General features: G+C 48.2%; 1 long non-coding RNA gene across 2 annotated transcripts; it reads left to right on the top strand.

Moving 5' to 3' along the window:
- Window positions 1–35,045: 35,045 nt before the first annotated feature.
- PPP1R14C (protein phosphatase 1 regulatory inhibitor subunit 14C) lies at window positions 35,046–135,360 on the top strand. 2 transcript variants are annotated; one of them, XR_007915900.2, is made up of 4 exons: window positions 35,046–35,891; window positions 103,050–103,133; window positions 105,936–105,968; window positions 133,790–135,360. It is a non-coding gene; the product is annotated as a protein phosphatase 1 regulatory inhibitor subunit 14C (long non-coding RNA). The 2 variants fall into 2 exon arrangements; XR_007915901.2 differs by lacking the exon at window positions 105,936–105,968 and having other exon boundaries at window positions 35,424–35,891.
- The last annotated feature ends 8,004 nt before the right edge of the window (window positions 135,361–143,364 follow it).

Below are 143,364 nucleotides of genomic sequence, written 5' to 3'. Positions count from 1 at the left end.
CCTTTCTCTGAATGTGTTCTGCCATCCACCATGGGCTATCCAGTCTTGGACTACAAACCTCCAAACCACAGGCCAAAGTAAACCTTCCTAAATAGTTCCTCTTGGCCATTTGTTATAGTGACAGAAAGCTACGAACACAACTGTGTTGCTCCATAGACATACGTTTACCATGGTATGGTAGCCATCGTCCAAGATGGCGGCTGATGACTCCTGTCTCCTAGTGCTGTGATCTTGATCCATCCCCTCCTGTACTAAACAGGGCAACCAATCTAGTGTGAACCATAGGATGCTACAGAAGTGACAGAATGAGATATCCAAGGTTAGATTATGAAAAGATGTTGTGGATGTCACTCTCTCAGCCCAGATAAGATCATCCAAACTGCTGACCATGTCAAGCCTACTAAGTCATTTGGTCTGGTGCTGTCCGGACAAGCACATGCAGGACCTGAAATTCCATAGATCTATGGCAGGCTAATTTTTTAAGTTGATAAATTTTATTTAAAGATTTATTTCATTTATTTGAAAGAGATTAACAGAGAGAGGTAGAGGCAGAGAGAGAGGTCTTCCATCTGCTGGTTCACTCCCCAGATGGCTGCAACAGCCAGAGCTGTGCCAATCTGAAGACAGGATCCAGGAGCTTCTTCTGGGTCTCCCATGTGAGTGCAGGAGCCCAAGGACTTGGGCCATCTTCTACTGGTTTCCCAGGCTATAGCAAAGAGCTGGATCCAAAGAGGAGCAGCCTGGACTAGAACTGGTGCCCATATGGGAGGCCAGTGCTTCAGGCAAGGGCTTTAACCCACTGTGCCACAGCGCCAGCCCCTAAGTTGATAATTTTGTATGGCCTGTGAATAATGTTATAAATATCCAAATGGCCTTTGGCAGAAAAAAGATTCCCCTCCTCTGCTTGGATCATTCACTTTGGGGGAAGAGAGTCTCCAGGCTGTGAGGACCTGGAATAGCACCATGGAGGGGCACACATGGTGGAGAATTTATCTACGTGGCAGCCAACAGCCATTCATGTGAGTGAATCATCTTACAAGTAAATCCCACAGCCCTGGTCAAGTCTTCAAATAATTGTAGCCTCAACTGCCTAGTCTGCCTTGGTTCCCTGTTGCAAGAAATCCATAAGACCTGGAGCTAGATCAGCCTAGCCAAGCTGCTTCCAAATTCCTGACCAACAGAATTTGTATGAGATAAATACAAAGATTTGTATTTTTTTTCAAGATTTATTTGAAAGTCAGAGTTAGAGAGAGAGAGAAACAGAGAGAGACAGAGACAGAGAGACAGAGATCTTCCACCTGTTGGTTCATTCCCCACATGGCTGCAACAGCCAGGACTGAAGCCAGGAGATTCTTACAGGTCTAACACATAGGTAGCAGGGACCCAAGCACTTGCTTTCCCAGGCATTAGGAGGGAGCTGGATCAGAAGTGGAGCAGTTGGGTCTTGAAACAGCTCCCACATAGATACTAGGCATAGATACTAGGTATCACAGGCAGTAGCTTTACCCCCTGTGCAACATGCAGACCCCTATATCTGTTTTAAACCACTAGGTTTTGAGGTCATTTGCTGTGCAGCAGTAAGCAACTAAATGGCATATGAAGTTTCATATTATTGGTTCTTTGTAAATCCCTAGTCTTGTGCTTTAGCCCTACTGATGGTTTTGGCAGTATAAACAATATGATGCTCTGTGGTATGAGTAAAAGTCAATGGTATAAGTAAAAATTATCATGATTTGTACTCAGTTTAAAGAATTGCTTTGGTTTCCTGGTTTAGTTGTGTCTGAATCCCTAGAACTAACCCAAGACATGCTCCTAGCACCTGTTCCATCTCAACTTCTTTTGCTCCCTTTTCTCAGTTATCCTTCAAGACAGTGGCACCTGCTCATAGAGATGCACTAGAACTACCATCAAGACTCAGAGGCACTAACCAATCTCCAGCTTCTGACATCTACCATCCTGGGCCAACACGGACCTCATGCTTCCTACATCTACCATGTAGAAACCAACAGGAATGCACATACTTCCTGTGTCTGCAGACATGGACCAACATGGACTTCCATGCTTCCTACTTCTACCAACATGGACCAACATGGACTTCCATGCTTCCTACATCTACCAACATGGACCAACATGGACTTCCATGCTTCCTACTTCTACCAACATGGACTTCCATGCTTCCTACTTCTACCAACATGGAGTTACTTTCATGCTTCCTACATCTACCAACATGGACTAACATGAACTTCCATACTTCCTACATCTACTAACATGGACCAACATGGACTTGAACTCTCCTAACATGGATATCCATGCTTCTTATATCTATCACCATGCCTAACTGCTCTGAGGTAGACGCCATGACTTTGAAGAACTTTGTGAAATATTTTCTTCATCAATCCCGAGAGAAAACATTGAGAGACTGGGGCAGGCACCAGATCTTTCAGTGCCTCAGGATATTAGAGCGTGGTGACTTAAAGAAAGGGTTGAAGCAGTGAAGTCAGCATTACACTGCAGGGGACGAATGTGAGTCAGCCATTGCTGTAATAACCCACACTTGCTACAGACTCGGCGGACCCCACACAAAGGACCTCCTTGAGGTCTGTGACCTGGACGTGCAGGTGAAATCACCAAAGCTGACTTGTGCAAGACAAGATGTCAGGGGCTGACACTGCAGAGTACCTCTCTGATGAGTCCACTGGAGACAGCCACGGCCAGCACGAAGTCACGGCTGCTTCCCTCCAGGCCTGACCCACGGGGCCTCACCCAGAATGTCTGTTTTGGAAGGGGCCTCTGCCTCACCATCTGACACAATGCCTCTCTCCCCTTCCCCCTTCCTCTCTCTGCTCTCTTCCCTCCTCTCTCCTCTCTCCAGATCTTGATACACTGTGACAATTATATGTAATTAGTGAAGTTGATCTTTACTCTCTAAATGGAGCATTTGGAGCTCCCTTAGTTAATTAGTAGAAATTATGCATTGCTTCATAGGCAAAATGTATGGAAAATATTACATAAAAACTGTGAGGATCCTTTTACTTTAGAATTTTCTTTTATAAAACCAAAATAAATATATTAAGTGTATGGTGTATATATTTTTCTTATAAAATGTTTAAGAACACACATCATTTCTAATGAAAATATTTGCCATGGATCTATACAATTTAGAAAGAATTGAAGTTAAAATCTGCATGGATAATGAATTTCAGTGTTCTAAACCATACTAGGATATTTAGGCAAGAAAATATACTTTGATTAAATCTGCAAGACACCCATAGCTGCCAAATTTTCCATTGGCTCTATCTTGTACAAATAGATTTTTGGAAAGATAATTTTAATAATTTCAGTTAAAAGAATATGTACAGGGGCTGGCGCTGTGATGTAGCAGGTAAAGCCGCCTCCTGCAGTGCCGGCATCCCATATGGGCGCCCGTTTGAATCCTGACTGCTCCACTTCCCATCCAACTCTCTGCTATGGCCTGGGAAAGCAGTAGAGGATGGCCAAGTCCTTGAGCCTCTGCATCTATGTGGGAGACCTAAAGGAAACTCCTGGCTCCTGGCTTCAGCTCAGCTCAGCTCTGGCTCTCTCTCTCTCTCTCTCTCTCTCTCTGGCTTTACCTCTCTCTGTAACTCTTTCAAGTAAATAAGTAAATAAAACTTTTTTTTTTTTAAAAAGAATATGTACAGGGATTGATGCTGTGGCGTAGTGAGTTAAGTTGCCACTATTTTTTTTTTTTTGACAGGCAGAGTGGACAGTGAGAGAGAGAGACAGAGAGAAAGGTCTTCCTTTGCCGTTGGTTCACCCTCCAAGGGCCACCGCCGGCATGCTGCGGCCGGCGCACCGTGGGAGCCAGGTACTTCTCCTGGTCTCCCATGGGGTGCAGGGCCCAAGCACTTGGGCCATCCTCCACTGCACTCCCTGGCCACAGCAGAGAGCTGGCCTGGAAGAGGGGCAACCGGGACAGAATCCGGTGCCCCGACCCAGACTAGAACCCGGTGTGCCGGCGCCACAAGGCAGAGGATTAGCCTAGTGAGCCATGGCACTGGCTCGAGTTGCCACTTGTGACACTGGCATCCTATGTCAGAACACTGGTTTGAGTCCTGGCTGCTCCACATCTGATCTAGCTCCCTGCTAATGCACCTGGGAAAGCAGCAGAGGATGGCCTCTGCCAATCAGGTAGGAGACCTGGGATGGAGTTCTGGATTCCTGGCTTTGGCTTAGCCCAATCCCAGCCACTGTGGCCATCTGGGGAGCAATGCAGAAGATGGAAGATCTCTTTTTCTCAGTCCCTCCCTCTCTCTATCATTCTGACTTTCAAATTAAGTAAACCTTAAAAAAGAGAGAGAGAGAGACTACATCCAATGCCGATCAGTGCACACTCCCGTCACTTAGGGTTTTAATCTCCAAGATGCTCACTTCATCTGAAGAGGTTAAACTTGGCTTTGTGTGGTCTAAATGAATTCTGGTAACTCTTCAAAGCCCTGGATTCTAAGGCACAAGAAGGTTCTAGTCCTTTTGAGCCTTGTTGGACCCTCAAGTCTTCCCTGAGGATCATGGTCAATACTGAGCCTGCCTGGACATGAGCTTGTATGTCCTACCTTCCCCAGTCACAGGTCTGGGTCAGGAAACACCCTTCCTGGGCTGAGGACAGGGTTAGTGCTTGCTTTTCCTGCTGTCTCCTCGCTGGTGCCCCAGGGGCTGGCTCACTCGGATGGACGGGCTCTGGGTAACCCCAGGCTCTGGGCAGGAGGGTGTCTGACTGCCTGTTTCTATTTATGCTGTCAATCAGAGGCTTTATACAGTTCCCCCCTCCACCCTCACTCCACCCACACCCCATGGAGAGCTATTGTGCTGTTGAAACTGCTGAGGGCACTTCCTGGGAACGTGGAATTCCTCAAACAGAAACCCACAATGAGAGGCCTGAGCAAATTCTCAGAGTGTTTGCTCCTCTTGGTAGTGCTTCCCAGGAGGCCAAATCCACAAACTCCTGTGGGCAGGCAGCAGATGGGGCTGCCAGGGCAGGACACGGCTCTGTGATTCTTGCCCTTTCAGAGGCTGGCTCTAAATCAGGACCATGAGTGACTCTCTGCGCCACTGAGAATGTCTGGAAGGGAGCACAGTTCTACAGAACGGCCTACGAGGCCCTGATGAGGCCCAGACATGCAGGGACAGCCTTGGGCAAAACCATGAGTGGGTGGGCTGTCATCACTGGTCTCCCTCCTTTGTGGCCACTCCCTTCTCAGCAGGGTCCCAAATCACCCTGGGGCACCTGGCTCCATCCAGGGCTGGTGTCCTCTCCACCCTGTTCGGGCAGTGCAAGCTTCACCATGCCTCCTTCTCCTCCATGTGGGTCATCTGCCGGGGCCTCCCCACTGATGTGGCCACCAGACAGACCTCTGAGCCTCCTGGGCACCCCTTAACATTTCAAGTCTCCTGCAAGCATCCAGCCCCAGAACTACCTCCTTGTTGAAGTCCTGCTTACTCAGGCTCGGCCAGGATTGGCTCCCTAACTTGGGGAAGATGCGCAGTGGTTTCCCAATGAGCTGTGTCAGTGCCTCTAACCCACTGAGAGACTGTGTTGTGCAGGAGGTTCTGCAGGGGTCATTAAAACCAGGGCCAGAAAAGCAGGGGTGCTGATGCAGAACTCACAGTAGGGGGCCTGACAGTCACACAGGGCCCGTGTTTGGAAGGGCCTGATGTCTGCTTTAATGCTTTATGGCTGGCCCCTTGACTGGACTGGTAACTTTTCCAGTGAGTGTCAAGCACACATGGGCTGTCCACCTTGTTCTGGAGCTCGGCACGGAGCACGAGGGGAGGAAGTGGTGACACCACCTCAAGGTGCGCTGCTTTAGCACACTGACTATTTTGTGTGAAAGGCACCGGAAGCCCAGAAGATGCAAGAGGGCGCTCTGACCTTCTTTTCAAAAGCAGGAGAGAAAATTCCTATGTAAAATGTGCAAGAGGACCAGGCCTGGGGAGTTGAAACTGAGACAAATAGACCTTGATAAAACAACTCCAGTCCTCCTTTTGTCTCCCCATGTAGGGCAGCTACTTCTGCACAAGTGCTGCTCCTCGTTCAGCCAAGTAGAAAATTGCTTCGGCATACTCACTTCTCTGGGCCTTCCTCTCTCTTGTGGGGGCTCCTGTGTACCTATCAATAAAATGTATATGCTTTTCTCTTGTCAACCATTGTGTGCCAGTCCCAGCCAGAAACTCACGGAGAGCAGAGGGGTATTTTCCTCCCCCGGCAAGGGATGTCTCAGTGGGCAGGTGGTGTGGATGGTAGCTGGGGTCAGTGCAGATACAGCAGGGGAAACCCTCAGATGAGCAGAGCTGGCAAACTGCAGATCATGGCTGAACGCAGCTCACAGGCTCACAGTTTGGCTTTCACAGCTTTTTTAAAAAATCTCTTTAATTGTCAATATTTAAAAGAAAAGTAAGAGGCTGGTACTGTGGTGTAGTAGGCTAAGCCTCCACCTGAGGTGCCAGCATCCTGTATGGGCAAGGGGCCGTGTCTTGGCAGCTCCACTTCCAATCCAGGTCCCTGTATGGCCTGGGAAAGCAGTGAAGGAAAGCAGTGGAGTGGTGCTTGGCCCCCTGCACCTGCGTGAGAGACCCACAAGAAGCTCCTGGCTCCTGGTTTCAGATCGGCCCCAGCTATGGGTGTTGCAGCCATTTGGGAAGTGAATCAGCAGATGGAAGACCTTTCTCTCTGTCTCTCCCTCTCTTTGTATGTAACTCTACATCTCACATAAGTACAATCTTTTTAAAAAAGTTACAAAAATTAGAAGATTCCACTGAAGACTGGCATCCCCTGGAAACCTGAGGAGCTGGAAGCACTGGACCTGGGTGCTGCTAGGTGGAAGTGAAGAACGGACCTGCCAATAAGCTGGCCTCAGCCAGGCTGGGGAAGGCCTTGCTGGTGGAGATGAGAGGGGTTAATTTGGGGCAGCCATGTAATCTGGGTACCAGGGGCCTGATCTGAGTTTGGAGGAGGCAAGAGTCTCATGCTCCGCTCACAACTCAGGTGCCTGGAATCAAAAGAAAATGACAAACTCCACCTGAATAAACACTGTTTCGCAATGAAGCCCTTTCAACACTTCTAACCCACTCAGAGACCAGGTTGCTTAGGAAGTTCCTCAGAGGTCAAAGAAAAAAATCAGTGCTGGGGTGGGTGAGGGAGGGGCTGTGGGCTGGCCACACGGGCAGGTGGCCTGAAAGTCCCCTTGTAGTGCTCTGCTGAGGCTATCTTCATATTATTGACGTTGTTTCAAGAGGTTGTACATGTTGATCAACACCTGCCCATCCTCCCTACCCTCCCCAAATTAGGGAGCCAGGGCTAGCAGGGTGTAGCCAAAGCAGGACCTTGCCCTACAGGTGACATTCCAGATTGCGTGCTTACAAGTGACTTAACGTGTTGCTGGGTGCCTCGTTGCTCTGGGGTGCTGAGCAGAGTCACTTCACGGAATACGATACAAATCAGTGATATGAGAGAAGCCAGCCAACGGATGCCAGAACTCCCAGGAAAAGGTGAGAATAACTTAACACATTCATTGTCAAGTGGCCAGAAAGTCATGGCCGCCTCACACAGAGTGAGCCTGGAGTCTTCTCTGCTTTAAGCATTGTTTCCAGATGAGCAGACCACACAGATGAAGCTGACTTCCTCAGGGCTTCATGTCCCGGGAAATGCCTGGGCGCTCTGGAGAGAGGTGTGCTCACCGTCGATACTTCCCTTCCAAATGAATACAGAGTAATGTCTGACTACTGCAGCAGGAACTTCATCAAAAGCTCTGAGAACTGAACCAAAAAATAAGTAATATCTCCACAAATGGATTATCCTAGAGTCTTTGGCTAAAATTTCCAGTTCATATGTGGTTTTAAATGAATTAAAAGATTTCCATCTGACAAAATTGTATATATTTATGGTATATTCAATGATGTTTTGCAACATTCTTATATAGAGTGGCTAAAACAATATAATTTTGTATTTTTTTGTTTATTTATTTGACAGTTAGAGTTACAGACAGTGAGAGGTAGAGACAGAGAGAAAGGTCTTCCTTCTGCTGGTTCACTCCCCAGAAGGCCACAACAGCCAGAGTTGCACCAATTCGAAGCCAGGAGCCAGGTGCTTCTTCCTGGCCTCCCTTGTGGGTGCAGGGGTCCAAGTACTTGGGCCATCCTCCACTGCCTTCCCGGGCCACAGCAGAGAGCTGGACTGGAAGAGGAGCAACCAGGATTAGAACCGGCACCCATATGGGATGCTGGCACCGCAGGTGGAGGATTAACCTACTGTGCCATGGCGCTGGTCCCTAATTTTGCATTTTTTTTAAAAAAATATTTAAGGTCTACAAATTTCATGCCTTTCATGTATACAGATTTAGCAGCATAGCGATTCTTCCCACCAAATCCTCTCTCCTGCTCCCACTCCCACCCTTCTTCCTCCTCTCTCTCCTATTTCCTTTTTTTTTTTTTTTTGACAGGCAGAGTGGACAGTGAGAGAGAGAGACAGAGAGAGAAAGGTCTTCCTTTGCCATTGGTTCACCCTCCAATGGCCGCCGCGGCCGGCGCGCTGCGGCCGGCGCACCGCGCTGATCCGATGGCAGGAGCCAGGAGCCAGGTGCTTTTCCTGGTCTCCCATGGGGTGCAGGGCCCAAGCACTTGGGCCATCCTCCACTGCACTCCCTGGCCACAGCAGAGGGCTGGCCTGGAAGGGGGGCAACCGGGACAGAATCCGGCGCCCCGACCGGGACTAGAATCTGGTGTGCCGGCGCCGCTAGGCAGAGGATTAGCCTAGTGAGCCGCGGCGCCGGCTTCTCTCCTATTTCCACTCTTAATTTTTACAAAGATCTATTTTCAGTTTATTTTTTAAAGATTTATTTGAAAGACAGAGTTACAGAGAGAAGTAGAGAGAGAGAGGTCTTCCATCCACTGGGTCACTCCACAGATGGCCACAATGGCCAGAGCTGTGCCAATCAGAAGCCAGGAACCAGGAGCTTCTTTTGGGTCTCCCACGTAGGTGCAGGGGCCCAGGACTTGGGCCATCTTCCACTGTTTTCCCAGGCCATAGCAGAGAGCTGGATCAAAAGGGGAGCAGCCAGGACTCAAACCGGCGTCCATATGGGATACCAGCACTTCAGGCCAGGGCGTTAACCCACTGCGCCACAGCGCCAGCCCCTTCAGTTTACTTTATACTCATAAGATTAACCCTATGGTAAGAAAAGTGTTCAACAAATAGTATGAGGGAAAAAAGCACTGTTCCTCAACAGTACAGACAAGAGCTATAAACAATCATTGAATCTCAAAATGTTGATTTCACTCCTATTCATTATATTTTAGATACTCTATCAGTTACCACAGATCAGGGGAAACATATGGTATTTGTCTTTTTGGTACTAGCTAATTTCACTAAGTATAATGGTTTCCAGTTTGTTTTGTTTCAAAAGACAAGATTTATTTTTTTAACCACTAAATAGTACTCTATAGTGTATATATGCCATAATTCTTTATCCAGTCATCTATTGATGGACTGGGTCGAGTCTATATCTTAGCTATCGTGAATTGAGCTGCAATGAACATGAGGGTGCAGATAACTCTTTCATATGCTAATTTCATTTCCCTTAAGCAAATTCCCAGGAGTGGGATTGCTAGATCATATGATAGATCTATAGTCAGATCTTTGAGGTATGTCCATACTGTCTTCCACAATGGCTGTACCAGTTTACATTTCCACCAACACTGGCTTAGGGTATCTTTTTCCCCAGTCCTTACCAGCATTTACAGTTTGTTGATTTCTGCATGAGAGCCATTCTAACTGGCTCTCATTGTGGTTTTTATTTGCATTTCCATGATGGCTAGTGATACTGAGCATTTTTTCAAGTGTCTGTTGGCCATTTGAATTTCCTCTTTTGAAAAATGCCTGTTTGTGTTCTTTGCCCATTTCTTAACTGGATTGTTTTGTTGTTGAGTTTCTTGAGCTCTTTGTAGATTCTGGATAATAATCCTTTATCAGTGGCATAGTTTGCAAATATTTTGTCCCATTCTGTTGGTTGCCTCTTCACTTTGCTGAGTGTTTCTTTTGCATTGCAGAAGCTTCTCAGCTGGATGTAATCCCATTTGTCAATTTTGGCTTTGATTGCCTAGGCTTCTGGGGTCTTTTCCAAGAAGTCTTTGCCTATACTAATGTCTTATATGGTTTCCCCAATTTGCTGGTGTCAGCTTGTAGATTTAGGTCTTTGACCCATTTTGAGTGGATTTTTGTGTCTTGATTTATACTTCTGCATGTGGAGATCCAGTTTTCTCAGCACCATTTGTTAAAGAGATTGTTCTTGCTCTAGGGATTGACTTTAGGTCTTTTGTCAAAGATAAGTTGGTTGTAGACACGTGGATTGATTTCTGGAGTTTCTTTTCTGTTCATTGGTCTACATATCTGCTTTTTTTTTTTTTTTTTTTTTTGCCAGTACCAGACTCTTTGATTATAACTGCCTTGTAGTATATATCGAAATATGGTATTATGATGCCTCTGGCTTTGTTTTTGTTGTTTAAGATTGTTTTAGGTGTTCAGGGTCTCACAGGTTTCCATCTGGATTTCAGCATCATTTTTTTCCAGATCTGAGAAGAACGTCTTTGGTATTTTGATTGTGATTGCATTGAATTTGTAAATTGCTTTCAGTAGTATGAACATTTTGATGATATTAATTCTTCCAATCCACGAACATGAAATATTTTTTGCATGTTTTCTTCTATTTCTTTCTTTAATGTTTTGTAATTTTCATCAAAGAGATCATTGACCTTCTTGGTTAAATTTATTCCAACATATTTTTTGTAGCTATTGTGAATGGGATTGATCTTAGAAGTTCTTTTTCAGCCATGACATTTAAAACAAGATAATTAATGTATGCATGACTTTGCATACATTTTTTGTGCTGAGGACATTTCCAATCTATTGTCTTAGAGATTGTTAAGTGTACAATACACTGTTACTAGCTATGGTCACCACCCTATACATTGGGTTTCCATAATTTATTCCTCCTGAAACTTTGTCCATTTTGACCAACACCTGTCCATTCTCCCCACATTCCAGCCCCTGGTAGCCCCCATTCTACTCTCTGCTTCTGAGAGTTCAGCGCATTTTGATTCCACTTAGATGTGAGATCAGACAATTTTGTCTTTTTGTGTTTGGTTTATTTCACTTAGGATAAATTCTTTCTTTTTTAAAGATTTATTTATTTATTTGAAAAGCAGAGTTACAGAGAGAGGGAGAGACAGAGAGAGAGAGGTCTTCCATTCACTGGTTCATTCCCCAAATGGCTGCAAATGGACAGGGCTGGGCTAGGTTGAAGCTGGGAGCCAGGAGCTTCATCTGGGTCTCCCACATGGGTGCCGGGGTCCAAGTACTTGGGCATCTTCTGCTGATTTACCAGGTGCATTAGCAGGTAGCTGGATCAGAAGATTTGGACCAGTGCTCACATGGGATGATGGCATTGCGGGCAACAGTTTGATCTACTACACCACAATGCCAGCCTCTCTTCCAGGTTCATCCAGGTCATCACAAGTGAGAGGGTTGCCCTTTTCAATTAGATATATTCATTCAGTTGACAGGCAAAGTTACAGAGAGAGAGATCTCCCATATGCTTGTTCCCTCCCCAAATGGCTGCAATGGCCAAGCCTGGGCCAGACTGAAGCCAGAAACAAGGAGCTTCATCCAGGTCTCCCCGTGGGTACAGGAGTCCAAGCATTTGGGCTATCTTTTGCTACTTTCCCAGGTACATTAGCATGGAGCTGGATTAGCCTTGGAGCAGCCAGAACTGGAACCAGCATCCATATGGGATGCTGGTGCTGCATGTGGTGGCTTAACCTACTATGTCACGTTGCTGGCCCTGACAGCGTGGCCTTGCAAAAAAGGCTGTAGAGTTTATATTGTGTGCATTGTGTGTGTTACATACAAGGGGGCTTCAAAAAGCTCATGGAAAATTCACAAGATCTTTGATTTCCACTTCCATGAATTTTTGAAGCCTTTTTATATAACAGTGTGTATACACACACACACACATCACATTTTATTTATTCATTTTTCTGTTGTTAGACATTTAAATTGCTTCCATAACTTTATTGTGACTAGACACAGGAGTACACATGTCTCTTCCACATACTGATTCATTTCCTTTGAGTATATACCTCAAAGTGGAATTGATCTATACACAGTGTGATATACATATGTAGTATGATATATATAGTATATATGGATATATAGTATACATACAACAGTTACCACATCCTCACCAACATGTTTACCTCTTTATCTTTCTGATAACAGCCATTCTCACAACTGTGAGGTGATAGCTTGCTTTGCATTTCCCTTATGTTGGGCATTTTTTTTGTTGTTTTTAAAAGGTTTTATTATTTATTTATTTATCTGAAAAGTTTACAGAGAGAGAGGGAGAAGAAGAGGGAGAGGGAGAGAGAGATCCTCCACCCACTGGTTCCATTCCCAAATGACTGTGACAGCCGGGCTGGGCCAGGTGGAAGCCAGAAGACAGGAGTTTTATGCTGGCTTCCCACGTGGGTGCCAGGGGTCCAGGCACTTGGGTCATCTTCCACTGCTTTCACAGGCAATGATCAGGGAGCTGGATTTGAAGTCGAGCAGCCAGGATATGATCCAGTGCCCGTATGGGATGCTGGCGTCACAGGCAGCAGTTTTACCCACTATGCCACAATACCACCCCCAAGTATTTTTTCCCACATATCTATTGGCCCTTTGTGGATTCTCTTCTGAGAAATGTCTGTTCAGGTCCTTTTCCCATTTCTAAATCAGGTTATTTGTTTTCTTACTATTCATTTGAGTTCTTTATATATTTTAGATACTAACCTTTATTAGATGAGTATTTTAAAAATATTTTCTCACATTCCATAGGCTGTCACTTGATTCTGTTGATGGTTTGCTTGGCTGTGCAGAAGGTTTTTAGTCCAGTACAATAACATTGGTCTATTTTTGCATTTGTTTCCTGTGCTTTTGAGGTCATATTCAAAACATTATTACTCAGGCCAATGTCATGGAACTTTCCCACTATGTCTTCTCCCTACTGTTTTAGAGGGTCAGGTCTTATGTTTAAATATTTAATCCATTTTGGGTTGATTTATGTGTATGGAATTTTGAAAGGGATAGTACTAAATTTGCAGATTGTCTTGGGTCCAATGAACTCTTTATTTTTTTTTTTTCTTTCAAACTTTTATTTAATGAATATAAATTTCCAAAGTACAGCTTATGGATTACAATGGCTTCCCCCCCGTAATGTCCCTCCCACCCGCGACCCTCCCCTTTCCCACTCCCTCTCATTTTCAATTCTCTTTATATACAGAAGATCGGTTTAGCATACATTAAGTAAATATTTCAACAGTTTGCTCCCACCCAGAAACATAAAGTGAAAAATACTGTGTGAGTACTAGTTATAGCATTAAATCTCAATGTACAGCACACTAAGGCCAAAGATCCTACATGAGGAGTAAGTGCACAGTGACTCCTGTTGTTGACTTAACAAATTGACACTCTTGTTTATGGCATCAGTAATCACCCTAGGCTCTTGTCATGAGCTGCCAAGGCTATGGAAGCCCCCTGAGTTCACTGACTCTGATCATATTTAGACAAGGCCATGGTCAAAGTGGAAGTTCTCTCCTCCCTTCAGAGAAAGGTACCTCCTTCTTTGATGACCCATTCTTTCCACTGGGATCTCACTCGCAGAGATCTTTCATTTAGGTTTTTTTTCCCCCAGAGTGTCTTGGCTTTCCATGCCTGAAATAGTCTCATGGGCTTTTCAGCTGGATCTGCATGCCTTAAGGGCTGATTATGAGGCCAGAGTGCTGTTTAGGACATCTGCCATTCTATGGGTCTGCTGTGTATCTCACTTCCCATGTTGGATCATTCTCTCCCTTTTTTATTCTATCAGCTAGTATTTGCAGACACTATTCTTGTTTATATGATCCCTTTGGTTCCTAGTCCTATCATTACGATCAATTGTGAACAGAAATTGATCACTGGGACTAGTGAGATGGCATTGGTACATGCCACCTTGATGGGATTGAATTGGAATCCCCTGGTATGTTTCTAACTCTACCGTTTGAGGTAAGTCAGCTTGAGCATGTCCCGAATTGCACATCTCTTCCCTCTCTTATTCCCACTCTTACATTTAACAGCGATCATTTTTCAGTTAAGTTTCAGCACTTAAGAAGAATTGTGTATTGATTACAGTATTCAACCAAAAGTATTAAGTAGAACAAACAAAAAAAATATTAAGAGGGATAACATATCAAGTTGCTCATCAACAGTCAGGGTGAGGGCTGATCAAGTCACCATTTCTCATAGTATTCATTTCACTTTAACAGGTTTCCTTTTTGGTGCTCAGTTAGTTGTCACCTATCAAGGAGAACAAGTGGTATTTGTCCCTTTGGGATTGGCTTATTACACTCAGCATGTTTTCCAAATTCCTAACAGGGATCATTTTATTTTTAAAATTTTTTTAAAGATTTATTTATTTACTTGAAAATCAGAGTTATATAGTGCTGCAGCAGCACCAGCTCCAGACACTTTAACAATAACAAATTCTTCCAGCTCATGAATACAGGATATATTTTCAACTATTTGTATTTTTTTCAGTTTCTTTTATTAATATTTTATAGTTTTCAATATGCAGGTCTTTCACTTTCTTGATTAAATTTATTTTTATGCACTTAAGTTTTCAATTGCTATTGCAAATGAGATTGTTTCCTTGATTTCTTTTTCAGATAGTTTGTTGTTAGTGTTAAGAAATGTTACTGATTTTTGTAGATTGATTTTTTATTCTACAACTTCACTGAATTCATTATTATTACTAACAGGACTTTTGGTGGCACCTTTAGGATTCTCTATACATAAGATCATGTCATCTACAAACAAGAACAATTTCACTTCTTCCTTTCCAATTTGGATGCCTTTTTTTTTCTTTCTCTTGCCTAATTACTTGGGCTTGAACTTCTTGTACTATGTTTGATAGAAGTGGCAAAAGTTAGAATCTTCATCTTCTTCCAGAAGTTAGGGGAAAACCTGTTTGGTATGGTGTTGCCTGTGGATTTGTTACATGAATGCCTTTACTGCATTTGGGTACGTTCTTCTATATCTAATTTATTGGAGTATTTATCATGAATGGATGTTTAATTTTGTCAAATTCTTTTTTTCTTTTCTATCTATTGAAATGTTCATATGGTTTTTGTCCTGTATTCTGTTAAGCAGTGTTTCACATTTGTAGATTTGCATATGTCAAATCATCCTTGCATCCTGAGAATAAATCCCACTTGTTCATGGGGAATGATCCTTTTAATATACTATTTTTTTTTTACAGGCAGAGTGGGCAGTGAGAGAGAGAGAGAGAGAGAGAGAAAGGTCTTCCTTTTGCTGTTGGTTCACCCTCCAATGGCCGCCACGGCCGGCGCGCTGCGGCCAGCGCACCGCGCTGATCCAATGGCAGGAGCCAGGTACTTATCCTGGTCTCCCATGGGGTGCAGGGCCCAAGCACTTGGACCATCCCCCACTGCACTCCCGGGCCACAGCAGAGAGCTGGCCTGGAAGAGGGGCAACTGGGACAGAATCTGGCGCCCTGACCAGGACTAGAACCCGGTATGCCAGTGCCGCTAGGCGGAGGATTAGCCTATTGAGCCACAGCGCTGGCTTAATATACTATTAAATTCGGTTTTCTAGTATGCTTTTGAGAATTATTGCATTTGTGTTCATCAGGGACATTGGTCTAGAATTTTCTTTTGTTCCCATAGCCTAAAAATTTAGTAAATTTTAAAAGGTGAACTAGGAGGTTTTTATGAGTTGAATTGTATCTCTCAAAGAGATGTGTTGAAGTCCTAACCACTAGCCCCTCAGAACGTGACCTTATTTAGACAGGGTCATTACAGATGTAATGAGTCATGGGATCATTCTACAGCAAGGTCAGCCCTTAATCCATTATGACAATGTCCTTATAAGAAGAGCGGGCTTGCGTATGCCATGTATGGGGAGCTGGTTTTGTGACAGTGGAGGTGGAGACTGGCGTGCTGCAACCCGGAGGATGACCAACAGCGACGGCAAGGCAGAGGCAGGGGCAGGCGAGGACTTCTCCCAGTGGGCTGCAGAGGGTGGGAGGTCCTCTGGGCACCTCTGGGCTCCTTGCCTGTGGGACTGAGAGGACTTACTTTCCAGTGTTTTAAGCCACTCAGCTTGTGCTACTTGGTTACTGCAGCTCTAGGAAATGGATACGCAGATATTCCTCAATATTATATTTTTAAATCTAGTTCTTTCTAGATGTCTACTTTTAGAACTACAAAAAAGAGGCACTCCATATGTTTAGATATCTGGATCTCACTTTAATCTCCCAAGGTTTGTGCCTCAAAGCAAACTACAGAGGATTGTGGTACTAAGAAATGATGTTAGAGAATTCTATGAGAATCCTATTTTTAAAAAGCTGTCATTAGCATGTAACTGTTACAACATGCAGGCATGCTGGCTTGGCGTGTAACCATGGCCGTGTAGTTTCTATCTCTTGTCCTTACATTGTTCTGTGGACTTAGCCCTGTCTTTTGCTCCAGGGGAAAGCACCGGAAGCTTTCTGGTCAATTTCGGGGGTAGGGGGCAGCCGGGCTCAACGCAGACATTAGCTGGGCAGGTGCAGGTGTTCTTGGAGCTCCACTTCTCTAAAGCTTCTTCCCTTCCTGCAGCAGGCTAGGGACTCGTCTTGGCAGGGATGGCAGGGGTGCAGAGTGGACTTCACCCCTGTGTCTCTACCCAGGGCTTCTGTGGCTCCTCCCCAGTCAGCTACGGAGTCCCCCAGCGTCTGGAGATCAGGGCAAGGAAGCAGAAAAGTTGACTTTTTAAGATGGAAGTGGCTGTCCCCCAGGGGTTCCTGGTAAAAGCTGAATTTTCTCTCCTTAGCTCTCATCACCTTTTCATACACTTTTTACTGACTTGCAACGCTCAGTGTGTCTTGGGATCTCATCTCACTAAAACCGAAGCTCCACAAAGGCGAGATCTCTGCTTTGCTCCCGGATGTAGCCCCAGCTAGAAGGATGCTCACGGGCACCTGTTGGGAGAATGTGTGACTCAGCCCCAAAGACACGCAGCGGCACCTTCCGGGCCCTGGCAGGTTTGGAGAGCTGACTTGTTTTCCTCCGGTGCCCTTCTGGCCATTGTGGGAGTCTCCTCTTGCCCAGCCAGCCCAGGGCCAAGTCTGTATCCCTGCAGTCTCCCACTTACAGCTCTTAAGCGAGGGAGAATCGATGCTATTGTCTCTGACTGCTGTGTCTCCCTGGTCCCTCCTTATCCTGGCTCCTCCAGGACCCACTGATTGGGATCCATGGCTTCCTCCTGCCTCGGCTCCTACATGGTGCTCTCACCAGGGTTGCGCTGTGAGTCCCCAGGGAGCCCTCAGGCTCTCCTGATGAGCTGTGGGAGGGCCGCTGGCCCTGAGCTGCTGCCTCCTCTGGCTCTGTCAGCTTTCCCAGGCCTGGGATGGACGCCAGCACACTGTGTTCCCAAGTGCTTCTGTGGAAGCCCACCCCTCACGGCTTTGAAGTCAGGCACCCTTTGGCAGGGGATGAGTAGGTGGGACTTTCAGCAGCCCTCTCTCCCACCTCCTCCCAACTTGCAGCCCCATTGTGAAAGAAGAGGTTGAGACTTGCCTGACTCCTTTCTCCCTTGTCCTGAATGTAGTATTGACTGTCATGTGGGGTCCCAGTGAGATGTGCTTCGATTCCTGTTACCAGGGCTTACTGAGTCAGGCCATATGTTCACGACTACAGTATACGGTTTATGTGAGTGATCTCAATCAACCCCCAAACACCTCTGAGAGAGTGGTACTGTTCTTGTACGCATTTTACAGATACGGAGAATAATGCTTGGGCATTTAACATCCTGCCCAGACCAACCAGCGATGAAGTGTCAGAGAGCCCAGATTCTAACCAGGTCTCTTTGACTCCAGGGCTGCTGGGTGTAAACACGAAACTCATGTTGAATCCTCACTGTGAGGTTTAAGAAGGTGAAAACTTAATCCCACTCTGGCGGAAGTGGGTCCTGTGGGAGATAATGAGGATTTGATAAATTCACCAGGGGAGGAGGGACTCCTAGGGCTGGGGCCCCTGGGGTTCATAAGGTGAGGGGGAGAGAGCAGAAAGCTCACACGTTTCCTGTCCCTTGTCATGTGTTGTCCTGTATCAACCCAGGGCTCTGCCATCATCAGATGAGGAACCCCCAAACCTGGACCTCCAGAACCATGAGCCAATGGAAACCTCTTGTCTTTATCGCTTGCTGTGTTGGGAATGCCGTGTGTTCTAAGCAACAGAAAATAGACTACAATAAGGACCTAATGTGGATTCCTGCCATTAAGATTTTTATCTATTGGTTTTTTTTTTATCCAGAAAAGCCCTACAAAGAGAACTTAATTCTTTCCAAAGAGAACTATAAAATGCCTCCTACAGCTCAGTGCCGGTTGGTCCCTTGTATTGAAAGTGGGGAGTAAGATTCTGGATTCATCCATGACATCATAACTCACTCAGGGGCAGACACTGCTAAGGGCTCCTCACCACCTGATCCTCTCTCCTCCCTGGGCACATGGTGGACCTCTGTTCCCAGGTCCCTTGCCTTAGGAGTGGCCCATGTGTCTGAGTCCCACCCACAAAGAAAAAATGAAAGCAGAAGAGGTGTGTGCCTCTTCCTGCCTGGCCTCTGCTAGCCTGCCTCGCCCCTCCTCCTCCCCTCCTCTCTCCAGGACTTGATTGCAATACCTAGGACTACTTTGAAAGTAACACTTGACATTCAACGTGGAGAGTAGAAGATGACAGAGCCTGGATGAACCTGGGCCTCTTTTTTAAATGACTGTGCGTTGGAGAGCTGTTTATCTACCCAGAATTAATGTGAGCGTGGGATAAACATCCACCGTGGTGAGGCCTCTGCCGCAGCCGTTTTGGGCCCCTGCCATAGCAATTGGCTTATTCCAAGGAACACACACTGTGTTACTGATCCATCAGCAGGTGCATGAGCTGAGCCTGTGGCTCACAGGCCAGATGGAGGAAAGGACTCCATAAACCCAGGCCAGGTCTGCTGATGCTGCTACTTATTTCCCAGAAAAATACAATGTATCGATTCAAGTTTTCCTGAGAAGTTTCATAAGGGGTGGGCTAATTAGCTGCAGGCTGGGAGGTGTCCTGGGGGCAGTTTGATGAGCCCATAAATAAACATGATCCGCATTTCATCTGCACCATATTGAGCAAATGGTCCCCATTAGCAAAACTCCCTAAATCCCACCCTCATTTCTCACGTACACTCAGAAAATTTGCTAAAACCTCCAGGAGGTTTGGCAAAGGCAATCAGCTGTCTTGATCTTGCGAATAGAACCATTCTGCAGTCCTCTGGTTTGTCTGTTTCACATTCTCTTCAGCTCTAGCCATTCCAACCTGCCCAGGGGGAATGCAGCCCCTGGAAAGATGGCCATTTGAGCAAAAATAGGTCAGCTTTTTAAAGTAACTCATTTGTAAACTCTCATTTTCCCCTGAGTAAGACAAGCCAAAACCACTGGTGCTCCCCATCGCGCCGGGCTCACACCTTGTTCACTGTATGAACTTGAAGACTTCCTTTGCCCACCTGCCTCAGGGGAGAGAGAAGCGGGTAAGTGAGAGCCCGTTTAGTCTGAAAACCAGATTTATGCAGGAGGCCGTGGTGGGCTGGCATCTCGGGCTGGGACCCCGGGGACTGCCTCTGAAGAGCCTCGGTGGTGCTTGCTCAGCTCAGAGTGAGGGGCACACGTGGTGCCTGCACACAGCAGGTGCAGAGAGGACCCTGTGGGGCTGGTGCGCCCCTGGCTAGCTCTGCCCTCACCCTCCCCGGGCCTCCACTGCTTGATCTGCAAGATGAGGAGCTACTGTGGGGATGCAGCAGTCACTGGGCGTAGGCGAAGCCGCCGGCGTTTAGTGAGGCTTTGCGAGTGTGGCTAGTCCAGCTGTGTTATCAGTACGTGACTGAATGCTGACAGTCAGGATGCAGAAGTGATTTGCAGTGCCTTCCTCTTAACAAACTGAGTAGAAAAAGTATAGAACTGTTAGAGCTTATCAACATGACTTTCTTATGTCCAAATAGCATTTGATGTTTAGATGTCTTCATGTGTTAAAAATGAGCATGTGTAGTCATTTGCTTACCAATGAAGCCCACTGCTTGCCAAATATTCCGCTAGGCACTGGTGAGACCGAGTGAGCGCAATAAGCCGAAAGCATTCTCTGTTGTTCGCTGAGATTTTGTAATCTAAACCCTTTTGGTTTAAGATCTTTTTGCCCAGCCCCATACATTTTCTGAAATCCCTTTGACTTTATTTTAAATCTGTAAGCTTAAGACGCTGGTCTTCTTCTCTAAGACCCTCCCCTAATGTTCTCTGTCTTACTTACTGGGTTGCAGCTCCACTTTCCATTGGTTAAGAAAGCAACTGGCTGGCAGAGCATTTGTATAAAAATTAATCATTCCACTTTTTTAATATAAAAGATTAGACTTGGGGCTGGTATTGAGGTGTAATAGGTTAAGCCCCCTGTAATGCTGGCACCCCATATTGGCATCAATTCGAGTCCCAGCTGCTCCACTTCTGATCCAGCTCTCTGCTAATATGCTTGGGAAAGCCGCAGAAGATGGCCCGAGTGCTTGGGCCCCTGCACCCATGTAGGGGATCTGGATGAAGCTCCTGATTTCTGGCTTCAGCCTGACCTAGCCCTGGACATTGTGGCCATTTGGGGAGTCAATCAGCAGATAGAAGATCTCTCTTCTCTCTCTCTCTCTCTCTCTCTCTCTCTCTCTCTCTAACGCTGACTTCCAAGTATATAAAACAAACCTTTTAAAATAAAATATTAGACTTAGATAACTGGCATTTCAAAGAGATTACTCCTAATTCTATTGTGCTCTTTTGCATCCATTTCCTTTTTTCCTGGTAGGGTGAAAACCAGAAACTGCTTCAGTGTGGCAGGATAGCAGGTGATGGGGAGGAGTTGTCCATCTGGAATTGGGTGCTGGGAAGGCATGGGCCTTGGTGTCTCCTGCAGGATTGGCATGCAGGGCATGAGGCCATGGCTCGCTCTCCTGGGTTCTGGCTGACAACACCCAGCTTCCTTGCTGAGCTCGACCTGGCCTGAGAGCCCTTCTCCACACTCAGCCCTCATGACCTCTGGGAAATAGCAGCATTGTCACTGGACATGAAACCTCTTTCCCACCCTGGATCTGTAGAAGACCCCAGTCACCAGACCGACACACAGCCACCTCTGAGGACCCTGTACTAGTTCCCATGGCTGGGGTAATGAAGCACCAACATGGGTGGCGTCAGATAACAGAAGCATGTTCTAGAAAGTTCTGTGGACCAGAAGTACCAAGGCAAGGGGTTGGGAGGCACTGTACTCCTGCGAGACTCTAGGGAGGCTCCTTCCTTGAATCTTCCAGTTTCTGGTGGTTCCTGAGACCCCTGGCAATCGCTGGCTTTTGATTGACTTGCATCAGTCACTGCCTTGGCTCTCACGTGGCTGCCTCCCTGTCTCTGCATGTTGTCTTCCTCTGGTCCTCTTCCTCCCAGCTCGCCAATCATGGTGAGCTGAGGGCCCACTGACTCCAGCATGAACCTATCCTCACTAATGGTGTCTACTGAGATCCTATTTCCAAGAGACAGGAAGGACATGACTTGGGGGTGGGGGGCACTGCTCAACCCAGCTGCTTTATTCATTGCTGCTTTTGTCTTAGAGAGCTGAGGCCGGTGCTGGTGCTGCGGCTCAATAGGCTAATCCTCTGCCTGTGGCGCCGGCACCCCGGGTTCTAGTCCCAGTTGGGGCGCCGGATTCTGTCCCAGTTACTCCTCTTCCAGTCCAACTCTCTGCTGTGTCCCGAGAAATGCAGTGGAGGATGGCCCAAGTGCTTGGGCCTTGCTCCTGCATAGGAGACCAGGGGAAGCACCTGGCTCCTGCCATCGGATCAGCGCGGTGCGCCGGCTGCAGCGGCCATTGGGGGGTGAACCAATGGAAAAAGAAAGACCTTTCTCTCTGTCTCTCTCTCTTACTGTCCACTCTGCCTGTCAAAAAAAAAGAAAGAGAGAGAGAGAGAGAGAGCAAGCTGGCAGTCAGGGAGACAGGGAAGGGAAAGGCTTACAAGAACTGGCACCCAAAAGCAGCGATGAGCAGGAGGCCACCTTGAGTAGAAATCTGGGAGGTGGCTGACCTGCACAGCAGGAAGAGGAACACGCACAGTCGCTCACAGCTCTTAGGGCTGGGAACTCACCTGCAGTTGCATTCCCAGGCAGTAACTGCAGGGGGCCCCACGCGCGCTGGTTCTGGCTTGTCCCCACTTGGCTGATTTTAAAGGACAAAAAGAGGATGAAGCCCAAGAGGTGAGTTGGAGTCTCACCCCGCTTCCCAGAAAGACTCTGCATCCCTTGGCCTCCCTGAGTGAACATTAATTAGAATTTTTATTTTCGGAAGTGATGGCCACGATTGTCATGGCAGGTGGCAGACACAGCGACAGTTTTGGAAGCACCTGAGCCTTGTCTTCATTCATTATGCCCTGCTGCATTTCTTGGGTTTTCACTAGAAAGCATCTTTCTAAGTCCACAAGGGTTCAGACAGCCAAAGGGCGTCTGTGGAAGAGTTGATAATTTTCTCTTTCTGTGGGTGAGGCAGTGAGGGCACAGGAGGTTAATGTCATTTATTACTGATTCCACAGCTTATTGCCTTGCTGTGCACACTAAATACCCTCTGTGCACTCCCTGGCTTGTCTTCTAGGCTGTAGCGTTACTGCTGTACCGTGACGTGCAATGCTATAATTTGTTCTGTTTTTCAGTGTGTATGGTGCATACTGCAACAATTTTTTTTCTGTCATCCTAAACATGAAAGGTAGAACTAACTGCTGTTCTCTATTTTTCAACCTATTATGATTCCTGAGATCAACATAATTCTCAACACAAGGTTCTCATGGAACAACCCCCTAAGTTGGTTTGCTTTTTTTTTTTTTTTTTTTTAAATTAAGTAACTAGCATTCATGGTGGGATGATAGATTTACTGGCTGGTACAATTATATGACTCTATCTGATCACTTTATTATTCTACAATCTAGGTGTTTTTGTCAGCCCAGGGAGATCCACTTTTGTTATACATCAAAGCAACTGGCAAATTGCTTTACCAGTTTCAAATTGTACAAGGAAATTCAGACTGACAGAATAGTGCATGTCTATAGAAATGCTGATGGAAAGTGTGTCTTATATATTTTTTAGAAATACATATATTTGAGAGGGAGAGAGAGAGAGATTGTTCCCATTCACAGTCTGTTCCCCAAGTGTCTGTAACTGTGTCTGGGGCAGGGATGAAGCTGGGAGCTAGGAATTCAACCCAGGTCGCCCGCGTGGGTGGCAAGAGCCCAAGTACTGAGCTATCATTGCTGCTCCTGGGGTCTGCACTGGTAGGAAGTTGTAATCAGGAGCTGGAGTTGGATGCTCCAACAAGGGCTGTGGGCATCTTAATGCCAGGCTGGATGCCTACCCAGCATTATCTTTTTTTTTATTATTTTTTTTTTATTTTTTTTTTTTTGACAGGCAGAGTGGACAGTGAGAGAGAGAGGCAGAGAGAAAGGTCTTCCTTTTGCCGTTGGTTCACCCTCCAATGGCCGCCGCGGCCGGCGCGTTGCGGCCGGCACACCGCGCTGATCCGATGGCAGGAGCCAGGAGCCAGGTGCTTTTCCTGGTCTCCCATGGGGTGCAGGGCCCAAGCACCTGGGCCATCCTCCACTGCACTCCCTGGCCACAGCAGAGGGCTGGCCTGGAAGAGGGGCAACCGGGACAGAATCCGGTGCCCCGACCGGGACTAGAACCCGGTGTGCCGGCGCCGCTAGGCGGAGGATTAGCCTAGTGAGCTGCGGCGCCGGCCTAGCATTATCTTTTAATTCCATTTCCTGTGAAGTGTGTGAAGCCCTGTTTCATTTGAAAAAGCACTTAATGGCAGAGATGGTGATGATGATGACGGTGACCCTTCTGACTTTTTGGTGGGGCAGAGCCATGGAAGAGAGAGTAGTAAGGAGTGGGAAAGGATGGAAGGAGGTGGAGAAGAGGTGGCCATACCTGGGGAACACAGCTGTCACCTGGAGATTGTTCCTGAATGGCCTGGGACACTGGTCTGCAACCCTACCTGTGCAGTGGAATTTTTTTTAAAAGATTTACTTATTTATTTGAAAATCAGAGTTACAGGGAGAGAGAGAGAGAGAGAGGGAGAAAGGCAGGCTGAGAGACTGGAAGCAAGAGATAGTTAAAGAGAAAGAGATCTTCCACCTGCTGGTTTGCTCCCAAATGGCTGCAATGGCTGGGGCTGGGCCAGAATGAAGCCAGGAGCCTAGAACTCCATCTGGAGTAACTGGGACCCAAGCACTTGGCAGTCTTCTGCTGCTTTCCCAGGTGCATTAGCAGGGAGCTGAACTGGAAGTGGGGCAGCTGGGACTGGAACTGGCACCCATTTGGGATGCTGGTGTTGAAGCGGTGGCTTAACTTGCTGCACCACAATGCTGGCATCTGTAGTGGCATTTTAAAAATTAATTGATTTGAGAGGCAGATAAATAGATGGAGATCTTCTATCATCTGGTTCCCTCCCCAAATGCCCACACTATCCAGTGGTAGGCCTGGCTGGAGCTGGGAACCAGGAGCTCAATCCAGGCCTCTGCAGGGGTGGAGGAACCCAAACACTGAGCCGTCACTGCCACCTCCAAGGATCTGGATCAGAAGGTGATGGAACAAAGACTCAACCTTAGCCATTGTGCCCATTGCTCCCTGGTCCCTGAGTTTCAATTCCATCCCACACCCTACTGTCTTTACGCCCCATCCCTGCATTCTTCCCCAGGTTCCCTGGCCACTTGAAAAACCAGGATGGAGGATTCACCTCTGCCTGTTGAACAGCCCCCTACCCCCAATCCCACCCCTAGCCCACCTAAGATACAAAGGCCTGGCCCCTGGGGTCCGGGCCTCCTGCCATGTGTCCAACTGCAGGCTGGAACATGCTGCACATTTGTTTTCCCTGAAGAAATTCAGTCTCCTTGTAAATTCGTACCCTGCCTCCTCTCGGTTCTGCACCTCTTTTCCTAACATTTTGGCACTCTGCGTGAGGAGGCACTGATATTGGAAATGACCCAGCGCCAACCTGCACCTCTTTTCCTAACAGAAGGAAGCTGGAGTTAGGAGCTAGAGCAAGGTATGGAAATGTCTGTGATGTGGGATGTAGGCATCTTAATCCTGTGTCTTAGCTGCTAGGTGTAGCACCTGTCCCTCATCTGGAACCTATTCAGGGACAACCCCCAGAAATGTTGACTTAATGAGTCTGGGTGGGGCCTAGCATCCAATCAGATCGGCGTCCTGTGTGGCAGGGACGGTGGGTCGGCACATCCATGATGAGCTACTGATTTCAGTTGATCTCAGTTCTCAGGCACAGAACGGGGAAGGAAGCTGCCTCCTTTACTAGGAACACAACCGGGCTACTCCAAATATGGGACTGGAGTAGCCGTGCGTGTGAGGGCAGGGACTGCTCCTCTGGGACTGACCGACCCCAGCGCCTGCATCGTGGCCCAGGCTCCACAAAGCCATGCATGCTAGCAGGGAAGCTCTGTCCTGACTCTCCACAGCCTGTGCCTAAAGACCCTGCCCCAGAACTGACAGGGGCTGGAAGCTTCAAGAAAGAATACACAGGAGACGAGGTCAGCAGATTTCAGAAAAGGTTCCAGCTCCACTGTCCGTAAAACCTCAGCGTGGATGCCCTGTGTGGCCCTTTGGGGGTCACGTAGCTCCTAATAGATTGCTTTTCTTATCTTTCAGTGAATCTGATAATCAATCTTGCAGAGTAGTGGGGCTATGTGAGGAGACAGCATTATCACTGACACACTAGGTATCGGAGATGCACATCTGGGTGTGATTAGACCCAAGCTGCTATAAACCTGACTCATCTGCTCACAGGTAAGAGCAGCTGAGGCCCTGCCTGCCCTGGAGGTGGGCCCCCTCCCCGTGGGGCACATGGACAAGCACACTGAGGTCTAGAAATCGCCTCAGAGTCCAATCATGAGGCTGAACCGAGGCCCTACCTTCTCCCGCCTCCCTTGGCAATGCCTAGCGAATTTTGGCTTCTAGACAGACCTCCAGATAATGGACTCTGGGGATACCACACCCTTCATGGGCACCCATTGCCTCGTGCACTAGGAGGCAGGGCAGCCCAGGGGAGCAATTCAATATGATGCAATGCCCCCAGCAGTCTCAAGAGGCCCGTATAGAGCAGGATGCCGATTAATAAAACAAGGATTCTCACGCCATCCTTCACAGTATGCGGTAGGCAAACAGTGTGAGACCATGGGTGTCAGTCAGAGGCTCGTAACTTTTTGGGTCACTGTGATCAGTTCTACTTTAATGAAAGATTTCCAAAGCAGGAAATTAAAACCAGTGTCTCATTCTTCCAAGCTGGAGGGCAATCCCATTTATTATTGCTATTATTCTAGTTATTAAAGTTTACAGGCCATTTATAATTACAAAATGAGACCTGTAGTGCAGGGCTTTTGGAGCGTGGTTCCTGGACTGGTGCTGGCTGCACTGTTTGCTGTTAGCCCATGGTGAGAAAAGCATGGGCATGGAGAACAGATGTTTAGAAAGTTTCAGAAGAATCTGACGTTGTCTTGAGACTAGCTGCAAACTGGTTTCGACCAGTTTGTCGGAACAGAGTTTCCACCAGCGACGTGTGGTCTCACACAGGGAATGGCAGATGCACAAGCTACACATGCATCGGCTATGCACCGTAGGACCTCGTTTTTCTCTGCAGTGAATGGGGTGAAACAAAACCAGTCCCTCAGCAGATGGCCCTAGGTAGAAGCCTGCAGACTCATTCCCACTTTTCTAAATGCAAAAACCACTGCTGGCAGGGATCTCGATCTGCGGATGGCACAGCCGGGTCAGCCGGGAGCTGGAATTACAGTTTGATTTTATGCTGCATCCCCCCACCACTGTCTCACAACAGTGCCTCAAACCAAGTGGGTGTGGAAAATCTGAAGCTAAATACTGAAGAATGAGGGGCTTAGAGAGGCCACTCCTGTGTGGGGCCTTGGGAGGATGGAGGGACAGTTGTGCCTTTGTTACGGAAACATAGTGGAACCCACAGGACCATGGAGAGAAGGAGAGAAGTGTAATTTCCTGCTATTTAAAATCACCTCCACCAGACTGGGCTGCTTCTGGGGAGAGATGAGAGCACTTCCAGTCGATTATATTGGAGAATGAAGAAGAATAATGTGTTCAGCCTGAAGCCGGGGTAGTCTCACCTGTTCTCTAATTCTGGAGCACCTGCCATGTGCTAAGCCCTGGCCTTGGACTTGGATTGCACATTGCAATCATGGGCATCCATGTCCTCATGAAGATTCAATTCTGGCGGGAGGGTAGGGCAATGAGCAAGCACCTGAATCACTTCCAGGTACTCACAAGAATGGGATGAAGAGGGGTGGGTGTTCGGGGCAGTGGTTAAGATGCTGCCCTGGATGCCCACATCCTGGATCCGAGTGCCTGGGCTCCAGTCCTGGCTCTGCTCCTGACTCGAGATTCCTGCTAATACCCAGCCTAAGAGGCAGCAGGTGATGGCTTAAGTACTTGGGTCCCTGCCACTAAGTACTGGAGATCCAGATTCAGTTCTGGGCTCCTGGCTTTAGCTTAGCTGTTGTGCAACCTTAGCTGTTGTGGGCATTTGGGGAGTGAACCAGGGGATGGGAGCTTGTACCCTCTCTCTCTCTTTCCTATAAATAAAATGAATTTCTTTTGTGAAAAGCAGGAATCATGACTTTTGAAAGCCTCTTGTTAAAATAATAAAAAGAATGAGAAAATGAAATGAAGGTGGCATGGGACAGAGGGTGCAGAGAGAAAGGCTGTCTGAGAAGGTGGTCACAGCACACATGATGGTGATGTGACAGAGATGGGGATGCTAGTCAGGGAGCAAGCATGAGAGTGATGCACAGCCAGAATGGGGAAGGTGGGGAGGGCCTCTTCCCCGAGGTGGGACCCTGGGCTGGACCCAAAGGGGTGTGGGGGGCTAGCCTGGCATCTAAGATCCTGGGGGCGAGGTTGTAGGCGCAGGGAAGCATAGACTGAAGGTGTTACATATTGGGCTATCATGAGGTCAGTAAAGCATCACGTAGCCAGAGGGGCGAGTGTCTGGGGTGTGCTGGGGTGCATTTGAACACACCCGGGGCAGACAAGAAGGGCCTGATCTAGGTGAGCTGCGCACAAGGCTAAGGTGTCCTGGGCTGCAGCCTGCAGGGACAGGGGAGCACCGAGGGACTTTCAAGTAAAATCTCAACCCGGGGAGTGACAGGATCACATTCTGAGGGGGCAGGGGGACAAGCCGGGGGCCCGCAGGAGAAATCTAATGAGAGGGGACAGATACGAGACCCAGACAAAAGCGGAATCAGTAGGATGTGTTTATCGATCGAACATGGTGGGTAAAAGGGAGGTCGGTGACTCCTCGGTCAATTGTTAGCCAGTTCCGGCAAAGGGGATGCAGGAGGTGAGCTGTGTCCAGTCTGGAAAGACAAGGGTCTCAGTCTATTTCTGCTACTACAAGATAGCAGCACAGAGCGGGCAACGTGAGAAATGCGGAAACCAGTGTCCTCACAGCTCCGGAGGTCAGGAGGGCCAAGATCACAGTGCAGGCATTCAGTATCTGGTGAGGGCTCCTGCTGCCCTCTGCCCTGGCAGAAGAGGTAGAAGAGCAAAGACGGGGACGGAAGGAGCTCTTGGAGCCTGCTTTGGAAGGCGGATAAGCCAGCCATGAGGCTCTGCCCTTGCAAGTCAATCACCTCTCTCTCGAAGGCCCACCTCTTAGCACGGACACATTGGTGATTGAGTTTTAACGTGGGAATTCTGGGGGGCACGTTCAGACCACAGTCGGAACTTTTGGGGAGATGGCAAGACATTCACGCGGAGGTGGGCACTGAGTGATGGCTTATATGTGCTTCCCACCATTTGCTGGGCCTTGTCAGTGGGAGAGAGCACTAATGGAATTTGGAGCAGGGTCTCCATGGTGATGCTGTCCCATTGTTCTCTGCCTGTCCCTGAAGTCAGGACTGCCGTGGCCCTGGCTCCTCTGGGACATAGTTGGAACTTGATTGAACCCTTTGTATATAGCAACAGGCGATGTCCGCCTAGGTGCCTGCTTCCCACTTACCCATTTAGTTCTCCTAACAGCCTGCAAGATAAGCACAGCAGATGGTGCCAGAGGGATTAAGTAACTTGCCCCGGGCACCCAGGGCCTACGTGGCAGGCTCTGGACCCAATCCAGGCAGTTGGGATCCAGGATTATGCTTGTGACACCACAATGTGCTTGTTCTCAAACTGGGGGTGCGACCAGTTCCTGCTTTCTGATCTTTACCTGCCTTCTTGCTCCCACTATCTCCTGAGGGGGCTGCAGGGCCAGCCAGGGTGCATTTGGATGTCCAGAAAATTCTCTTCTTTGCTCCTTTTGTGGCACCTCTGGGAGGATCACACACATGCCCCGTGTCAGCCACTTGGGATCAAAGTTATTCCCTAGTACCTTTAATCACTTTATAAAGCTGGGAGGAGAATGCTGGTGCCCAGTGGTCATAGCCAGCCTGGTGGGTGCTCACAGCAGTGTTGAGCACTGTGGGTTTTTTGAGAATCTTCCAACAGTGGGTTGCATCCTTTAGTGGGCTGGAAAGTCAGTTTAGCACGTTGTGATAGCATTCTTTAAGTGTAATGAACAGAGCAGAATGTTAGAGCTAGCATGTGTGATGTAGTAAGTGGGTGGGGGTGAGTGTATATTTGGGTCATGACATAAAATCTATTTCTTTTTAAAAAATCTATCTGACAGGTAGAGAGACAGAGACAGACAGACAGATCTCCCATCTGTTGGATCACTCCCCACACGCCTACAATGGCCAGAGCTGGAGCCAGGAGCTGGGAATGAAATCTGGGTCTCACACTGTAGGCGTCAGGAACCCATGTACCTGAACCATTACTGCTGCCTCCCAGGGTCTGCATTAGCAGGAAGCTGGAATCGGTAGCTGCAGCCAGGAAATTAGCCCAGTTACTCATATGACACACCCATGCCTTTCTTAACTGCTAGGCTACAATGCTTGCCCTAGAAGATATACTTCCTATTGTGGTAAAAAAAAATAATAAAAAATTAAAAAAAAAAAAACCACTGGACCAGAATACTCCTTACTGTGCTGACCATCCGTGGCCAAAATAACATTCACTGTACCGTTTTACTTTCTAATGAGCTGATATGGGTTTGCGTTTCTGCATTTCATGTGCACGTTTGCTCTGTGCACTGGCACTGCACGCGGAGTACAGCTTGGGTTGGATAGCTGCTTGAGTCTTGCAGAGACCATGGCAGGTGGGTGGTGGTTGAAGCAGAGGAAGCTGCAGCACAGGCAAAAATCCCAACCTTGGACAATGTGGGCCACAGCAAACTTACACAGACACTGCTTCTCCAAGGACATTTGCCTAAGAACTCCCGGTCCAAGCCTGGACTGGTGCCACGCTGCTCACTAATGTTGTACCCAAGGTTATTGTTTCAGAACAGCTCATGCAGTCCTTCTCATTTTGCCTTTTAAACTTCCTATTTTACACCCTCCAAAAGCACCTATATATATATATACCTATTCCCATTGTAATGCTACTCCCAAATAAACTCCTCTTGGGGGGGAATGTCTCTGGGTTTGTCATTTAGGCTGCCATAAATAATGAATGTCTGCCAGTGAGCAGGGCAAGGGCCATGAGTAGCCCTGGGAGCCTGCTGCCTTGGAACAGGGATATAGAAAAAGGAAATTCACTAAAACCACAAGCAATGCAGTGTAATAAACAAGGGAGGAAACCGAGGGGGTGCTGGCATCAGGAGTCAGGAGAGGAGAAGTTTAAAACCTAGGAGAGATTTAAGATAGCGAATGTGGCAGAAGGTCAAGTTAGGCGCTGAAATGCGCACGTGAACTTGAGCACCATGGGTAGCAAGCAGTCTCTGGAGGGCTGAGTGTGGAACAGAAGAGAGAGAAGTGGAGGAAGCTTCAGATGGTTTTGAAAGTGAAAGGGAGGATGAGAGGCCATGCGGGATAACTCCTTCAAGAATCCAAGCTGAACCTAGTTTTACAGAAAAAGACAAAATACTCCACAAGGTAGGTTTACTGGAAGAAGCAGATGCTTAATTTTATTAAAAGCCATGAGATGAAGTTACGGATTTTTTTTTCTTTTGTCGTTCATCATGTCCGAACAGTTAGATAAACATTTCTGTTAATTACTGAGACAAAACTTCAGAACTTGTGGCAGTAACTGCTTTTGCTGTGGTTATTGATGCGAGTAGCGAGGAAGTTTATTTTGCTACTATGATTCTAAAGTGTAAAGCCTCAGCCAATGAAAATAAAATCCAGATTAAATGCCAGTGGTTAGCCTAGTGGTTGGGACACCAGTTATATGATACCTGCATTCCTCATGGGAGTACCTGGGTTTGATGCCTGTCCCTGGCTCTTGAGCCCAGCCTTTTGCTAATGTATGTCCTGGGAGGCAATGGTGTTGGTTCAAGTGATTGAGTTCCTGCTACTCAGAGGGGAGAGCTGGATTGAGTGCCCAGCTTCAGTCTGGCTCAGCCTGGGCTGTTGTGCATATTTGGATGGTGAACCAATGGATGGGGAGTGTTCTCTCCCTCTCTCTCTCTTCAACACAAATAAACAAACCCAGAACTAGAAGGAGAAAAAAAAGTAGCTAAAAGAAAAACTGCATTGATATACTTGATACTCTGCGAACAACACTGTTCTGTTTAACTGTGTCATGAAGCACAGTGAAATAATGGTCTGCATTCTGAAAACTGGAAATGTTGCAGGAAATTGGCCAAATCCCAAAGGACAGATGCTATTTCTTCTGCTTATGCTGAAAGCCAGACTTAAAATTACCTTTTGTTATCATTTTTTGGTTTATCAAATCATTGCGAGCATTTAGATCTAGGCACCTTATGGCTCTTAGGACTCTAGGAGAGAATGTTAAGGTCAGGTTTGCGGCCTGGGGCTGGAATTGTGACACTGTCAAGGTAGATTACCAGGTGTTGCATAATGATTGTGACATCCAGTCTTTAAGGAGTAAGGACATTTGCATCCAAGTATAAACATTTATACAGTATTTAATTGTTTCCCTGGGGGGGGGGGTAATGGTGAAGACAGTACTGGGATCCCTAATTAAGGCATCTTATCTGACAACCTCTGAGCGTAAAGATCATATTCGGTGATAAAGGACCTATATAATTCCTAAAAAATAAGTCTTTCCCCAAATCTGAGAGCCACTGGAAAGTGCCCAGTTAAGAAAACACAAATCTATGAAGACAAGGGGATTGGCCAATGAGGTTTCCTTGGGCTGATTCACAGCAGGGAGGCGCAGCCTCAAGGTAACCGCGCATGCCTGGCATTCTGGAAAAGCCCCCGACTATATTCACTCACTCAAAGCTGTTCACTGGGGGCCAGCGCCATGGCTCACTTGGTTAATCCTCCACCTGAGGCGCTGGCAACCCATATGGGTGCTGGGTTCTAGTCCCGGTTGCTCTTCTTCCAGTCTGGCTCTCTGCTGTGGCCCGGGAGTGCAGTGGAGGATGGCCCAAGTGCTTGGGCCCCACACCTGCATGGAAGACCAGGAGGAAGCACCTGGCTCCTGGCTTCAGCTCGGCGCAGTGCTGGCCGTTGCAGCCATTTGGGGGGTGAACCAGCGGAAGGAAGACCTTTCTCTCTGTCTCTCTCTCACTGTCTATAACTCTGCCTGTCAAATAAAAAAAAAAAAAAACTGTTCATTGTTTTTGATTCACTAGCATTTTTGAAAACTCGCCTAGTGGGTTAGAAATAAAAGCATTTGCCTTGAACAAACATGTATATTGTACTGTAGAAGAGAAACACCCTTGGATGGTTTTGCTGAGTTTACATATTCACTTAGGCAAAGGGTCTCTCACCTGGGAAAACTTCCTTTATTCTTAAATATTTGTCTTCAATTTTTGAAATGTGCAGAAACAATATTTCTACTGTCCGTCAAGGACTGGAACATTGAGTTTTAATTATTCAAATGCAGGGTGAAGTGCGTGTGTGTTTGGAGGGGGGCAGAGCAAGTGGATGTGTACCAAGAGCTCTCCAGATCTGTTCTGTTCCTCCCTGCGAGTCAGGGTGAGCCCTCTGGGCCTCTGATGGTCACTGTACTCGTGGAGGAGACCAAGTGACTTCCCAGCCGCACTTCTGCCAGTTAAGATGCTGTGTCTTTTAGAAGCTGACATTTTTGAAGTTGGAAGTGAGAGCCAAGTTGCAAACACAAAGGGAAAAAAAGCATTCTATGCAGTGAGAAAAAATTAACACAGGAATTTTTCAGAAAGAACTTTGTGAATTCTCCTAAATTCTTTGAAGCGGGTCTCGAATGACTGAATTCATTGTCCAGACTCAAAAGCAAGGAGTTGGAATCTCCCACTCTTTGCTGCAGGATCACAGGCCCAATTTTCCAAAATAATCGGGATGGCCAGCTCCCAGAGCCAGAAAGAGGCAAAGATTTGCCATAGCTTCTTTTTCATTCGCTAAAACGTTAGCTGTTTCTAAGTTCTCCTGGTGAGTGCCACTGGTTAAAGCTGGCGCTGGCCAGCGTGGCCAGATGCCAGACGCTGGGGAGACACAAGCTTCCTCTGTGTGCTGGTTGCTGTGGCTCTCCCTCCTCTTCCCCCTTGTGGACAGAGTTCCATTTTGTTGAGGGTCTCACTCTTTGGGCCAGGAGGTCAGGGTCAGGGTTTAAGCTGATCTACCCTGCAAGGCAGATGGCGGGAGGCGGCTGTGGAGAGTGGCCATCGGTCCCTAGGGGTCAATCATGGTAATGTGGCGTCCTGGTCCCTGCTGTATTTGTAGGACAACCTGCCTTCTAAAGGACAGCCGGCCCCTGCTACCAGCAGAGATCTGCTCTTTTAGTCTTGACCATGTCCTCATGGGGACAGCCATCAGAGGCCAGCGGGAGCCAGCTGACTTCACACAACCCTCACCTGGGTCCTTCCCTGTAGCTCTTCTGGTCCTGACCTGTCTTTGGGATGAGCCTGAGGCACAGACCACTTTGGGGAAATCCCTTCTCAGTCTCTGGCTGGAAAACCCCAACCCAAGGCCATCCCAAACCTGGGTAGAGCAGACCTGCGCACCTGCAGTTCAGGCCCGGAGGCAGCAGAGGCGGGGGAGGCTGCTGGGGACTTCTCTCTTTTCCCTTCCTAGCTGTCAGTCTAGAAAGCCACACAGCAAGTGTGCAGAGGAAATAGACTTGCGCGCCCTTCTTATCTATCTCACCGCTGACAAAGCTGAGGACTTGCCAGGAACCTTTACTCATTTCTTTTTTTAAACGTTCATAAAATTGCTCACCTGTATCTGAACCTCTTTGTAGTTTGTTTCAGTGGCCTGAACAGAAATGCACTGTTACGGGTAACGGAAATGTTTCTCCTTGTGAATGCGTGCGCGAGCCCACCCCCACCCCCGTGGGTTTCCAAGTCCCCTCCCCACCTCTCCGCCCCACGCCTCCATAATCAGCTCATTCATTCCTAACTCCCCTTGGCGGCCTGACGTTTAGAGTGGAGTCAGCCAAGGCAGGTGCCTTCCCCGGGGGAGAAAAAGAGGCTGTTTGGAAATGGTGTGGACGGAGAGGAAAGCTGGCTGGCAGCGAATGCAGGGCCAGCCCCGCGCCGCCGACCCCTTCCCGGAAATGTTTACTGTCCCGATGGCCCCAGCCCCGCAGCCCCAGCGCCGCGCGCGACCCCCAGGCCCCAAGCCCTTTGGAGGCAGAGATACCTCACAATGCGTGCGCCTACCCAGTGGCTCGGTGAGCCAAGAAAAATGGGCTGCGACGATTTCCCGAGCGCGCGGATTGCCCGATCGCACCCGCGACGCCTCGTCGATTTTTCTCACCGTACAGAGCGGAAGAGGCTCCCACCCGCCGTGAATGGGAATCTGCATTTGGAGCCGGGGGCGGGGCGGGGCGGGGCGGGGCGGGGCGGGGCGGGGGCGCGAGGACCCTGCACCCTGCTGCGCCAGCCGCTCCCGCGCCCCCTGCCCGGCTGCCGCCAGCCCGGGCCAGCGCTCCGGAACCGCGGGTGAAGCGCAATCTCCCGTCTCCAAGAAGCAAGGCCCGGGACCCCGGGACACCCGAACCTGGCCAGTCCCTTCTGGGTCTACACGCAGTCCCCGCCCGTGTCTGCGCGTCTCCGCGGGCGACTCCCGCGCCGGCGGCGCTCCACCAGGAAGCCGCTGGATCCCTCCTCCCGGGACTGGACGGCGAGGGGGGCCCCGGCTGTGTCTTTAAGCCCGCGCTCGCCGCCCCGCCCTCCTCCCCGCCCCCGCGGTCCCGCCCGCCCTCCCCGCCGAGCCCGGCTGCCGGGCGTGCGCGGCTCGCGGAGCAGGTGCCGGCGAGCCTCGCTCATGCGGCTGCCCGGCCCGAGGTGGTAGCGGCGCCCGCGCGCTCCGCCCGCCGCTTCTGGGCCGCACTCGGCTCCGGCGCGGGACCATGTCTCTGGTGACTGGTGGCAGCGAGGCGGCCGGCGGCGGAGCCGGCAGCGGCGGCGGCGGCGGCGGCGCGCGGGTTTTCTTCCAGAGCCCCCGGGGCGGCGCCGGCAGCAGCCCCTGCTCCGGCAACAGCTCAGGCTCCTCCCGGGAGGACTCGGCGCCCGAGGTCGCGGCGGCCGCTGCCGGGCAGGTTCAGGAGCCGCAGCCCCAGCAGCAGCAGCGGCGCCACCAGCAGGGAAAAGTGACGGTGAAATATGACCGCAAGGAGCTTCGCAGGCGGCTGGTGCTGGAGGAGTGGATCGTGGAGCAGCTGGGTCAGCTGTACGGCTGCGAGGTAGCAGGGCGCGGGGCCGGGGTGGGTCGGGACCCTGTAGGCATCTGTGCCCACACGGGATCTCCGGGGCTCCAGCGCGCGCCTGCGCTCGGTCCAGACTCCCGGGGACTGAGCGCCCGGAGCACGCCCTGGCGCCGAGGTGCAGCGGCTCTCCCGTTGCCCGGTGCCCCCGTGATGGCCCTGGGGGTGGATTGGGTCCCGCGAAGCGCTGTGGTTTTCTCTGAGCGCCGGGCGCGTCTCGGCTGCAGGGCAGCTGCACGAAGTGGAGCCTCCGAGGGGCTCACTCCAGCTGCGCCCCAGCCGCGGACGGGGAGATCGGCGCTTCCTGCTGGGATCCGATTTGAGGGGAGAAGGAGCAGGGCAGGGGCTTGAGCGTGCTGGGCAGAGAGGAGAGATTCTGGGAATCTCAGAGAACCTCTCGGTTCCTGAAATTTACAGCAAAAATCGTGAGACGATCAGTTTCCCTTTGCCAGCCAGCCCGGACGCCTGGCCCCCAACGTTAGTCCTTGCATTTCCAAGGCTGTATGTGTTAGGCTTGGCCAAATCAGTTTTTCTTTCTCCCCATAGATGGGCGCAGAATGCTCCGTGGGCCCCCTCCGAGCGTGCCCAGGTGGGAGTCAGGCAGCCCCGCGGGTGGTGTGCGGCGTGCGCCCTGCTCCGGGCTCCGGCGGAGTCTCCCACGGCTCAGGGGCCAAGGTTCTACGCAGGGCTGACTGACGTGTACACGTTTGATGTAGGGAGAAATACGTAGAATAAGCTGCCACACACATGCTGGAAAGATGACCCAAGCCCAAACGGTCTCCCGTGAGAGTCTTTAATAACGACAGTTGTAAATGAAATAACACATTCCACTCTCTTGAGGGGTGGAGTTTGGAAGGGCTGGAGGCAGGAAGGGGTTCCTGATGAAGGATGTGGCTTCAGGAGAAAGCTAGGTCTGTGTTCCCAGAGCTGTTGGGCTCTTCGGCGAGAATGGAAGCCACACTGGTCACTGGCTTTACCGCTGGCTTTGGGCATTGTGTATTTCACACGTTTTATGGCCTATTGTGCACGCATAGTTTCTTTAATAATTCTCATTGCTCAAGGAGACAGTATTCCCATCGCTGACTATTGATGAATGATTATGATATAATGAAACTTGACTGTATGACTAATGAGCTTGTGAAAATATGTTTCTCCAGCCAGCTCTCACAAAAAGCCAATTTAATTGCATAAGTAAAAACTGGCAAAAATAGGACGTGTTCCTGGGATTTTTATAGGAAGTTGGCAGACCTCTTTAAAAACACAGTATATTTGATTTAGACGGGATTACTGTTGGGTGAATGGATGTGTTCTGTCTTGCCTCTCTTGAATCCAAATGATTTTCATTTATTTCATTCTAGCCTTTCTACTCCATTTTGGGCTTGGAGAAGATTTGAGTTAATAGAAAAACTATTGTTGAAATTAATAACACTTTAGCCTTGCTCATCCTTAAAGGAGACTAATTAGATGTAGCTGGGCAAACTAGAAATAAGTCTAAGCCAACTTAGTAGGATGACCAATCATATATTCTCAGAATTCCTCAGAATAATTGGGGGGAAAAAATGGAGGTTTGAATGTTCACTGTGATGCACATGTCGATTAGGGACACACTTTAAAGGGTAAATATGACCTTGAATCTTTCCCATGTACTTGTCTACCAGAGCTGTAGACCTTCTACCCACAGTGAAAACTGTCAGGTGTCTGAGAGACAGGGTTTGTGTTGAAATCATACAAAGTGCTCTATGCTGCCTGCATGCCATTAATGCGTGGTGAGTATTCTCGGGTTGTTTTTTTCAGGCAGTTGTGGGCCGATGGAATAGAAATCACTGGGCAGGGAGCTGGTGGTTTGTAATCTCTGTGCTAGTGATTACCTTCATTGTATAATAAACCTGTGTACTATAGGTACCCGAGGAAAGGCCGTGTCTTCCCTTCTCTTCCCCTGCTGATAGGGCTCTGTGGTTCACTTCAGCCCTCTTGCCTGCTGGTCTTCCCTTACTGATACTTGCAAGTGTTTCAGCCCCTGCCTGGTTCATCAGTCAACAAGGACCCACTCTGACTCCGAGCCTCAGGCATATGACGATTGGGAAATGTCCTTTTTGCATTTAAAGTTGGTAATGTTTTCCAATGTTTACTGCTTGAACTTGGCATAGAAAGCCAGTTCGACAGACTTCAAACTGGTCCCAACCCTGAGTTTCCTGCTTTGGTGGGGCAGAAGGGGTGCACTTATTTAATTTCAGAAGAGCCTGTCCCAGGCAAGGGAGAGGTGCAAGGACTTGATCTTTGCCAAATGGAAAATAATTATCTTTTGCAGTGGCATAAAGTAAGATGATTGTACTAAGAAAGAAATGGGAAAGAATAAGTGCACAGACTTACCTGGCTGAGGTCTTATCTAGAAGCTTGCAGTGGACATTTTGTTTATAGTGTGGCATAATAGAGCACGTTTGGGGGGTATTTGTGGCACTCTGTGTGACTCTGACCCTTTGCAATGGTCCTCCTGTTATTCTTGTATCATAAATGAGAGTGTGGACACTCAGCGAGTAGCTGGCAATGGGACTCTGAATCCAGGCAGTGTGACCATACCTTCCCCCTCTGACCACTGGGCTGCCTGTAGCTTTTCAGTGTCCTTTATAGAACTCATGGAGGCCCACACAGCGTCTGTCTCAATACTTGGAACTTATGGGTGAAGCCAACAGGAATCTGAAATTTGTTTTGTCCACACATCCTTGCAACCACGTCTTCCTAGTGACCTGGAAGACTAGGTTTGAATTTTGAGTTTGTGGACGTCCCTGACCTCTGAGTTAAAATGCAATTGGGAGAATCTTCCTTTGGCCCAGCTGTCTTCTCTTTGGGCTCCCTCCCTCTGGGACGTTCCCACCTAGTGAAGGGCGCTGTGTCCGTGGGCAGTGCCGGTCTTTGTGCACAACTTCTGCCACCCCTCATCCCTGCCCCTGGCTCACAGCAGACCAGGGAGATGCTTGTTCATGCCTTAGCTGCTTGATATTTGATGAGGGGATTCTGGGAGTGTAGCCTAAAGCCAGGTGGAGAAACACAAGTTCCTAACAGGAGGGCCCACTTGGTCCCAGGAAGTCTCAGGAGGATGGAGCATGTATGGAAGTGTTGCAGAATGGCTGGGTCCAGGTTCTTGTCTCTGGTGCAAGAACTGGAGGACAAGACAAAGGTAAGAACCTGATTTATTCTTAGCTAAGTGAGAGCACACACTGGAGAAGGGCGTGTGGGCATGCTCAAGAGTGATCTGCATCCAACAAAATTTGGCATCTCTTCAAAATGAGCTGGAGGCGTGTATGGATAGTGTGCGGGGAGAGGTTTAACTGAACAGTCATGGGGTGGTGCAAGGTCTGAGGACTGCTCATCTCCTTGCTCTTTTTCAGCAGTCTCAGAAGTGTCATGGCTTCAGGTGCATCATGGGAATAGGAGTGTCAGCCCTGGTAATCTTACTATAATGATATTTCAGTTAGCTCTAAGTAGTCACTGGGGAAGGGGAGGCACTTAGCACCATGTTGGTTGCTTTCTGCTGGCACTAATTCTGGGTGGAGGCTTTGTAGGAAGTGTGGTTTTGCACAGTACAAAAAGGTGATGGTGGGGGAGTAGGGTGGACAGGCAGGGTTGTAGGAAGGTGGGAGACTGCAGCTCTTCCTTGCTAGCTACCTCCTTGTCTATATCAGCTATGGCTCCTCTTACCCAGTGGTCTAAGAGGTGTTGATAGACACCATATTGTAAAGCCATTTGTAAATGTTTCTGTTAGATTCTAAAATGATTAGATATATGCTTACATTCTTCTCCATTTCATCTTCTGGGAAAGCTTATACAGGTAATTAAATCTTCACCTAGGAATTGGTTATAATGGAACTGTTATGTTAAATCTACACCCACATTAAAGGATTTCTGTTTTAAAACATTTTCCTGTCTCCTCCAAACCCTGATGACTTTGAAGAGCATTTGAAATCTGGTATTGTGTCTACTCTGACAAGTGTTGCACGATGACTTACCGGATAAATCATATTAATTTTTCCAATCTTGCCCAATGTCAAGATAACATCTGTACTTCCAGTTTTGTAATTTGGTTTGCTTTGGAAATGAACATGTTGCTAAGCTCATATTGTCAAAATGCTGGTAGCAGCCCAGCCTTCAACCACCTTGTATGCAAGAGGAATTGCTGTGTGCTCCCGATTGATTGTCCACCGAGGAAGGTTTCCCATTTGCTCCAGGTATCTGCTTTTTAACAGATGGCTTCCAGCTTCTTCAACCTTTCCATCTTCCTTAGCTCCCCATCATCTCCATTCTATAAAGCAGTGTTTGTCAAGAGTTTTTGATGGTGACGCTGAAACAGAGCCCCTATAGATGGCTGCCTGTGCATCCACAGAAATGTGGATACTCTATAGGAAGAGAGATGCAGGAATTACCACTTAATGTCACCATGAGAAAAGCTGTACTAGTCATCTAAAGTATGACTTCAATGAGGCTTACAACAACATTCTATTCTATTTCCTTTCTCTCAAATACTGGTTGTGACCCTCTAAATCGATTTCATAACACACTTATGAGCTGTGACCTGTAGTTTTAAAAATGCTCCTTCTAAAAGGGAAAAGCCCAAGCGGGTGTGACAGAATTAGCTGTTACTGATTAAGCACTTTGTAGGAAGGGACTTCAGAAAGGTTGTAGAAAATGGAATTAAAAGATAAATGTGTTTTGGTTCAAAAAAAATGAAATCTATGTATAACTTTTTAATACTATATACATTTTTTTGTGAACCTTTTTAAAATCCCTTGTTTGTATTAGCCAAGGTTCATGAAGTCTGAGTAATAGTCCCTGATATGCCCATTTTATGGATGTGGAAACTGAGGCACAGAGCACATGAGAAGTTTCTCAAGGCCTGCAGCAGGGATGTGGTGGAGCAGAGTCAGGTGCAGGTGCTGAGCCTGCCATCTCCCATAATTTGTCTTTTCCAGATGCTACTACTATTGTAACTTCCAAGTTGACTGATACTATCCATAGGGCAGCTCTCATTTTTTTTTAAGATTTATTTATTTATTTGAGAAGGCAGAGTTACAGAGAGAGGAGAGACAGAGAGGGTGAGAAGTCTTCCATCCAGTGATTCTCTCTCCAAATGGCTACAAGTATCGGTACTGGGCTGATCTGAAACCAGGAAGCAGGAGCTTCTTCGGGGTCTCTCACATGGGTAGAAGGGCCCAAGCATGTGGGCCGTGTTTGGCTGCTCTCCCCAGGCCATCAGCAGGGAGTGGATTGGAAGTAGAGCAGCCAGGACTTGAACTGGCGCCCTTATGGGATGCTGGAACTGCAGGTGGATAACCTACTGTGTCACAGCACCAGCCCCTGGTTTGTTCTTGTACTTGGCAGAGACCCCTTGTTTTAAACTCATGGGCTTGTTTTGGATATAGGTTCCACTGTAGGACATCAAATAGTCTGCTTTTCCACTTGTTACGACCTCAGCTGAAAGTAGAAACTGCTGCTGAGCACTTAGCTAATTGATCATTTGGTGAATTCCCATTTGTTTGGTATTTAACAACAGATTTTTAAACACTGCTCTTTAAAAAAATCTCCATAAATTCAGCCTACAAAGCACTAAGGAATAAATTAAATTTGTTAAAAGTCTGTGAAGAAAAGAATTCTAAATTGCCCAAGGAAGAAAAGAAAACTGCACTTGACACATTTTCCTTTGCAACAGGAAAATCTGGAGTGGGGAAGTGGTATGCACTTTGAAGCTGCGTGAGCTTGAATTTACACTGTGGCCTTGTTTTTCAGCAGGTGTGTGAGATTAGGCAATTTCCTCCACTTCTCTGGCACCTTGCAGGATGGGGCAGGTGTTTGGCACAGTGGTCAAGGTACCATTGAGGAGGTTCACATCCCATAACAGAGTGCCTGAGTTCGAGTCCTGGCTCCACTTCAAATTCCAGCTTCCTGCTAATGCACACCCTGTGAGGGAGCAGGTGATGGCTCATGTAGTTAGGGAGACCCGGATTATGCCCCTGGTTTCAGCCTGGCCCAGCCTGAACTCTTGCTAGTCTTTGGAAAGTGAGCTAGTGGATGGAAGAACTCTGTCTGTCTCTGTGTATGCCTTTCAAGTAAAAGTAAATAATGTTGTGAGAACTTAACGTAATATATGAAACATAGTATGTGGAGTGTACTAAGTATGTGGTCAGTGTTAATGGAGCCCTAACTGGTCACTAACTTCTGTAATATGGGAAGAGGGGAGTAGGGTTAAAAAAATGTCTTCACCTGTCTTTGGTGCTAGAATTTGAGGGAGAATGTGTGGGTACTTGGGATCTAGAGTGTCGGTGAGTATTTGAAATTGAACATGGGCAAATTATCAATTCTCTAAATTACCCCACCTTTTCCTAAAGCCTTTCTCATTCCAGATATTTTAGTGGATTGTCCTATGAGTGCTGAGAAGTTAGACCTTCACAGCTTGAAAATTAACTATCTTAATGTTCTTAGCCTGTGGACCTGGTCCTCAAACATTGAGCATTTTTTTTTGAATGAAGTCTTTAGAAAATGTTTAAAAAGTCATTGATGTGTTAATATCTGAGGTAGCTGATGGTGTTTCTTTATCAAAGACATGGCTAGGGCAAAAATGGCTACAAAGTTTGGTTTCTATAATCCTTATCATATTGTATCATTAGTGTTTTATTTCAGCCTTGTTGAAAACGGCACCTGCCTTTATTGCCTTAATTGCACCAAACAGGAATTCTGTTTGAGATTCTTTAAAAAAATGTATTTATTAATCATCATTTTACTTGGAAGGCAGAGAGAGACAAATGGACAGAGATCTTCCATTCAATGGTTCACTCCATAATTGCTTGCAACATCTGGTTCTAAGCCAGGCAGAAACCAGAAAGCTTGGAACTCAATTTGGTCTTCCCAGTTGGGTGGCAGGGACCCAAGTACTTGATCTATCAGCTGCTTGCTCCCAAGGTGCACATTAGCAGAAAGCTGGAATCAGAAGCAGAGGCAGGACTGGAACCCAGGCATTCCAATACCAGTTGAGTTTTGAGTTGCCATTGAGACAGTTCTTTTGGAAACTCACTCTCACCCATTCTCTTCCTCCTGAGTCTGTCTGTCTTTGCTCTGACATGCCTTGGCCACACTAGTTCTCCTCTCTGATACATGTCTGCTGCACGTGGAAACTGTTTTCCTCCTAGCCTGGAAACAACCTGGCTCCATGTAACATCTCTTACATAGCCCACAGCTGGTCCTATCTAAGAGGTCTTCTCTTTGTAGATGGAGGAAAGAGTGAAGCTGAACTGTTTTGTTTTCGAGATGGTGTGTGCCCTGCATGCATGATTTTATTCTGCAGTTTACCTTCTTCCTGCCTGCGCTCGGTGGTTCAGACCTTACCTGTCTTTTCAGGGCACCCTCCTCTCAGCTGGTGTCCTGACAGCGTCCTCCTGGTCTAGCCAGCCCAGTGCCCTTCTTCCAGTCATTGTGTTCCTTTCTTGGGTGTATTGTCACCCTCTTCTTTTCTGTCTCCCCTGGCAATTCAGCATGTACATAAACTGGAGGCTTTCTCTGCTGGTTAGAACCAAGTGGCCTGGCAGGAGTGGGCATTGTGGTGCAGCAGGTGACGCAGCAGCCTGGAAATGCCTGCATCCCCTAGTGGAGTGCCTGGGTCAGAGTCCCACCACTCAGCTTCAGATCCAGCTTCCTGCTGATGTGCCTGGGAGGCAGAAGAAGGTGGTTCAAGTCCTTGGGTTCCTGCTATTCACACAAGTGACCTGGATGGAGTTCCTGGCTCCTGGCTTTAGCCTGACCTAGTGCTGGCTATTGTGGGCATTTGGGGAGTGAATCAGTGGATAGAAGCACTGTGTGTGTGTGTGCATGTGCACATGCACAGATGTGTCTCCATCTTTCACTGTTACTCTGTCTTTCAAATAAACAAGTCTTAAACAACAAACACGCACAGCCAAATGAAGCCCCTCCTCCTGTCTCCTGGACCCCCGGCTGCCGCCCTGTCCTGCATCCCTTACTGTTTTCCCAGCAGATCTTTCTCCGCCCATGACCCACGATCCTTCACAGTCTGGTGTCTGGTGCCAACAGCCTCCCCCAGGCCTGCACTGTTCCTCAGTGCAGTGGATTTGTCTGGATCCATCTTTGACTTGACTTCCGTAGTGTGTGATGCTCTCCTCCGTTTCCTGCAGAAGCCCTTAGCCCATGGCTTCGGAGGCAGTCATGTGTCCTCGTGTCATCTTGTGCTCCAGAACCTCTCCCGCTGCACCCTCCTTTCCAAGCCTCCCTTCCCTGTCTGCTCCCTCAGTGCCAACGTGCCCCAGCTCTGTCTTTGGCCCCATCTTCTCTGTTTCTTTGCCTTCTTGCCTTGCCCTTTCTGGGTGCCATGAATTTTCCCCTGGTGTCAGTTTCTGCCCCTGTGCTGACAACTTCTAAGTCTATATTTTTAGCTCCTGTCTGTTTCCAGAGTGTCATATGGATTCAGGAAGCTTTGAAATGGACACCTCCACTAAGATACCCCAGGGGGACCTCGGGGTGGACTGCTCTGAGTGTGAGTTTCTTGCCTTCTTCAGTTCCCGTGCTGTGGGGCAGCCACTCCTGGCCGTAGCTGCTCCGGCAGAAGCTTCTGTGGCATCCTTATCTGCTGCCTCTCCCTTGCCCGCTGCACCTGACACCCTCCACGTCCAGTGGATGCTTGCTCTTCCCTGCAGTCTGGTTCCTTGGTGCCCCAGCACCTTGCGCTTTGCACCTGCGTTACAGCAATGGCCGCTTGAGTCTAATTCCTCTGGAATGACGAGGACCAGTGCCCTCTATGATTGCTCCTATCACCCCTGCTACTTCTGCCACTACTGCAGCCCTCGGGCTGGGGCCTGGTGACTGAAACATGTCATCTTACACAGTCCGTCCTCATGCGACCTTCTGAACAGAGCAAGATCACCTACATCTTACAGAGCGAGAAACTGAGATCAGAGTTCTCTCTTGTTCTTGGCCAATGTCACACCTCCCCCCTGCTGCTGCTTGTCTCAGTTGAGACTGTACTACAGGTCAGCAGGAACCCTGTGCCAGGCCCGGGTCTCCCTACCCCTGCTGCATTTGTCTACCTCTTACCTGTGGTCCTAGCTGTCACTTGGTGGGATCTTCTCCAGAAAGCCTCTCTGTTCTGTCCCTTGTCGTCGGCCTGGCCCACAGGCCTCTCTCAGCATGCCTTTCTGCCATCCTGGCTCCCGTCCCTTTGTGTGTCTTTGCTGCCCCTGTGCTACTGTCACACACCTGGCTGTGGACTGAATGTTTGCCCCCCCCCCCATAATGCATAGGCTGAAACACTAACCCAGCAGGTGATGATGTGTGGGGGTGGGGCTTTGGGGAGGTGAGCTGTGTGAGATGAGGTCGTGAGAGTGGAGGCCCCGTGATGGCATTCTCGCCCTTGTAAGATAAGGAAGGGGTGGGAGCTCCCTCTCTTAGCTGTGTGAGGGCGCAGCAGGGAGACCGCCACCTGCCAACCAGGGAGATGGCACCAGACCCCAACCGTGCCTGCACCCTGATCTTGGACTTGCGGCACCAGACGAGACAGACCTGTATCCATCAAGGGAGTGAGATAGAAACTGGCCGTGTGAGCAGTGGGCACATCTTCTGGTTTGCACATGTGCATTTCACAACACTTATACATAGCCCCCATTAATTAACTGCATTCGTAGAATCTGACTCTGCCTGTTTTGGACCCTTGCTCCTTCACCGTGGACTTGAACTTGCAGTTCTTTTCCATGCTTACGAGGTACAACTACTATGCAGTCCTTTGAACCTGCGAAACAAGAGGCAGTTGTTCCATACAGCTGCTACGAGTCTTCCAAGGAAGAAGCCTTAGGTCACAGCCATTCTCTGCAGTTCTGTTCCAGCACGTACAGGAGTACTATCTTCTGTGCACAGGAATTGCTCACTTCTTTGGGAGTGGAAATGCGTGTATGTTCTTGGAAGGGTTGAGAGTTTTTCCATCTGTGGATAAGATGCGAAGTGACAGGCTCACACACGTCTTGGTAGAAGGGGGAGTGAGAGTGCCCAGACTCCCGCCTCTACTTAAAAGTCCAGGCTCATACAGTCTCACCAGGTTTGTCTTAGTCAGCGCTGGCATTTTGGAGATCTATTCTAGTGTGGAAAAATTGAGAAGAAAGAAGAGACCACAGGGGCCGGCGCCGTGGCGCAGTAGGTTAATCCTCCACCTGCGGTGCCAGCATCCCATATGGGCACTGATTCTAGTCCTGGCTGCTCCTCTTCCAGTCCAGTTCTCTGCTGTGGCCTGGGAAAGCTGTGGAGGATGGCCCAAGTCCTTGGGTCCTGCATCCACGTGGGAGACCCGGAGGAAGCACCTGGCTCCTGGCTTCAGATCAGCACAGCTCCCGCCGTTGCAGCCATTTGGGGAGTGAACCAATGGAAGGAAGACCTTTCTCTCTGTCTCTCCGTCTCACTGTCTGTAACTCTACCTCTCAAATAAATAAATAAAATCGTAAAAAAAAAAAAAAAAAAAAAAAAAGTAGAGACCACAGTGTGGATTAGTTGCTAAAGCTTCACTTTAGGGTTGAGGATGAATGATTAAAGAAGGACTTTTCCTGTTTGGAAGAATCTTTTTTTTTTTTTTTTTAACAGGTGGAGTTTTTAGACAGAGAGAGAGAGACAGACAGAGAGAAAGGTCTTCCTTCCGTTGGTTCACCCCCCAAATGGCCGCCATGGCCAGCGCTGCGCCAATCTGAAGCCAGGAGCCAGGTGCTTCCTCCTGGTCTCCCATGGGGTACAGGGCCCAAGCACTTGGGCCATCCTCCACTGCACTCCCAGGCCACAGCAGAGAGCTGGACTGGAAGAGGAGCAACTGGGACTAGAACCCGGCGCCCATATGGGGTGCCGGCGCCACAGGTGGAGGATTAACCAAATGAGCCACGGCGCTGGTCCCTGGAAGAATCCTTATTAGGGCAAACTGCGAGGGAAAAAGTCACTCATTCACTCAACAGATATTTAGATAAGAGAGAGAAGAAGTGGCTGTCCTTTAAAAGTGTGTAAGAGAAAAAGAAGGAAGGGAGTCCTTCCCCCCGGGGAGGCCTGGATAGTCCAGGAGATTGAAAGCTCTTCAAAGGCCCAGCTATGTGGTTCTTTGAGAAGTTCACAGAAAATGTGCATTGTGGAAGGATTATGCTTAGATTTCAAAGATGTTTTGCACCAAAATAAGCTTTTGTAAAATTTTGTTTCCATGAACTTTTTTTTAAATATTTATTTTTTTTTTATTGTGTGGTGAAGCCGACCTAGCACTGCAGAGAGGGAGGTTTGTTAAGGAGAGGGTGATGCAGAAAGCAGGAGGAGGAGAAGTGTCTTTCCTCTCAAGGCAAACCTGAGAGAAGAATGAGACCAATTCAGAGGGTCGTGTGGCTCCCGGAGCCAGCTTCCTTTACTGGACAAGGTGTCTCATGTGACGTCACTCAGGTGGGGACCAGGAATGGGAGGGTCATATTGAGAAGCTTTTTAAAAATCTCCTCTAAAACCTCCCTCCAGTTGTTGGCTTCCAAGTTACATTTGCAGTCTGACAGTCCGCATGCTCAGTTGCTCTGCTGCTGTTTCTTCTGGATTTAATTGGGCTAACCTTTAAGAAAAGCCGGCCCACTTGACTCAGTTGTAGGCATATAACTTACAACAGCGGCTGCTGGGGGTACCTGGGAGAGCTTTTCCCTTTTTAGTTGTCCTTTGTCTTGGCTGCTCAGATGGGCCAATGGTGGTGTTCAGTTTAGTTTGAGGAAGGTTTGTGTTGACACATAAGATGAGCATCTGATGGGGAGGATCATAGCAGCCTTAAGGAATAAAATTTAAAAGGTGAAGCACAAATTAGCTGGAATAAGAGCATGAATAAATCCATATTAAACATATTAATTTCCACTGGGGAATTTATTCCTGGAATGTCACTTTATAGTTAGTTTGAGAGCTAACATGACAGGCTAATAAAAAAAGAAATTAAAATATTTTACAGACAGTTCTGGTAGGAAGTGCAAAACAGATTTTATTCTTTATTATACTTGTTTATTTGATATAATGTTAGAATCATTATAAGGTACTGATGCCGATTTGCCTATTAATATTTCCATATTAATAAGCCGTGTGGGCTCTTGCCATGAATTCAGAGAGGAATTCTGAATACCGACTCGAATAAACTAGGCAACATGGTAAGTTTTAAGCTTTTTATTTAGTGAGAGAAATGCATAGGAGAGTGAGGGCTCTAAGAGAGAGAGGGAAATCTGGATTCATACCGAGCAGAAGCAGGCCAGGAGCCAGCCGTCTGGAGGAGCATGCAGGCCAGAAGGCATGGAGCTGGTGGCCCGAAGGCCACGTGCCCCGAAGGAGTGGGACAGCAAGGGGATCAAGGGCAGGGAGGGAAAAAGAGAGTGGGCCCACAGTGCTCCAGGCCTTTCATCCACTTCCAAAGGGGAGTGGTTAATTAGTCTGGTTGGCAGGTGGGCGCACAGGTGTGGTCAGGTAGGGGCAGGAGACCACACAGGAGGTGTGGTGAGGGTGTGGTCTTCCAGCTCCCCAATCTAATCAGTTTTATCCTATATGCCTGACTACATTAGTGCTATCAGATAATCCTATTCAGCCTGTACAGAAACTCTGTGATGGGTAGTTACTCAGTGTTTAAAATGAGGAAATTGAGGCTGGCGTTGTGGTGTAGCCAGTAAAGCTGTCACCTGTGACACTGGCATCCCATCTGGGCACCGATTCGTGTCCTGACTGCTCTGCTTCTGAACCAGCTCTCTGTTGATGGACTTGGGCCCCTTGCACCTAACTGTGAGACCCCGAAGAAGCTCCTGGCTTTGGCCCGGCCCAGCCATGGTCATTGCCGCCATCTGGGAAGTGAATCAGCGCATGGAAGATCTCTCTCTGTGTCTGTCTCTCCCTCTCTCCATGTAACTCTGCCTTTCAAATGAATGAATCATTTTTAAGAGGAGGAAATTGAGGCTCATAGGGCAAGTTTAGACGACCAGTGAGGAGAGGAAGTCCAAAACTGTCACCATCAGTTTCACTTTTCATCCCCTGATCACTTCTGTGTATTGTGTGTTTGATCATATGCTGGGCAAGGCTTTTCTCTCCATTTTCTGCATTTTCAAATACCAGGGTGAGTGGAAAATGCATATTAGGAGAAAACTGTGTATGGATTTCAAAGACATTTTTGCACCAAAATAAACTCATACAATTCCATTTCTCCCACATGCGTTTTGAAGGACCCTCGTGTGCTTCATCTTAGCAAACCCTTTGCAGGATTCAACCATTTCTCTAGAAAACTGCAAATCCCTTAGCTCTCTCAGGGGCCCATCATGGTGAGTGTCCTGTGGCTGCCAGGTTTGCAAGAGTTGTTGTTGGTGGGGCCTCTGTGCTCCACTCACCATTTGTGTGGAGTTGGCTCCAGGCTCAGTCACAGCTGAGGTTACAAGCTAGAAGCTCACTGGACAGAAGCCATAGGATATGGAGTATGTATTTTATCCTACCTGTTCGAAAGTAGCAGATACTACCTTTAACATGATAACATCTGCTACAAAGATGTGAGGAACTCTTAGCTACTTGTTTTGCTTTTATGCTGGTGGGTGGTTTTGCCCAAAGCCTCAGCTGCTGTGGCTTATCTGCTGCTGTATCTTTTCCTCCTATCTCCTATTTGTCAGTAGGGCAACTGCCATAGCTGCTGTAGTCATAATGTTAATGGAATCCAATCTGTTTCAAGACGAGGAAGTAAGACACTGAGTTCTGAGATTGGCCATGGTGGTATTTCTCTGCTTCGTTCTTGTGAGCTAATGCTCTGTGTAACAATAGTAATGACTCAACTGGTTTTGCTCCTGTTTGCGACGGGGTGCGGCAGCTCTCTGACAAGTCAAAAGAAAATGAGTCATTGACTTGGTGCTAAAACATGATTATGCTTGCTATAATGAAAACACCCTACAAATATTACAACTCAAAAAACAACATGTACTATTTCTGGGAGACAAGTGCCTTTTGTTAAGCTAAAATATTCCATTTCTTCATCAAACCCCAGATGGCTCAGCATTTAGCAATCTTAGGCTAGAAGCATTTTCTACGGGTAGATGTTTAGCGGCTGACATCCTGTCTGTATTTAGATAAACAGGCCATCACCTACACTGGCCTAAGACAACAACCACATTTAGCTGCTGGTCCTGCCTCTGGCCTCTGCAGAGAGGTGGATGGTGGGCTGTAGTCAGTAAGTGAGCCATCCAAGGTTGAGGTCACTTCTCACTTCTCACAAAATGAAGAATGAGTTTACCATGGACACCTTCCTACAAGCTGGGAAAGAGAGCGAAGAGTGAGATACGATAACATCAAACATTCACTAAAATGAAAGGGAAATTCTTAGCCAGCCATTACAACTAAGGCAATGTTTTGAGGATTAACAATATTTGCAAGAAAAGCCCAGGATGTTTATACAAGCACCGTTAGCAATGCCTTCCATCCTTTTGCATAACTAATTCTGCCTTGTTAACACCTACATTCAAATAAAAGTGTATTCTTTGACCAGAAAGGGGGCAGGGACTTAATTATTTTTTAAATTTTTTTAAGTGAGATTTCTGTCTTGATTGCAAATTTTGCTCACAGACCAGGTTTTATGGACACAGGGTAATGTAGTCGGTATTCCAGAATGAAGTATTTCTGTTGGGTTGCTTCAAGAGAATTGCCTTCATGTGGCATGGACCACATCACATTTCAGTTAAGCAAGCAGAGAGGGGCTGGTGTTGCCATGCAGTGGGTTAAGCTGCCACCAGCATTGTTGCTCTGCTTCTGATTCAGCTCCCTGCTAATGTGCCTGGGAATACGATAGGATGGCCCAAGCACCTGAGCCCCTGCTACCCACATCGGAGACCCAGATTGAGTTCCTGGCTCTGGGCTTCAACCTGGGCCAGCCCTGGCTGTTGTGGCCATTTGAGGAATGAGCCAGAGGATGGAAGATCTCTTTCTGTCTCTCCCTCTCTCTGTTATTCTGCCTTTCATATAAATAAAATAAATATTCATAAAAAGTAGCACGAGATGACATACATTATGTATAAAAATCTTCTTTTTGGGGCCAGTGCTGTGGTGTAGCAGGTAAAGCCACTACCTGCAGTGCCAGCATCCCATAAGGGGCACCAGTTTGAGTCCTGGCTGCTCCACTTCCGATCCAGCTCTCTGCTATGGCCTGAGAAAGCAGTGGAAGCTAGCCCAAGTCCTTGGGCCCCTGCACCCACGTGGGAGACCTGGAAGAAGCTCCTGGCTCCTGGCTTGGGATGGGTACAGCTCCAGCCATTGCAGCCAATTGGAGAGTGAATCAGTGGATGGAAGATCTCTCTCTCTTTCTCTTTGCATCTCCTTCTCTCTCTGTTTAACTCTGAGTTTCAAATAAATAAATAAATTTTTAAAAAAAATCTTTTCTTAGGCTATCTTTTGTATGTGCCTAGAAAAGAGATTGGGACAAAATGTAATAAATATTAATTGTGCGTTTTTAGTGTTATGTCATCACCTGCTGCCTGCTAGAATGTGCATTGGCAGGAAGCTGGAATGTGGAGCAGAGCTGAAACTCAAACCAAGGCCTCTGGTGTGGAATGTTCACATCCCAAGTAGTGTCTTAACTGTTGTACCAAGTTCTTGCCCCTAAACTTTTTTTTACATGGTTTTTGAGTTTTCAAAAAAAAACCTGCAGAGATATTACAGTTCTCATATGCTCTGGAACTGGTTTTGCTTACATTTTGCGTTAGTGTGATGCATTTGTTACAATTAATAGGCCAGTATTGATATGTTACTGTTACTAAAATCCATGCATTACCTGTGTTCCTTAGTTTTCACCTTGAATCCATTTTCTGTTCCAGGATGCCACCATGTCACATGTAGTCATCGTGTCTTAAGCTCTTCTTCTGTGTCAGTGTCTCAGAGACTCTGACACCTTACTGGAGCACTGTTTTGGTATTTTGAAAATGTCCCCGAAATGGGACTTCTCGGGTGTCTTTCTCATGATTATATTGTAGTTATACTGGGTTTTTGAGAGGAAGACCCAAAAGAGAAAGAACCATTCTTTTTTTTTTTTTTTAAGATTTTATTTATTTTTTTGAGATACAGAATTAAAGATAGAGAGAGGCAGAAAGACAGAGAGAGAGATCTTGCATCTGCTGGTTCACTCCCCAGTTGACCATAGTGGCCAGAGTGGCTGGAGCTGAGCGGATCTGAAGCCAGGAACCAGGAGCTTCTTGTCTCCCAAATGGATGTAGGAGCCCAACAACTTGGGCCACCCTCTACTGTTCTCCCAGGTCATAGAAGAGAGCCAGATCAGACACAGATCAGCACCACAGGTGGAGGCTCAGCCTACTATATCGCAGCCCTGGCCCCAGAAAGAACTATTCTTCCCTGTCCTTGACCTTGACCACCTGGCTCAGGTACCATCCGTAGATTTCTCCACTGTGAGGTTGCTCCCTCCTTTTCCATACCGTGTTTGGAAGGAACTTCTATGAGCAGCCCAGACTTAACGGATAGGAACTTATGCTCTACCTACTTTTGTGTTTATATGGTTTGTGTGGATTTTCTTCTTTTGTTTATTTAGTCAATAATTTGTATCAGCCATTATGGATCATGGATACTTATTATGTACTTTGGCTATGATACAATGTTTTAGTTTGTTGCTCAGATTATCCCACGTTTGGCCACTGAGAGCTGTTTCAGCTGGTTCCTGTCTATTTGACATACCCCCACTGTGGTGTTTGTGTGTCTTTAACAATTCTTTGCTTCCTGGCACTCTGGGATGCTCTGGGCTCCCCTTGTGTATTCTTGCCCAGGTGTATCATCAGCCATTTCTACAAGAAGCCCTGGCTTCTATCATCAGAGAATGGTGTCAGAATCCCAGATATGGCTCCTAGGCATGTTTGTTGCTACTTGGATGTCATTGTTTCTATGTTCTGTCAGCTGACAAAACAAGGACATGTAGGGTATACATGTATACATGTAGGGTATACTAACTTGACTGTGTATGTGTATCTACATATATGTAGATGTATTTCTAACCATGTGTTCAAACTAGTGTCTCCAACCCTCATCATTCTCCCTTCCTGACCTTGCCTGTCTTTGAACGTCTACCCCAACAGTGAGAGACCTGTGGTCCCCACCCATGCTGTCCATTCCATTAATTGTTCAATTGTTGTTTACCTGCAAAGCTGTATCAGAATTGTTATTCCACACCCCTAGGGAGAGCAGCTTTATCAACCAGAGCACAGTACCCATGTGCAGTCCCTTTGTAGTTAGTTAGACAGACTCCACTTGTTTCCCGATACTTAGGGCAGCCTGCTTTCCCCCTACTCCCCTCCCTTCAGTGAGGTTGTTTCATACTTTGGAATAGAGTTATTGGTGTTGCATTCTGTATTCCATCCTGGGATCCTCTGATCTCTGAAATGATTTTTCAATTCGTTCCTTGTACTGTCTAGTTCTGTGGGTTTTGACCAATGCATGGTGTCCTGTGTCTGCCCTTATGGGACCCTACTAAAATAACCCTGTGTTTCACCCATTCATCCTCTCCAATTGCCCCTGAATTTCTGGAAACTGCTGATCATTTAAATAGTGCTGTAGTTTTGCCTTTTACAGAGTGTCATAGAATTGAATCCATATAGTATAAAACCTCTTCATACTGACTTTTTTCACATATGCATTGAAAACTCACCCATGTGACTTTGTGACTTGATAGCTCATTTCTTTTTAAGGCTGAATAATAATCCATTGTAGAAATACCATGGCTATTGATTGAGCTGTTCAAGGACATTTTTTGGCTATTTCCAGCTTTTGATGATTATGAATAAACAGCATAAATATTTGAAGGCAGGCTTTTATGTGGGTATAAGTTTGAAATCAGTTGGGTAAAAATGCCGGATGCTCTTTGAAGTGCTAGACATATGGGAGCTTGAGATACGGAGTGACTTAGAGTGGCAAAGTCCTTGAGTTCTAAAAACAAACACAAATGAATAAATCAAAATGGTTTTGGCTTGTCAGACATAATACAAAAGAAAAAAAAGGAATAGGATAAAGAGTGGGAGACTGCGGGCAGAAAGACCCTCTCTGAGGAAGTCCGTTGCGTTTGAACCTGGACCTACATATCTGTGCAAAGGCCCAGGGGCAGGTGCTTTCTCTAAGTGAATTCACTTAATGCAAAGACCCTAAGGCAGAATGGACCTTGGCCCACCCAAGGGACAGAGCACAGAAAGAAATGTGAGAAAAAGTCATGAATGAGAATATTTTCTGAAAAACATTTTTTCCCATGAAGCATACAAATCATAAGTGCTCAGGTTGAGAGATTCATGAATTTTCTCAAATTGAACCTACCATGTAGCCATCTTGTAGATCAAGAAACAAACCCACTATTGCCAGGACGGGAGCCCCTGTGAGCCCTTGTCCCATTGCTAACCCCTTCCCCACTTTTGCCTCTTTCAAAGCTTTTGTGTCTATTTCTTCTGTTCAACACTAGGTGTGGGAGATACATACACGGTGTGTGCATCTCTGTATTGTTGCAGTCCACCGATGTTTGTTCACTTGAATTGCCATGGAGTATTCATACCATAAGGTTTTTGTTTGCTTGTTTGTTTATTCTGCTTTGGACGGACCTTTGGGATGTTTCCTCTTGTGGACTATCCTGAGTTAAGCTGTGAATATTATTGCACATGTCTTGTTGAACACACGTCTGCATTTCTGTTGGGTTACATACGTAGAGCTGGGTCAGTCCAAAGCCAGGAACCAGGAACCCCATCCAGGTCTCCCACATGAGTGGCAGGGGTCTAAACACTTGGGCTGTTTTCTGCTGCCTTCCCAGGAACATTAGCAGGGAGCTTGATCAGAAATGGAGCAGTTGGGACTCCAGTCAGAGCTCATATGGGTTGTTGGCATCACAAGCAGTAGCCCTCTGTACTACCTTGCTGGCCCCTATTCAACTCTCCTACTCAATAAGAAAATGACAGCCAACTTTGGGTTTGGACTGTGTGTCTTCCAAATATCCTGGATATTGACCTTTATATAGCTTGGATGTGAGTCTTTGGTCCAAAATTTGTGCTGGAAGCATTTTCTACCATTTGATGAATTGCCCTTTTCACTCCGTTAATGGTGTCTTTTGATAAACAGAAGGTTTTAATCTCAACACCGGCTAATTTGTCAGTTTTCCCTTTAGAGTGAGTTCATTCTGCATCCTGTTTAAGACAGGACGGAACATATTCTCCTGTTGTCTTTTTGATTCTTCATTGTTTTGTCTTCTATATCTGTAACCCCTCTAAAATTCATTTTTATCTGTGGTGTAATGTAGAGATTCAGGTTCATTTTTTTCCCACTTGGGCATTCACTAGAAACATTCGTTGAAAAGATTATCCTTTGTCCACTGCACCATGGTCACATATCGGGGAATGCTATGGACTGAATGCTTGTGGCCCCTCGAGATTCACTTGCTGTGTGACGCTGTGAGGTGGCTGCATCTTTAGGGGGTGATTAGGTCATGCAGATGGGGCCCCCATTGGTGGGATTAGTAGTGCCCTTATGAAGACACAGTTGGGGGGCTCTGTTCTCTGCTCTCCACCCTCTGAGGGTGCAATGAGAAGGAGCCATCTATGAACCAGACGTGGCATCTGCTGGTGCTCCACTCTTGGACTTCTCCATCTCCAGAATGTGGGGAAGAAATTTCCTCTGTGTAAGCCCCCTGCTCTGTGGTATTCTGTTCCACTCCTCTGGGCTGACCGGGGGCTGTGTGGGTCGTCGTAGAATGATTGTGTTTTGGTGTTGACCAAGGCCTTCTTGCCTTGCCCATGACACTCCATGTCTATTCCTGGCACCACGGCCCATGCACTACAAGTGGTCATTAAATATTAGTTGGCTGGTGGATGGGTCTGAGCTTGCGTTGAAGCAAGAGGATTTAGTCTCCAGCCTCGGGCTCCAAGACACTCATACTTCATTTGAGAGAAGACTGTACTTGGCTAGTTAATTATATTGCTCCAACAGATCTGAATGTGGTTCTGGACAGTCCTGCTGGCCTGAGTCCTTAGGGAAGGCCCATGGACTTCAGACCACCCAGTGGGTAGGACTGACTGCATTTATTCAAGCAGCCAGCTGGTTATCCACTGAATCTATTATTTATATGCCTACTGTGGGCCAGGCATAAAGTGGAGCTGGAATAATGGGATCCTCCCCAGAGTCTCTATTCTTAATTTAGATCATTGGTTGTTTCTTTCTCTACAAGTTAAACATTCAGTGCAAAGATGGTAATTTTGGGAATTTTATTTTGGGGGTAGCTTTGTTCTATTACAGTTATTTAAAAATTTTTATGTGACAGTCTGAGTAAATAACAGGCCTAAGAATTAGAGCGTTTTATGTTGCTACCCAATTATTTTAAAGCAAACAAAACCCTAGAAAAAAGATTTTAAAATTTGTAACCACTATATTTCATACAATGGATCTGGCAAGCAGTTAAGTACTTGCAAACTTTAGTGCCAAAGACCAAGTTCAGAGAAAGAGAGAAGTGCATTTTCGAGCAGTTGGTGTCTACTGTGGACGTGTGGGTCCGTGCCGTTACATCGTGATGTGTGATGGGTGGGTCATGTGCTGGCTGCTGCTGTTGCTCCTGGAAGCTGGCAGCTTCCCCCATGGCCACCGTTTTTCCCATGTAGACCAGGGTCTGGGTACGTGTCACAAGCACTCTGTTCTCTCTCCTGCCTCCAGAAATGGCAGCCCCCACACATTAGCTGTTGCAAGATCAGGCTTTTCCTTCACACTTCTTGCCCATGCTACCTGTTTCTGGTGGTTGCCAGTTGCGACTGCTCCAGAGCCTTTACTGGGCATTGGTAGGGGCAGCCAGGGGACAGAGCCTGCCTGGGGACAGGAGACAGATGGCGAGAGAAACAGGGCATCTGGTGCTGTTGTCTAAGAATTAGAAGACAGGGCCTTGATTCATTTCTTATTTGCTTAATGTCATCGCTTGCTTTATTGCTTTTTAGTTTGTTTCTGTTAAATATTTTGTGGTTAGTGAAACCTCACCTACCTGGAAGCCATTGATTCTATAACCTCATTTATTTGGAACACAGTGAAGAACCTAAAAGAAAGCAAGACTGACTTAAAGAAATTGATTTATTTGAGAGGTGGTGGTGGGGTGGTGGAGAGAGCCCCCTAGCTACCCTGTGTTTACTGATTCACTCCCCCAAATGCCCACAAGGGCCTGGGCTGGGCTGAGGCCAAAGTCAGGAGCTGGCACTGTAATCTAGGTCTCCCACCTGGATGGCAAGAACCTAATCACTGGAGCCATCATTGCTGCCTTCCAAGGTCTGCATTAGCAGGAAGCTGAAGTCAGGAATTAGAGCCAGGCTGTGAGATGCAGGCATCTTAGCCAGCATTTTAGCCACCAGGCTGAGTGCCTGCTGCAGAAGGAATAACTGTGAGAACTTAGAGATCTCCTCGAGTTGTGTTCTTTCCTTACCAGGAGAGCCTTAGCTGTTCATGGAAAGCTTGCTTTTTCTTTAGCCAACAGGGGTGCTTTGCTGGCTTCTAGGTTCGCTAGGATTTGGAAGCAACACACAGGGCTGATAGTTGTAAGTGCTGGGAGAACATGTAGACGTGACAGCCGACAGCCTGACAGCAGGGACGAGACAGAGGAGCTATAATAAGCTCCCGAGACTGGAGCCCGTTCATACATACAAGGCGGGTACAGTGTGCGTGGGGAATGGTTGCAATGAGGTGCAGTGGGACATCTGATCCTCTGGTCTTGGGGCCACCCGAGTCATCCTGGGAGCCTCCACTGTAGAAGGCAGGCGCCCAAGCAGTCCATTTGGAGTGAATTTATGGAAAGAGTTTAAATGATCATTTGAAATACTGTGCAAATGTGAAGCCATTGTTTTCCTCGGGATGCTAAGTACATGAAAGGATCTCCCATCTGCTGGTTCACTCCCCAAATGGCCGTAACAGACAGGGCCGGGCCAGACTGAATGCAGGAGCTTGGAACTCCATCTGTGTCTCCCAGTGGGTGGCAGGGGCCCAAGTGCTTGGGCTAGCTTCCACTGCATTTCCAGGTGCATTGGCAGGGAGTTGCATGGAAAGCGAAGCATCTGAGACTCAACCAGCTCTCTGGTGTGGGGTGCTGTCTTAGCAGCAGCTTAGCCCACGGCACCACCACACCAGCCCTCTCTCTTCTATGCTACGGTAGCCACCTGCCCCTCATCCAGAGTTTCGCTTTCCTATGAATTCAGTTTCCCAAGGTCAACTGTGGTCCAAAAATATTAAATTGGGAACTCCAGAAATAAATAATTCATAAATTTTAAATTGGGTGCCACTCTGAGCAGTATGAAATGTGCTGTCCTACCCTTTCCTGCCTGGAATGGGAATCATCCCTTTGTTCAGGGTATCCCTGCTGTATACGCTGCACACCCATTAGTCACTTTGTAGCTGTCCTGGTTCTCATATTGACTGGCTCGGTGTTGAGAGCTTCTGTTCAAATAACCACTATTTTACTTAATAATGGCCTCAAAACACAAGATACAGAGGAGGCACCAGGGCATAAAACACAGAGATAGATGAGCTGTGATAGTGTGTGGTCATGCTGCCGGACATGGGAAAGTCAGAGTATGTGTAGGGTCTGGTACTCGCCACGCTTTCATGGTTTCAGTCGTCCGCTGGGAGTCTTACTGTCCGCCGCTGGGGGATGACTGCATTGCTAGTCCTGCATTGTTAGGCAGGGAAGGTTCTGTAACTTGCTGAGAGCTAGGAGAGGAAGTGGTTGAGCAGAAGGGTTTCCCCTTGTGGGCTGGGTCTCGGCCAGCGGAGGTCACAGATGGACCCACAAATAGCATTTTTTTCTGTGTGTGTGAAGTCACAGTAGTCATTTTCTGAGGTTAGAAAACTTTGATATATTGAATACTTTCAGGCAAAGTGAGTTCACTAATATTGAAAGTCCATAAATAACTCCTTGCTCTTTATGACTGGTTAGTAATCTCCTTTGTAAAATATTGCTTCAGCAATAAAAAGCACAAATAAAGGCGAGCTCCCAAGTGCACAGTTGGTTTTCCTCTCCAAGTGCAAGGAAGCTGTTGAGACGTTTTCCTGGTGGTGGCTGGGTCAGCCCGGGTACTGAGGGCGGGTGATTACTGGAACTCTGGCTTTTGTGTACTGTCCCTGGTCATTTCACAGAGTCTCGCCCTGGGTTACTGTATAACATGACCGTGGCTTTTGAGAGTACCAGGTGAGGGCTGGCCTTCTTAGCAGACTCAGGTAAGGTGAGACCTGGGTGTCCTACCCTACCCCTTCCTGGCTCCTTTGGTTGCCTTTGGTTTGCGAAAGCACTGCTTGTCTGGCCTGACTCATTTGCTTGCAGGGGCCAGAACTTCTGAAGTTGTCTTTCTGGTGACAAGATCTCTAAGTCTGCCTCACCCAAGGTTGCTCTACTAAAGGAGAATTCAGAACCCTACTGGGCTGTTGAGAACACCGGCCTGACATGGTCTTGTGTTCTTTTCCCTTCCTTGTGGAGTTATCCGCTGATCAGCGACCTGGTTTTGGGGGGACATGGGTTTTCACGATTGGAGGTAAGCAGGGAGGGCTCTGTGGGCACCATGGCCTGAGTGAATGTGCAGGCTTGCAGGCAGCTCTGCTGGGCGACCTGGGGAGGGCAGACCTGGAGGGCCCTCTGCCCAGGGCCTCCTGGAGTTACCTAATCAAGAATTGCTTCCGAAAAGGAAGCTGGAGGCAGGATGACTGTTATACAATTTGTGTCTGACTTCCTCTTGCTTTCTGATACCAGACAGTATCGGAATCTTTCCCCTTGATTGAATGTCACAGCTCCAAAGGGACGGTGGGAAGCCATATCCTGTTTCTGTCTGTGCTCTCTGACTTAAAGTGCTGGCTGCGTTCAGGGCTCCGTAAACGGGAGCACTTTCTTCACTTGTTTGCAGGTTTTATTAGTGCGAGCCATGATCTGCTGGATTAGGAGTCTGCGTCTTGGGGCTGATGGGTTCAATTATATCTTCAGGCAGTCCCCAAACAAGTCCCTTTTGGCTTACAAAAGTGACATTATTCTCATAAGTGTTCCCTTGCAATGGGGCTGCTGCAAGGGCAGGTCTGCCTTACCCAGGTGATGGGAGTGGCGTGGCAAATCTTGTTCACTGTGGGGGTTCAGGTGGGGTGGGGGGCACTCTGGGAAAGGAGAGGGTTTTGTAGGGAAGTGGGATGAGAGCACTGGGAACAGCCAGTTATGTAAGCACAGGCCCACTGCCAAGCGGTCTGGCTCTGCCCTGTCTCTCGCTGCCTTCCAGCTTCTGCATTCCTGACTCCGCTTCTGGGTTGTTGTCTTCCCTTCACTAGAAGTGCTAGTGTCTAGGTTTCTGGTCTGTAAGTCTGATCTTGGTTCCCAACACAGGTTTGCTGGGTCGCTTTGCTGTGGGGTCGCTTTGTTGTGGGGTGGCTTCGCTGCTGGGTAGCTTAATTGTGGGGTAGCTTCGCTTGTGGGGTAGCTTCATTGTAGGGTAGCCTTGCTGTGGGGTGGCTTCACTGTAGGCGCTGTTGATGACCGAGCGCCCTCTGAGCACGGTCGAGCCGATCTCCCCACAGAGCAGCAGGACGCAGCCATCACCACACTGTCTGTCTAAAAGCAGTGGTGCACTTGGGAATCCTGGAAGAACTGGCACAGGCCGTGTCTCCACCTATGGTGGTGTCTGTGAAAGGCCCTGGGAGACGTGCGTTGGTTGGCTTGCCATGCCTGTGCTGGAGTACCTGAGAGACGTGAACTTTCTCACAAGAAATGTTCTGTGTGGCTCACAGTTTGGAAGTTCAAGTGCAAGATGAGGCCAGCCCCACTGGGTCAGCCGTGTCGCGAGGCCCGAGGCCGGCAGCAGAAGGCAGGTACAGATCCCACGGTCAACGGGAAGCAGAGAACAGCTGGGCCCAACAACAGAACAGTGTCTGCAGGGCACACGCCCAGAGGCCCAGGAACCTCCCACTAGGCCCGCCTCCTGTGGCTATCTTGCTGTCATCACTTGACGACTTTGGGGATTAGACATCTGCATGAGTTCAGAGCCATAAAGTCACACTGCTTAAACCACAGCAAGAGGGAAAACAGACAAAGGGAAAGTTTTAGGCCCATACATGGAGCAAGCGCCGGGGCCAGGTTTATATTGGGAAGGGAGCTGCGTTGCTTGATAAGAAGTGAAAATCCTTGCCAAGGTGACGCAGGCTGAATCTGGTCTGTCAACAGCAAAGGGGCAGGCAAAGGGCCGTGTGTCGTGGTGTCTTAGACCCTGGCCTTTGGTGCCTGGGCATGTCTGCGCAGCCCCAGCGATGTCCCGGTCAGGTTGGCCATCTCTGTCCACTTCTCCATCTTGCTCTCCCCAGTGGGGTCAGGCAGGCGCATATCTGTGGGATGCGAGTAGCGGAAGTGCCCCAGTTTCCTCTCCCTGGTGCTGCCCCCACCTGCCCACAGCCCTGAATTCCGCCGGAGACCCTGAGAGCGCCTGGGCCCAGCTCCAGATGGAGGCTGGTCTGGGGAATTAATGTGGGTGAGGCCAACTGGACGTGCAGCGGAGCCCCAGGGGCCAGGTCTGCCCAGTGACTCCCGACCCAACCCACAGGCTGGGGACAGGCTCGCCATCTGGGGCCTTGCTTCGAGGGAGGAGGGTGGGCTTCCCTGTCTTTTGTTTCCTCCCTGCTATGGAGTCTGCCCTGGTCTGGTTGCTCAGGAATTAACCTTTACCTTGCTGGTGAGTAGGCTTTTCCCAGGCAGCTGTGTGTGGCGGCCACGAGCTCCTGGTGGGTTTGAGCATGTGTCTCCTCGTACCGCGAGTGGCCCGCCTGGGGTATCTGCATCGTGTGATCCATGCTGGATGCCTCATTGGTGGGGTTCACTGTGCCTTTTTGCAGGCTCAGCTGGGAACTGTGGCCGGAGGGCTGGACCTGCAGGCCCGGGGGGATCTGTCTCTGGTAGGAGGCTGTGGGACGCCCCAAGTGCAGGCTGCAGAGCCAGTCGGGGGGCAGGGGAAGAGGCTGCTTCCGTGGGAGGAGACCAGCCTGAGAGGGTCAGGAGACTCGGGGCACGGCTGGGGAGGAAGGGGTTCCTGCAGGTGCAGGCTTGGTACTCTGACACGTGGGACAGCCAGTGCAGTTCAGTTCTTCAATTTAAGCAGTCAATACGATTGATTTAGAGACCTCCCAGATGTCTTAGGGTGATGGGGGTTACCCCTGACCTAAGCAGAGGCCAGCTGCTTCATTTTCGCTTTCAGTTCTTGGAGTCATGAAGGGAAAGTGACTCCCAGCTTTTGAAATTGCCACGAGGATACAGAACATGAGATCAGAACTGCCAGGGAGGGTCCTCGGGCCGTGGGTTATCTGAGTCCTGGGGCTGGAAATGATAGTCTAGGAGGAAGAGAGGGATTTGATTTGTCTCCAACTGATCTGTCCTGAGCAGGGGTGAGGGGCCAGGGGAGCGCCACGCTGCACCCTCGCCCTGTGGGTTTCCAGGTCTCGCAGGTGCCTGGGTTCTTTCCTGGAGAGGAAAGAGGGGAGAGGCGTGGGTACCTCATGGATGACTGGCTCAGTATGCAATGTTGGAGGCAAAGCAGACAGTTGTCCTCGTCCGCTTTCTAGATTCTCCCTGTCCCTGCGAGTCCTTTGTGCTTCTCAGAGCTTTGTTCTACTCCCTAAATGATGCCTCCCAGCCAGCTCCTCCCGGGAGCAAGGGAGGCCTGGGGTGCTGCCTGTGCTGAGATTAGGAGCAGTGTGGGCAGGTGTGGGGGAGCCTGGAAGGATGAGCCTGCCCACTGTAGAGCCCTCAGCGCCCCAGAGCTGGAGAGGCCAGGAAGTGAGCAGACCTGGGGGCTGGGCCCAGAGTCTTGCTAAATGCACTCTGCAGAAGTGCTACGTGGTCCTCGTGTTGGTTACGTCTCTGGCTTCTGGGCCTTTACATGACCATGCGGGAGCAGGCCTTGGGCCAGCAGTAAAGATGCATGTGTCCTGCTTTGGAATTCCTGGGTTCCTTTCCCAGCTCTGGGACTCCTGGCTCCAGCCTCCTGCCAGCGCGGAGTCTGGGAGACAGTGGCAATGGCTCAAGCAGTTGGGTTCCTGCCATGCCCGTGGGAGACCTGGGCTGTGTTCCTGGCTACTGGCTCTAGCCCAGCCATGGCTGTTGTGAGCATCTGGGGAGTTCACCAGCAGAGCGGAGCTTGCTCTGTCTTTATCTCTCCTCTTGGCTTCAAATACATAATATATTTAAAAATATATACAATGTTCATTATGACTCCTTGCAATTGTGTGATAAAATAACTTTTTAAAAAAGATTTATTTATTTGACAGAGTTACAGAGAGAGAGAGAGACAGAGAGAAAGGTCTTCCTTCCATTGGTTCACCCCCCAAATGGCCGCCATGGCCAGCGCTGCGCCAATCTGAAGCCAGGAGCCAGGTGCTTCCTCCTGGTCTCCCAATGCGGGTTCAAGGGCCCAAGCACTTGGGCCATCCTCCACTGCACTCCTGGGCCACAGCAGAGAGCTGGACTAGAAGAGGAGCAACTGGGACTAGAACCCGGCGCCCATATGGGGTGCCGGTGCCGCAGGTGGAGGATTAACCAAGTGAGCCATGGCGCCGGGCCCAAAATAACTTCTTAAAGTACGACTGCCACAAAGGTGAAGAAAAACAACCATGTATGGAGTGATTGAGAAAGACAAGAGTTTAAGTCCCAGCTCTGCCACATACTGACTGTGTGACCTTGGAGAAGTGGCTTAGCCTGGCTATGTGTGTGTGTGTGTGTGTGTGTGTGTGTGTGTGTGTGTGTGTGTGTGTGTTGGGGGGTAGTGGCTACAAAAGGAGTGTTGAGTGTTGTAAGAATTAACAGATGATCTGTGTAATGTGTTTTTTTGTGGTATCTGGTAGATAGTGTTTCATGAATTGAATGAATTTCGGCTGTTACTGTGTATACCCTGGTACAAATCTTGGCTTCAGTTCCAGCTGTGTGTTCCTTCACATCATCTGTACAATGGGACTGCTAGTTCCCGCTGCAAGAAGGGGTCGTTCTGAGATCTGCGCGTGGCAGTGGTTGGGGAAAAAGCCATAGTGAGTATGAGGCCCTGCAGAGAGTTCAGCCGCAAGCAGAATTAAGAGACTGGTTCATTCCGGGGCAAAGCATGTCAGAAATCCACGTGTGATTTTGCTCATGCCGTGCCTTCTCCACACACTGCTTGAAGAGCCCTTGTCGACACGCTCTGGCCTGTACGATATGATACTTCAGGATGCAAAGTCACCGTTGGGTAGGAGAAAGGCCCTGGTGGCCTCTCGCGTGGCGGGGTGACTTCACTGCTGACAGCATAGCTCAGGAAGTTTGCACCAGGAGGAAATGTGAATATTTGAGGCGAGGATATGCTTGCCCTGACTTGAACATCATACCAAGTGTGCATGTATTCGAGCATTACATAGTACCTCATAAATATGTAGCTTTTTATGGGTCAAATGGACATGTTTTAAAAAGACATACTTTTATATTTCATTGTTCACTGCATAAGGAACTGCACATGTATAGATCAATCCCATGGGTTCCTTAGTTTGCCTTCCGCATTTTATTTACTTTGTATGTTTGAAAGGCAGAGAGAGAGAGAGAGAGAGAGAATCTCCTGTTTGCTGATTCACTCCCCAAATGCCCTGCAGCAGCTGGGCCATGGTGCAGTCGAGAGCTGGGAACTCAGTCCGGGTGTCACTTGTGGGAGACAGAGACCCAGATATTTGAGCCATCGCTGCTGCCTCCCAGGGTGCGCATTAGGAGGAAGCTGAAATTAGCAGCAGACCCGAACTTGAACCCAGACACTCCGTATGGGATGTGAGCAGCTCAGGTAGCGTCTTCACTTCCGTGCCAACTGCCTGCCTCTACCTCCTGTTGTGTTTCCTGATGGAACTGTGGTCGTGTGCCTGAGCACCTTCCAGTGGTCGCTTCCAGTGGGTGACACAGGAGGAGGAGCATGTGACGTGGAGATCAGTGACACCAGAACACTGTTCAGTGAAGTAGGATCAGCAGCCAGCAACGTGCCTGGGACTGGGGTGCATGCGTGTGAAGGAAGCCCGGCGGCCGAGCTGTTCATTTGAAGGATGGTTTGCAGTGCTGGGCAATGACCTTGGACTGTGTCTGCAGGCCCAGGAAGGGCTCTGGATTCAGTGCACATCTGCATTGTGTCTGGAAGCATTCGTCAGTATACATGGTCTTCTGATAGTGTATCCCAAGTAGGATGGAAGGTCCAAGTTGAGGTTTACCAGGGAAAGGATGGCAGGGAGACAATGGCTTGTCTCTCAGGAGTTTAATGTAGTACTGGGGCATACATTTTCTTAAGAAAGTGGTGTGCAGTAGAGCTGTTGGCAGGAGAGCAGTGTGTAGCCCCCTCTGGTCTGGTGATGTGTGAACAGCCAAGTGCATCCTGTGAGGCTTCCTAGGAAGGGTTGCCTGGCCTGGCCTGGAGTCCAGGGTCTCTCTGAGGTCAGTACTACTCGGGGGTGTTTGCAGGGCCGGAGCAGTGGTGAGCATTTTCCCTTCCTGTCTGCTCTTGGCCTCAGGCCAACCTTAGAGGAGACATTTTAATGTGTAGGACACTTACCAGTGATGTCTTGGAGATCTGGCTGCACGGTCACCAGTCTGTTCTGCTACGTTATTTCCTGTTCCCAGGTAATCCACACCTCAAATGGAAAGATGGTTGCTTGCACACAGTGGCGTTTTATTCCCCCTGATACCTTAATTAGGAAGACTGTCACACGTGAGCCTCGCTGTGTAGCTTCTAAACGTAGTCAAATGCTTTGTCCTTCATCCGAATGGTGCATCGTCTCAGAACTGTTCTGTTAGTTTGAGCCTGGGTGAGCCGCCTCACTTTTTCTGGATCTTTGTTAAGATCTTTCATTAAAAGTGACTTGATTTATTTATAGTTTGGGACCCTGACAGGTTTTCCTTTTCATTGCTTCTCTAATTTGACTTGAAATAGAATTGCTTTCTGCAGGAAATGGTGGGCAGCATGTTTATCCTCTGCTTCCAGTGGCGGTGGGAAAGAGAATTTGGGTGGAATAAGAATTAGTTTCTTGGGAAATGCTGAGTTCCAGATGAACCGGGTGGCTGACTAGCTTGGGTGGAAAAGGTATTAGAGAAATCTTGGCATTTGATGGAACTCAACCATTTTCACCCAGTTGGCCTAATACCAGTACATCTTCAGGTCATGGTCATGTTCAGCAACAGAACAATTTCAGTGTAGTGGCTGAAGGCAAGGGCTCTACACCCAGACCTGCTGGGTTGACTCTGGCTTCCCCGTTTCCAAGCTGTGTTCTCAGGGCAAGTCATCCCACCTGTGTTCTTCTGCTCTGGCTGCTATGACAAAGTGCACAGACCGGGCAGCGTAAGCACCGTGCATTCGTCTCTCATGGTCCTGGAGCCTGGGAGCCCCAAGGTCACGGCCAGCAGATCTGGTGTCTGGTGAGGGCCCTACTTCCTGATTTGTGGGTCACTCCCCTTGCTGTATCCTCACACGACAGAAAGGTAGAGATGGTTTCTCCTGTGTCTCCTTTCATAGGGGTGGAAGGAATCTGCCGTTGTGACCTTATTATTTCCCAATTATTTTCCTTATTATTTCCCCTCCTCCGAGAGCTGTCACGTTGGGGATTGGGATTTCAGCATGAATGTTTGGGGGGAACACGAGATCTTCAGTCCATCACACTCCAGTTCCTCAGCTGTGGAATAGGGATGGAACCTTGCAGGGTTGTTGTCCGGATGGGATGAGAGAATCCGAATGAGCTGCACTGGGTAGTGCCTGTCACCAAGAAAGTACAACACATTGCAGAAATCCAGAAATCCCATTTACAGTACAAATCAGCTGGTTTACAGTTGATAGTCTTCATGATTACTGTGGCAAATTAGACTTTTTATGAGTTATCTTGGAGTATTGCAAACAATTCTGGCTGATGTTAGTCATAAACTCTTAATTTTCTGGGGCATGGTTAGCCCCCGAAATTATAAAACAGAAATGAATTGGTAAAAATGGGTGTGTAAATTCAACTTTCTCTCTCTACTTCTGCTGAAAGGAAGTGGAATGAAACATAAATGCATTTTATTGTAGGGCTTAAGGGAAATTCAGTGTTCAGAAAAATGCTTTAGTTGCAGTACATGGAGAGTCATTCCACATCTACCATTGGGCCTTAAGATGAGTGAATGAAACATAGAGAGGCCTCAGCAATTCATGTGGACTCTTTGAGTTGGTGCAAACATTTATAAGAATATTCATTTTATTTTTTTAAGATTTATTTTTATTTATTTGAATGAATTACAGAGAGAGGTAGAGCCAGAGAGATAGAGAGGTCTTCCATTCAGTGGTTCACTCCCCAAATGACTGTAATAGCCAGAGTTTAGCTGATCTGAAGCCAGGAATCAGGAACTTCTTCTGAGTCTCCCACGTGGCCCAAGTACTTGGGCCATCTTCCACTGCTTTCCCAGGCCATAGCAGAGAGCTGGATGGGAAGTGGAGCAGCCAGGACTCGAACCAGCACCCATATGGGATGTGGGCACTGCAGGTGGAGGATTAACCTGTGCCACAGCACCAGCCCCAGTGCTTCCTTTTTGGTCGTTCACATATTTCCCAATTCTGAGCAGTACTTTGATGGCAGGTCAGCGATTGCTTTGACTTTTGAAGAAGGACTGGTTATTTTCTCCTGTGGCACACAGGGCCTCACAAGTTAATCTGTGAGCTCTCCAGTAGCTATTTTACAGATACAGTCACATGTCCAGGTGTACTGATGAGCAGGTGTCCCAGGTGGCGTGTGATGAGAACATAGAGGGACGCCGCATTTGGCTGGTTGTGCAGTTTGAGTGAAGGCAGCTCCTACGTGGGGTAGGGGGAGAGGCTGCATCTGTGCCTGCTGCCCTGTCTTGCTCACAGGTCAGTGGACTCCCTTGATGAGCACATCTGGTACCTTCCGGCAGATATGGGAGCCCAGGCCCCATCTCCTCCCAGCCCTCCCCTTTATGGCCATGTGCTGTGTTACGTTACCTGCATTTGGAGGACAGCAATTTTTTAAAAAATTATGTATTTCAGAGGCAGAGAGAGAGAGAGAGAGAGGGAGAATTTGCAGTCCCCTGGTTTTCTCCCCAAATGCTCTAACTGGCTGACGTTGGATCGGGCAGAATCTGGCATTGGGCAACTCAGTCCAGGTCTCCCTTGCGAGTGGCAGGATCCCTGGGACCTTACCCACTGCTGCTGCTTCCCAGGATCTGCATTAGCAGGAAGCTGGAGTCCGGAGCCAGAGCCAGGAACTGAACCCCAGCATGCTGGTCGATGTGTGCCCCAGGGGTCCCAGCTGCCAGGCTAAACACCTGCTCTGGGGAACAGCCCTCTCCAAGCATGCTTAGAACTTCCCTCTGCCAGAGCCGTGGGCAGGGGACTCTTACTTTGCCCCGTGAGCCCTCACTCCCAGTTTCTGTCTGTTTCCTCCACTCCAATGTAAGGCCCCGAGAGCAGCCACTGCATCAGTTGGTGCAGAGTGTAGGGAGGTACTGTGCCCCTGGCGGGTGCCCCACAAGGTTTGGGCAGGAATTAATGAACGATTGAGTTTGTCTGTTAGAGCCAAGGTAGCTCTGGCTGCGATGTGCTTGCCTGTGAGGTTCTGGTCTGTACTCATCCCTCAGGGCTGGGGTTGGCTAATTCCCCTTCAGCCAGGGCACAGGCCACTTGCTGGTGACTCTGGGCCATCATGCGTGTTTATTTTTACAGGTTTTTTCCGCCTTTCAATTCCAGGCCAGTTTCTGTGAGAGTAGTCTCACTTCCTTGCTTCTCAGCTTCACTTGTTGCTCTGGGCGAGTTGTACAACTTCCTTCTGCATCCCATGACAGCTGTGGTATCGCCTGTGTTTGCAGTGTGGTTGTGAGGACAAAAGGGCAAGGGGAGCACTTTGAGAAGCGCCTAGCAGTTAGCGCTGAGCGCTGATAGCATCTCGTGGATGTCACTCTGTGTACATGGAGCTGCTCCTGCCACCTGTCCTGCCCTCTGCCTGCGCCAGCTGCCTGGTTTGGTTCCTCTTGCTGCGGGGACCCTCCTGCCAGCAACCACAGGAATCTGCAGCCCCAGTCCACTGCTGTATCCCTAGCACTGAGCCCCGTGTCTGAAAAAGGGTGTGCATCAGTGCATACTTATTGATTGGCAGGTGCTGGGGCTCCCTGCCTGGCGCTGCTGCTGGGGGTGGGGCTCAGGTCCTGGCAGTGGGAAGGCCTCTGCCACAGGCCAGATCTGCAGCCGTGGGAAGCAGATGACAATGTGGTTCCAGCAGTCAGTGACGAGGTGGCTCAGTGTGTCAGGCGGGATAGGCTGGGCACGCCGCAGTCAGGAGGCACCCAGAATTTCAGTGGCTTAAAATAACCAAGTTGGGAGTGGGTATTTGGTTTATCCAACTGCTTGGATTTGAGTCCTGACTCTGCTTACAGTTGCAACCCTGGGAGGCAGCAGGTGATGGCTCAAGTTCTTGGGTTCCTGCTCCCATGTGGGAGACGGGATTGAGTCCTGGGTTCCTGGCTTTGGCCTGGCCCAGCCCCAGCTGTTGTAGGCACTTGGGAAGTAAACCAGTAGGTGGAAGACTTCTCTCTTGTCTCTGCCTCTCTTTCACTTGCTGTCTCTCTGACCTTAAAGTAAATAAAAAATGATAACAAGACCAAATCACGTTGTCCGCCTCACTTGTGCTGTGTAGATAATGTTGGCTGACCTGGGGGCTCCACCCTTGCAGCCAGTCAGGACCCAGACTGGTGAAGCTTCATCTAGTCCTGCACACCAAGGTGTCAACCTAAATGATGAACAGAGAAAAAGACTTTCTGAAGAAGCAAGGAGTTGATTTGGGGGTGAGCAGTGCACTTGTGAATCCGGGGCATACACAGTACGGTGGGGCAGAGGCATCCTGGGGAAGCAAGAGAAGGCAAGGATCCTCTAAGGTGAATGAGGAAGGCTGCCTCATTACCCATGGGTGACAGGATGGATAACCAGGGTGCTGTCAGTCCAGGGCTGAATGCACAGTTGCTGGGCAGACAGCCTATGGGTGGACTTCCTGTGAGACTGGTTCTTTGTGCAAGGTTGTGGTTTGCTGTTATCAGGCAAATCGTGAGTAGGGACTGTCCCTTCAAGGCCTCCTGATTCCATGTTATTAAAGTTTGACATAAGTGACTCCACTTAAAATAATTTTTTGTATTTGATAGGCAGAGTGACAGAGACAGAGAGACAGAAAGAGATCCGCCAGGGCAGGGGCCATGGGAAGCACCTGTCAGCTCCTGAAGTTTCTAAATGGATGCCCCACGTCACTTCTGCCTTAGAGTTTGTCCGTTCTGCAGGTCAGGAGGCCACACCTTCCAGAGGCAAGCAGAGCGCAGACCTCGCCTGTGCCAAGCAGGGACCTGCTGGCCGTGCAGTGCCAGGCAGGGGACCTGCTGGTGGATGGAGGCTGCGTGGCAGCCAGCAGCTCTGCCTCAGGGCGTTGTTCCCTGCACATCACCACCCTCATTTTAAGTAATGATTTTATTGAGTTAGAAATAAACGCCATAAATTCCACGAAGCATAACAAATGGGCTATTCTTTCTGTGAAGTGCTTCATGTGTCCCCAGGGACCATTTTCCCATCCATTCTGAAGGATCTGATTCTACTGTCTGTCTCCAAAGGGCAGAGCTGGCCTCAAAGGGGAGTGTTGGACAGGAGAAGCCTTGGGGTTCATATTCTCCTGGGGCTGGGGCTGAGCCCCAGTGCAGGAGGTGCAGCTGGAGGAGCTGCTGGGGTCACACCACGGGAACTTCTTCATGGACCCAGGCAGGGAGTCAGAATTGTAAGCTGAAGCAGGGGAGGAAGGTGGTCAGGTTTGGATTTTTTTTTTAAATTTATTTGTTTGAAAGGAAGAGTGAGAGAGAGAGGAAGAGACAATGAGAAAGGTCTTCCATCTTCTGGTTCATTCCCCAAATGGCTACAGCGGTAGGGGCTGGGCCAGGCTGAAGCCAGGAGCTAGGAGCTTCTTCCAGGTCTCCCATGTGGGTGCAGGGGCCCAAGCATGGGCCGTCTTCCACTGCTTTTCCAGGGAGCTGGATGAGAAGTGGAGTGGCAGGGACCAAACTGGTGCTCATGTGATATGCTGGTCTTCAGTGGTGGCTTAACCCAGTGCGCCACAATGCTGGCCCCAGGTTTGGATATTTTTTCAAATGTATGCTAATTTATTCTTTATTTTTATTTTTATGTACTTTGCTTTTTGGTGGGATTTATATTTCCACAATTAATTGCTTTTGGCAATATTTGTTTTAAACCTGAAGATATATTCATGTTTTACATTGATTACATTGATGACAAATCTAATCCTTTTACTATTTTTCATTCACACACAAAAAATTCAACAGTATAAAGAACTGAAGTGGACTAGTGCTCTCTAACAATTTCAGCCCCATTGAGAAAGATCTGTTTGTTGTCAGTTTCTTTGTTTCATTAGGTGATCGCTACAATTTGTTGTTTTGTCCACAAGTAACTGTGTGTGTACTTAAGGCATTAAGGGTTTCTAATTTAGAATAATCTACTTCTGGGTTTTGGTTTGATGGTGAGATCATCTATTTACTTGAATCTTTCTTCTTTTGGTAATAGCTTAATTAAATGATCAGGCAAATGTTTGTATAACACACTCTAACACCATCAATTTTGTTCCTAAGTAGTTCTAGGCAGATCAGAGCTTAAAAAAGCCCCTGTTGCTGGGTGGAGGACAGACTGGAAAGGACAGTTCTAAGGCCAGGAGAGATGGAGGGAGACTTGAGACCTGGACGTGCCTTGGGCTGTGGACACGGGTGCAGCACCAGATGGCGTTCATCTGCTCAGGGCACCAGGCAAAAGCAGAAAGCCATTCAGGAGACTGATCGGTAGTGGGACAGAATAGAGGCGGTTACCTAGTTAGGGGATGTTGTCATTAACCTTTGTTCACTCACTAAATTCTCCCTTCTTGGGAGCCCTTTTTTTCTGGTTATAACCCGAACCAATGGTTGAGGGTCTGAGCATTTTTTTTTTTTTTTTTTTTTTTTGCCCCCAGAGTGGCAGGGGAGCTGTGGGCCATGTGGCATATTTGGTCTTTCTGTTGACTCAGTGCCACCTCAGGCACCGCGGATTCCCATCTTTCCTGGCCTCTGCTGTTGGATTTGAGGGAGATGCTGGTCTCCTGATTGGCTAGGGAAGATACCCGTGCTTGACCGAAGTTGCAAGCATTCTGGTCCTTGTGGAGGACTGCCCTCTGCGAGATATTATCAGCTGTCTTTAACACGGGAGGGATTTCTGGTGACGGCCGAGCACGTCATTTTGATAGTGATTATTTTCACTTTTCATTCAGTAGGGACATTTTCTGACTTTGTATTCCAGGGCTGCTCCCACTTGGAACCTATGAAAAACTCCTTCAGGCTCCTATGTGCTTTGCATTCTGGCACACACTTGGATAAAGTCTGCCCACTATAGAAACCTTAACATCAGCTACACAGTTTGGAATCTTGACCTTGGTGATTTGTGTACCAAATCCTGCAGCTCCAGATAGGTCTGGGTTGTTAACTGCCACCACCCCTGTCCCCAGCACAGATGCCTCCTTTGCCTACACAGGGATGAAGGCCAAGATCAGCCCTGTTGCAAGGTCTTTTAGGCTTTTACCTGGCTTTGATTTCTACTTGTGGCAAAAAAAAAAAAAAAAACCTCCCTCCAGCTGCCTGACTGAGGGCAAATCTTATCACTGTGCTAAGACCTCCTCGTGTGTAATAATAGTACCCACTTCTAGAGCTGATGTGAGCAGTAATTAAACCCCCGATTGTAAAAGCTGTTGGCATGGTGCCCAGCACAGAGGTGCTGGTGCATGGAGGCTATTCCTGTTTTGTAAGAAAAGCACTGACTCAGTTCTGTGCTTCTGGCCAGGCCTCAGACAATGCTGGGTGATAGTCTGTATTTCACACCTTTCTTCACAGACATTAGCACATTGACTCGAAGTCACTGATTCATAGCTGATGCATGGTTCAGGGGGTTGCCTTTTATTATTAACCCATGATCAAAATACTCTTTAAGGATTTACTGACCCCTAGGGGTGCCTGATTGGGAGAACTAAGCAGTCCTGTGGACAGAGGCTGGTCACGCTTGGGAACTCCCGAATAAAACTTTTCATTTGAGCTCTACAAAGCATCACCCAGATAGGCTAACGAATTTGAATCCAGCCTGGATCCACTGATTAAAGTAGCTCTTGTTTGTGAAGTACTTACTCTAAGACAGGTGCCGGCTTAGGCAAAGTACATGTTAGCGACTCCCTGGAGCTTCTCAGTGGGGAGGGTCCTGTTGTTATTTATTCCTGCTTTATGGCTGAAGATATTGGAACGCTGCTGAGAAGTTAAGTCACACAGCCAGGAAATGGCAGAACGGGGACCAAAACTGTGGTCTCGAATAGTCTGGGTTCTTAATTACCATCACTACTTCATTACTCTTCCTGCCTAGTGTTGAATTTGAAAAATGTTCCTCTGAGAGCAGGTAGCCGAGCACAGGTAGTGTGTAGTCGGCTAGAAAAGAATCGACTGTACTGTGTCCCAATACACACAGCGTGCAGACGTAGAGCCAGCCAGAACTGCCCTTTGTCTAGATTCAGGCTTGTTGATCTCTCTCAGCAGACTGTGCACTAGCTCATGCATTTGTGCCATTTGTTCGCTTTGAAAATCATGATCACTGACTACCAGTGAATCGTTGATGTGGATGAGTAGGGACGCCACACTTGTGTGTGTCTGCTCACCCTTGTGTTTCCCTGCATGGCCAATTCATACCACTCCTCTCTCCTGTTCTCCAGTGCCTCCTCCAGTGCATAAACTCCCACATGCCCCTGCTGGCATCGGGGCCCACACGTGCCGCCTCGCTTTCCTCCTGGAGCAAATGAGCTGTCCAGGTCCAAAATGAGAACCCGCGCCCGCTCTTGTGCGAGGCTCCGCCCTCCGTGCCCACACTCAGGAGTGTGGCTGGTTTCTGCTGTCGCTTTGTGATCCCCACTGCTGGGGCCTTCCCATCAGAATACAAACTATTACTGCTTCATTCTTGCAAAGAACCTGGCACGTTTTCTTGACCCTACTTCCTTCCTAGTTAGCGCCCCTTTTCCCCTAAAAACATGTTCTGTATTCTTGGACTCCAAACTTGAACTGACTTGGGTTTCGGCCCCAGCACTTAGGCCAGAGCTGTTTTGTCAGGGAGCCTGTATCTTTCATGCTGCTCAACCCGGCGTCCGTCCTTGACCCGAGTGTCCCTTGCAGCCCAGCAGTTGGCCTTCCTCCTCCTGAGACGCACACGTTCTTCGTCTGGCTCCTGGTTCCCTTCGTCTGCCTCCTGGTTCTTCCACAGCTCTCCAGCTATGTGCATTGGAGGCCTCAGGCGTTGCCCCTCAGGCCTTTGGTCTTTCTGTATTCCATCTTTTGGGATTCTTAGTCTCCTGACCTAAAATGCCAGCTACACACTGGTGAGCCCCAAATTTGTATCTCTACCTTGGACTGCCTTCCAAACTCTGCTTACATTCCCAGCTCCTCTTCGATGTCTCCGTGTGCGTGCTGATGAGGAAGGTCTGCCTGCAGTGTCCTGCTCCAACTCCTGGTCACCTCTGTCTGTCCCCCATGCTGCTCATCCTGCCCACTTTGCTCATCTTGGGGATGGTGGCTCCTCCTTAACAGTTGCTAAGGCAGGAATCTTGGAGTGCTCCTTGACCACTCTCTCTACTGGACATTCTCTTTTCAGTTGTTCAGTAAATCTCACTGGCTCTTCCTTGGTCACCATCACCAACTTCTTTGGCTTGGATTATTTTGTAGCTTCTACCTGTTCTCCCTGCTCCTGCTCTTTCTTGCTCCTACTCCTTTATTCCTCTCAACATAGATGCTAGAATGATCCCCTCAATGTAAGTCCTGTTTTATATATAAGGGGATTTCAAAAAGCTCACAGAAAACTGGAATTAAGAGATACCGCACAGGACCAATGTTGTGGCACAGCAGGTTGAGCTACCGCCTGTGATGCTGGCATCCCATATGGGTGCTGATTAAAGTCCTGGTTGCTCCACTTTGGATCCAACTTCCTGCTAATGCACCTGGAAAAGCAGCAGAAGATGATCCAATTGCTTGGGGCCTATAGCCCATGTGGGAGACCTGGATGGAGTCCCCAGCTCCTGACTTCAGCCTGAGCCAGCCCCGGCTGTTGTGGCTACTTTGGGAGTGAACCAACAAATAGAGGATCGTACTCTTTCTCATCCCTTCTCTAACTCTGCCTTTGAAATGAATAAATAAATCTTAAAAAAAAAAAAAAAGAAGGTACTACACACTCTCCATGAACATTTGGAAGACCCCCTCGTGTGTCGTTACTATGAAATATGTAGCCTGTGTGATCTGACCTCCCTCACATCTTTGGGCTCCCTGTGCTTTTCTCTTTTCTTGCTCCCCGAGAGCAAGCTCCTCATTCCTGAACATGGTGTTTGTGTTTCCTCCGCAGGGCTTTGCAGCCTGCTGGTCCCTCTGCCTGCACCTTTCTTCCCCTCGACGTCCATATGGCTCCCTTCCTCACCTCCCTCGGAACTTGACTCACACATCAGCCTCTTCCATGATCGACTGTGTGGAGACTGTGAACCCCTCCACACTTCCTGTCTCCCCTGCCTGCCTTCCCAGATGTTATTTTACATATCTGACAACCAGGGTGGCAAGGCTTCTCTCTCTCTCGCTTCCTTTTCTATCCCCAGCATGTAGAACAACGCTTGGCCTATAGTAGGCACTCACTATGTAGCTTTGGAATGCATTTATCCACCAAATGTTTGCTTGTTGTGTGCAGAGAACAGTGCCTAGTACTGGGAGACACACACAAGTCAATGGGATGTGTATCATTTGCTCAAAGTGTTCACGGCAGTATGAGAAAAAAGACTCACGCAGAACACCTCCTCCTCAGAATCCCTCTTAAAATGCTGCAGACCCTGTTTTGTTTATTTCAGCTGCTTGGCGGTAGATGTTTGCTCTTCTTCAGCATCTCAGTGTGCAAAGAGGGGTGTCTGCCTGTGTGAGTAGGCACGCACACTGGCTGCAGTTATCACCGGGAATTTAAAGGTAAGACTTCAAGAGAGCCCAGTTGGCCTGCTGACTCATCAAGAGGGAGCTGGTCTCAGGGACCAGAGTGGTAGGCATGGGGTCTAGAGGAGAAGGGAGGAGCGTTCCAGTGGGGGTGCCCAGGTACAACGGGGCATGGGTGACTACACGGAGCTGTCCATGACCAACTGCACGGAGATGACCTCCATGGCAGCTGGAGCTGTCAGACTCAGTGTGGGGAACGAGTCCCTTGCTTCGATTTCCAAGTCTTCTGCTCTTCATGTATTGTGTCTGCCTGGAGAGGCACTACGGAATGCCCCGCCCCTGGGGGCTCCCATCCTGGAGATTTGATTGACAGCAGGCTTAGGCTGGCCCATTTTGATGTTCCCATCTGCTCCGTGGACTGGACATGGATGCCTGCTGCCTTGTTTCATGAGAGGACACGGCACACCTGCACACTTGGTTGGCTTTTTAGGGGAAGGGAGGTTGACACTGCAATATTGACACTGGAATATTCTTAGTGATCAGTCCTCTTTCTCCAGTTTTCTCTTTCCTAATCCCTTGCTTAACTACAATGTCGAGGTCATTTTTTGTAGACTGTCCCTGGAAGCTGTGGGCCAGGTTTTGATTGATGGCTAGAAGGAAGCTTAGAGGTGGCCAAGTCCAGGGTTTCCCAGACCTGCTAATTCTGAGCATCATTGGAGTAGCGGTCAAGGTCCCCCCAGGCTTACTGAATCAGCATCTCTAGAGAATCAGTATTTAAAAAGAAGAAATGGGGAGGGCGAAGAGGGGAGAAGGAGTCTGGTGTCTCTCAGAGTTTGCCGTACCAAGTGGAAGGTTGGCAACATCACTGGTCCCGAAATGCCATGCTGCTCAGAAAAATAAGAAAAAAAAAAAGGACAACAAAGAATATGTTTACTTTAGTGGAAGTGGAGTGTGTGGCTGTTCATTTCAGTCTGCATTTTCAAAAGGATTCCCCAGAGTGGGAGATTAGGAAGACAAAAGAGGAGACAGCTAAGCTGGGAAACAGGAGGAGGAGGAAGTGAAGAGAGGAAGTAGGCCTGCTTACCCTGGGTGATGAACCCGCTGCAGTGGCTGATGTGCGTGGTGGAGGGCAGCCTGCTCTGGAATGTTCTCCCAGGGTGGCGCTTTCTGGTTTGGGTCTCAGCAAGTGCGTTCCCCGGCATGCGGAGCCCACTGGCACACACCTCCTTCCCTGGCCCTCTACCTCCCTTCTGTAACAGACATGTATTGAATGCCTAATGTGGGCATGGCTCTCTTATCTCCTTTTTTCTCCAAATGCCTCTTCCACTCTGTTATCTTCCCCTTATCCTAAGAAATGATTACTCAGCTAATTCAAAGCCCTTCTGAGGGTTTGAACACAACTTGAGCCAAGATTTATCTTTGCACAGCAAACCTCTGTTTGTTTTATTTCTAGAGAGTGTGTACAAAATGATACTGTAAACAGGATTTTAAGTCATGTGTGTAATTGAGTTAAGAGAGCCAAATACTGTTACACTATTGACAGTTTGCATGTCAATTAGAAAATGTTCTTTTCCATTAATTGAAGGAAGAAGTCTTTGTCTACCAAGCACTAGCTACATGTTTTTAAGGTGTTACTTTAAAATGATGAAATGCTGTTTCATTTAAAATGTTTTACCTTTTATTAGATCACCTTAGCCACTGAATACTAATGTCTCACTTCACATTTAGCACAGGGCCCTCACCTTTGTTAACCTGATAAAATGCCTTCCTTAGCCTCATAGAATTCAAAGAGGCATCTGCACTGTCACATTGATTGCAGCACTCTTATTAAGAGCCACAAAATGAAGTCAGCCTAAATGCGCATCAGTAGATAAATGGATAAAGAAGATGTGCCCTATGTACATAATGGAATACTATTCAGCCTTTGAAAAGACTGAAATCCTGTCACTGGCAGCAAAGTGGACCTAGAGGACATTATGTTGAGTGAAATAAGCCAGGCTCAGAAAAACAAATATTGTATATGGAAGCCAAAACAGTGGAAGTCATCGAAGCTGGGAATAGAGTACTGGTCACCAGAGGATGGGGAGAGTCCGGAGGAGGAAGGTGAAGAGGCGGGGCAGTGATACAAATGTTACAGTTAGAGAAGAGGAGAAGTTCTGGTGTTCTGTTGCAGTGAGGTGCATATGGGCAACACTAATGGATGACAGATCTCAACAAGCTGGAAGAGGAGTTTTGAATGATTCATCATAAAGAAACGATAAAATGTAAAGTGATGAGTATGTGAATCACCCTGATTTGACCATTATACAGTATATACGTGTATCGAAGCATCATATTGTACCCTAGAAATGGGTACACTTATGTAGCCGACAATTTTTTAACAAGTACCTATTTCTATTTTATTTGAAAGTCGGAGAGACAGAGATGGAGAAAGAGACAGAGAGAGATGGAGAGAGATCGTCCCTCTGCTGGTTCCCCACAACAGCTAGAGCTGGGCCAGGCTGAAGCCAGAAGTCTAGAACTCAGTCTGGGTCTCCCACATGGGTGGCAGGGACCCAAGTACTTGAGCCGTCATCTGCTGCTGCTCGGGATGTACATTAGCAGGAAGCTGGACCAGAACCCAAGGAGCCAGGACGGGAAGCAGGCGCTGGAGTGTTGGGTGGGAGCATCCTGTGTGGAGACTTCACTGCTGCACCCAACAGCCGTCCCCCTCCCCCAACTTCCTTTTTTATTTAAAAAGCAAATTCAAATTTTCTCAAAAAGTTGATGATGATTTACATAAACCTAGAGACTAAAACGTTGAGTAAATGAAAGAAAAGCTCTTGTAACCAGTCACTGTAGTTTAAGAGCCTTTTTGTTGATGTGAACTGCTCAGAAGCACATGTTTGTTTTCCTTCAGCATCTCAGCGAGTGTGGGGGAAAGTCTTATTCTCTGTCCTTGCAGGGGTTGGGATGTCCCTCTCCTCTGACCTAGAGACTGAGACCCATGGTTTTAGTGGCCCCTCTCTTCTAAATAGGAGCTCCAGTGGGGTCTTCGGAAGGGAATCATCATGCTAAACTATTCACAAAGCCTGCTCAACTACTAGCCGGGCTGCTTGGCACAGCCAAGAGGCTGGTGAGGATTTATGGTCAGCAGGGGCAACCGGGCAACCATCAATCTTGAGAACTGCTTGTCCTTTGTGCTAGTGAGTAGACTTCCTAGTGCAAAGAGCCATTGGGATTACAAGTAAATCATTTAGTCACTCAACAGTTAATTGGGGGCGCCTACCAGGTGTGAGACGTTTGTTTTTCCTTCCTTTTATGTCAGTAGATAGCAGGCATCAGGTTCTTGAAGCCAATTTCTGTTCCAAGGAAATTATTTTTTCTTTTTTACATCAGTAAGGTTGTTTTGAGTATGTCCTCCTCAGTACAGACTGTTCCTGACTCAGGGGAAACCAGGAAAGCTTTGGGGGACGATGTCACCATTTAATGCCTCTTCCTGGGAATAAAAACACATCAGGGTGAAGAAGTTGCCCGCTTGGCATTTGCCGCCATGTTTTCCTTTGTTAAGTAGACACGTGGCTCAATCAGCCCCATTTGTTACAGTGTGGCGTCACCTCCTCCCTCCCGTCTGCCATTATTTGTGCCTAAATTGAGTGTCTGTTCGGTAGCAAAAGGAACAGATGTAGGTGAGATAACAACCTGCTACCTTAATAGCCGAAAATTACTTTGTGACTGAATCAGAAGAACAAAATCGGGGTCTTTGAAATTATTGGAATTTTATTAAATGCTATTTGCCTGGAGTCTAAGCTACAAAGTGGCGACTGGAAAGCTTTGATTGGCCTTATCAGGACCAACAGCATTGGTGGAAGAAAGTCTAGAATTTCAGGCCCCAGGACTCTCACTGCCTCCTGCCACATACCTCCAATGTCACAGTCCACCCCCAGGGTCCGGGGCTCCAACTTCTGGTACCCGCTTCTCCCCTTGGGTCCCTGACACGTAACCAACCCCCTCTGGCATACAGATAGATGCCCTGAGCACTGAGGGCCTATGGGAGGCTACCAGGGTTGGCAGCTGCCCTTGCTTTCTCAGACCTCGGAGAGGTGGGGTTGGGGGCGTGTTTTTGTGGGGGAGGAAAAAGCTAGTATAAGAGATGCAGCTCCAGCCTGGTGGGCATCAACCACACCTGCTGTGAACATACTGGCTTTCTAGATGCTGCTCCTCAACTAGGAAGTTAGGCCTGGGCCTCTTCTCCCCCCGACTCAGTGCCAGGAGACGGCGCCAGATCTCTGGGTCCACAGGGCACTTGGCCCCCCCCCCGGGCAGAGGCAGTATGTGTTTGAATTGAATTGGATGTCTCCTGCTTGCCTGCTGATTGCGAGATGAGGGGGAAGGGAGCAGGTGGCCTGCAAGCTCAAGGGGCTGCTATAAGGGGCTGGTGAATTGCTGCTCTCCAGACTGGCAGGGGTGGCCTGGTGCTGGGGTCTGGGGCGGCGGAGCGTCGTCGAGATGTGCTTTCCCATGTGGAGACAAGCTGGCCCTGACACCTGTCCCTCCGCCTGCCATGGTTGGCCGGTCGGGGCCTGGCTTTGTGTGCCCCAGGGAGAGGGGAGCGTCGCTCGCTAAGGGAGGGTGTGCGTGGCTCAGTCCCCTTCCAGAAGGGCCTCTTCCTTGGCATTTTTTACTGCTCAGGCTGCATGCTGGGGTTAAGACTTCCTGTGATTACCAAAGCTGTGGGGAACGGCTTTCTTGATTCATTTTTAGAAATGCTGGTACCACGGGAGCTGAGAAACAGTAAGGGGACCTCGACAGAGCCATCTGTTCTCCGAGGGGCTTGGGAGGAGCAGGGCACACCCCTGTGTGAGTGAACCCGGGCAGCCCCCAGCCCCAGCAGCCTCATGCCGCTGAGCTGTGCCTCCATGCCAAAGAGCAGGGTACCTCGTAGAGCAGCCATCTGCCCCTCGCATCACTGCTTGCTGTAGGCGAGGGTCGCATGCCCCACTGACCTGTGAATCCTCAGCACCTATTGTGGGGGCCCGGGCACTGACAGCCTGGGAATGCGGCCCGAGGCTGTGTTTTCTCTGAAAAATCCACGTGGAGGTCAGCAGGTGACCGGACGGTGGCATCTCCTTGGTTATTGTCACTGCCCGGGATGCGAAGACTGCCCCTATTTGAAGGAAGCGCAGGACCTTTGGAGAAGATGGTTCTCATGTGTTGGTCACCTGTGGTTCTTTTTTTAACAACTGACTGGGTGTATATTTAAGGTGTACAATGTATGGTGGCTGGGGCTCGTTCCCTGGGCTTCTCACTTAGCTATTAGGGTCGAGGGCTGTTGAGGGGGCTTCCCACGAATCTACATTTTTACAAGTGCACACACAGAGCAGAGGCTCCAAGACAGGTCTCCTAGAGGTCCCAGCTTGAGAAAGAACACTTCAGCCTTGCAGCCAAGACAGCTGTGGTGTGGGCGTGCCCCCTGTAGATTCAGGGTTGAATCGAAACTGGCCAGTGTTACAGGAGGGTGAGGTAAGAAGTTGGAAATCAGACTCTGTGTGTGACAGGGGCCTAATGCAAACAAAGCCCCTGGGGGAAAGAGTGAAGGAGCCTCGGAAGCACACCTTGGACAGCTCAGTAGTTGGCACTACAAAGTCCTGCCCATATGCCGATAACTTTATAAGTGGTCCCAGCAGCGTATGGAAGGCAGCCTAGGAGAGTCCTCTCTGCTGTGTGCCGAGCGGGCTGCCCAGTCCAATAACGCTGGGCAATAAAACCTTGGGAGGAATTGCACCTGTTTCATACCCAGCAAACCCTTTGTGCAGAGGAAGAGGGAGTCATGGGGGGAGGAGGAATGGCAGGAGGAGTTGGACCCTGCTCCCTTATAAGCCCCAGTCTGAATACTGAGTGTGCACGCCTTCTCTCCCGAGGTGCCCGCCTGGCCGTCAGATGCATTTCTCTCATCTCAGCTCTCTCAGTTCTTTTCCAAGATGCCCACCTGGCTTGTCAGGTGTGCTTTCTTCATCAAACTGCATAACTTTGCTTTCCCCAGTCTGAGTGGCCAGGTGCTGTCTTCGATTCTGTCTGGGGAGATGCCTGTCTGTTGTGACAGACACCCTGCTCCATTAAACCTTGCCTTGCTTGCCACTACTCTCATGTCATGCCTGAATTCTTTCTTGCATGAAGACAAGAACCTAATCCATCCATCCCTGCTAACAGTAAGCATCTTTTAGTGGCATCTGCAAGAGCCGATAGGGCTTGGGGGGCCCCTCTTTCGTGAGTGGGATGAAGACTTTTCTGAAAGAGGCTTTGCTTGGTGGTCTGCTCGCTTGCTTGTCCCCTGTACTGGGCAGGGGGACGCAGCCCTCCTCTCTGTGCAGGGTGCAGCCACAGGACATTCAGCAGGAGGCAGAGGTGGGCCCTCAGCAGACACGGAACCTGCTGGGCACTGATCATGAAGTCCCAGGCTCAGAACTGTGAGCAGTAGGTTCTGTTGTCCCTCAGCTCCGCAGTCTATGGTGTTTTGTTATAGCAGCAGGCACGGAATCAAATGCACTGTTCTGGGAACTCAACTATGAAGTGGGAAACCTGGCTCGTTCTACACCTTGGGTTCATTACACCTTGATTTCTTTTGTAACATGCTGTCGAGTTCCCTAGATAGACTTTAAAATTATCTCAAAGTTCACCTTCAGTTTCTAGCATCTGGTTGAAACAGTTTATCTATTAACATTTGAGTGCTTTTATAGCACCCCAAATCAGAGAAATATAACTTCTTTAACCTTTTGTTTAAGGTACACAAACTTCATGAATCTCATAAATATAAATTTAGGAACATAGTGATACTTCCCACCCTACCTGCCCTCCTACCTGCACTCCCATCCTTCTTCCTCCTCCCTCTCCTTTTCCCATTCTTACTTTTTACTAAGATCTATTTTTGGTTAACTTTATACATGTAGGATTAACCCTGTACTAAGTAAAGAGTTCAACAAGTAGTATGAAAAAAAAAAAAACAAACTGTTCCTCAACAGTCGAGACAAGAGCTGTTCAAAGTCATTGCATCTCAAAGTGTCAATTTCATTACAGATTACCTTTTAGGTGCTCTATTAGTTACCACAGATCAGGGAGAACATATGGTATTTGTCCCTTTGGGATTGGCTTATTTCACTAAGTATGATGTTTTCCTGTTGCGTCCATTTTGTTGCAAATGACAGCGTTTCCTTTCCTTTTTTTTTTTTTTTTTGAATCACTGTGTAGTATTTCGTGGTGTACATATCCCATGATTTCTTTATCCAGTCTTCAGTCAACAGACGTCTGGGTTGATTTCATATCTTAGCTATTGCGAATAGAGCTGCAATAAATATGGGGGTACAGATTACTCTTTCATATGCTGATTTCATTTCCCTTGGGTAAATTCCCAGGGGTGGCTGAGTCATATGGTAGGTCTATATTCAGATTTCTCAGGTATCTCTATACTGTTTTCCACAGTGGCTTTACCAGTTTACATTCCTACCAACAATGGATTTGGGTACCTTTTTCCCCTGATCCTTGCCAGCATTTATTGTTTGTGGATCTCTGTATGAAAGCCATTCTGTGTGTTGGGGGGAACCTCATTGTGTTTTTTTTTTTTTTAGAATTATTTTATTTATTTGAAAGAATTACAGAGAGAGGTAGAGCCACAGAGAGAGGACTTCCATTCCGCTGGTTCATCCCCAAATGACTTCAATAGCCAGAGCTGAGCTGATCCGATCTGAAGCCAGGAGCCAGGAGCTTCTCCAGGTCTCCCACATGGGTGCAGGGGCCCAAGTACTTGGGTCATCTTCTACTGCTTTCCCAGACCATAGCAGAGAGCTGGATCGGAAGTAGAGCAGCTGGGACTCGAACTGGCACCCAAATGGGATGCCGGCTCTTCAGGCTGGGGCTTTAACCCACTGTGCCAGAGTGCCAGCCCCCTCATTGTGGTTTTGATTTACATTTCCCTGATGGCTAGTGATCCTGAGCATTTTTTCCTGTGTCTGTTGGCCATTTGAATTTCCTCTTTTGAAAAATGCCTGTTCAAGTCCTTTGCCCATTTCTTAACTAGGTTGTTTGTTTTATTGTTGTTGAGTTTCTTGAGCTCTTTAAATATCCCATATATTAATCCTTTTTCAGTTGCAAATAACTTCTCCCATTCTATCAGTTGTTTCTTCACTTTGCTGAGTGTTTCCTTTGCAGTGTAGATGCTTCTCAATTTGATGTAATCTTAAGAATACACTTAAAAACAAGTCTCCAAAGTGTAGGTTCTTAAATATATTCTGTTTTATTCACAGAGACTGGCAGTAGTGACAGAGATCTGCCATAGTGTCAGGATCTTCTTTTCTTTTTAAAGATTTACTATTTTGTTATTTGAAAGAGTTACAGAGGCAGAGAGAGAGAGAGAGAGAGAGATTGATCTTCAATACATTGGTTCACTTCCAAGATGGCCTCCACAGCCGGGGTTGGGCCAGGCCAAAGCCAGGAGCCAGAAGCTTCATCCAGGTCTCCCACATGGTGGCAGGGGTCCTAGGACTTTGGCCATATTCCTCTGCTTTTCCCAGGTGCATTAGCAGGAAGCTGGATTGGAATTGGAGTAGCAGGTGGTAGCTTTGGCTACTATGCCACAGTGCTTTCCCTGGTGCCAGGGTCTTAATCCCTTGCCTCTATGGGATGATTGCTTTTCCCCTCCCATGCAACCTTGACAGCATCCTCACCAAGGCTGCAGACCTGGGTATATCTTTGCACCTCAGGAGCATCTGTCCAGTCCAGTCCCATTGGCAAGTGCTCTTTTTCCACTGCTGAATGGAGGGTGGTGGGAACAGATACAGGTCCAGGTCCCATGGTCCAGGCCCTGGCTCCCTTCCCATTGGCACACACTCTATGGTGCAGACATAGCTGTTCTGTAGCAGGTGCAGAGGTGAGCAGTGCTTAAAGGAGCCACCTGCTTCAAATATTTTTGCTAGCGAGACCCAGGCCTCCAGCTTGGAGTCCATCAGCTTCTCTAGAAATGGCTCTCTGTCTCTGAACTTGGCCCTTCCTTCGTTGGTGCATTGAGTCTGTTCACATCTGTCTCACAAGTGGGCCCTTCAATGTCTCAAAACATTGTCTTCCTCCAAGTTTCCTTGGAGCTTTCTGGGCTTGGATGGCTGTTGGGTCCTTGGCAACTTCTCACGTGTGGGGTGCCTGGTCCTGGGCCATGGCTCTCTGCTGCTGTCTGCGTGCTGCTCAAAGGACTCTGCCGTCTCCCCTTGCTGCTCCCAAAGTCTCTGAAACCACCAGGGAGAAGTCTTTTCCCCAGCGGGGCTGCCTCCTGAGAGGCACAGGGGTTGTGTATTTTGGGGTCAAGTTGTCCAGATTTGAAACTAAGCTCTCAGCTCCACTGGGCAAGATACTCAGACATTCCATGGAGATGATAACACATGGAGACGATAACAATGACCGGCTCAGGGAATTACTCACTAATTCAAAAAGTAGTGATCAAGGGCTGACTGTGTGCCAGGCTCTGTGCAGAGAGCCTCTGTGTGGACTTCTAATTTAGGAAGAAATGGAAGATGTTAACAATGTGCCAGGTGCAGCGAAAGGAAAGGTATGTGTGTTATCCACCAAGCTTCAAGGGGTGGGAGGTTGACCTCAGCACCACTTTGCATTAAGAAGTGGTGTTGGCATGAGATAATGAGGAGCACATACTACATGTGTACCCAGCATGTGCAAAGGCCCTGGGGAGGCCTAGGTGGGAAGTACGGTGAGGGATTGGAAGAGGTCCAAGTAGCTGCAACTCAGAGAGCAGGGCATGGGGTTTTGAAAGGAGAGGAGCCAGGAGCCCAGCAACCACAGCATTGTGGTCGGTGGTAAAATTTTTGGTCTTAAGAGGAATGGGAAGCCACTGAAAGGTTTAGGTTGCTATTCTGGCTGTCTAGTGGATGTGGAGTTGGAGGAGGAGGGGGAAAGGGGTAGGGGAGGGGGAGGGACGTGTGGAGGCTGGTTAGGAGGCTGTTCCATGGCTTAGGTGAGAGAGGATTTAGCTTTGACTTGGGAGCAGTGGAGGCGGGGACAAGTGCGGGTTCAGAAGGCACTGAAGCCATGGAACTGGTGGTCTTGGTGGTGGATTGGATGGCGAAGACAGGAGAAGTGGAGTCAGGGAGGGATAGGGCATCCCAGGAATGGCCATGTTGTCCATGCAGAGCGGACACCATGAAGCATAAGTGGCCATGGTAATTATTATTATTATTTTTTTTTGACAGACAGAGTGGACAGTGAGAGAGAGAGAGACAGAGAGAAAGGTCTTCCTTTTCCATTGGTTCACCCCACAGTGGCCGCTATGGCAGTGTGCTGCAGCCGGCGCACCACGCTGATCCGAAGCCAGGAGCCAGGTGCTTCTCCTGGTCTCCCATGGGGTGCAGGGCCCAAGGCCTTGAGGCATCCTCCACTGCACTCCCGGGCCATAGCAGAGGGCTGGACTGGAAGAGGAGCAACCGAGACAGAATCCGGCGCCTAGACTGGGACTAGAACCCGGTGTGCTGGCACCGCAGGCGGAGCATTAGCCTAGTGAGCTGCGGCGCTGGCCGATGTCAATTATATGCAACGCAGCCTGCCCTTTCATCTGCTTATTTCACACAGCAGCTCTGGATAAATGACTCTCAGGACATTTTTAGATGACCTCTGTCTGGAAGAGTGGAATTTGACCAAAGTGGTGGCCAGGGTCCTGTGCGGTGACCCTGGATGAGCACCTGTCTCCTGCATCCTGTGTGATTGGGGGTGGCTCCTCATCCTCATTCAGAACAGCCCTCCAGGCTGCCAGCTGTGGGTCATCTCCCTGCCCCTTCCCTGCCCCCTGCCATGCCATGCAGGCTGGGCGCCATGTCTTCCCTGGACTGAGCTTGCGTCTCCCGCTCCTGCTCTCCTGGCCTGTCTTTGTCTGGCTTCTCTCGGCACATAGTGGGAGGCCTGCTTCTGGGAGAGCGCCTGTTGCTGTCTGCATAGCTCCTGCTCTGCCTGGGCAGCTCCCAGGGTGCCTCCCACACAACTTGCCCCACTTTCACAGTGCAGTTGGGACCTGAATCAGCCTCAGGTGGTGGAGCGTCATCCTGAGACCTTGTACTCATTCGTGTATCACAGGAAGACTCAGCATAGCCCTTGGCAGGGGACCGCCTGCCCGTGCTCCTGGGTGCGTGCATCACCAGAGCAGTAGTCCTGGTTTCCTTTTAATTCTTTTTTTTTTTAAATTTTTGGACAGGCAGAGTGGACAGTGAGAGAGAGAGAGACAGAGAGAAAGAGAGAGAAAGGTCTTCCTTTGCCGTTAGTTCACCCTCCAATGGCCGCCACGGCCGGCGCACTGCGGCCGGCGCATCGCGCTGACCCGAAGCCAGGAGCCAGGTGCTTTTTCCTGGTCTCCCATGGGGTGCAGGGCCCAAGGACTTGGGACATCCTCCACTGCACTCCCTGGTCACAGCAGAGAGCTGGCCTGGAAGAGGGGCAACTGGGACAGAATCCGGCGCCCTGACCGGGACTAGAACCTGGTGTGCCGGCACCGCAAGGCGGAGGATTAGCCTAAAGAGCCACGGCTCTGGCCTCCTTTTAATTCTTGGACTGTATTTTTTAGGGCATTTAGGCTTCCCAAAATACTGAGCATAGAGTGCCTCTGTCTCCTTCTTCCCCTCGCTCCTCTCCAGCTTCCTCTTGTATTGGCATCTTGCATTAGTGCGGTGCATTTCTTGCAGTTGATGAGTCGGTCTGGGGTCCATTATCAGTGATGAAAGCCCGTAGCTTACAGTAGGGCTCACTCTTTGGGCTGTGCATCGGTGGGTCTGCGGGCGTGTAACTTGGTTTGGACAGCTGTGTGATGACAGGTGTCCACCTGTGCAGGAGCACACAGGATGCGTTTAAGGAAGCACAGAGCTCCTTGAGCTCTGCCCAGTCATCCCTCTCCCTGCCAGCCCCTGGCAGCCACCGATCTGTTGGCTGTCTCCATAGTTTTGCCTTTTCCCGAGATCCTATAGTTGGACTCCTACAGGATGGCGCCTTCCCAGGCTGGCTCCTCTCACTTCCTAGCAGGCATGGAAGCCGCCTCTGTGTGTTTTCATGACTTGATAGCTCATTTCAGCAGTGGTCTCTGAGACCAGCAGGTGCAGGGTGCCACCCGCCTCCTGGTCCCTGAGTGGGACTCTCAGTTTCCTTTCAGGCCCCTCCAAGTGATCTTTCCACGTGGTCCTCTCAGTCTCACCTTCTGTGGACTCGCCAGTCCAGAGCACAGTTGGCCACAGCTGGCCTAGGGGACTTCCCAAGAGAGGCGGCGGAAAGCGCCTGGGCTTAGCGTCCTGTGTTAAGAAGTCAGTCCTGGGTGGTTGTCATATGGCTCTGTCCTAGGCAACAGCGAGAGGTTGTGTGATGGTGTGTAAGGGAGGTGGCTTCTTTCGAAGAAGAAGATAATTAATCATTTCCAGCCCAGGAGAGTTTGGCTTGATCCCCTAGCACTTCCATTAAAAAGATGGGTGTGGACCATCTTCTACCAGAAAACAGGTCAGGCTCGTGAACTGGTAGCATGACGACTCTTCTTCCAGTTGGCTTTACTTGCTGCCGTGACTTTCTCTGGATGTGGAGCACCAAAAGCCCTTGAAGCACATTAGAGTCTCCCTTGGTTACAAGTCAGCCTGAAAGCACTGACAATTGGTCATTGGTATTTGCTCTCTGATGAGGTGTTTCGGGGACATGGGTGTGTTCCAAGAGATGTATATATTCTGGGATCCTGCTAGTGACTGTGGCATCCAGTCCCAGGTTTTAAAAAGAAAGTCATTTTTAAGGCTTCACTAACATCTATCTCAAGAATATCATCAATGAGAGGATTCACGCCCGTGTCTTGGACTGTTGAGCAAGACAAGTCCTTGTCACAACCTGAAACTTTATTTATCCACCCATGGAGGCCCAGTGGTTGGCTTCTCCAGTTTACCAAGAATATTATGAAAACAATGTGCCATGCTTAAACTTGTGTCTTTATACCCCAATGCTTAAGGATTTTTGTTCTGTATCTGTCGAGACTGAAGTTGAGGAAATGCCTAACATTAGATCAATGGCTATACCCTGGAGTGACTGAAGCTGCCTGAGGACTAAGAGCTAATAGCCTAAGCCGTAGTCATCTTCTGAAGAGGGTGCAGTTCTTAGCGATACCATCTCTGTTTATTAATAAGGCATAACTATGAGATACATTAAAGTAGAAAAAAAAAAAAAAAACAGGTCAGGGCCTGGCCCTAAATGCATGAGAAGCAGGGCACAGGACACAGTCAGGCATGACTAAAAAAAAAATTTTTTAAATGTAATTGAGAGAGCGCAAGAACACGAATGCTGCCATCTACTGGTCACTCCTCAAATGCCCACAAGGCTGGGGCTGAGCCAGGGCTGGGGCCAGAGCGAGGAACGCAATCCAGGTCTCCAACTTGGGTGGCAGGGGCTCAACCTCTTGAGCCATCCCTATGACCCTGTCTGCATTCATGGGAGGCTGGAGGCAGGAGCCAGAGCTGGGAATCCACGTGAGATTCCACCGCGGTGTGAGACGTGGACATCTTAACTACTAGGCCAAATATCCCCTCCCCAGCCGGGGCTTTGCCAAATCTGGCTGGACTGCAGCTGCCCCCTCTCCTTGAGCGACAGCTGCCTTTTCTTTTGAACCCTCCTTTATTACTTCCCAGTGTCCTCAGCCACTGCCTGTGGCCCAGCGCCCAGCTGAGCTTGCTGATGGGTGTCTATCCCTCCCGAGTGAGCCTGGGGTGCTGTGTTTGTAGGGCGCAGGACCCTCAGCTGCCTCCGCACGTGCTTGGACATTCACATGTGGTGTCCTCTCACTCCGTGGCATTTTGATGTGGGTCTTGGTGGAGATCTGGGGTCTCCAGGGGAGTCATGCAGTGCATTAGCGTGGTGGCCTCTGGGATGATGGGCAGAGATCACCCAGCGTCCCACGTCCAGGCTTTCCAGGGTGTTTTCATCATCCTCGGTGGTGCCCTGGCTAGGGAGGTTGTCCTGTGGCTTCTCTGAACTGTCTTAGCTCCCTCTTAGTTCAGAGGCCTCGTCAGGAACACTCTGTTGATTTTCTCACCACTTTGGCGTTGTTAACGGTCAGTTATGCTTGCAGTGTTCACAGGCAGAGCAGGCTGTGTTGTTTCCAGAAAGCTCTGTGTCTGGGCACCTTTGCCTATGTGTTCTTTCCTTTTAAGCCTTGTGGTTTCACGTTGGTAATGTGCTAGGTCTTTACTTGCAATTTTCAGGCATCGGGAGTGAAAGATTCCCCGCAAGACTTATTTATGTGCTGAAAGAGGAATCATCTGTGCCCTGTCCACTTGGTGCGTGCTGAAGTCCTGTTGCCGTGTGTTGAGTTTGCACCACATAGTTGGGCCCAGCCAGGCCAGCAAGCTCTTTCTCCAGCCCAAGAATCAGGTAGAAGGCCCCATATTGTAGGCAAGGGAAGGAAAGGATTGGAGCACGAGTTACCTGGCCTGGTTCACGTAGCTTGAAAGTGGTAGAGGGGTCGGCGCTGTGGCACAGTAGGTTGATCCTCTGTCTGTGGTGCTGGCATCCCATAGGGGTGCCGGTTCGAGTCTTGGCTACTCCATTTCTGATCCAGCTCTCTGCTATGGCCTGGGAAAGCAGTAGAAGATGGCCCAAGTCCTTGGACCTCTGCACCTGCATGGGAGACTGGGAAGAGGCTCCTGGCTCCTGGCTCCGGATCGGCGCAGCTCCGGCAACTGCGGCCATCTGGGGAGTGAACCAGCGGATGAAAGACCTCTCCCTCTGTGTCTTCCTCTCTCTCTCTCTCTCTCTGTAACTCTACCTCTCACATAACTAAATGAAATCTTAAAAAAAAAAAAAAAAAGAAAAGTAAAAGAAAGAAAGTGGTAGAGATGGTGCCGCCACTTGGCCTTGACCTGAGGCCCTTGCACTGAGCAGCAGCCTGGAGTTTCTGTGGTATGAGAGAGGTTGGGTGGCTTGATGCCCACCTTGTGCCCGGCTCACTCGGACACCCTGGGTCCTTCTATCCCTGGAAAGGGTGGCATCCTGAGCCATGTGAGACCAAGGATGGGGCATGGGCACCATTTCCGCCCTGACTCTGTCTCTTTTTTACAACTGTGTCTGGAGAACTATGATTATCTGTCTAGAGATTCCTTTGCTAAAATACACTGCTAAACCTAAGGGAGAGACTGGAGGGTGAAGGAGGCCGGCTCTGGTTCCATTGACACGCATGTAGCCGTGCAGGGGGAGGGGGCGGACAGCCTCCAGAGTGGTGGGAGCGAGGCCTAGGAGAGCCCCTCCCCAGCTTGGTTCCCTCCTGTCCTGCCACTGTCCCCTTGACGTAGGCCTGGGTTAACACCCACATGGCCACACCTCCCTTCCAGGATGGGGTTCCCCTCACCCAGTGCCTGTCCTAGCTGTGTGGTCAGCACCACCGGTGATTCAGCCACCACTACACCTGCCGTCTGGCAAAGTGCTTTAACCCCAGCCCACAGCATACCTGGTGCAGCTGCCTGTGTGTCCATTTGCCCCGAGGTTGGGATTGGCCTGAGCCAGGTTAGCGCTCGCTGCAAAGAGCAGAGTGGATGCTATGTGGCTGTCCTGATCGAGGCCAAGGCCATGTCTTGCTGGCCTTTTTCTGTGTCTTCTTAAGTAGTCTCTTTGCTTATGCTGGCCTGTTCCTCACAAGGCAGCCAGGGTGATGCTTTTCAAAGGACAAACTAGATCCTGTCACCCCTTTGTCCAAACCCCGCCCATGGCTGGTCTCTCGCTCAGGGGACAGGGCAGGGTCTTCATAGGGTCTCAGCCTCCACGTGCTTTGCCTTGGCCCCAACACCCAGCCCCAGCTCTACTGTAGAGACCCAGGCTCCAGCGTGGCACATGCGGGCCCCGAGGTGTGCACCCAGCTCCCTCCCTCCCCTGCTCCCTGTCTTCTGTCTCTGAACTGGCTCTGGCACTCCCCTGCCGAATCCGCATCCCCATCCCTCTCCCTTGCCTGGGTTTTCTCCAAAATATTCATCACCATTTGTCACACTGTGTATTATAGTCGTTTGTTAATTGTCTGTCTTCAGCCCCAGGAGAGCGAGTTTTGTGTCAGTTGTTCCTTCCTTCTCCCTGGGGTGTTGAAGAAGGGCTGCCGTTCTAAGTAGGTGCTAGGTAAACAGATGAAGTGTGAATTTTCCCCAAGTTCGCAGATCCTGGGGTCCGTGTCCCTGTTCTAGAACTGTTAAACATGCTCTCGGTACTAGCAGTCTCCATGGTCCCCAGCTGGCATCTGCTGTCAATTGTTGGTGGTTGAGCTGCTCATGGGCGTGTCCCTAGTTATTTGTCAGTAACAGCGAGATTACTGAACAGAGCCTGTGAACTCTCACAGCCTGTTCCAAGAGTATCTGTAAAGTGACATCACCATCCCACTTGCTCACTTGCATCTCCAGGTGTTGCCCAGAGCAGGCGGAGCGGGATGCTGGGATGCAGGGCCAGGCTCTCCTCTCTGGTGCACTGAGAGCCCTAGGAAGGAGCGTGAGCCGTGGGGTGCATGAGATACAGGCAGGCAAGACCTCTCTGGGGTGGCAGGAAAGGAGATGACTTAAAGCCTTCTCCTTTCCACAGAGACGAGTGTAGTCAGGATTTTTGGATTTTTTTTTTTTTTAACAGGCAGAGTTAGACAGTGAGAGAGACAGAGAGAAAGGTCTTCTTTCCGTTGGTTCACCCCCCAAATGGCTGCTATGGCTGGCACTGCGCCGATCCGAAGCCAGGAGCCAGGTGCTTCCTCCTGGTCTCCCATGCGGGTGCAGGGCGCAAGCACTTGGGCCATCCTCCACTGCCCTCCCGGGCCACAGCAGAGAGCTGGCCTGGAAGAGGAGCAACCGGGACTAGAACCCGGGGTGCCAGCACTGCAGGCGGAGGATTAGCCTAGTGAGCCGCGGCGCTGGCCTGGATTTGTTTTAAAGGAGGAGGTGGGGGTGCATTTTTGCTGTTTGGCTCCGGGCAGGCTCCAGCCTTTGGAGGCTGATGTTAAAGCAAGTGGGTGTTAGGGAGACACCTGTAACATGGGGTCTGACGGGAATGACGCGCGTGTATCCACCTAGTGTGTTCATTCTGTTAAGGCCTCAGTGAGGCCGTCTTACCCCACCCCCTCTGAGTGCCTTGCCTGCCTGTGCGGGTGTGTGCCCACCATGCTCCTCCCCTCCCCTCCCAGCCAGCTCCCCACGCCCCATTTGCTGCATTGCTCCCTTTTGACCCCCACCTCGTGCCCCTTCTACGCCCTCGGTCTTGATGAGCCACAACGACAACTGGTTTTCTTTGTTTCCCGAGTTTGCTGTGGCACTTCTTCCCCAGACGGGAGGTAATCTATCAAATGTCAGACTTGATGTGTCTTCAGGTGTCTGTGGCTTCCCTCTGGTTTAGGGGTAGGCATTGAGGTTGCACATCATTGTTTCTCATCTGGATTCTGGAATCATAGCTTGCTGCACTTTGGGTAGGGTCTGAGCGTGTACCCCAAGGTGGATGTGCTGGGAGCTTGGTCCTGGCATGGCCGTGCAGAGGTGGTTAGCCAGTAGTGGGTGAGTAGGTCATGGGGAATCCATCCTCCTCATGGACTAATCCTGTTACTTTTTATTTTTTAGACTTATTCATGCATTTGAAAGGCAGAATGACAGAGAAATCTTCATCTGCTGATTCACTCCCCAGGCGGCTGCAATGACCTGGCCAGGGCCAGGAACTCCATTCTGGTCTCCCACATGGTGCAGGGGCCCAAATACGTGGGCCATCTTCTGCTGCTTTCCCAGGTTCATTAGCAGGGAACTGGGTCAGAAGCAAAGCAGCAGGGACTTGAATCAGCTCTCCGGTATGATAACACCATGCATCACAACGCCAGCCCCTAATCCTGATCTCAGGAAGTTGGTTAGCTTTCCCCAAGAGGAGGTTATTATAAAAGAGTGAGCCAGGCCTTCCACAGTCCCTTGCTTCCTGTGTCATCATTTGTGTGACCTCCTGCAAGTGTCCCTACTATGAGATGCTGTCAGCCATGAGGCCCTCACCAGAGCCAGACAGGTGCCAGTGCCATGCTCCCGGACCTCTAGAACTGTGACCTCTTCTCTTTACGAGTTATCCAGCCTCTGGTATTTTGTTAGGGCAACAGGAAGTGGACTAGGCTCTGCTCCTGGCTTCCAGCACTCAGCATTGCTGGTGGAGCCTGCTGCCTGAGTTTCTCTCCTTCCATGTGTGACCTGTTTTCCCTCCGAAGGCTTCCAGGATTTTCCCTTCAGCTCCAGCGCTCTGATATTTTGCAGCAATGTGCCATAGGGTGGCTTGGCCCCTTTTTAAATGGAAAAAAAATGTCTTGCAGATTCCAGGGCTGATTTAAATGTTTAATAGGCTAATCTTGTTTAAATACGTACCACTTAGAACCAAGCGTAAGCTCCTTATGCTTATGGTCCTTCCAATTATAAAATCGCATCGGAATTGCAGATTAAACATGAAGCGACCAACCAATGAAGCTCAGATGCACACCACTCATGGACTGTGGTGGTCACTTCCTGCTTTCCAATCAGGATCTAGGCACAGCTTGCTGCAACTTCATTTGGTGTGAATGAGACATTCATGTATTACATTTGCCCTTTGACCTTTTTCTCATCAGCCTTTGACAGCTGCCATGATTCTGCTTGATGCCCACGTGAAACCACAGAGCAGCCTGGGCACAGTGGTTAGAGCGTGGCCGTAGAGGCTGTTCTCAGAACGTGAGCGTGCTTGTTGCCAGGGACTTTGGGGATTGTTGTTGCCATGAGAACATGAAAGGTAAACATTTTCATTAAGAGCTGACATAATCCCAAGGATTCAGTTCCTTTTAAAATTAATTAAACTTATTTATTTGTTTCCATTTTATTTGAGAGGCAGAGAAACAGCAAAGGAGAGACAGAGATAGAAATAGATAGAAATCTTTCATTCACTGGTTCATTCCCCAAATTCCCACCACAATTAGGACTGGACCAGGCTGAAGCCAGGAGCACAGAACTCACTCCCCATCTTCCACCTGAATGGCAGGGACCTAGCCACTTTAGTCGTCGCCAGCTGCCTTCCAGGACGTGCACCCACCCACAGGAAACTGGACTTGAAAGCAGTACCAGGACTTGAACCCAGGCACTTTGATATGGGATGCAGGTGTCCCAAGCAGCATCCTTTTTTTTTTGAAGAATATTTGTTTTTATTTGAAAGTCAGACTTAGAGAGAGAGAATCTTCCATTTGCTGGTTCACTCCCCAGATGGCCACAACAGCCAGAGCTGGGCCGATCTGAAGCCAGGAGGCAGGAGCTTCTTCCAGGTCTCCCACGAGGGTGCAGGGACTCAAGTACTTACATCATCTCCTGTTGCTTTCCCAGGTGCATTAGCAGGGAGCTGGATTGGAAGTGGAGCAGCCAGGGCTCAAACCGGCCCCCATAGGGGATGACTGTGTTACAGGCAGCAGCTTTACCTGCTAAGCCACAGCGCCAGCCCCACCAAGCAGCGTCTTAACTACTGAGCCAAGCACCTGCCCTCAGTTCCTTTCTTAGGTTTTATTTGCTAGTCCCTCCCTCCCCCGGCAGGCTTCTAGAAAGGTGAACAGTGAGGTTTTTGGGCCTGTTGCCCGGATGCTTGGGCTCCCCCTGGCATCCCCTCCCCTGCTGGCTCATGGTTCTCCGTCAGCTGCCAGTGTTCACAGGAGCTTAATCCCATGGTGCTTTTCCATCCCTACTTGAGAGGGAGACTGCTGAGAGCTGTTTGCCATGGTCGGTTTCTGGGAGCCGTTAAGCTGTGTCTCATAGAGTTTGACAGCTGTGATCCATCCCCAGCTAAGGTTTTTTTTTTTTTTTTTTTTTTTTTTTTTTTTTTTTTTTTTTTGACAGGCAGAATGGACAGTGAGAGAGAGAGAGAAAGGTCTTCCTTTTGCCGTTGGTTCACCCTCCAATGGCCACCGCGGCTGGCGCACTGTGCTGATCCAATGGCAGGAGCCAGGTGCTTCCTCCTGGTCTCCCATGGGGTGCAGGGCCCAAGCACTTGGGCCATCCTCCACTGCACTCCCTGGCCACAGCAGAGAGCTGGCCTGGAAGAGGGGCAACTGGGACAGAATCCGGCGCCCCGACCGGGACTAGAACCCGGTGTGCCGGCGCCGCAAGGCGGAGGATTAGCCTACTGAGCCGCGGCACCGGCTCCCAGCTAAGTTTTAACCTCTGCGTTCCTGCTCATGCCTGCAGGGGTGAACATTTATAGGTTTAAAAGTTGACGTGGCACGTGACAGGGTCCACAGTGTAGATTTTCCAGCTGGTTAGAGGTGTACGCATGTGTCTGTGTTGTGGACGCATGCAGTGAGTGGAACCCCCCCACACCCCCGCAGGGCAGCTCTGCTCCCCTTGCCTAAGCCTCTGCTGAGCTCCTGGCCGTGGCAGGCCTAGTGTGTACCTGTGCAGTGGTGGCATGTGGAGCCCACCTCTGCTTATGAGTTGGGGGAGGAGGGCTGAGGCTGGCTGAAGGCTGGTAGGTTTGTGAATTGTCTTCAAGGTCCTGGGGCGCCCTGTGTCATTGTGACCTTTCTCCAAACTCCCCCAGCCTTAGAATCCCGATCTTTTTCTCACCCGTTTCCTTCCCTCTCCTCCAACATCCAGTTCGTCTCCAAACTCCATCTCCTTTTCCCTGATCGTCACTATTCTAGAATCTTCTTTCCAATCTTGCCATGCCTTGCGTTAAGGCCTGTCACCTTCCACCTGGATGCAGAAGCGCCACCTCCCCCACGCCCGTGGCCCTGCAGCTGAGCCCAGCTTCCCCTGTGCTGACCTTCCTTGCTCCGCACCCCTCAGTGGCTTGGTTGTGGGACGAGGGGCAGCTGGCAGCCAATGGGCGGATGGAGTTTGTTTGTCCTACACAATACCAGTATTTTAAGGAAATTTGGCACTTTCATACTGTAAGTTTTTCCTGAAAACTTGGGAAAATCTAGCAACCCTGAGCACATGTTCCTAAAAGGTGACAAGTGGTGGGCATGGAGCATACCCAGTAGTTCTTTCTCAGGCTGAGTTTTCTCTAGGTTGCCACACTCCCTACTCCTCCCTATAGCACCTGCCAAAGGCTTTCATATTTGCAGCCCAGAACTGCGTCCCTTGCAGACCATGGACTTCTCTGCACCCTGTAACCAGAACACATCTTGCATTTTTGCTCCCTAGTGAGACTTCACCCATTGTGAGTCCCGCCCTTCCCCCTCTAATCCTGTCTCAATCCTGGCCTTCCCTGAGGCCAGCTGGGCTCTTCTCCCCTCTTCGGAGCCACCCTGGCTGCCCCAAGTGGAAGGGTTCTCTCCCCTGAATCCCTGGCACACTCTGGGCTTGTCTCTGCCTTTTGGAGCCACTGTGTTGCTTATTGTAACTGCCAGGGTCTCTCGGTGCCTGACTCACCATGCCTCGCATGTCGTGGGTTCCCAGTAGATCCACTGCCAGAAAACTGTGTGGAAATAGCCAGTCTTGGGCCTTACTCTGTGGGTATCACGAGCAGGGTGAGCACTGTGTTAGCTGCTGACTTCCCCCAGCCACTCAGAAGACTGTGGCTTCACTTCTCATCTCCTGAGCCGCTCTGTGGGGACTCTTCTTTATTTGTGTATTTGAAAATTTATGTATTTTAAAATGTTGAAAGGCAGAGAGACATGGAGAGAAAGAGAGAGAGAGAGAGAGAGAGAGAGAGAGAAGGAGGGAGGGAGGGAGGGAGGGAGGGAGAGAGGAAGGAAGGAAGGAACAGGCTGAGAAATCTCCCATGTGCAAACTTATTCCTTAAATGCCAGCAACAGCCAGGGCTGGGCCAGGCTGAAGCCAGGAGCCAGGAGTGCAGCCTGGGTCTCCTGTACTGGTGGCAGGGACCTGGCTCCTGGAGCCATCACTGCTGCCACCCAGGGTCCTCATTAGCAGGAAGCTGGCATTGGAGTGGAGCCAGGACTCAAAGTCAGGCACTCTGATATGCAATTGGGTGTCTCAAATGGTATTTTAACCACCGCACCTCTCGCCGCCCCCCACCATGGGAGAAACACCGCCAGACTCGGGTACACTGTGGTGGCTCTGGGTGTGTCCGCTCCCTTGCAGGAGACTGATCTGTCACTAAGGTTATGCAGTGACACTGACATGTGGAAGAGACGAGGATGCCAGTGATTCGGCATTGCCAGCGTTCACAACACCCTGGCCCCGTGTTCCTCGCTTGCAGGCTGAGTCCGGGCTCTTCCTGTGTTTCTGATGAATCTGGGTGGGGGAGAGGAGAGCTGGATGGATTGGTAGACAGTGCCAGTGCCTAATGAGCTTCATGATTGCTCGGTGAGCACGTGGCTTGCATCTGCTTTCCCACACGGAAGACCAAGCCCAGGCCTTCCCAGCCACGTGCCCTTGGATGGTGGGAGTGACCTCAAGGTGACAGGCATTTCCTTTACTCCTGTGAAGCCCCTTGAAAGGGGAAGGGACTTTGCCCCCCCGACCTCCAGGCCAGAGGGCAAGTGACTTCTTGGGCAGTGCTGTCTGATGAACTTCCCACAGGAATGCCATGTACTGTCCAGCACAGTGGCACTCACCACAGGTAGCTACTGAGCGCTTGAAACGCCGTTCCTGTGAATGAGGAACTGGATTCTTCTTTGTCCTGCTTCTTACTGAATTTGTATTGAGATCCCAGGTGTGGCTACCACGTGGAACAATCCAGATCTGAGGGCTGGGGAGAATGGGTCAAATGTAATACGTGACAGAGAGCCATGTGTAATCCTTTTTTTTTTTTTTAAAGATTGATTTATTTATCTGAAAGGCAGAGTTACAGAGAGGCAGAGCAGAGAACGAGAGAGAGAGAGAGGAGAGAGAGGGAGAGAGAGAGAGAGAGGTCTACCATCTGCTGGTTCACTCCTCAAATGACTGCAATGGCCAGAGTTGAGCTGATCCGAAGCCAGGAGCTTCTTCCATGTCTCCCACGTGGATGCAGGGGCCCAAGAACTTGGGCCATCTTCTACTGCTTTCCCAGGCTGTGGCAGAGAGCTGGACCAAAAGTGGAGCAGGCAGGACTTGAACCGGCACCCATATGGGATGCCGGCCCTGCAGGTGGCGACTTTACCCTCTACACTACAGTGCCAGCCCCCGTGTGTAATCCTAATGAGAGGATGCCTTGCTGGAAATGCCTCCTACATGGGGTGGGGCTCTCTATGGCTATGTAAGCCAGAGCCCTTGAGACTGTGTGTGGCTGAGGCTTTGGAACTGTTTGCACGATGTTTGCAGGGAAACCCACGGCTGTGCGGGTTTGAGAATGGCGTCGTTTACTTATTGTTCTTTATTTCCTGTGAGGATAGCAGACATCAGCCTCCCCTTGGCCGTGACTTCTTGCACACATTTTCTATATCCGGCTTCCCTTGTTTGATGTCGTAGCCCATCACAGAAACATATTCTGTGTTTCCACACTGAACGCAAAGGACAGTTGGGTAGGAGTGGGGAATCACGGAGGGGAGGCTGTGCAGACCCCTCCACGGGTTGTTTCTTGTGCATTGATCTCTCGCTTGATTCTGCGTGAACAGTCGGCTGAAACTGGCTGTGCTGTTTTGGCCTTATATGGTAGTTATTGAAGCCACCCCGTGCTGTGATGTAGCTGATTCAGTCTGCATTTCCCAGAACATGTATGAAGTATATACACTGAGCCCCTGGTTGGCCAGCCACACCCCTTGGCGGGGGGAGGCCCTGTGGGTGATCTCCCTGGCCTGGGGCCTCCCTGGCACGCTGTGTTCCTGCTGATGGCTCTCTTTGCAGCTGTTTTGGGTCCCCACGGAGCCTTTCACCACACAAAGTCTGGCAAACCCTTGAAAGCCACGCTCCTTTCTTTGGAGCTACACTTTGGAGCAGCCCTGCCTGCTGCTCTCCTTCCTGGCTCTAATGGCTCCCCTGCTCCCCCACCGATCTTGCTCGCAGAGGTGATTTCAGATGTCCCTGAAATGAAGAGGTTGGGCACACAGAGCCCCCAGGCAAGAGGAGCAGGTGGTGCTGGCCAGGGAGGTTGGGGCCGAGAGAGCAAAGTCGCACCCCCGTTCCCTGTGGGTTTCCCAGTCTTGGGACTGCCAGAGCACAGGAGTTCCACCCCCTGCCCTGCCCTGCCCTGAAGGGGCTTACATGGCCTCTGGTCGGCAGCAGCAGCTGCTCTGGGCCTGTCGGAGGGTCTGTCCTGCTGCATAGAAGGTGGGGTGGAGGGATTTGGTGAGAGAGGGCAAAGCCACAGCAACCCAGCAACAGCCAATGAGAGTGCAGTGATGCTGGCCACGCCTGTGCTCATTGGCCCACACGGATCCAGTTCCCAGGGCAAGGCAGCTGTGGCTGTTCTCATAGCCAGAACACATTCCCACCCGAACAGCTCTGCCAACGCCCTGGCCAGCCAGGCCATCACCTTTGCATTTTATTCTCGTTGCTGTCCTTTTCTGCAAGAAGCCATTGCCCCTGGTTCTTAGCTCTTTAGAATTTTCTGAAGGATTATTTCCCCTCCTGCCTCTTGTTAGTATTATAATTTTTTAGGGTGTTGATTCTCATCAGACTAAAGGTGTTAGACTTGCCCCACTACTTAATATTTAGTTTTCTTTCTGTTTTATAAACCACGTTGTTAGAACAATGTTATAGAAATAGTAATCGGTGCTCAAGAAGTCTTAGCCATGTGCTAGGTGCTACTCTGAGAACTTGATATCAGTTAACTAGTTTAACCCACACACAAGCCCTATGAGGTAGTTGATATCTGCGATTCCATTTAAAATATTTATTTATTTATTGAGAGGCAGAGGGACCAAGAGGGATACACACAGAGAGAAAGACAGACAGACGGCAAGAGTGCCTATCTGCCGGTTCACTCCCTAAATGCCTGCAATGGCTGGCATAGGCCAGAGCAGACGATGGGACTGGAAGCTCAACTTAGGCCCCCTCCCCACATGGGTGGCAGGAACCCAGGTGCTTAAGCCATCACCCCTGTTAGCAGAAGCAGGAGTTAAGGGCCCAAGCTGGAGATCTAGCCCAAGTACTCGGATGTGGGATGCAATTTAAAAAAAAATTATTTTGAAAATTGGTTTTAATTAATTATTTATTTATTGGGAAGGCATAGTGACAGAGAGGGAGAGACAGAGAGAAAGAGAGAGAGAGAGAGAAAGATCATTCGTCAACTGGTTCCCTCCCCAGTGGCCACAATAACCAGGTCTGGGCCAGGCTGAAGCCAGGAACCAGGAACTGCATCCGGGCCTCCCATATGGGTGGCAGGGGCCCAAGTACTAGGGGCGTCTTCCGCTGCCTTTCCAGGCACACTGGCAGGAAGCTGGATCAGAAGTGGAGCACCCAGTGCTCAACAACCTAGCATAGAGGTGTCTTAGGCAGCGGCTTAACCCACTCGGCTACAACACTGGCCCCAGGTGGGTTACCCTCCAGGTGGAACACCTGCCTCTACTATCTTGTTTTTATAGGTGAGGAAACTGGGGCCAGAGAGGTTAAGGAAAGTGCCTGGAGTCACACAGCGCACTGATGGCAGAGCTGGCCTTGGCCCCGGGCTGCTTGGCGCCGGAACCCGTGTTTGTAGCAGAACAAAAATCACCCTGTAGCTGTACTCTCATTAGAACGCTTAAACTCCCTGTTTCTAGATCATCCACATTTGTTAACAGGCAGATGGTCTTTCAGTCCAGATGTGGAAATGGTGTTGAAGAATAGCAAACCTCTCTTCTGTTGGGCAGAACTTGGCAGATGACCCTGAAGCCTTCACATTGCTAAAAACACCCAAGCGAAGGATCAGATCAGAAACTCTGCCCAGGAGCAGGGATCGATCGCTAGGGGCTCATGGGGAGTGGGTTCTGGAACCTTCCTGCCCCTGGGGATACCCTTTGGAGCTGGTCTTCCTGAAAGTAGTGGGTCATATCTCTGTTTCTCCAGCACACACACACACACACACACGCAAAAGCACACACACACAGTTGACTTCATAAATGCATTCCTGAAAGGAAATGGAGAGTCAGCCTGGCCTGGGAAGTGAAGATGAGGCCGGGTACACCAAGTGGCTCAGCCCAGGTGGCTGCCGGGCGTCCCCATGCACAGCTCTCTCTTGTGCCCCTGCACACCCTGCAGCCATCCCTGTGGCTGAGAGCAATTGGGTGACTCCCAATGGCAAGATGAAATGCGACATTCCCATGCTCTCTTAAATGCTATTTTGACATTTTTAAGATGCCATTCTGAGAGATAGCGAGAAGCCTTCGCTAACAGAAGAGACGAGAGGTAACCAAACTCTCCCTTTGGTTGGAAGTTCGGATTTCACCTGGCCTTTCCTGCCCTCTCGCCTGCACTGAATGGCCTTGGTTGCAGGAGTATGGAACCCCACCCACACTGGCTGAGACAATACAGGGTTTGTCACTCATGGGGAGGTGGTGACCTCGTGGCTTCTTCCAGACCCTATTTTCTCCTCCGTGCTCTGCCCAGTGTGGGGTCAACGTCATCCTAACATAACTTATCCTCACGGTTGCATGGGGCCGCCAGCAATCCCCTAGCCTGAGCGCCCTCAGTGTGCTCCTGGGGAGGGAGGTGCAGGGGCACGGGGAGGGGCGTGCATTTGTTGAAGGAGCCTCTCTTCTCAGAGCCCCCTTGGGGCTCACCTGGTGGGGGACCACGTGCTGTCCTCTCTTGAGTCAGTGACTGGGGCTGGGTGATGCTGGTGCCCATAGCCCTGGGGTGTGCGGACCCTGTGTACAGATGAGGGTAGTCACAAAGTAAAGAGCAGACCTTGGGTAGGAAACAGAACTTTCTCTATTCTTTCTGAAATCTGCCAACACCCTACTGATATTTACAGGTGCCATTTTCTGCTACGAAGTAGATGACTACCATTTTTGAAATACTCCTTTTTACTGCGTTGTCAGATGTTCCTCTCCCCATTCCCCCTCCCCTTCTCCCGTCTGCCCTCCTTGTCCTTCTCTCCTGTGCCCCTTCCTCTCTTGCTCCCCCTCCTCTTCCTCCATCCTCCCCTGCCCCCTTCTTTCCTGTCCTGCCCTCTCGATTGATCACGTAGTGTTCATTCAACTCAGCTAAGCTGGTTTGGTACAGTTTCTCCCTAAGTAAAATGCCTTCATTTTTGCCACCCAGGAAGAAGAAATGCCAGATGTAGAAATTGACATTGACGATCTTCTTGATGCAGACAGTGAGGAAGAGAGAGCTTCAAAATTACAGGTAAGCAGCTTCCAGAATCTAGAAGCTTCTGATCATGGGTGCTTAAATGCACTTGACTCTCCAAGGCCTTGGCCCGAACCAATTCTGCAGCTGTGACAGTGTTGGTTCTGGGACTTGGGCCTCGGCCATTTGCAGAGAGGAAACCAGTGTGGGGCCGTATTAGTCCGTTTTCAAGACTATAATGAGGCCGGCGCCGCAGCTCAATAGGCTAATCCTCCACCTAGCGGCGCCGGCACACCGGGTTCTAGTCCCGGTCGGGGCACCGGATTCTTTCCCAGTTGCCCCTCTTCCAGGCCAGCTCTCTGCTGTGGCCCGGGAAGGCAGTGGAGGATGTCCCAAGTGCTTAGGCCCTGCACCCCATGGGAGACCAGGAGAAGCACCTGGCTCCTGCCTTCGGATCAGCGTGGTATGCTGGCTGCAGTGCGCCAGTCATGGTGACCATTGGAGGGTGAACCAACGGCAAAAGGAAGACCTTTCTCTCTGTCTCTCTCTCTCACTATCCACTCTACCTGTCAAAAAAATAAATAAATAAAAAAGACTACAATGAAATGCCTGAGGGAGGATAGCCTTACAGAGAAAAGAGGTTGATTTAGCCCAGCGCTCTGGAAATTCAAGAGTAAGGCACTGGCCTGACTTGGCTCTGGGGAGGACTCCATGGCAGAGGGCAGGAGCACATGCAGGAGGGAGAGATCACAGCTTTAAACAGGAAGCCGCAGAGCTGGGCTTTTTGTTTTAAATTAGTTAATTTATTTGAGAGGCAGAGTTACAGAGAGAGGGGGATACAGAGAGAGAGAGAGAGAGAGAGAGAGAGAGGTCTTCCATCCACTGGTTCACTCCCCAGATGGCTGCAATGGCCAGAGCTGAGCCGATCCGAAGCCAGGACAGAGGAGCTTCCTCCGGGTCTCCCACGTGGGTGCAGGGACTCAAAGGCTTGGGCCATGTTCCACTGCTTTCCCAGGCCATCGCAGAGAGCTGGATCAGAAGTGGAGCATCTGGGACTCAAACCGGCAACCAAATGGGATGCCAGGGGCAGAGGCCTAACCTACTGCCCACAGCGCCAGCCCAGAGGCAAAGTTTCAACAATCCCCCTGATAGCAGTACCCCTTTGCGGCCTAAGGACCTCCCCCTAGGCCCCACCTCATAAAGGTCCCACCTGCCAGCATCGCCACCCCGAGGACGAAGCTTTCACTGCGCAGATCCTTGGCAGACAGGCTCCGACCACATCCAAACCACTGCAGGTGCTTCTCACGGCCATGCACTGCTCTCTGATGGCAAAGCAGCTCTTGTTGCCATTAGCTCTCCAAGCATCTCCTGGCTCTGACAGTCTCCTGCCTCATTTTCTTGGGCGAGCAGTAGTGCCCCACAGTTATCTGGGAAGGAGAGGGCCCGAGCCGGAACTGGGGTCTCCATGCCCAGGCTTCTGGTCTCACAGGTGTGGATTTAATTTCTAGATAAAATTCTGTGATAAAATATGTCCTCATACACCGTTCTCATCTGCCAGCACCCTGGTGCAGCAATAGAAGCTGTGAATGCTTCGTGTCTCCTTAGCAGACAGCAATAAAATACTTCCCTCCCACAGGTGGACGCATCTATCACTTAAAACTCTGCATCTGGGAGTTTCTTAAAGCAATTAACCTTTGATTGTCATCATTCTTCATGTTCACCAATAATGACTGTTAATGGCGGGCTGGGTAGGACCAGTGGCAAAGGGTCACCGAGCGCTTAAAGGACACTGTTGAATGATTAATGTTTTTAATGTGTTAATAATTACTGCTGTCCCCTGAGTGGTGGCCAGCCTCAATTGTAATGTTTATTTCATATTGGTTGATTTAGATGGGAGACAATAGCAGTCTAGTCCTAAAAGCTAAAAAAAATTTTAAAAAGTAAAGCAGGTACCAATTCTATAGAAAATATACTAATATATACACTTTTTTTTCCCCTAAAAATAGAGACCTTGAAAGGGGCTTTGTACTCAGGTCACTCCCTGGGTTCCCAGTTGAGAGCACTGGGGCCTGTGAAGGCTGTGTTCCAAGCTGGCCTGTGGCTAAATCATGGTCGAACCCCTTGCAGTCTGTGACCAGTGCGATTGTCACCATCTTGGCAGCCTATCTCAGCTCTCAGTACGTCCAGCTCCGTATTAACCAAGGAAGGAAAGGAGTGTGTGTGCTCGTGTGTGTGTGTGTGTGTGTGTGTGTGTGTGTACAGAGGCAGAAAGTCACTGAGCAGGTGGTTGGTGTGAAACTGTTTGGATCCCTGTGGGTTGCATTGACGGGGCGGGCTGAGACCCCAGTTCCTGCTGGAGGCTGTGCTGGGGTTGCGACCACTGAGTCGGTCCACGGCTCCCTGCAGTCCACAGCCTAGCAGAGACCTTCAGGTAAGTAGCTGTGTTCCGCAGTGGGGTGATCGTGTCCTTGTCCAGGGTTCTAGCTGATCTTCAGCCCTATGGAAATATTCTCTGATTAAAAAAAAAAACAAACCCTCGCTCTAGTGTGTGTGTGTGTGTGTGTGTGTGTAGAGAGAGAGAGAGAGAGAAAGAGAGAGGGAGAGCGAGCGAGCGAGCATGAGTGTGTGTATGCGTGTGCCTGTGTGGCGCTCTGGAGAACAAAGCAAACTGAGGGCATTTTTATGTCTTCGGGTGACCGGCTGGTGCTGACATAAAGTGTGATTCCTGAAGGTCAATAACAATTCGTGATTTACTGCTGGAAAAGGAATACCACGAAGATGAATGGTTTTCAGTTTTACTTGGAAATTGAAACTGAGTTTTAAAACATTTAAACTGACTTTCTGTGTGTTTAATTCTAGGAAGCTCTTGTAGACTGCTACAAGCCAACGGAGGTAAACAAATCACTTTTCCTTAATGCTGTGTTTGCATTGATTTTTATTAAATCAATTTGTCTACTCTTAAAGCTAAACCACGATAAACGGGGTTGATTACGTGTCTGCTGTCAGCCGTCACTATCCATGAGTGTATGCGTGTGAACAGACGAGCTTCTTTATGTCTAACCTGAAACATGCCCAGTTCAGGCAGACTTAAAACTAATGGCGTGTGCTGCTTGTTTCAGATAAAGCCCAAACTTCCAAGGAAAATATGAAAGTGTTGGAAATAATTTTAATTAGAATTTTATAGATTTAGAACTGGAGAAAATAAGTGGTCTCCAAAAAGCTTGAGGAAAATGTATATCATGAAAAAACTATTTCAGATATTTTTTAACTGAAATTAACTTATTGTCTAATTATATGTTTCTATGAACTATTTGAAGTACTCTCATGTATTCTATTCATCTTTAAGCCTTAAAAAAAAAACATAAAGCCAATTCTGTCTCTCAAAAGAATTACCTTTATTGGAAGAAACAATGTTGTACCTTGGATACTTATTAAGTATATAAATATTAGTAAAAAAAAAAAAAAACACCCTGGCTAGGGCCAGCGCTGTGGCATAGTGAGTAAAGCTGCCACCTGCAGTTTTGGCATCCCATATGGGTATTGGTTCCCATCCTGGCTGCTCCTCTTCCAATCCAGCTCTCTGCTATGGCCTGAGAAAACAGTAGAAGATGGCCCAAGTCCTTGGGCCTCTGCACCCACATGGGAGACCTGGAAGAAGCTTCTGGCTCCTGGCTTCTAATTGGCACAGCTCCAGACATTGCAGCCATCTGGGGAGTGAACCAGCAGATGGAAAACCTCTCTCTCTCTCTCTCTTTCTCTCTTTCTCTCTCTCTCTCACTGCCTCACTGCCTCTGCCTCTCTGTAATTCTGTCTTTCAAAATAAATAAATAATTTTTTAAAAAAGAAGCAACATCCTTGGATATTAACCTGATTAGACCAAAGCAGTTAATGTAGACTTCAATGGCCAAAAGCAAAAAAGTAGAGAGTTTAAGGTTTTGATCAGCTATGCAAATATTAGCGAAAAAAGTGCCTTCCATTTGTTTCTATGACAAATCAGAGGAATTAAAAGATCCATCAGATGTTTTGGAATCTATTTGATACATCAAAGCAATGGTGGTAAAAGACTTTGGAGTTTTGAAGTGGTAAATTATAATGGGAGAAGAAAGTGTGCTTTTGTGAATGTGAAAGATTTCAGTAACTAGGAAGTTTTATGATCATTTACTTTGAGGTTAGTTATCTGTTTGCACTCTATTTTTATAGCCTCCTGTCTGAATTGCATCTTGCAACCATAGAGATTTTTAAATTTAAATTTTAGTTATTGAAATTTACTTTACGTTGATGTAACACAGTAATACTTTTGAAAAGCAAAAACAAGTATGGTAAGGGTTATAAAGACAAACTAGTGCCCTTCCCCATGCCTGAGCTCTGCCCTAGGGATTTTATATATTGTATTTGTATATGATAATATTTATATATTTTTATACAACAACACTTCTGGATTTTTCCCTGATATTTTCTCTTGTATTTTTAAATATGCATTTACTACTTTTTTTTTTTATTTAATGAGTTAAGGGTAAATACATTAGCTCTTTCAATCTCCACATAATTCCTTTCTGTCTAACCCCTTAGTAAAGATATTTGACAATATTTTGTCAACTTAATCGCCAAGATTTATAATATTATGATGCAAACAAATAATTTTCACTGCTGAGCCAGTAATGAAATATGGCTATGGCTCCTTTCCCTCATAGCCCTTTGTTTTTCCTGGAGTTGATAACCACATTGTCTTTGAATTTGACTAGTATATGTTGCTGTTTTTTGTTTTGCCCTCTAATGTCTTTGTCAAGCATGTAATGTATTTTCTGTATACTCAAACACATCATTGCCACTGTCTGCCCCATCCATAAATTTTCTGAATCCTGCTCATGCGACAAGCTGGAGAAGTTAGTCTCTGAGCCTGCTGGGTAGCTGTTGTCTTGAGACTTCTATTCACTCTTGTTCCATGTTCAGTCTTTGTTTTTTTGGATTTTATTCTGCATTTTTGTTAGAGTACCTCATGCAGTAGCTTTTGTGGAAAGGGTACACAGAGGTAAATTTTTTTGAATCCTGTACATGTGTCAGTGTATCTTGACTAATAATTTAGATGGCATAAAAATATAAGATAAAAGCTACCACTAACACCCAATTTTAAAGTTGTTACTCTGTTATTCCATCACATCTAGAGTTAAGAAGTCTGATGCTGTTTCTGCTGTTAGACCTTTGTATGTGACTTTTCCATATAAGTTAATCGTAAGACTCCCTCTATATTTTGAAATTTTATGGCATGTTGCTCTGCTGCGGGTCCTTTTTTATTCATGTCTTTCAGTTTTGCAGGAATGATCTTTTCTCTTTCTAAAAATTATTTCTTATTCTTTATTTTTTTACTTCCTTGGTGTTCCTTATTTCTGGCTCTCTGTTTAGGTGTTACATCTGTTAAACACTTATTTAGTTTATTATCTTTTAAACATTTATTCACTTATTTGAAAGGCAGAGTTACAGGAGGTAGAGGCAGAAGCAGAGAGAGGTCTTCCATCACTGGTTCACTCCCCAGATGACAACTGCCAGAGCTGTGCCGATCTGAAGCCAGGAGCCAGGAGCTTCTTCAGGGCCTCCCATGCTGGCTCAGAGGCACGAGGACTTGGGCCATCTTCCACTGCTTTCCCAGGGCATAGCAGAGAGCTGGATCCGAAGTGGAGCAGCCAGATTTGGACTGGAGCCCATATGGGATGCTTACACCACAGCACCGGCCCCTCTACTGGTTTTTGAATTGTGTACCCTTGTGTGAAATATGAAGAGAGAGCGAGCAATGTGGAGCCTTAAGATGGAGTGATCAGGTTGAAGCCAGATTTGCAGGGTATGGAGTTTGTGGGTGCGGATTCCTAAAGACAGCGGTGTGGTTGTCCCTCTGTGTCTGTGGGGGATGGGCTCCAAACATCAGTGCTCTAGTCTCTTACATAAACCAGCAAAATATCTGACGTAACCTGCATACTTCTTCCTGTTCACTTTAAGTCATCTCCAGATTGCTTTAATGCCTAACACAATGTATATGCTGTTTAAATAATCGCTTTTGCTATGTTGTTTAGCAAATAACAGTGAGAGAAAAAAAGTCTACCTGAGTAGGATAGACACAGGCATGCTATGCCTAACCACGTACCACTGAATGACACCCAAATGAGCAATGCTGGAGAGACTGAGGTGTGACGTGGCCACAGAGGCCACGGCAGGGCCAGCTCCTTCATTCGTGTGTCCTCAGCAGTGTGTGGCTCGGCGTGTGGTGAATTAAAGTTTTGCTGCTTGGATTTTTCTTTATGAATATCTTGATCTGTGGTTGGCTGGCCCTGTAGATGCAGAAGAAGGGGACACTGAGGGCCCGCACTCTGTGGCTTTTTCCTGGGGAAGGTTGTGTTTATAGTGTTTGTCTACGCTCCTGCCTGACGTTGGTCTGACCTTAGCAGAGGGGAAGAGTCTGCAAACCTCACCACTGAGCTCTTGGGAACACAACTCTTTATTTATGGGTGTTGGGGAATTAATATATAAGTTAAAAACAATTAGATATTTGGAGAGAGATTTTCAGTTGTTATGGTGGGTTAGACAAGGGTAGTCAGAATGGGGTGGGGGTTTGGTGCTGTGGGTAAGACACCACCTGGGGCACCTGCATCCCCAGTCAGAGTGCCTGGCTCAAGTCCTGGCTCTCCTTCCAATTCCAGCTCCCTGCCCATGTGCGCCCTGGGAGGCAGCCAGTGCTGACATAACTGTTTTGAGCCCCTACCACCTATGTTTAAGACCTGGATTGAGTTCCTGGCTCCCAGCACTGGCTATTGCAGGCATGTAGAAAGTGAACCAGCTGATGGGAAATCTCTGCTTTTCAAAATAAGTGAAATACAGTTGAAAAATGAGAACTGTAGAATTGCAGTCAAGAAAAGTGAGGGCTGTGCAGGTGAATGACCTATTATGTGGGGGCAGAGGTGATGACTGAGTAACCAGCGTGGTAGGTGCAGGCTTGCCATTTACTCATTTTATTTCCTTCTTAAAAAAGATTTATTTGTCTACTTCAAAGGCAAAGTTACGGAAAGAGAGGGAGAGACAGGGAGGGAGATGTTCCATCTGCTGGTTCACTCTCCAAATAGCCACAGTGGTCAGTGCTGGACCAGTACAAAACCAAGAACCTGGAACTCCTTCCAGGTCTCTCACATGGGTGGCAGGGACCCAAGCACTTGGATCTTCTGCTACTTTCCCAGGAACATTAGCAGAGAGCTGGAGCAGGGGTAGAGCAGTTGGGACTCAAACCAGCACTCAACATGGAGTGCTGGTGTCCCAAGTGGGGGCTGAACCCAGCACCACAACACTAGCTCCTTATTTTTTTTTCTTTTTCTTCTCCTCTATTCCTGGGTAGAAAATAACATTGCTTTGGTGATTTAGGTGGGACTTGGCAGAAGTCTCTTCTGACTGTCTCCCTTGGAGTCAACAGTGGAACGAATCTCCATTTTTTTCTCATTGAATGAGGCCTCTTCTCCCCCAGTTTTTGCAGTGTCTAGGGAACAGAATAGCTATAGTGGTTAACACTTGTGTGATTAAATGAAAATAGTGCAGCCTGCCCCCTGGAGCAAAAGTGCCCCTCATCTGGTTTCTGTGTGCAAGCCTAGGAGAGGAATGGCTGTGATCTTCAAATATTCTTCAGGGTTCCAATTGAAGGAAGAAGGAAAACAGAGTAGATGTTCCAAATGACCATCTCTGTGTCTCTCTGTTTTCTTTTAAGATCTATTGGTTTATTTGAAGGGCAGAGTTACAAAGAGAGGGGAAAGACAGAGGTCTTCCATCTGTTGGTTCTCTCCACAAATGGCTGCAACAGCTGAGACTAGGCCAGGAGCCCGGAACTCCATAGGGTCGCCCACATGAGTGGTAGGGTCCCAAGCACTTGCGCCATCTTCTGATGGTTTCCCAGGTACACTAGTGGGGAGCTCAATTAGAAGTGGAACAGCTGGGACACGATCCGCTGCCCATATGAGTTGGCAACAGCTTAACGCCACTGTGCCACCATGCTGGTCTTTCTGTGTTCTTTTTTTAGCTCATGGTCTCTGGGAATGGAAATGATGTAAAATGCTGAAAAATTATATGCATGTTCATTTATCTGTTAAAGGATCATTTCTTAAGTTCATAAGAATTTCTTAAGTCCATAAGAACTGGATTCCACTGGCACCTGGATTGTGAGGGTAACACTAATAGCTGGTACTTGCATTTTTCTAGAGCTCATTAGCTTACATCTCACTAACAGGCGTGATTCTGTTCCATCTTCACCATGACCTTGTGGAGTTCAAAGGGTTTGGGTAATTTGCCCAAGATGTCAGAGCCAGGACTCAACCCTGGGTTTCTGACTCCTGTGTTTCTTTCCCTCCTGCCAGTCTGCCAGAATCACTTGGTGCAGCAAAGGATTTAGGACTTTCAAGGACTATGCTCTTTTTTTTTTTTTTTTAAGATTTTTATTTGCTTTTTTTATTTGAGAGGTAGAGTTACAGGCAGAGGGAGAGACAGAGAGAAAGATCTTCCATCTGCTGGTTCACTCCCCAAATGGCCGCAATGACCAGAGCTGGGCTGATCTGGGTCTTTGGGTCTCCCATGTGGGTGCATGTGTATAGATGATGTCTTTGCTGGCTCAGACATGTTTATTTATAGCCTCTTGTTGCAAAGGGGACAGGTGGTAGAAAGAAGGCTGGACTTCCAATGGAGTCTTACACAGTGCCAGCACTAACTGTGTGGCCTTAAGTGATTTCCTCAACCTCTCTGAGCCTCTGTCCCCTCCTAGAAGAAATGCAGGTAATCACATCAGCTCCCTGGGTTTTAGTAAGGATTATTGGCAGTGATACTAATTTTTGTGGTAGTAACAATTATGCTAATAGTAGCTAGATAATTACTAAGCATTTACTATCTGCCAGGCACTGATTTATCCAATTTTATAGATGAACTCATTTAAATCATGTTTCCTGAAAATATTTTCAACACTTATTAAATCCTTCACAGCTCAAATTTTTAAACAAACAGATGTTGGTTTTACATTCACAGTGAAATTGACCGGAGGTGTAGCGATTTCCCGCTTCTCCCTCTCCCCCCACCACACAGAGCCTCTGTTGTTATCAGCGTCTCACACCTGAGTGTACATGCGGTGAAGCTGTATCTGCACATCATTATCATCAACCATCGGAGGTCACTCCTGCTGTTGCATGTCCTTTGGGCTTTGACAAATGCACAATGACAAATATCTACTATCACTTAGTCGCACTGAGTAGCTGCACTGCCCTCAAGTCTTCTGTGCTCCACCTATTTATTCCTCCCTCCCCTCTTTCACTGCCTCCATAGTTTCGCCTTTTTCAGAATGTTGTGTTGTTGGATCATTCAATACGCAGCCTTCTCAGAATAGCTTCCTTTTCTAAGTGATATGCATTCAGGTTTGTTCCATGGATTTTCTTCTTCTTCTTCTTCTTTTTTTTTTTTTTTTAAAAAAGATTTATTTATTTGACAGACAGTTACAGAGTGAGGTAGAGCCAGAGAGAGAGAGAGGGAGAGAGGTCTTCCATCCGCTGCTTCACTCCCCAAATAACCGCAACGGCCAGAGCTGAGCTGATCCAAAGCCAGGAGCCAGAAGCTTCCTCCAGGTCTCCTAAGTGTGAACAGGGGCCCAAGGACCTCGGCCATCTTCCACTGTTTTCCCAGGCCACATCAGAGAGCTGGATTGAAAGTGGAGCAGCCAGCCAGTGCCATGGCTCACTTGGCTAATCCTCCGCCTGCAGCGCTGGCACCCCAGGTTCTAGCCCCAGTTGGGGCACCAGATTCTGTCCCGGTGGCTCCTCTTCCAGGCCAGCTCTCTGCTGTGGTCCGGGGGTGCAGTGGAGGATCGCCCAAGTGCTTGGGCCCTGCACCCGCATGGGAGACCAGGAGGAAGCACCTGGCTCCTGGCCTCAGATCGGCGCAGTGCGCCGGCTGTGGCAGCCATTTGGGGGGTGAACCAATGGAAGGAAGACCTTTCTCTCTGTCTCTCTCTTTCACTGTCTAACTCTGCTGTCAAAAAAAAAAAAAAAGAAAAAAAAGAAAAAAAAATGGAGCAGCCAGGACTCAAGCTGGTGCCCATATGTGTTGCCAGCGCTGCAGGCCGGGACCCCAACCCACTACACCACAGCACCAAGACAGCTTCAAGACTTGGCTTTATTTCTCTTCAGTGCCGAATAATATTCTATTCTCTGCAAGTTCCGCAGTTTATCCACTCACCTACTGAAGGGAATTTTGGTTGCTTCCATGTATTGGCAGTGGTTGTTGTAAATATCCCTGTGTAGGTTTTTCGGGTGGACGTAAGTTTTCAGGTTCTATGGGCAAACATCAAGGAGCATGATTGCCCTACTGTATGGTAAGAATATATTTAGTTTTGTAAGGAACTGATAAACTGTCTTCCAAAGTGACCGTACCAATTTGTGTTCCCACCAGCCGTGAGGGTTCTGTCACTCCATGTCTTCACCAGCATTTTGTTTTAGCATGGTCTTGGAGTTTGGCCATTCTAAGAAGTATGTAGTGATATCCCATTGTTGTTTTAATCTGCATTACCCTGGTGACATTACTTGGACCATCTTTTTTCATGTGCTTATTTGCTATCCATATATCTTCTTTGATGAGGTATCTCTTAAGATCTCAGTCTTCTTTTTAAATTGAGTTGTCTTCTTATTGTTGAGTTTTAAGGGTTCTTTGTATAGTTTACACAACAGTTCTTTATCAAATATGTCTTTTGTAAATATTTCTCCCAGTATATGGGTTCTCTTTTAATTTTCTTGATAGCATCTTCCACAGAACTGGAATTATTCTTTAATAAGGTATAGCTCATCAATTCTTCCATGGTTTGTGCCTTTGGTGTTGTATCTAAAACTCATTACCAAGCAGCAGGTCAAATGGATATTTTTTGCTGTGGTATCTTTTAGGAGCTTGTAGTTTTTCATTCTTCATTTAGATCTGTATATGATCTGTTTAATTTTTATAACAAGTATAAAGTCTGCATCTAGATTTATTTATTTGCAATATGTGAATGTCCAGTTGTTGAAGCATCACCTGTTGAAAAGGCTGTCTATATGGCTGCACTTGGTGCCTTTGCTCCTTTGTCAAAAATCAGTTGGCTATATTTGTATGGGTCTATTTCTGGGCTGTCTACTCTGTTCCATGGATCTAGTTGTCTATTTTACCAGTAGCACACTGTCTTGATTACCATATTGTTATAGTGAGTTTTCAAGTCAGGTAGCATCAGTTTGATGTGGGCAATGACTGTATGAGTTCCTAATCCAGGTGCTTGCCTCCCGTGTGGAGATAGAAATACTCAGTGGAGACTAGAATCATGTGCAAATAGGAACAGAATTTATTTAGCAATGAGGCCATACACATAACATTCACATGTTAGCGTGGGCCACCGCACACTGAGAAGGACCCAATATGAGTGGGCCAAAAGGTTGCCTGCAAGTGAGAGAGAGAGGAGAAACCCAGGAAAGATACCTCTGAGTGAAAACAGGAACAATCAGACCTGTCCATCAAAGACTGGTCTGCGGCAGGAAGGACACTCTATCCATCTTCCACCTCTCTTTATAAGGAAGGGGTTGGTACCCCAACCAGATATATAAACGGAGTGGGGTATTAGCATGTAGCAGGTGCTTCCTGGGTAGGTGGGCAAATCAAACCGATGGTCTCAGAGATACAGGAGTTGCAGCCGACCTAAATGCTAACTAATGCCCAGTCAAATCCACCTTGTCATTTTCCTTCAATATTACATTGGCTACAATATTACATCTGTGTTTTTGCCTTTGCATACACACTTTATAATCAGTTTGTTGATGTCTACCAAATAACTTGCCGCAATTTTGATAGGGATTATGTTGAGTCATTTTATCTATGAGAATAAAATATCTCCATTTCTACAGGGATGTCCTCAGTCGTAGAGCTTCTTCTTCAGCTTCACCTCATTTCCTAATCAGTCCATCATAGACACTCTTCATTTCTGCTATAGTGATTTTTATTTCTAGCATTCTTTTGGTTCTTTCTTAGAATTTCTCTCAATTTCCATTGCCTCTCTATTCTTGCATACTGTCTACTTTATCCCTGAGCACTATTGACATATTGATCTTAGTTTTAAATTCCTGACATGATAATTCCAGTATCTCTGCCATATCTGAGTCTGGTTGTGATGATTATTGAAACGTTGCCTTTTGCTGTGTCTTATGCTTTTTCTTAGTAGCCAGGCATGATGAACTGGTAAAAGGAGCTGCTGTAAATAGGCCTTTGGTAATGTGGTGAGGTGTAGGGGCAGGGGAAGTAGTCCATAGTCTATAATTAGATCTCAGTCTTCAGTGAGCCTGGGCTCTGGGGCTTTGAACTTCACAAGCCTGTCTCAGTCCCTTCCCCCACCCCCACCTACAAGTGGGACAGATGGCTGGAGCCAGCTGGAGTTGGGTATTTCCCTTCCCCCAGGTCAGTTCGGCTCTTATGAAACCTTAGTGGTTAAATCATTTCTCCTCAAAGCAGACCCCATTAAGAACAGAACGCTTTGTATATTTTCAAAATGGCGCCTTTCCCTTGGTGATATTCACTGTGAGGAGCTGGTAGAGCTCCCGGGGATAAACTCAAGACAGCACGGGGCCGCTGCCATGATCAGGTGCCCCTGGGGTTCTGGTCTCCTAGACTCATCTTCTCTGAGCCCCCATCAGTCTGCCAAGTACAGTTCAGATTTCCCTCCATTGTCTCCCATTCCCATTGAGAATGCCGCCTGAGGGTTTCCTCTCTGGTAGGTCACAATTCTCTATTCTTCTGCTGATCTCTCCACGTTGGGAGCATTGGCTTACCCTGTGACCTCACTCCTCTGATAGATCTAAAAAGAATTGTTGATTCGATGCACCTTTGAAGCTCATTGTTATGTTGGAATGGCAATTTCCAGGCTGTTCACGTGCCTGACTGGAAACAGGAAGTCTCATTTCATCTTCGCGACAAAGCTTTGAGGTTGACAGTGTTGCTACCAGGTAAGGAATTTGAGGCATTGCAGCATTCTGTAATGTGCCTAAGGTCACACAGTTAATAAATGGAGAGGCACGGTGTATACAAAAGCGTGTAACTAGAACCTCACACGTGGCAGGTCCTGGACATGTTACCTGAATCTGATTGTGTGTAAAGTGATGCTTCTCCATCACACGTTAGATGTGCAGAATGCCTGAATATACCAATAATGATAGTCTTGAGTTGTTAAATTGGAAGAGTAGACTTTAAAGAATCTGCCAGGGTTTTTTTTTTTGTGTGTGTCACCTTTTATCATAGGATTTGGGGTCCATGGTTTCAATCTGTGTGGGTCACTGGCCATAGGGAAGGGACTTGTTCTTCACTTGTGATTCGTATTCAGACGAATATGATGCACTCCTGACACATAAACCTTTACGAATTTGGACACTTCAATACATAGAATATTATCGAGGTCATCATACTAATGTACAAGTGGCTGATCAGTAAGGATGGCTTTTTGAACTTTTCCTCTTGGAAGAATACCATTTCTGATGCAGTTGATATTATTAAAACAGAACTGACTTAAGGCTAGCAAAAGGATGTTTCTACATCATGCAGGAGTAAAAGAGTGATTTCATTTTGGGTATTACTTCTAAGGAAGTCAGTACTGGTAGCCTAATAGAGGTGGTAAGACTGATGGGTGAGGATTTGGGGTCTGCCAGCTACGACAGGGAAGAGCATCTTTTCTCTTGTTCACTCTTTCTCTGAGTGACTTTTAAATGTTGGGATCGCATAGTAGCATCTCCATTGTACCAGGATGATGGAGAGAAATTTCATTTAATGTAGGCATTAGAACATCTGCTGTCCATCTGTTAGGGGAGTTGTCAGTCTAATCAATAGGGTTTAAAGTTGTTATTTTATAGTTAAAAGTGCCTATGCTGTTGCTGTCTGGCAAATATCAAGTTTTTCTTTATGTGCATTTATTTGCTTTTATGAACCCAAAGATGGTGGTATAACCTATCCTTTTCATAATCAAAGCCTGAGAGTTAACGTGCTTCAGGGTTTATCTAGGATGACCAAGTTTGAGAGCGCATGGTGAGAGCGTTTCCAGGCCCAGTCATCTGCCAGGTCATGGAAAAGTCACAGTGCTGCAATGGTGCAGAAAAAAGATATCTGATCCTGGTCTGTAAATAGGCATTGACCGGTGTTTTCTGAGACTCGCACCTGCTCTGTTGTTCTTCTTGTGGTTGTCAGTAGGAAGGTGACTGCGTCACTTGTCTGATGGGCTTTGCTGATGACCATTGTCACCATATCCTGTTCACATTATATCTCCATCCATTTAGCATTAAATTTAAAAAATAGATGTATGTATTTGAGAGGCAGAGTGATATAAAGAGAGAGACCCAGAGAACAGCAAGCAGATAGAGAGTGGGTTCCTGTCCACTGGTTCACTCTCCAGATGCCCACAGTGGCTGGGGCTGGGCTGGGGCTGGACTGGGGCTGGGCTGGGGCTGTGCTGGGGCCAGAGCCAGGAACTGGGAATGCAGTCCAGGTCTCCTATGTGGGTGGTAAGGACCCGTTTACTTGGAGCCAGAAGCAGAGCAGGTATCAAACGCAGGCAGGCTGATGTGGGGTGCAGGCTGCCAGGCTAAATGCCCACTCCCCCATTAGCACTTTAACCTTTTTCAAAAAATGGTTTTTCAGTTTACACATACATGAGTTTCTTCACAGCCTTTCTTCATTGACCTGATTATATGGAGAAAAAAACTGTGTGTGTGACTGGAGGAGGCACAGCTTGGCATCTTCCTAGGTTCTCTCGATTCATTTGTTCAACAAATGTGTATTGAACATCTGTGTGCTCGCAGCTAAGCTAGGGACTGGCACACAGCAGTGAACTCCTACATCCATTTGTAAAACAGCCTCTATGCAGGCCACACTTCACTCTGGTAGGAATTCAAATGCTCAAAGAACATTGAGATAGGAATAAAAGCACAGAAATGGCAGGCTGTCAGCGAATTCAGTGGTTCTGTATGTTCAGCACCTAATTGCTTAACAGAATGTGGTTTTAGGGGATTTGCTAGGGGAAGCAGCTGTGCAACTCAGTTCAGTGGGTCTGAGTGGCACCTTTCTTAGGTCAGACCTTTCATCTGGCGTCTCGTGGGGCTTCCTTAAAAAAGACTACAGTCATGCACCGGGAAGAGGAACGGCTTGAATGTGAGATCAGTGAGTTGAAAAGGCACTTTTTGAAAGCTGTCACCTTCGAACAATTCTTCTGAATAGAGAAAGAATTGGGAGTTTCCAAGAAAAGACCAGAGTATGATAAAGACTTTATTCAAGTGGTCGTGGCCATTGGCAGTGAGAGCCTTATTTATTATGTAATGGTGTGATTGGGCATGTAAGTATTAAAGGATTGGGATGTATGAGCTGGCAACATGTGTAGCTATAGCTAACGGCCAAAACAGTCTTGGTCCTGATGTGGGCAATGAACTGATTAATTTTTCATCTAGGCTCTTGTCTCCTGTCGAGCTAGACATACTATGCGGAGACTGGTGTTGTGTGCAAACAAGAATAGTTTATTTGGGAGTGAGGGAACAAACATATGTTTACACACGAGTGTCAGTGCCTCACACAAAGAAATCCAATTGAGTGGACCAAAGAATTGTCCACAAACTAGGCAGGAAAGGGAAACCAAACAGTACCTGCAAAAGCAAAGCTCTGTCTGTATATAGGTAGGCAGCAAAAAGAGAAGAAACAAGAGTTCTGAAGAAACAGGCACAGCAGCTTGATGCAAGGTGCAGATGAAAAGAGACCGCTCTCCTATCTTCCACCCCTTTTCTATCCTCTGCAGGTCCAGATGTCAGGTGCATTATGGGAAAGCAGACATTTTGATTGACAGGTGAGGGGGGACTTCTGGCTCCACTCTGTTCTGAGTGGGGCAGTGCCGATTGTGGCTCAGCCTACTCCAGGGTCCAGCACCTGCGCCGAGAGACACCTGAGTGCTGGTCCCACCGTGAGTGGCTTGGGGCAGGGCCAGGGCCAGGCCGCTTCCACTTCCCTATCGGAATCCTGCATCAGTCCCAGTGTCAGGATCCCGCATCAGTCCCAGTGTCAGTTGCTGAGGACTCTTCATGCCCCAGACCTTCTCTTCCCCAGGTAAAAGAGCAGGTGCGGGCTGGAGCTGGCTCAGGGATCCGTGTTTACATCCAGATCCTCTGCTCTGTCTGCTCTATGTTTCTCTGAATTCTTACTAGGTGAGCACAGGCTCCATTCTGGAGTATTTATAATGCTGGTTAGGATTGTCTTTATTGGGGAAAATCAAACCAGATCAAATCAGTGAGCTCGCCAAAGATGTGCAGTCATGGGGCAAGAATCTGCATTTATTCCCTGGTCTTTGCAAAGTTAGGGAACTACCTACAAGACCACCCTTACTCTGATGCCAACTGCAAGTTTGGGGTCCCTGGGACCACCCTCGTGCTTGTTAATTCTCTAGAAGGACCCACAGAACTCCCTGGAATCGGTTACACCCACACTTACGGTTTATTTCTGTGAGAGGCTGCATTCTGAGCCGCAGGAGGAGGTGCACGGGGCCAGGTCCAGGAAGGGTGCAGATGCCCAGCTGGCGTGCCCGGCCCCGGTGTGTTCAGCAGCGGTGTGTGATGGTACTGCCAGGGAGCATCCAGCGTGCCTTCCAGAGGCTTCCGCTGGGGCTTGGTCCCATGTGGCTGACCCCGGGCTCCATCTGCTCCCTGTGAACCCTCCCCACCTCTGCCATGGCCCAAGGTAGACGGGTTTTTTGTTTTTTTGTTTCTTTTTTTTCTTTCTTTCTTTTTTTTTTTTTTTTAAATTAGGCAGTCACATTCCCAGGGCTTAGGGTTTACCTCTCAGGAGTGAAGGCAGCAGCCAGCCTCTTTCTCTCCACACCTGGTTGTAGGCTGACCCTGAGAATAGTGATAATGGTGATGACAGCAACAGTAGAGGTTTAAAGAAAGAACAACCTGCCTTTATGAGAAATGCCACACGCAGCTTGGTTTTGGTTGCCCCCTGCAACCTCCCCCCATAGTTAATGATTGTTATTTTTATAAAAGACACAATGGACAAAGCACAGGCTTTAAATGGTCCTGACTGGCATTTTTAAATGATTGACAGTGGTTTTATGGCCTTACTCTTATTTATAATTCAGAGTAGCCAACCCCATATTACAAATAGTTCCATGCTCTCTTCCTATGTTTAGATCTAAGCAGAAGAAATAATATGAATCAAAATAATCTGACACATGATTTTTAGATCTCTATAACAAAGTTAAAACAGCAAAAAATAAATGCAGAAAAGTCTGGACATGGGTTTCTTTTATTTAGACAGGATTCAGGTATTCATAGCAAATAATATTCTCTCTCATGGGTAATGGGACCTTGGGGAAATTAGTTTCCATAGTGATTGGCAAGTGGGAGATTATGATTTAACAGAATTTCCTGCAATGGTTATGGACAATATGGACATCATTTTAGGTTGCCTAAGCTGCAAGTGTGACGGCTCTAAGAAACCTACCAGTGAGGAAAGAATTGCATGTAGTGTTGGGTGTGGGGAGGGCAAATGGCCTGTTTAGTTGCATATACATAAGGATTGGAATTTGATTAAAAAAATGACTTAGTCTAAGAGCAGTGGGTTGAATCTCTAAAATAGATTAATCGGACTGCTCTCCCAGCAGAACAAATTAATCTTTAAAGGCAGAGAGTCAAGAAAATAAATGGACAACATGGTGGCAGTGGTTGTAAGTTAAAGGAGAGGGGAAAGTACCCAGCAGTTGCACTTAAGTAGGAATTTATTTAGCAGAAGTCGTTAAAGCAACAGCGGCCACAAACCCTTGCACTCAGGAGGGTCATGAGCCTCTGCAGATCCTGATGATAGCTGTGGTCAGTTGTGGTGGCCGGCAGCAGGTGGATGTCTCTAAGGGTAAACACCTGCTCCCTGTCCTCCCCGTCCTCCCCCACCCCCCGAGAGGGGAGCAGTGAGGCAGTGTCGATGGACTGTGCTCAGTGACTTCGGGAGCAAATCCCAGGGTCACGGGGGCTGGGGGCCCAACAGAGCTGTTTGAGGTGCTGCTTGGCTGTGTTTCGGGGGCAGTGCCTGGCTGGCGTCCTGGGTGACCTGGGGTGCCAGGCTCATGAAAGCTTACAGAGTGAGCTTTAAATGCGCCGCGGGGTCCTCGGCTGATGACCTTTGCCCTTTGGAACAGTTTTTGGGTGGAACCATGGGCTTTCAGAGAAGCCCATCCTACCCTCCCATCCCCCTCACTTCGCGAAACTGCTGGCCTCCACCAGGGTCACACTGGCCTGGTTCCCACCTGTCTGTTGAAGTCAGGCTTCTTGGAAGATCTGTCAGGCAGCCACCTGAAGCTGGTCCCCAGCTTGACCCAGTCCCCTATAGGGCAGTAGTGAGACTGAGGGTCAGCAGCAGATGGCTTCCATGAATATGCAAATAGTTCCTATGAATATGCAGATGTAAGGCAGTAACTGGTCCTGGGGAGGGTTGTGTAACCTGTGTCAGAGTTTCCGGCTGCCAGTTCCCTCCGCGCTGCCCCCTACCTGGTATTGGGGTGCGTGGTGGTGTGGAGAGAAGCGAGCTGAACATGAGAGCTCTCCGGGGATCCTGCTGATTCACAGTTACTGTGTTTGGTGAAGCCATTCCGCTAGCCGTAGTTTCAAGTATTTCTTTTAAAAGTCCTTTTATCAGGAAACACTTCTAATTAAAGGGACAGCATCTATATATCTTATTTATCTCTTTTTAAATTACTCAAAATACTTGAAAGAATGACTTCAGTCAGTTTAATTGCGTACAAGGCAGTAATGTGCATTGATTCTGCGGTCCTTTTTTCCTGCTTGCCAGTGGGCCCCTCTTGCTTTAAGCAGCGCGTTATCGTCAATGAGTGTGACACATTAATTACTCTGAATGACTGGGGAAGGCTACCCGACGCCCGGCTGGGGCGATAATTACAGAATGTGTGTCCATCTGCTGCCTCTGGCGTGGGCTGGAGCAGGCATGGACACGGGGTGAAAGTCGGAAGCCACAGGACCAGGAGGGATCAGGGGACAAGGGCTCAGGGGGAGGTGGCTGCAGCCATGCAGGGCCCTGGGGTAGAGCGAGAAGGGACCTTCTGTTTTCACGGCTGCTGCCGGATCCCCTGAGAACACGGCTCGCCCGCCTGCCTGGCCTTTTCCCTTCTTTTCTCTCTCTCCCTTTCTCTAAAGTACCTTGTAAATGAGCTGGCTATATGATGTGTACATTTCATTTTCCCAGCTCCCTACAAATGTTGCTCCTTTCAATCTGTTGTGTTTTTTATCTCTCTGGGGTGTGTGTGTGTGAGAGAGAGAGAGAGAGAGAGACAGGGAGGGTGGGAGGGAGGATCCTAGGCTCCACCCTTCCCCAGAAGGCTCTGGCCATCCCTTACCCCCGTCTGGCTGCTACCAGGTTTCAGATGCGCCCTGGAAACATTGGAGCTGCTCAGGCCCCTTGCCACACTTGCTTTTTCCTCACCCAGCTCACGCCCGAAGATTCCAGGGCCCTTTCTCCGTGCCTTTTCACGTTTATGCCTGAGTTGTAGGAATTCGTTGATTTACTCCTATAATGTTGCCAAGCCTCGGCTGAGCCCCTCTTGTCTATTAAGCCTGCTCAGAAACCGAAAGTGAGCAATCCAGGGCGCATGGAGGACTCTGGGCTTCTTAACTGTGCAGATAATACTTTGCAAGTTTTCCTTTTCAGTTTGCTCATTTTGCCCTAAGTTGGATGTCTGAAATTTATGCCTGTTAATACAGGCAGCTGTTGCTCATCTTTATTACTGTATAGCATCCCTTTGTATTAATGCACTGTAAGGTATTTATCTGTTCTGTGGCTACTCAGACAGTGTTCAGTTTGTCATTACTATGAATAATGGTGCAATAAAATGACTGCTGTTGAACTTGTGTACAAGAGGAATATACCAAGAAATGAGGTTGTTCTTGAATTTTTTAAAGTGATTTCTTTTTCTAAAGATTTTTTTTTTTTAAGTAGGGAGTCTAGTGCCATGGCGTAGCGGGTAAAGCTACCACATGAGATGCCAGTATTCATATGGATGCCTGTTCAAATCCTGGCTGCTCCACTTTAGATCCAGCTCCCTGCTGATGTGGCTGGGAAAGCAGTGGAAGATGACCCAAGACCTTGGACCCCTGCACCCATGTGGGAGACCCAGAAGAACCTTCTGGCTCCTGGCTTCAGATTAGCACAGCTCTGGCCGATGTGGCTGCTCTGGGAGTGAAACAATGGATGGGAGATCCCTCTCTCTCTCTCTGCCTTTCAAAAAATAAAAAATGTTTGTTTATTGGAAAAGTAGAATGTAAGACACACACACACACACACACACACACACACATATCTTCTATCTACTGGTTCACTTCCCAAATGGCCATAACACCACGGCTGGGCCACACGGAAGCCAGGAGCCAGGAACTCCATCCAGGCCTCCTACATGGCGGCAGGGGTCCAACCAGCTGGCTATGATATCAGCTGCTTTCCCAGGTACAGTCAGGACTTGAACCAGCACTCTGATATGGGAGGCTGTCGTCGTAAGCAGGGGTTTAACTACTGGGCCAGAATACCAGTTGCTATTCTTGGGTATTTATACCAGCTTGTATAACCACCAACAGGGCAATAAGAACTCCCTTTTAGCCTCCTTACTCCCACACACTTGGTATTGTTAAAAATTTTTGTCAGTTTGATGATACGCACTATGTTTTTTTTTTTATTTTTATTTTTTGACAGGCAGAGTTAGACAGTGAGAGAGACAGAGAGAAAGGTCTTCCTTCCATTGGTTCACCCCCCAAATGGCCGCCACAGCCAGCGCACTGTGCTGATCCGAAGCCAGGAGCCAGGTGCTTCCTCCAGGTCTCCCATGCAGGTGCAGGGCCCAAGCACTTGGGCCATCCTCCACTGCACTCCTGGGCCACAGCTGAGAGCTGGACTGGAAGAAGAGCAACCGGGACAGAACCGGCGCCCCAACCAGCACTAGAACCCGGGGTGCCGGTGCTGCATGTGGAGGATTAGCCTAGTGAGCCACGGTGCCAGCCACACACTATGTTTTAATGCACCCTTCCTGCCTTAGTTAAGCCTTAGTTAAGCTACTCTTGTTCCTCACATACTTTCTGGCTGTTCAGGGTCCTGCCTTATAGGAACAAATCTATTACAGCTCATTTTAGGCATTCATCTCTGAGCCTTCTCCTTTGTTTGTAATCCAAGATGTCCACCTCCTGCATGTCGGTTTCTTGCGTCAGCGTGCGGTCCTTGGTCCTCAGGACACAGGGTCTCTGCCCCATGAGGAGCAGTGCATGAGGTGCTTTGTGCCGCTCCAGGTTTGTCCCCCGCCCCAGGGCTGGACCTCACGGCCCATGGTGAACCAGGCAGCGGGGGAGGCGGATGCTGGGGTCCAGATCCTAAGGGCGTATTTGAGGAGCGTTGGGACAGAGCTGCTGTAACAGCCTGGAAGACAGGTGCTGCTTGTCCCGAAAGACGGGCCAGGCAAATGGTTCATGGCAGTTAGCTGAGACAGTGTTTCAGCTGTGGGAGTACTCGAGTGGCTAGTAGGAGACTGGGAGAGAGATGTTCATCCAGGAGCAAATTTCCTGGAGACGGAAGAGGGAGAAGGAGCAGGCCCTTCACTCCAAAGAGGTCCTTGTGATCTCTGTAGGCCTGACACTCACCAGATCATCTGCTCTCAGGAGCGCTCCTGGAGCGAGGAGCTTCCTTTGTTTGCCCTGTCATCTGCTGGGCCCACATGTTCACACACTCAGCGCCGCGCTCATGGCTTGCAGGGACAGAGCCTGTCCCCCTGTCTTCTTTCCAAGCCAGCCCTTGAGCTCCTGGGAAGGAAGGCCTCGGCGTCTTGACGCGTGGGGTAGGGTCTGGCACAGACTCCACCGGGGGCAGAGTGAGGGCTCACGATGTATTTATACCCAGCTCGGCTGGCATCCAGGGACCTGGATGCAAATATTTGCATTGTGGCCTTGGGCAGATGACTTGTAATGAACTAAGCATCAGCTTTTCTGAGCCGGGAAACCTGCTGCTTTGGAGTAAATATAGTAACATGTTGCGAGGCTGCGAATGCTGTTACTTTTCTTCATTTTCTTTGGATCAAGCATAACCAAGACTAAATACAGACCCCACATCCACAAGGTGTTCCTCACCCAGGCGCTCAGCCACTGAAAGGTCAAAAAGCGTTGAGCTCCACACATCACAAAAGATCCTGGCCTCTGTGGCTGAAGATTCTCCTTTAAAAACTTAACATTTTGGGGTTGGTGCTGTGGCACAGTGGGTTAAAGCCTGGCCTGCAGTGCCGGCATCCCATTGGGCAGGTTCTAGTCCCAGCTGCTCCTCTTCCAATCCAGCTCTCTGCGGTGGCCTGGGAAGGCGGTAGAGGATGGCCCATGTCCTTGGGCCCCTGCATCTTCATGGGAGACCCAGAGGAAGCTCCTGGCTCCTGGCTTCTGATCAGCTCAGCTGTGGCCAATGCATCATTTGGGGAGTGAACCACCAGATGGAAGACCTTTCTCTCTCTCTCTGTCTCTGTCTCTCTCTCTCTCTGTGACACTGTCTTTCAACTAAATAAAATAAATATTAAAAAAAAATCCTTATGAATGAATGCAGAGGCTCAAGGATTTTAAAAACAGAAAACCTTAGCATTTTTGCTTGGAATTCCTACAGATGAGGACCTGCTCGGGTTCCTTCCTCCTTTTAGCATGTTCCATGTATGTCCAGGTTCCAAGGAGGGGGCCATAGAAGGCAGTGGAGAGACGTCTGGAGATAGACTGCTGTTTTTTTAATAAAATGCATGCAGTATATCTTCCAAGACAGGCTTATTCTGCCCCATAAAGGAAGTTTCAAATTTACAATGATCCAAATCATACACAGTATATGCTTTGACTACAATGGGAGTAAATTAGAAATCAGCAGCAAAGCAATCTCAGGAACACTAAATGACACGTTTCTTTTCACTCTCTCTCTTTTTTTTTAAAGATTTATTCATTTAATTGAGAGGTAGAGTTACAGAGAGAGGGAGATATAGAGAGAAAGGTCTTCCATCCACTGGTTCACTCCCCAAATGGCTGCAATGGCCATAACTGGACTGATCAGAAGCCAGGAACCAAGAGCTTCTTCTGGGTCTCCCACGCAGGTGCAGGGCCCCAAGCACTTGGGCCATGCTCCACTGCTTTCCCAGGCCATCAGCAATGAGCTGGATCACAAGTAGAGCAGCCGAGACTCAACCTGGAGCCCTTGTGGGATGCCAGTGCTGCGGGCAGAGGCTTAACCTACTACACCACAGCACCGTCACCTAAATGATGCATTTCTAAATATCCCATAGCTCAGAGAAGATGTGAATTAGAAAATATCTTAAACAGAAAGAAAGAAAAGCCACCATATAAAAATTTGTGACCAACCCAGTGGCTAAAAATGGAATATATAGCACTAAATGTCTATACTAGAAAAAACTAAAATCAGTGACTTCTGCTTCTACTTCAGAAACCAGGAAAAGGAGAAAAAAATTAAATTAAACATAAAATAAGGAGTAGCAAGGAAATAATAAATATGGGAGTATAAATCAGTGAAATAGAAAATAGAAAAACAACAAATATAATCAGTGAAATGAAGGCCCGTTCTCAGAAAAGGCCAACGCACTGATAAACCTGTAGCCACACTGGTACTGGGAATAGAGCAGACAAAGGACCGAGATCAGGAAAGAGGGAAGTGACATTGCCACAGATTCATAGATATGAAGACCTTGTGCTAGAAGTTCAACAACTTACATGAACTAGGCCTGTGGTAGTGCAGTAGAAGAATTACATATTTGATGTCTGTCTCTATTTATTTCACTTTCTACCTGTCACTTCCTGATATTTGGGTGCTAGGTACCCTTTGACCCCCGATCCTGACACAGAACTCCTATGGGGTGGGGGACCCTAAACTCCAGGTGTACAGTGTTGGAACTGAATAGACTCACAGGACGTCCTGTTGGTGTGCACTGGGGATTACTTGATGTGTGAGGAAGCTCCCCACCCTGATACTCCTGTTAGTGACCAGAATGTGCTGTGTCGGGGATGTGAGAGAAGAAAAGTTGCTTGTTTTTCCTTTATCATATATGTAAATATCTTAAAATATATAAGATCTAGGAAAACCTCCCTTAAAAAATTTTAAAAAAATGTCCAGGCTCAGTAGGCCCCACTGGGGAATTTTGCTGGACATCTAACAACAGAATCACAAAGTCCACCAACTCTGCACAAACCCTTGCAGAAGCTGGGGAAAGAAGGCATGCTTCTCCACCATCCTGTGACTCAAGCATTACTCTGACACCGAAACCAAGGACATTACAAGAAAAGGATTGGATACATGAATATCTCGTGCAAACATAGATGTAAAAATCAATTGAAAATTCTACAAAATTAATTTCAATAATATTTCTTAAAAGATAAGAGATTACAGTCAAGTAAGGTCTATTCTAAGAATGGGAGGTTGATTTAATGTTAGATAACCAGCATAACTAACTGTATCAACAAACTAGGAGGAGAAAATTCTTATCATCATGTCTGTAGACACAGACAAAGCATTTGAGAAAACTCAATATCTATTTCCAATAAAGAATCCCAGCAAAGTAGGATGAGAAAGCAACCTTCGTAAACCTATAAAGAACGTCTGTAAGAAACCCACAGGCCAGTACCAGACTTAGTGGGAAAAGACTGTGTGCTCCCCCGAAACCAGCAAAGTGATCTGCATTCCCCTATCCCCATTTTTACTCAACATTTTGTTGGGCCTTCTAGCCAGTACAGTTAGCAAGAAAAAGAGACTCAAGGAGTTTAAACTGGAAGAAGTAAAATTATCCTGATACACAAACAACATGATCATGTAGATAACCCAACAGAATCTGCAAAAAATCTCTAAGAACTAATAATATGAGTTGAGTATGCTTTCAGGATATAAGATAGGTATGTGAAAATCTATTGAATATATACTTGCAACAATTAGAAATAAAAACATACCATTTACAATAACATCAGCAAAGCTGAATACTTATGAATATATTTGACAAAAGATGTGCTCTATCTGAACATTGAAAATTGGGAAACATTGCTGAGATGATTAAAGAAGGCAAGTGAGAGTAGAGGTATACCATATTCATGAGTTAAAGGATCATTATTGCTAAGATGTCAGTTCTCCAGATACAATGCAATCTCAGTCAAAATCTCGACAGGCTGTTTTGGCAGAAATTTACAAGCTGATTGTAAAATTCTAAAAAAATTTAAAGGACCCAGAATAGCCACACACAATTTTAAGAAAAATCAATGAAGACTAGTATTACCTGAAAACAGGTGAGGAGTTAAGCAAATGGTGGCGCATCTGTATGATGGAATGCTACTCAACAACAAAAAAAATAGAAATGAACTCTCAGTATGGCTGAATCTACTAATTGTAGTGACAGAAAACAGATCCACATTTTCTGGAAGAGGAAGGGATTGCAAAGGGGCCCAAAGACACTTCTGGAGGCACTGAGTATATTATTACGTTGACCCTACAGATTGTATGTGCTGTTTGTATACCTTAAATGTGTCCAGTTTATGGCACAGTAGTTGTACCTTAATAAAACTGCTCTCACACACAAAAAGTCACAGTGAACATTTTACTGGGGGGAACTTCTTCCCAACCATTCAACTAAGGCCTCTGTCGTGAACACAAGGGCCCCTTCTTGCCCAATCCAGTGGCTTTGTCTGTGTCCTTGGTTTACTTAAGCTCTCACTGAGTATCTCTTCCTTCTGGAAACACTTTCTATTCTTGGCTTCTTAATGGTACACCCTCTGGTTCGCCCCTGCTCCCCCCATCTCTTATGGCTCCGATTCCTCCACCTGACCTCACTTGCTGAGGCCTCTGGTCTTGATCTTTGGCCTTCTAGCTGCTCTGTGTACACTTACTCTCCAAAGTAATTCATCTTGTCATCTGTGCTGTCCAACAGCGTTTTCTGTGGCACTGGAAATGACTCTGTCTGTATTATTTAAGTAGGTAGTCACTAGTCACATATGGCTGTAGAGTACTTGAAATGTGATTAGTAAGCTTAACTCAATATTAAATTTTATTTCTTTTGATGAATTTAAATTTAAATAGTCACATGTGCTTACTGGGTGCTGTAGGGCATAGCCTATATTTAGATCATCGTGTGTTTGCAGATTTTGGGTGAGGACACATTAGATGATGCTAACCTATTATTTTTTTCAAAAAGGAAAATACTGCAAGTTTGACTGACACAGAACCATCATTTCAGCCTTATATCTCTGTGGATCACACATAGGTATCTTGTTATTGTTGCTGTTGTTTGTTTTTACATTGAAAGCTGCTGATCTAGATGCTACTGATGTGCATATTTTATGCTTTCAGCCAAGGGGGAGACCCAACATTGTATTTGTTGGCTTCCTGACATCTCATCACAAATCCGTGAACTTGGTTTCTTCCTCCTCCGGTTATTCCCCCTCTCAGCACATGGCACCATCCTTTCTTCTGGGTGTGACCTTGACTCCCTTCTTGTCCCATTTCCCTCCTCCACCATCCCCTGCCCCCATTCAGTCCAGCTGCCAAGTCTATTGGCTCTGCCTATGAAGTGGGCCCCACATCTGCCCACTTATTTCCATTTTGGTTTCCATTAACAGACTCTAAGCCACCGGTATCTCTTGTCTGGACACTGCAAAAATACTTCTTTCATTCCACATTGAAATTGACCTTTAATTCATCTTCATAAGACTCAAAGAAAGCTCATGGAAACGTGAATCAGGTGGTGTTGTGTCCCTACCTCACAGCCTCTGGAGGCTTCCCTTCTGCTGTACCAACAACACTCTTACTCTGGCCAAGGAGGTCCTCTCCCAGCACCCCCGGCAATGCTCTACCACACTCACTCCAGCCTTTCTGTGCCAGGGATGCCCGTGCCTTGGCTTCTCTGCAGGGCTCTGCTTGTGTGCTGTGACCAGGGTCCCCAGGTCTTCTCCAAGCTGACCTGTCTCTGTTCACCGCCATCTCAACTCAGACGTCCTCTCAAAGGGGCAACCCTTCTCTGACTTAATCAGAGTCCCTAACCCAGGTCTGAGTTGTGAACTGTGGCTACCAGTCTCGAGTGCTGTTGAGAAACATGAGACGAGCATCAGAGTACTTTTGGTTAGAAAGCCTTGAGAATCCTCTGTCACCAACAGCATCCTGTGTGAGTGGCGCTGCCACGTTTCTGTATGGAGTCAATATTGGTGTCACTGGTTTTTAGCTTGCTGTTTTCAGCTGAACATTCCATTATGCAAACTTTTAAAATATGCACATAATGAACAATGACAGTATATTAAGATGCAGGCTATAAATTATGTTACTACAGAATTTAAAACGAGACTTTTTCATTAATGTTAGTATGCCATAAACATAAGACAAATTATTTATTTAAACTTTAAAAAAAGACTTAGCTACTTTTTAAAAAATTTAATGTCTTTTTCATTTCCTTTGAAAGGCGAAAAGAGAGAGACGGAGAGTGTGCATGATATCAACCTGCTTGTTCACTTTCCAAATGCCTGCAAGAGCCAGAACTGGGCCAGGCCAAAGTCAGGAGTGGAGAATTCCATGTGGGTCTCCCACATGGGTGGCAGGGACCCAAGTACTTGATCTGTTACCTGCTGCTTCCCCGTGTTCTCATTAGCAGGAAGCTGTGACCAGAAGCAGAGGTCAGACTCAAAACTCAGACACAGCAATATGGGACGTCCAAAGCAGTGTCTTAACTGGTGCTCAAATACCTTCCCCCTTTTAAACTTTGTAATCTGAGATTTATGCACATGTTAAACAACCATGATAGTCTGTGTCGCTCCCCCTCTTCGTGGAGGAACGACACTAAGCCCTGCCTAGGCTTCATATCCGAGTCACGGCACCATTATGTCGCTCCCCCTCTTCGTGGAGGAACGACACAGGACCCTGCGCTGTTCTTTCGTCTGCTCGGCCCTCCCCGGGTTTGCTGCTGGTTCTTCCCGGGTTGGCTACTGTCCCTTCCACCTCCGTGGAAGGGCAGTTCCCCCTGGCCACATTCCCCACTTCCGCAGGGGAGCGGCACACCGCCGGCCAGCTCTCTTGGGGGCTGCACAGGTGTTCCCCTTAGATGTTCCCCTTAGATGTTCCTAGTGCATGCCGTCTCTCTCCTCCTTTATAGTCCTCCTCCACCAATCCTAACTCGGCTGCCCACACGCCGAGTACGCTGCTCTCCTCCAATCAGGAGCAAGTCCTACAGTTTATTAGTTGAACTGGAGGCAGCTGTGCGGAAGCTGTTTACTTCTCTCCCAGCGCCATATTGTGGGAGAGCAGATGCATAGAATAAGTCTTAATTCCAGTAACTCAGTCCAGTCCGGATTGCTCCCCACAGTCTGTTGGAGAGAATATCAATTTGGCTTAAGTGACCAAATCCCTTTCATATTTAAGAGAATGGCACGTTATTCTTCATGTGATTTTGGTCTTTACTTTGTGAAAAATGTTTTTAAAATAGTGCAGAAAAAATTACGGAGGTTATGAAAATAAATTTTCAGAGTTTTTGATTCTCACCTTTGTTTCTAGAAAAAAGAAAGAAAATTTACACCCAAGTGCTAAAGTAGTGTATAGTTGCCAATCGAGTAAAAGATTTTAAAAATAACAAAATTGAAACTGTACTGGTGTGCTGAACACCAGTATTGGTTAAACCGTGTAGTAAAGGGGGCAAAAGGAAAGCCATTTAACTTTTCAAATTGAAAGTTGAATATAACAGGGGAAATAAGACACTATTTCCACCCGAGAAAATTTCTTACAGAGACAGTATTCAGAACATTAACATGGGGCCTAGATTTTACTTTCCTTGTGTTTCATTCTGTGCAAGTTTAGAAATAATGATGATTAAAATATTTGTATCCTTTGACCTACTTGCAGAGTTAGCCCTCTAAATGGAATATTGCAGCCTGCAGACACAGGTGCTAGTTAGAATTTTGGAAATCCAGGCAGGAACTATACAAAGATCCAGAGTTGGGAAGTTAAGCAGATTGTACAGCACTCATACAGTACAACAATGCATAACCATTCCTCTTCATTTTTAGGAAGGCCGTTTAATGTTGTGGGAGAAGGCTTCTGCCATAACACTGTGGGGGGGGCGGAGAGAAAGAATATACTTACACAGTATGGTCTTAATTAGGTAAAAACAATGTCCATAGAATGAAGTGTTCATAGTGGTTATTTCTGAAGAGTACATTGCTGCTGTTTTGTACTTTCCAACTTTTTGAGAAAAAAGCACATAGCACATTTATAATAGCAGAAAGGTTGTTTAGCAAAGCATTGTGGGGGTTAATGGACTGGATATTTCAGCTTGTGTTTTAAAGCTGGGGAGTAGCATAGGGCATGTTTGCTCTGGGAGCTTGCGTTCGAGAGCACGGCTTGAAGCAAGGAGATGCCCACCACCCTGATGGAGACTAAGGTTTCCTGGTAGGTTTGTTCTCCGATGGTCCCCACTGGGCACAGATCTCTCCTCCACCGGTGATCAGGAAGCAGACTGGCTGTCAGCTTTGTCTTTGACAAATGTCATATTGGAAGATGAAGCATTTATGACCTAATAAAGGTGACTTGTTGGGTAGCGAAACATTTGCAAACACGAGGCAACAAGGACAGATTCCTGATGGTGTTTGGTGGAAGTCATTCTAGATCACTCTTCTGTCTTTGGGTTCTGATCATTTGCAGGTCATGAAATCATGTTGGTAGGTTTCCCTCAGCATTAATGTATAAGTGGAAGATCAGAGAGTATCCATGTAGTATTTGTCCTGAAAATCTCAAGTCCAGGGCTGTGAGAGTGTGTGGGGGTGCTGAATTAGAGTGTGAAATGTGTCTTTGCTCTGGTTTGTAAGTCCCCCTGGTGGTCCTGATGCAGGCCCAAGTTTGGGAAGCACTGGTCTAGCCTTGCTAGCGCAGGTGCGGTCCAGGGACTCCCACAAGCATCCCCTGTGAGCTAGGTGGAGAAGCGCAATCTCAGACGCCAACCTGGACCTAACCACAAATGCCTGCAGGGACTGGGTGGAGGTTCGTGATGGAAGGTGGCCTGATTTTCTCCCTAAAGAGAGTGCAGCGGGAAGGAAGCGTTGCAATGTGAAGTTTCAGCATGCTTCATTTGTTTTGTTTTGTTCTTAAAGATTAATTTACTTTTATTTGAAAGGCAGAGTTAGAAGGGCAGAGAGAGAGAGAGAGAGAGAGAGAGAGACATCTTCCATCGACTGGTTCACTCCCCCAAATTGCTGCAATGGTTGGGGGCTGGGCCAGGCTGAAGCCAGGAGCCAGGGGCTTCATCCAGGTCTCCCACGTGGGTGCAGGGCCCCAAGCACATGGGCTCTCCTCTGCTGCTTTCCCAGGGACACTAGCAGGGAGCTGGATCACATTGTGCAACAGCTGGCAACTGAAAAGGGGTCATACAGGATTCCAGGGTTGTGGGCAGGGGGCTTAACCCTCTGTGCCACAATACCAGTCCTAAGCATGCTTGTTTTTTGTTTTTTTTTTTTGTTTTTTTTTTTTAAACATTTCCTGGAGAACACATCCAACCACATTGATCAATGAAAATCATCTGCAATCGACATAAATTACTTTAGGCAGATTTTTAAACAGATTTTAATAGCGTGATCTCTCATATGAATTGCTTCTATGTCTTTTAGGAATTTATCAAAGAGCTCCTCTCTCGGATAAGAGGCATGCGGAAACTGAGCCCTCCACAGAAGAAGAGCGTATGATTCTGGATCAGGGCGGAGTTCTCCGGAGACGAAGACAGGGTTCTGGGATGTAGACTCCATGACGACTTTTGTTAAAGAATAGTTGTCCTTAAGAACAAGTGGTTTGGTTTGTTTTTTTGTTTTTTTTGTTTTGTTTTGTTTTTGTTTTGTTTTGTTTTTGTTTTTTTTTGGTGTGCAGGGGAATCTTCTACACATTTATTCAAGATCATTGCTGTTGCTGTTTTTAAAGGTTTTTGATAGTGTAATATTTTAATAGCCAAGATATCATGACTCTAACTACAGCCCAGCCAAGGATTATCAAAGCAGGTGGACATTCAGAGACGGGCCAGGGCAGGCAGCATTTTCTGCAAGGACTCAGGCGTTCAGGACCTTACTCCACAGAGAAGATGGTTTTCTTACAGCTAATTTGGGAATACTTTTTTCTTATATTGTACATCTGACTCACAGGTCAAATTTCTCATACTTGTATATATCTACACACCAGTCATTTAAGATGTCGCTGTGAGCTTCATTTCACATTGACGGAATAAACTCCTTGCCGTCCCTTAGTGGGAGGTCACTGGGCTGTTCTTCCCGTCCGTGCAGCTGACCCTCAACATTCACTCTGTGCACCAAAGTGAAAGAATTCGGAGTATCCGTTATTCTCACGCACTCCGCTACGACAACGTTGAGTTGGTCAAGGGCTTCATTTATGGACTTTGTATTATTTCATTGGTTGGGATGCTTTGCCAGGTCATGTGCTTATTGCCTCATTTGTGGTCTTTTACAGTTTTATGAACCCTTTGTTTGAAGAACGAACTTGATTTCTAGAGAAATGCCCACGCTCTCAGAGCAGTGTTTTGCAGCAGAAGGGGAAGCATGGGATAGCATTGAATTCTCCGCTTTCAACCAAATACTGGGTGTTGTTCCCTCTCCCTGAAAGCAGATCAAAAGGTGGTTACCAAGGCAGTGTGTTCTTCCTTTGACGCAGTCTGGTCCCTCCTGAGCCTGGGTGGCACCAGACTGGGAGTGAGACCTCAGGGCTGGACAGGTGGAGGAGTGACAAGACCGCTAGTATGGCACCATTTGCTGATTTGGAAGCACGGAGATTGCATTTCCATGGCTTATGGTGAGAGCTTTGGGGGGGGGGGTCCTGGCCCTAATTATGCACCCCTGTCCCCATGCTCAGAGCCGGGCCTGAGCACAGCCCAAAGTTGAATTCAGCTGGGATGTGGGCGGGGTCAAAGGTAAGAGAAGAAACTCTTCTTTCAGGTGGCCCCTGCTGTCTCCCTGTGCAAACCCCACCTGCTCTAAGGTGTCTCCGGGTGGCCCTGTCTGAGCACAGGGGTCAGGCATTTTCTATCAAGGGTGCTCTGAACATATTTTATTTTTTAAAAGAACTATGTTTGTGAATTTTACGTATACTGGCAAGCTTTTGAAAATGTATTTAATTTTGTAATGTTTACCAATGATTTATTTACAAGCTACTTACTGAAATAAATGGAGCTGCTTACTGATCTGTTTACACATATGCCTCACCCAACCCGTGGATGGGATGATGTTGCTTTGTTCGTTCTTTGAGGGGCATGCGGTACCAGCATCTGGGTTTTTATTTAAGGTATTTCCAGGCGCGTAGTCCTGGCTGTGTCTGAGGTGTCGTCAGTCAGATGGAGCTGTGGACACAGAGCAGCCGGGCCACCTTGTCAGGGTCACCTTCAGCAGGTACCAGGCCATGTCTCTTCCCTGTCATTAAAACTCCCATTTCCCACCTAATAGAAATCTCCAGGAAGAATTTGAATCCATTAAATATTCTAATTATTGTCGCTCCCCGTCTTCATGGATGAACGACACAGGACCCTGCACTGTTCTTTCGTCTGCTCGGCCCTCCCCGGGTTTGCTGCTGGTTCTTCCCGGGTTGGCTACTGTCCCTTCCACTTCCGTGGAAGGGCGGTTCCCCTTGGCCACTTTCCCCACTTCCGCAGGGGAGCGGCACACCGCCGGCCGGCTCTCTCGGGGGCTGCTCAGGTGTTCCTTCAGATAGATGTTCCTGGTGCATGTTGTCTCTCTCCTCCTTTATAGTCCTCTTCCGCCAATCCCAACTCGGCTGCCCACACGCCGAGTACGCTGCTCTCCTCCAATCAGGAGTAGGATCAGCTCCTGGAGGTCATCACTCAAGTTGGCAAGAGGCAGCTGCGTAGAAGCTGTTTTCTCCTCTCCCAGTGCCATATTGTGGGAGAGCAGATGCATAGAATAAGTCTTAATTCCAGTAACTTAGTCCAGTCCGGGTTGCTCCCCACAATTATTATTAGAGCTCACGGCCAGAAACATGCAGAACTGGCAGGATTTTCCATTTGGCTTGACCAGCCCAAGTTACCATCTTCCAACAAAGCGAGAATTCCCTTCTTCCACGCTCACGGCCCCTCCCCCACCTTGCTCTGGGCCTAGCTTCACTAATCACCCTGAGTGCCCCCACCCCCCAGAAGCTTGGGCCTCTCCCATAACTCCTGGTCCTTCCCAGCACAACAAGCTTGCCCCCTGCTAACACCCCTCAAAGCTGTCTCTGGTTAAACTTCTGTTATTGGCTGCAGGTAGTTTGGAATCTTTAACTTCTCGGTGTCCAGTCTCTTCTCTACTTGGTGTCCATCATGACCTGGGCATTCTGCCCCTGCTTAAAACCCAGCCCCTCTGCTTGCTTTCTTAGCAGCTGGTTCCTGTCTCCTGCCTCTGCTATTGGCCTTATGCTATTGTGCAGTCCCACTGAATTCCTTGGGGTTTCTGGAGCATTCTATATATCTCCTCCTCCCAGACTTTATAAAATCGATGGCCTTGGCCTGAAACAGCCTCTTCGTCAGCTCTACCCAGAGAGCATGGTTGGATCTGCCTGAAGCTTCCACCCAGGGCTGCAGCGTCCGCCCTGTCACAGCGTGTATCTCTGGTATGGCCAGCACGCCCACCTGTTTGCCTCTCCTGCTAGACTCTAGGACCTTTGAGGTGACTGGGACTTAATCCTAGGCTAAGCCCATCAAGGAGTTCAGTATGTGTTTGCCAATAGAATATGACAAATGATTCTTTAAGAAAACTCAACTGTTTGCTTCGCAGCGAGGGCATTGGTTTTTAGAACTGACTGTACATTTAAAATGACCTGGGACACTTTAAAAACAAATGAAGCTTGGACCCCGGGCAGTTCTGAGCAGTTGTATCAGAACCTCTATGACCAGAGCTGGGGTGTTTCTTCAAGTTCTCCGGAATGAGAATCACCAGGCTGCCGGATGGCTCTAGTTCGACCTCAGCTCCTCATATGAATTTATATAGCAGCAGGTGGCAGCTGTGACATTAGCACACTGGCTATTTATCACATATATAGTCTCATCACTAGGGGAAGGGCTGCAAAGTATCTGAATTCTAGTTCAGTGTCGCCTAACATTCAGTGTTCAGTCCAAGTTTAAACTTCATGCAGCAACTTCTGTTTATAACAGTTGTCATCAAAGTTCGCACGGTGCTGAGAGCTCATAAGCTTCATCTCACTTAATCCTGACCTTCATCTTGTGAAATAGATGCACTATACTCATCGTACGGGTGAGAAAATAAATGCCCAGAGGCTTAGCAGCTTACCTGGGGTCACACAGGAACAGAACTGATACAAACCCGAGCAAATTGGACTCTGAAGCCCTCATTAACTTGACTTTTCCTTCCTCTGTAGTGGGTTACTGCCAGCCCCACTCACAGCTGTGAGACCCGGGAGGGGCATCCTGGTTGAGCCAGGTCCCTGAGTTGATGGGGTTAGGTTGAAGGCTGTGTGGATGGAGTGGGTGCTTAGCCACCCGTGTGGCTTCCCATCACCATAATGCCCCTGGACTTGGGCTTAGCACCTGAGCATGGAGTACCTCCTTCCATCACTTTCCTAAGAAAACAACGTTTTTCAACTCCTGAGATATACAGAGTTCATATCAAGTTGAATTCATAGTCAAGTCCATATCACTGAGTCTCCATTAGAGACTCTGTGCTGTGCAAGGTCAGCTTAGCAACCACAGATGAGGGCTGGTGTTACTGGTCTTTGTAGGAAAGCGCGGTAGTTGGGAAGGTAAGCTCTTTTGTCTGCAGGACTGCTGTTTAACAAGAGGATGGCTGGCCCCATCCCCACCCCATTCTACCCTCCCTGGGAACCCAGCCACTCTGGGACGCTGTCCTACTGCCCTGTCGCCTTCCTCTGTTGATGCCATGGCGCCACATGGCCTCAGAGGGAATGGCGGGAAAGGCTGTGGGTGGCGAGAACCCTGCCTGTGGTCTAAGAGGACAAAACTCATATTCAGTAGCTGGAACTTTCTGGAAGCCATTTGCAAATTGGACATGGGAGGGACACCAATATTTTTCCCTCATGGTGTCTCTACTTGAATTTATTTTAACCAGGTGATGCTAGACAGTGACTGCTAAAAGCTAGCTTCATTTCCTTTGGGATTTGGGGTATTACTTACTGTGTGTTTGTAATTTGCCTGTAAAGAAATGTGTGGCTTTTCACATTCCCCCGTGAGTGAGAAAGAACTGCCCGGGCCCCATGGAGTTCCCTCCCACCCCTTTGAGAAACAAGCGCTTGAAGCGCTTGTTGAATGGTTCCTGGTGTATCTTGCCTGGGGAAGAATTGTCGTTTTAAAAAGACTGGATTGTTTTCCACCTCTGTTGGCTCTGTGGGTGTTCCTACCACAACACACCAGACAGACATTTCAATAGGCAACTGATATTGAAGCAGTTACAGATGAGGTCCTAAAATCCTGCCTTGCTGGTTCTTCCATTGGGTCATTGGAGAAGGTGGTCCAGATTCGGTCTGGTGTGTGTTTTCTTCATGTTTGGGCTCCCCAGCAGAACATTCAATAGAGCTAGCTGGGTGGCTTTCTCAGAGTTCCCTTTGTTCTAGTGGATTCTAGACAGGCAGAGAGGGGCAGGAGGAGTGTACTTTTAATATAGTTGCTATATAGACTATATAGGTCATATATACATACACACACACACACACATACACATATATATATAGAGAGAGAGAGAGTCTGGCGTTGGGATTGTTGAAATCAATTCTACATGAGTGTATTAGTCAATTTGCCATTGCTGTAACAAAATGCCTAAGGCTGGGTAGGGCATAAAGAAAAAAAAGTTTTATTTAACTCATAGTTTTGGAAACTGAAAGTCCAAACAGCACGTTGTTGGCTCTTGCAAGACACCCCCCTGGCTGCCTCATTGGCAGATGGCATCATGACAGGAGCCCGTGGGAGAGACAGACAGAATGAGAGAGAGATCACACAGTGTGACCGGAATCCAGAGATCTGGGAGGGGCAAGGCTTGCTAGCTCTCAAAAGAGAGCAAGCCTGGGTTCCTTGAGAATTACTGGGTCCCTTCCAAGGGTAGCACTTCAAGACCCAGTGACCTCCCACCAGGCCCCACCTCTTAAAGGTCCACTACCTCTTAACATGGCCACACTGAGGATCAAAATTCCACTACAGGACTCCTTGGGGACAAACCATACCTAGGTCTCTTGTGTCTCTGCATGTCTGTGAACAGAGATTGCCTTTGTTCTAGGCCATCTTTTCAAGCTGCCTTGGGAGCTAGAGAGAGTGCCACTCTTTAAAACGAAGAGCAAACATGCTTACCACCCGTTATAAAGGATTGGGGTTCCCCAAGTTCAGAGAAGGCAGCCACTGCATGTGCAGTGTCATCCGGCCTCTGTGGCAGTTCTGTAGATGTTGAGACTTCCAAAAACGTGACACTAAAAGTTAACACCAAGAAATGCTACTGCTTTGTTAGAATTGCTATGGGGAATAAGCTCGCTCTCCTCTTGACAAAGGTATGTTGCATCTTCTCCCAGCATCCATGAAACTGTGACAGGCTAATTCACTAATTCATTGGGTGCTATCAGATGCTACCGAAGCATGGACCATGGTCAGTCTTCTTGGTGTCTTTCTATACAACCAGCCTCATTCTCATGATTAATAGATACTCACCTCTGTTTCAACCTCAACTTGATTGATGATCTCAACCACATTGAGTCAGAAGTTTTCCTTTAATGAGATTTCATGCCTGGAAATGGTTGTTAATGTGGACAGAATTTACCAACAGAAAAGCTACTGTCTTGCTACTGTTGGCAACATGAAGTGAATGCTGTCTCACAGAAAATGGGCTGACCACTGTCTCAGAAGCACAGTAGGTGACCCCCTAGCACAGAGCAGAGGAGACAAGAAAATGACAGTATGCCTGGAATCTCATGTGACCAGTTAACCCTCACCTGCTATTCTGAAGGTCAGTCCCAAATTGAGCTCCAACAGCAGCTTGGGGAAGCGGATTCATTGGCAGTATCATGGTCCACCCAACAGTGACCGGAACCAAGAATAGAGTGTGAGCTCAGGGGACATCTGGGACTGCCAGCTTGGTTCTCATCAAGTTGCTGGAGGATCGGATGAAGTGTAACCCTACGCACCGCTGGTCACGAGTTGCCTGCGGGTTATGACTTACGTTCGGTCTTTCTATTGTTAGTAGCAGGAAGCCACTCTTCTGCTACTGCTGAGATTACTTAAAGGGGACATGACTGGCTTGAACTTCCATTGTGGTAGTGCATGGATAAGGGACAAATCCAATTCTGTGTCCTTTTAAAAATATCTTTTGATAGCCTTAAGTAGTTTGCCCTTTTCGGCTGTAGTCCCAACATGAGGGACTGGTAATTTCTATCTTTAAGTTTTTTTAAATTTATTCAAAAAGCAGAGAGAGAGAGAGAGAGAGAGAGAGGAAGATTTCCCATCCACTGATACATTCCCTAAATGCCCAACTTTCAGGGCTGGGCCAGGCTGAATCCGGGAGCCCAGAACTCCATTCAGGTCTCTCAGATGGATGACAGGGACCCAGGAACTAGAGCCACCACCTGATGACGCCCAGGGTGCACACTAGCAAGAAACTGGGTCAGCAGTGGAGGCGGGACTTCAACCAGGTCCTCCCGTAGGGGGATCAGGTGGCCACATCAGCGTCCTCACCGCTGCAGCAGGCATCTGCCCACATATGGGCGCCTGCAGTGTGGACTGGCGTCATCTTCACAGAATGTCCGAAAGCCTTAGAGAGTCATCTCTCTCTGGTGATGGACGAAGAGGTGAGTGAATCCTCTCAGACTGATTAAAAAAAAAGATAACGAGTTTTTTTTTTTAAAGATTTATTTAATTGATTTGAAAGAGTTACACAGAGAGAGCAGGAGAGGCAGAGAGAGAGGTTTTCCATCCACTGGTTCACTCCCCAGTTGGCTGCAACGGTCGGAGCTGCGCCGATCTGAAGCCAGGAGCCAAGAGCTTCCTCCGGGTCTCCCATGTGAGTGCAGGGCCCAAGGACTTGGGCCATCCTCCACTGCCTTCTCAGGCCATAGCAGAGAGCTGGATCCGAAGTGGAGCAGCCGGGACTTGAACCGGTGCCCCTGTGGGATGCCGGCATTGCAGGCAGTAGCTTTACCCTCTACGCCACAGCGCCGGCTCCATAAGTAGTTCTTTCTGAGTCTTATTCTCCCAAACATTTGTGCTTCTCGTAGAGCTGGGAATTCCCCGTCTAGATCTCTATGCTGGACGTTCTTGCAGTTGCACCCACGCAGGCTTCGTGGTGATGTGGGCACCAGCATATCAATCTCTACTCCAGGTTCTGGTCGCTCACAGAGATGAGGGTTGTGTGAAGACACTCACGTAGGTGTGCAGATAGGAACAGGGTGTATTTAACAGTGAAAGAAAGCTTAGACTCACGGGTGTGTGGGCCACCTCACGTGGAGAAATAACTGCTCTGAGCGGGCAGAGGGCTGGCCGAAGACAGAGGGAATCCAGGCAGCACACCCAGCCAAGGTGCGCTCTCCCCTGTCTTCAGTCCTTTTATGAGGTGGGGAGGGTGCCCCCAGGCCTGGATCCACCTGGGAATTATTTGGCCCCTCCACAAGTTCCACGTGCAGCTTAATATCCGTATTTTCATGGTGTCTCTCCTTTAGGCCCCATATGAAGCACCTGCATCCCAGGAAAGGGGCCATTCTGATGGACAGACAGGAGGATAAAATTGCATAGGGTGGAGTTGTTGTGGGCGAGAAAGGGTCTAAAATCCTATTCCAGGTCCTTGCCTTTTACCTAGAGAATCATTCTAAGTACAGGCACAAATAGGATGCTTTGTTCAGGAACTGAGTGGGCCAGGAAGGGGGAAGGGTGGGGGAGGGAAGTGCCTAGTTGGCGCCTCAGCACCCTGTCTGGAGCTCTCCTGCGGGGGGGGGGGGGGGGGGGGAGGGGAGAGACCCCCTCCCAGTTGCCAGCCTCTTCGGAGGTTGGAAGGGGCGTGGCTATGTGGCACCTCCCCCAGGTCCCAGGTGAGGGGAGATACATCCTGGGAAAGGGGTTATTTGACTGACAGGGCAGGGCAGGTGTGGCTTCCAGCTTGTGGCCCTAATTCGCTACCTGCCTTATCCCGTGTGGGAGGAGGGGTTGTGGATTCTTCCAGCACCGCATAAACTAACTTCCCACTGTCCCACATCACTTCCATGTCTGATTCCCACCCTGACTTCCGCCTGCTGTGGGTTCTGAGGACCACAAGCCCTTGGCATAGACTGACTGCTAGCCTGCTCCGCTTCCCATGCCCACTTCCATCGCCAGTCCCCTAACCGACTCCCACAGCCTTCCCTTATCAAAGTAGAGCGAGCATGTGAAATCTGGTGCACGACACACAGCAGTGGGTACAAGACAAGTCCACCCTGTGCCACTGGGGAGAAGTGAGGGTGGGAAGGGTAAGAAGTGTCTTGTCCCTTGACGAAACACTTTTGTGTGTGTGTGTGTGTGTGTGTGTTCCTTTGTTGCACCAGAGCTGTGCAAAGAAATAAGGCGAGGATTTTATTCTGTAGAAGATTTGTTAACTTCTAGGAAGAAGTAAACCCTTCAGTTGTTCTTTTCTTTTTGCTTTAGCTTCATCGCAAGTCTCATTTAGCCCAAAGTACTGCTCCTTAATTTATGATTTTTGCATAGAAAAAAACACTAAAAATACATCTTAGTGCTGACGTATGGAGAAAGTAGGTCGCACAGTTTACATCAGGGACAGACGCTTCCCTGGCTTCTGCTCTGCTCACCCTTTCACCACCAGAGATTCAGAATGAACCAACCGTGGGACCAACCATAGGACCAACCAGACAACCATGCTTCTAATGAGCTCCAGAGCCCGGAAACAGAAACCAGTTAAGAGCTGAAATTCTCATTTTGTTGCCAACAACAAATATCAAACCCTGATATTACCTGATGATTGTCCAGAGGAAACCAAGCAGAAATGAAGGGATTTTAAAACCCCAACCAGTCGTCAATCTAATCACCTCCTTCTGACGCTCACTTTATTACAAAGAGGGTAATTACTTTTGTGTTGTCAGAGCGTTAGGGAAAAGTCCCTCGGGGCTATTCATGGGTAATTGGGAAAGTAAATGTTAGCATCTGCGGTGGACTGGGAGAGAGTGTTTTATGACTAAGTGTTCAAAGCTCATTGGGTTTCCCTCCTAG

Source organism: Oryctolagus cuniculus, chromosome 5, assembly GCF_964237555.1.
Source record: "Oryctolagus cuniculus chromosome 5, mOryCun1.1, whole genome shotgun sequence".
In the NCBI taxonomy this organism is placed as follows: Eukaryota; Metazoa; Chordata; class Mammalia; order Lagomorpha; family Leporidae; genus Oryctolagus; species Oryctolagus cuniculus.
The sequence above is the reverse complement of the archived record's forward strand: the minus strand, read 5'-3'. Positions and strand labels throughout refer to the sequence as shown.